At 42.7% G+C, this 126,297-nt stretch overlaps 1 protein-coding gene across 2 annotated transcripts; it reads right to left on the minus strand.

Annotated features, from left to right (window-relative positions):
- Positions 1–46,131: 46,131 nt before the first annotated feature.
- LOC311047491 (protein Wnt-7b) lies at positions 46,132–116,158 on the minus strand. Of its 2 annotated transcripts, none has more exons than XM_084060223.1 (4): positions 115,570–116,158; positions 103,966–104,192; positions 59,717–59,988; positions 46,132–48,258 (listed from the first exon to the last, which is right to left on the minus strand). In XM_084060223.1, exons 1-4 carry the CDS (start codon positions 115,647–115,649, stop codon positions 47,785–47,787), a joined length of 1,053 nt encoding a protein of 350 aa, XP_083916349.1. In that variant the 5' UTR covers positions 115,650–116,158; the 3' UTR covers positions 46,132–47,784. The 2 variants fall into 2 exon arrangements, with proteins under 2 accessions (XP_083916349.1, XP_083916348.1); XM_084060222.1 differs by lacking the exon at positions 115,570–116,158 and adding an exon at positions 111,722–111,852.
- Positions 116,159–126,297: the final 10,139 nt, after the last annotated feature.

Consider the following 126,297-nt stretch of genomic DNA (forward strand, 5'->3'; position numbering starts at 1 on the left):
TTTGGTGTACTAATGTGATTCAAGCAAGTTGCTCTATTGCTCAATGACTGGCTCCGGAATTGAATGCTTGAATACAGGTTGTGGTGTTGTTGTTATTGTTGTTGAAGGTAGTGAGTTGTAACCAAGGGTGCAGCTTCCTGGTCTGAAATTGAGTCCATATAGGAAGTGAGTTCAAGTGACAGTTCATATGAAGGGCCTGTAGTTTCGCTGTTTTACCCCTGCTGGTGTCAGCAGTTATTTCTCTCAATGCAAAGTGGGTGGGTTTTTGCCGAACTTTAGACTTGATTTCTTACCTTAATAAACATTGTCATCATAAATACTATATGCTTCCAGTCGCTAGTTTAAAGTCTTCTTTTAATCATCATGATATGCGTTTTGGTAAATGATGGTCCCATTTATTTTAAAATTGACGATAAAGTAGGTTATGCTCTAGGAGGGGCGGGATGATTTGATTGACAAGCTACCCAACCAATAGCATTCATTTAGGGATTGATTTCCGGTTGCTTTTTTGTATATATTAAAGATGGCGGATTTCAAATAGCTGAAAAAAAGGCTTCATTTACGGTCTGTAGAAACCAATTGTGTCACTTTGTCCATTATTTTTTACAGTCTATGGTTGTAACGGGGTACTGTATATGTGGTAAATGGCGCATTTATATAGCGCTCTTATCCAAAGCGCTTTACATAGATTGTGCATTGCATTCACACATTCACACACACATTCATACACCGATGGCGGAGGAAACCATGCATTCAACTTTGCTCATCAGGAGCAATTAGGGGTTCAGCATCTTGCTCAAGGACACTTCGACGCTAACTCTGGGGGAGTCCGGGATCGAACTGGGAACCTCGCGGTTGCCATCTGGCCGTTCTACCGGCCACTCTACCCCTGAGCCAATGTATCAATTAGCCTATGTGTGAGTTTGCTATATCCTTCAGAGTTCAAGCTAGAATGTAACTTTTTAATGTCAAGGACCCCCAAATTCATGTGTATTCGGTCGCGGACCTCCATCTGAAAATATGTTGTGCCAGGGACCCCCAGAAGAGTAGATTTGTGGTAAAAAATATTCAAAATTATATTTTCCCCCCCAAAAATGTCAGCTGGGAATTATGAACGGGAGGAGTAGGACGGAGGCATTACGTCCTCCCAGTGGGGGCTCCTTACTGGCAAAAAGGGGTTAAACAGAAAACAATCTAAGCAAACACTCTACATTTTAATTGTGTGTGTGTTAGATGGAAATATCCTGCATCTGTATGTCTGCCTGCATCCCTTTTATGCCCATATATGGATGTCTCTGTATCTGTCTGTCCTTGTCCCTTTCATGTCCATATATGGAGATCCCTGATGTCATCAGTATACAGTATGCCCAATACGTAGTGGTTGGATCGACGGTTCTGGACAACTGGATCTCCATATATGCCTACATATGGGCGTATCGGTCAGATCGGCAGTTCTGGACAACGCCTATCTGACCGACTCGATGCCGGGCACGCTGGGCACTCCCTCTGGTCGGGTCGTCGTGAGCGACGTGCGCGCCGAGTCTGAAGTCGGACGGTTCTCGAGATACTGTACGTGAACTATGGACGGACGGACAGGAGACGTCACAAATGTATTATAAGATGACATCACACGATGACCTCACAGTGTCGTCATCAGAACCGTGCGTCCTTTAAAATGAGTTGGTTTAATTAATTTAATTAAATTATCAATTGACGGATCAATTGACGGGTCATATGAACAGATCAAGCTTCCTCAAGAAACTGAGAGAGGAAATGAGTTGTCTGCTCTGCCGAACACAGTCTTCCGTGGAACACAGGGGGGATTTCCAGAACCTGCCTGGGCTGTGATTGTGCTGCCGATCAATTTACCATAATAAGAAGATATAAGAACAACGCTGAGCCATCGGGCTTCCTTGACCAGCCAACTCGACTCATCAGCTTTGTCAAAGGTGACATTCGTGCCACTGAACCAATAAGTGGCAGCGTGCACGATAAGACAAATCCAATTCCGTCTACGGTGTGAGAAATGTTCTGCTGGACGGCGCATCGGAACGGAGCGCTGCTCGGATGCACAGCCATTGTCGCAGTGGAGCACAAGGTGTACTCCTTCAGAAGAGGCCGCTATGTCTGCATGATTGATGTGCATGTTTTCAACACTGTGTCTTTACGCTGGGAGAAGTTGCCCCCAGTGACAACTGGAAGAGGACAATGTGATTGGGGCCACACAGCTGTCCTGATAGCTGATTTAATCTACATATGGGGCTTTCACAGTGGGCACCGCAACGTGCTTGATGTATTTGATGTCAAAGCCCACAGATGGCTACGGTCCCACGCTTCTGGGACCGTTCCAGAGTCGAGGCGACACCACTCGGCCTGTGCCTTGGGAAAAGTCATGTATATCTATGACGGATACCAACGGCATATCTACAAGTTAGACACCACCCCAATGGTCTGGTCTTTTATTAACACTGGCGGAACTCCACCACCTGTTTCATGGCACCACTCTGTCACCATTATTGGGACAAAGATGTTTGTATGTCAAACGATGTCAAAGATGTTTGGATTTGGGGGCCGAGGATCCTCCAAATACAAGTACTACATTAGGGTGTTTGATACGGAGACCAACTGCTGGTTGTTCACGCCTTTCGCACATCTTCCAGGCAGACGCTGTGAACATTCAGCCTTTACCAACAACGGAGAGCTGTACATATTTGGTGGTGAAGACCTTCAAGAGGCCTTCAATTATTTGTGGAAATTCAATCCAGAGACCCTCTCCTGGAAGAAGGTCGAGACCAAGGGGATGAAAGGCCTGTGTTCAATGAATGATATGTGGTGCTGTTGCATGGTGGGAGATCTAGTCATCTTTCGTGTCATCAAGGAAGGATACAAAACAACTAATCAGCTGTACATCTTAGACTTGAGTCCTAGTCTGAAGACGTTATGCAAACTAGCAGTTATTCAGTACGGTCTGGAGCAGTCTGAACTCCCACACAACATCAGGTGGGAACTGGCAGCCATGACGACCAACAGCAATGAAAAAAAATAAAAGTGCACCAAAATATAAGAAAAATACAAACGATGACTCGCTGGCACAGATCATTAACACAGTCCATAATGCTTCTTGTTTCGTACCTGCACCAAATTACACCTTTTGATTGCTGTTTGTGATCAATAATGGGATCCAGTTAGAGTTTGATGTTCCAATAATAACTGCACTGTTGTTTAACAGTTAACTCATTCACTGCCAGATTTATTTCTGGCATTGCCCACTGCCAGCAATTTCCGTTTTTTCTTTTTTTTTTTACCTTTCAAGTTACAAGGTCACAAAAAATATTTTATAAAACCACAAAAAACAAATTATGTTTTTTACGTCCGTGGCAGATTTGGTAATTGGAAAAAAATGTGTTTATTACGTCCTTGCCAGTGAATGAGTTAATAACAATACAATGGCATCGCTGGACTATTTCAAGGCTAGACAATACTTCAAACTTTTTTTTTCTCCCTGGGAAGTAGGCTAATAATCACATATAACCGTCCAGTTTAATGTTAAATCTGTTGTTTGGTATTCAGTGAGATGTTTTATAAACCAGCGGGTCCAGGACTCCAGGACTCCTATAGGCTCAGTGTAGCCTGACAGCGCGTTGCGGGTTCAAGTCCCGACCCCGACGGCCTTTGCTGCATGTCACTCCCCATTTCCTGTCGGCCTACTCCCTCACGGACCACCAGCCCACTGGTTGAGAATCACTTGGCTAGAGACCAGTGTTGCCAGATTCTGTGAGAGAAACAAGCAACCAGGTCTAGGAGTACCAGCCCAAAAGAAGCGACTATGGGCCACATGAGCACTTTAACATATACATCAGCTATGTGAAAATAGCAGATCTACATGCTCACAACGCGTCGCATCGCGACGCGTTGTGAGCTTGTAGATCGGCTATTTTCAAATAAAATCTTGCGGGGAAATCATAATAAGCAGACCTGGCAACCCTGCGAGAGACGGAGGTTTTCAGTGTTTCACACATGGGTCCCCAGGTTGGGAATGGCTGACCCAGGAGGACAATGAACGGCATTCCATTGTCAAAGGACAGGGGGCCATCGAGTCATTTACACAGCGGCAGTAGCGATACAGAAAAGTGGAAGATGAATTCACGTCAACGTCGCTCACCGTCGATGCCACACAGCGTGATTCCTCCGCCTCACTGCCAACCTTTTTGACCTCTCTGGACTCCATCCCTCAACGAAGACAAAGTAGCATTATTTTATGATTGGTCACGCGTCATTCATCAGGGAGCCGGATCGCTTGAAAACAATAATTCTACGACAGAGATTTGACCCGACGCCGACCTCCGATAATGTGTCTTCCTGTATTGTCATACTGAGAAAAAAGAAAATAACACGTTTCAGTAGTCATGGTGTGGCTCTGAAAGAGGCTAAGTCTATAAGACGGTCCGTCTGTCCCAAATTGTCCTGTGCTCATTTATCAATAGGCGTAACGACACTTGGGTAATTGGACATTCTGCATGAGCAGTACTTTTGGTCCTTGGAGTACATTTTGATGCCAATACTTTTGTCAAGTAAAACGTTGAATTGCAGGACTTTTACTTCTAGCAAAGTAAAACGGATCGCAATACTTCTTCCACCACTGTCCATCCAGGCTGTTATTGGATGCAGTCTTGTTTAATTTCCTCCGCTGCCTACACCCTTCTCGCTGAGAATAAGAAGACAGTAAAAGGGTGAGTGTGTTCAATGAGGGCTCGACATCTTTCGCTGTGAAGTCCATCCACGAACAAGCAGCTATCATGTGGAGTAAAGTGTGGGGAACGGAGATTGACAGTCTCTGGTTTTGCTGTGTTTTTCTTGCTCATCGCTCTTTCCTGCTCACACAGATATGTCAGGGAGTGTTTTTTTTTCTCTCGCTCTGATCCGGTCCAAGGTTCTGTGGAATCACGGCTGAGGAAGTGATCAGGCCCTGTCTGTTGCGTGAGACCCCGCTTGGTGTCTGTGACGGAGCTCGTCAGCGCGGCATTAATTAGGAAGAACAACAAAGCATCAACAACAAACACGCGGGGCCACAGAAACCACAACTACCTCCCTTTACCAGTGCTGTAGGATGCAGCCAAAGAAAGTAAATAGAATAATCCTTTCAAGACTTTATGCTGTTAGCCCTCCTCTCCTCCCCTCTCCTCCCCTCCCCTCCCCTCTTCCAGCAGGGTTAAAGTGAGCAGCATTATTCAACAGATAGGAGCGTAAGGATGTCATTCATTGGAACTGTTGCAGAGCGGCATTAGATGCCGTTTCACATGTCAGCCTGGCAGCGGCTCGGTGCAGATGTGCTGCTTGGCACATCAACGTCGTCATTTCTAAAATAACCTGTTTTTTGAGTTGTGTGTGGGTCTGGGTCTGAGACTGTGTGTGTGTGTGTGTGTGTGTGTGTGTGTGTGTGTGTGTGTGTGTGTGTGTGTGTGTGTGTGTGTGTGTGTGTGTGTGTGTGTGTGTGTGTGTGTGTGTGTGTGTGTGTGTGTGTGTGTGTGTGTGTGTGTGTGTGTGTGTGTGTGTGCTGAAGCGCACGTTGGAACTGTATTGGTGCGTGTTTATGCAGAGCGAACTGTTTTTTAAATGGTTTTGCCTGTGTGTGTGTGTTTGTGTGTGGAGGGTTTTGTGCATGGGTGCGTGCGTGTGTACAGATGTGTGCGCGCGCGCGCGTGCGTGTGTACAGATGTGTGTGTGTGCGCGTGCGTGTGTTGGTGTGGTTGAATGGGAGTAAGTGAGTGCGTGCATAGGGCTGGGTGGTGGTGGTGGGGGGGTGGAGGGGACAGCTGTAACGGAATCCCTCTCATAAGTGAACTAGCACTCCTTGTACAATAGCCAGCCACAAACCAGAGCTGCGGTGCAAATGTTTTTCCAACATGGCATGGATTTATCCCTGCGTATTGACATTAAAAAATGCATTTTTCACTTCCTTCAAATGAGGAGCCCCAAAGAGAACTGAGAGAGAGAGAGAGAGAGAGAGAGAGAGAGAGAGAGATGGGGGAGGTAAAGGGGGTTAAGAGAGAGAGAGGGACAGACAGACAGACAGACAGGGTGGAATTACATTCAAATTCAGTTATTTATTTATTTTCTCTAAAGCCATTTCGCAATAATAACAGCGGCCTGCAGCCCAGAGAGGGCTCTGGCTATTTTGGGGTTCCTTTGGCATCATGGAAACGTTCTGGGGAAGCGCTGCCGGTAATACAGTACGGGTCGGGTCCCAGCGTTCAAGTTCAACCAAGACAGGCCTTCAGAATGCCCCTCGTTGTCCCGCGAAGACAGTCCCATTGACGTCCACATAAAAGGGGCTGCTGAAAGGCATTCGTTCTACATCGTCTCACGCTGGGAGAGGCCACTATATTTCCGCGACGCTCCGCCGAAAGTGCCCCCACGACGTTGACAATGGCCGCTCTCGCCCCGGCGTTTCCAGAAAGGGCCTTATTGAGGGCTAGAGCCGAGGGGATGAACATACATTCCAGAGGCAGTGGTGGAAAGTAACTAAGTACTGTACTTAAGTACAATTTTGAGGTGTTAGTACTTTCCTGGAGTATTTCCAATTCCCAATACTTTTACTTCTACTCCACTACATCTCAGAGCCAAATATTGTATTTTTACTCCACAACAATTATTTGAAAACTTTAGTTACTAGTTACTTTGCAGATATACATTATTACATTATAAAACATACGTTAACCTGCAGTCCTATTTTATACATAGGATATTTGAAAATGTCCGATCTACGCGTTGTGAGCTTGTCGATCTGCTATTTTCAAACATTTCAGCACTTTTACTTTTGGTACTTTAAGTACATTTTGATGCCAATACTTTTGTACTTTTACTCAAGTACATTTTTAATTCTGGACTTTTACATGTAACAGAGTACTTCTATATTGCAGTATTGGTTCTTTTATTTAAGTAAAGAATTTGAGTCCTTTTTCTGTCCAGAGGCCTGCTGGGAGAAAACAAGATGGCCGTTGCGTTGTGTGACATGCGGCTTTGTTGGCGGGCTCTCGGGGATGTGCCTCCTCCATGGCCATCAGGGTGTCAGGCCCGGTTAAGTCTAATCACTGCTGATGTGCTGGAGAGGGTCCCTCCCGGGGACCACCACAACCACGGGGCCCTCGTGATTCAAATCGCAGCCGCTCGCAGTAAAGAAAGAAAGAAAGAAAGAAAGAAAAAAAAAAGGCACCATGACCACACATTGACAGATTAACATTCCGCATGTTTAACTCATATCTGCGGAAGGAACTGTGAACGAGAGGGCGACGAGGGCCCGGCCCAGCCCGCCCACCCGGATTCCCGGATCACATTGTTCGACCGTTTTTTTTTCCACCACCCTCCCTCTCCTCTCCTCTCCTCCTAGCCGTGGATCTGGGGAGGGAACGGGGATTCCGTCCGGAATGTCCAGGATGGAATTCCAACGCTGAATGGCCGTTTGACCTGGACTCAACCACTTAGCGTGGCCGTGAGGAACATATTCAATGATTAAGCTACTGGAGCATGGTGACCGCGCACTAGAATGGCTGTCGTGACCCGGCGGGCCCTTATGACTGGCGTTGCCACTTAATGGGAATAGGCAGGGAAAATCTCAGGATCCAGGTTTTTCACCATTAGCATTGACCTTTGCACCGCAGTGATGGAGCGGAGAGTGAGTGGTTGGGTGGTATTTTTTTTTCCTCTCGGCTGGCAGATTCATATAAGCTTGTAAGATATCACCATGGCAATAAGCTGTTGAGTGGTTTTCTGGTGGCCATTTTGTGGAGGGGGGGGGAGGCGGTTCAGACAGAGCACACAAATCTTGAAGATTCCATTATTCTCTCACAGATTCATTTTTTTTTTCTCAGAGGAAATTGCTCCGTGCGATCGGTATGTGATCCTCTTGAAAGATGCCATCATTCAGGTTTTGTTTTGGAAAAAACTGCTCAGTTAATTGGTGTGTGTCCTCTTTTTTAATATACGCCACAAACGCATTCATTTGCTGTAGTGACATTTGTTTTATATCAACTTGGTGACTGTGTTTACAGTTGTGTTATCCAAGCTCTTCTCCTCACCACTGCTTTTCTTTTTTTGTTTTTTGGTCTGTCACTTTCGGGTTCCAGATCGTTTTACTCCATTAACCCCTTAAGACCGGGAACGCATCTGTGTGTCATTTCTAGATTTCTTTGGGTTATTCAAAAATAGCAGATCTACAGATCTGCTAGATCTGCTATTTTTTTGGGAAAAAAAAAAATGTGTGAAAAATGTTGAATATAATGTTTTGTAAGGCAAACATTTTGAACTCTGTTACAACTTCTGGGGGTCCCCGGAACAACATATTTTGAGATGGGAGTCCACGGCCAAATACATATAATTTTTTAGAACCACTGACGTTATACCAAGATAAGTTTTTTCAAAAAACTGTTAGGATTTAGAAGACATTTGTAGAATCCCCAGAAGAAAAGATTTGAGTTAAAAATGTTCGCTTTAAAAATGTGTATATTCAAAGACCCATGATTTTCCACGATTTTTCAAAAAAATAGCAGATCTATAAGCTCATAGCGTGGCACTCGGTGCCACGCTATGATCTTGTATATCTTTTTTTATAGCCATAGAAATCCTAGAAAAAATACATAGAAAAAAAATGACACATGTGCTGCGTTCCCGGTCTTAATGGGTTAAGTTGTCGTTTGTCTCTCATTGTGATGAAAGATACATCTAAAAGTCTCTCGCACGTATTCCAAGGACTTTCTGTATTAGGGGAATGGCAACAAAGCAGGGCTATAGCAACAACGTCAACAACAACAACAAACTTTCCAATATAGGCTAAATATGGGAGAAAAAGAAAAAAAAGGAAACATCCTGGTATGCTGCTTTGATCACATGGAGCCCCTGGGCAACAAATTACAAGTGTTTATTCAGTGTCTAATTACATTGACCACTAAAAGCATTCCACAGGCGGCAAGCCGTATGTCCAAATGTAAATTGCCTGGCTGGACAATCTTCAGTTGAATAGTTGTGTTGTGACAGTTGTGATACTTAATCAGACAATTCCAGTAGCCTGCATGGGGATGTGAGCTCAGCCTCAAAGGTAGAGCATAGCGCCATGTCATCCTCCCATAACTACAGTCACTTCCTGCTTCTCGCGTGACTGTCATAACAGACCAATCCTGGAGCCATGCCCATTAACCACTTATAAACCAGGGGTCTTCAACGTTTTTCAGCCCAAGGACCCCCTAGCTGAGAGAGAGATGAAACAGGGACCCCCCATATTGTATAAAATTGTGTTGCAGATTCAACTTTTTCATATTTCATAGATAGTTGGATTCATGCTAATGTGTATTTTAAGACAGTTAACCTTTTTAAACCCTCAATCTTTAGTCAACTTGACCGTTGCCTCTGTCTGTACTTGGTCTTCTCTTTTTTTCCCTGTTTCACCAAATCTCCGAAAACAGCCGATCTACAAGCTCACAACGCCTCGCAGCGCGAGGCGTTGTGAGCTTGTAGATCGGCTTTTTTCAGCTAATGTTCCCCATCACACAAAGATTTGGCGGGACCCCCTGTAATAACTCTGAGGACCCCCTGTTGAAACCCCTGACTTAAACCATATATATAGATATACGTGACTGTACGTCAAATGGTGAATCTACAGCGCGTTGTGAGCGTGCAGATTGGATATATCCGCCATATTATTATTACCCATTTTCATCCAGATCTTCACCTATTTTCGCCGAATGTTGACCTATTTTTTGGCAGAATCGCCAAACGACATGCTCAGAATAAGGGACTCTAGGGTTCATGCGGTTCAAAGAGTACTGAACCATAACCAAAGAAGAATTGTGCTCTTGTGTGTTTGTGTGAATACAAATTGAATTGACAATGTGATCTTGAATCTTGCTTGAAATACTCTAACGGGGTAAATTACATAGCCTAAGGCGTAGGGTGCCTTTTGAGGAATTCTATGAATGTCTATGAGTGACCCTGGAAGGCGCATATTGCCGCCGGGGGCTTCCTGGGGTTCTGACCAAAAGGCAATATGTGCCTTCTTGGGAGTGAGACCGTGTTGTTGGATTTAAAAGGGAAATGATCTACTCCCCATACCGAAAGAGAGACACTTCTATTGTTCTCCTCCCCCCCACCCTTTTTACACGAAGAGACATTCCCAATTAGTTGATAATGTGTAGAGACAGACACAGAAATTTGTACGGGCTAAAAAACAAGCTAAGAGTAGGAAACCGAATCCGGTAGGAGCACTGCACATGCACACGTGCTGTCGGAAGGCGAAGCGACCGCCGCTGCCAACAATCTGAGGCCTAGATCCCCCTCACCACCGCTACCACACATGACTCTCTCTCTCTCTCTGTGTCTCTGAGTCTCTCTACCACACATGACTCTCTCTCTCTCTGTGTGTCTCTGAGTCTCTCTAGAGAGCCTCTGGCACGGGCCCATGGCTCTACTGTGCTGCTATATCAGTTCTTAACTTCTTCATAAGCATGCGTTTCCACGCACCGACCATATCCTCCCCCCCCCCACCCTCATCCACAAGGGGCTTTATGTGGATTGGGATTGATAGCGGGTTTTTGGTCGGAGACGCCAGATTCTTTCCATGAGGGGGTTGTTGCTGCACCTGTTTATCCCAAAGCCCCCCGAAAAAAACTGTCAGGAGCTGGCGCTTTGTGGAAGACTGACGATGATGATGATGATGATGGCCCCTCCGTCTTCTGCCCCGAGTCACAACGAGTGTCTGCAAAGGGTCTGAGACGTCTCATTCGTTGGCCTAGCTCGCCAAAAGTCAGTGGTGGAAAGTAACTAAGTACATTTACTTAAGTACTGTACTGTACTTCAGTACAATTTTGAGGTATTTTTACTTTACGGGAGTGTTTCAAATTTGCAGTACTTTCACTTCTATTCCACTACATCGCAGAGGCAAATATTGTACTTTTGCTCCACTACAATTATTTGAAAACTTTAGTTACTTTGTAGAGTTTGATTATTATTACAAAGCATACATTAAGCACTTCAGCCCTACATACATTTTGGCCATTTGAAAATAGCCAATCTACAATTGCGAGCTTGTAGATCTGCTATTTTGAAATGATTTTTTTTATACATTTGAAAACTTGAAATGGGACATTCCACGTATTGAGTACTTTTACCTTTGGTACTTTAATTACATTTTGATGCCAGTACTTTGGTACGTTTAGTCAAGTAAAATTTTGAATACGGGACTTTTACTTGTTGCAGTATTGATACTTTTACTTAAGTAGAACATCTGAGTACTTTTTCCACCACTGCCAAAATTGCAGAGTGGAGTTTTTATGGTCTCCGCACGCAACAACACGCCATGATGGTTTAATTTGATATGCGATCATAGATTATGTTCCCCCCCTCCGCCCACCCCCCCCCCCCCCCCCCCCCCCCGGTCATAATTGGGAAGTATCTCTTTCGTCGTTTCTGTGCCATTATCCCATTCAAACCGGGAACACATCTGTGCAACCACTTTACCCATATACAAAAATAGCAGATATACAAGCTCATAGCACGGCACCGAGTGCCACGCTATGAGCTTGTATATCTGCTATTTATTTTTTTAATCGTGAACATTTGGGCAAATCTTTGAATTTATATATTTCAAAGCAAACATCTTGAACTCAAATCTTTGCTTCTGGGGGGTCCCTGGAACAAAAATGTTTTCAGATGGGGGTCCGCTAAATACAAACCATGTTTGGGGGGTCCTTGACATGAAAACGTTATTATTGATATTATAGCAACATTAGGATTTTAGAAGACATTTGTAGAACCCCCCAGAAGCAAAGATTTGAGTTACAAATGTTTGCTTAAAAAAATATATATCTTCAAAGATTTGCACAAATTTACTTCTTTTTTTTCAAAAATAGCAGATCTACAAGCTCATAGCTTGTAGTTCTGCTATTTTTGAATAGCCAAATACTGTAATTCTTAAAATGAAACGGATGCGTTCCCGGTCTTAATGGGTTATGGTCAGAGGAAACCATCACTGCGATGCAGAAAAAGATGTCATTTTTTGAAAGACTTGACTTGGATTGGGTTTTACGGGTTCATATGACAGCATCAATTAGAGAGAAAAATTCCAAGAACTCTTAACATGGCTTTAACCAGTAACCGTTAAAGGAGCACTTCACCCATTTTTCAACACATCTTCTACTTGGTCTGTGTCTCTCAGAGGAGGGCTGTGGACAGTTCAGAAACCTGCCTATATAGTGATGGGGAATCCGAGCTAATAGAAACTCGAAATCTTGTTTGAGATGACCAAACCTGTCTACCAATGATGTCACTGGTAGGCAGGTTTCTGAACTGTCCACAGCCCCTACTCTGAGACACAGAGTGAGAGGACAAAAATGGTAATGAGCATTATTGAGGACCAATTATATGAAGATTGTGAGCTTGTTGATCGGCTATTTTCAAATGACCGAAATGTATATACGGCTGAAGTGGTCAATCTATGCTTTGTAATAAAAATCACACCCTGTGTGAAGCGAGTGGTGCCTTGCTTAGCTTGGCTAACATGTTCAATCAGCCAAGCTAACATGTCCAATGTTAGCTTGGCTGATGGCACTGATGTCACTTTGAAACATGTAAACAATGTTTCAAAGTGACACACCTATTTATAGGGCTCTATTTCGTCATGCGTCTCGCTAGCCAATCAAAGCACACCCTTTCAACATATTGTCACGTGTCACGTGATGCTTGACCAATGTTAGCTTGGTGGACACACGGACATACAGACATACGGACACACAGACAAAGCCACGTATAGGAGTGGTTGCCTTCGTCACCACTCAAAAACAAAAATCTAAATGTAACTAGAAAAAGTGCTCCTCGGAGCACAAGTCTCCGCCAGCAGACTTGTGTTGGGAATGTTGGGAATGTTCTAATTCTTATGTTCTAATTCTTACAAAAAATAGAACATGTTACTGTGTCATAGTAACATGACACAAGTGTCCTATCCGTCTGTATAACTGTCCTATCTGTCCTGTCTGTATAAGTGTCCTATCTGTCCTGTCTGTATAAGTGTCCTATCCGTCCTGTCTGTATAAGTGTCCTATCCGTCCTGTCTATGTAAGTGTCCTATCCGTCCAAGTGTCCTATCCAATTGTTACAGTATCCGCCATTTCTCAGCCATTTCGTGATTATTCCTGTCTTACCTCACTTTGAAAGAGGCACAGACTCTTTCAAAGTGACACATGTATTTATAGGCCGCTATACATCACTAGCCAATCAGATCACACTATTTCACCGTATTGTCACGTGTCACGTGAGGCTTGACCAATGTTAGTCCCAGTTTCAGAAAGTGAAAAAAAAATCTCCAGGCGGAGACAACTAGTAACTAGGTTGTCAAATAATTGTAGTGGAGTAAAAGTACAACATTTGCCTCCGAGATGTAATGGAGTAGAAGTAAAAGTACTTAAAATTGTAAATACTCCACTAAAGCAAAAAATACCTCAGAATTGTACTTAAGTGCAGTATTTGAGTAAATGTACTTAGTTTCTTTACACCACTGGGGGCCCTCAATTTGGCTCCATATCCACACTCTCAAGAGTTACAGACACGTAAGGCTTCCATTTGGACCCCTGGTGGTCCCTGGACCCTACATTGAGAAACGGTGTCTTTCAGGGGTATGGGGTGGAGGTGATGGGTGGTGGGGGGGGTACGTGAAAGGGCCTGCCAACAGGGGAGAAAGGAGCCTCTCGGGGCCCATTGTGTGTGAATGCTCGGGGCTCTCTTAGACCTGTCCCTCTGGCTCTGGGGCTAGCAGACTGTCTCCTGACCCGTTGTCATTTAGACGGACAAGACACGCCCGTTCTCTCTCTCTCACCCCGTACCACCATCCGGCCAGGAATGTTTGTGTTTGTTTGTGTGGCCCCCAATGTGGCTCTGCTGCTGCACCTCTGTTGAGGTTCCATTTGTTACGGCCGCGTTCCAATCGGGACAATGGCAGCCTCCACCGCCACCTTCCCACAGGACTGGGTCTTTCTTTAGACCCCCCCCCCAACACACACACACACACACACGCACACGCGCGCGCGCGCGACTGCATAGGTATGTACGTCTTAATAAGCCATAGATCAGTGGTTCTCAAACTTTTTCAAGGACCCCCAAATGGACACTTATTAGCCCGCGGACCCCCATTTGAAAAGATACATTTTAAGGACCCCCAGTTTGACATGCATTAGGGCTACGGACCCCCATTTAATGGCATTTCTATCTCTGGGACCCCAATTCATGTTGTAAAATCAATGTTAACTTAACTCTGAGAGTGTACAAATGGAACCAAATGGACCCGTTAGGGTCCATTTGGTTCCATTTGTACACTCTCAGAGTTACAGACCCATAAGGGCCCATTTGGTTCCTAGCCATCATTTAGCTGGGGACCCCCTGGAACCCCCTCAAGGACCCCTGGGGGTCCCCGGACCCCACTTTGAGAACCAATGCCTTAGATGAGAGAGACGAAGCAGGGACCCCCACTAAAAAATTGTGTAAACTTGTGTTGCAGATTAAACGTTTTCATAGATAGCTTCATAGACGGCACTATAATAAGTGTTGTGTAAATTAATGTTTTTTGTTGTTGTTAATTTGTATTTTCAGACATTTAACCACTCAAGCCCTCAATATTTAATGAACTTGACCGTTGACTCTGTACTTGGTCTGCTCTTTTTCCCCTGTACACCAAATCTCTTCGCCGAAAATAGCCGCTCCGAGTTCACAGTGAGCTTGTAGATTGGCTATTTTCGGCAAACGTTTCCTCCAGAATAGGGATGCTGTAGAGTGTTCAAGTGGTAAATGTAAAACAAAAAATGAAAGAAAAAAGATCCTATCACACAAGGATTTGGCGGCCCCCTGGTAGTAGCTCTGAGGACCCCCAAGTGGTCCCGTTCCGGACCCCCCCTGTTGAAGACCCCTAGCCATAGAGGAAGATTACCGTTGGGACAAATAGTAGTGTATAGGCTACATAGTAGGCCTTGTAATATACATAATGAATGTAATGTATACATAACATCTAACTATAAATGCGCGCAATCTCTGTGTGCACGTGTGTGTGTGTCTGTCGCGTGCGTCTGTCGTTCACGTGTCTCGAGAATCGTCCGACCGATCGACTTCAAACTTGGCGCGAGGCGCGCATGGACGAGGACCCGAGGGAGTGCGGGTGCCCGCTGCCGAGGGCTTGTAGATCTGCTATTTTTGAAAAATCATGAACATTTTTTCAAATATTATTTTTTTTCTCTTTTTTTTTCGTAACTCAAATCTTTGCTTTTGGGCGTCCCTGGTACTAAATATTTGACAAATGTTCGCTTTAAAAAATATATATATCCCAAGATTTGCACACATTTTCAAGGTTTTTCAAAAACAGCAGATCTGCAAGCTCATAGCGCGGCACTCCAACAAAGAGAAGCCAGGACGGGAGAAATGTGCTCAATGCCTTCCCATCAGAAATCGTAAATTGTAGATATTATGTTAATAACATTTAACCCATTAAGACCGGGAAAGCGTCTGTCATTTTTTTTTTAAACCATTATCTTATACTTGGGCTATTCAAAAATCCAGAGACCCCCCCCAGAGAAGCAAAGATTTGAGTTAAAAATCTATATACGTTCAAAGATTTGCACACAAAAAAAATAGCAGCTCTACAAGCTCGTAGAATATCTAAAGTGACACAGATGCGTTACTGGTCTTATGCGTTCCCGGTTAAAATACACGTAAGTTTTGAGCCAAGTTTTGTAAGTTTTGTAAGTTTTGAGCCAAGACCTGGTGAGTTAGAGTACTCACCAGGCAGGTCATCACATCACGTTGCCTGCATGTTCCACACACAGTGCAACCAAACAGTCCTCATGTTGAACTCCATGCCGACTCAGCAAGAACTGTGCTGGTTAAGATACTCCATGATGCCATGTCCTCATATTATGTCCACCCCCCCCCCCCCTGCTGCCATCGTCGGGCCTTTTTAAAGCACCAAGTGTTCGAGCTCACAGTTTGTTTTGCTTATACATCCACGGCCTCTAATCGCCGAGATTTATACCTCGTCCTGCCCCCTGTAATTAACAGACTTCCTAATAACTCAAACTCGTATACATATATAACGTTTTTACTGCCCCTCGCATATATCGGCACGACTAGGGACCTATTGGAGATGTCAACTTCAGAATGTTAAAATACAAGGTCGTTGCCATAGTGACAGTCATCACTCGTACGTCTCTCTCTCTCTCGACGTTTCAAGCTGTGTCGACCGTTTCTGTGGCCAAAATAAAACGGAATATCTTGCCTGGCAGGAAACTCTGAGCCCTCGAGTAGAATATTTTAGGAACTAAGAAGAAGCCTGGGGGCCTCGCAAATCATTGCTTGTTTACAATAGCTGCTCAGCCAACTAATAAGGGATTAATCCATAAAGATCGGGAACGCGTCTGTGTCATTTTAAGATTTCTTTGGCTATTCAAAAATAGCAGATCTACTCTTGTATATCTGCATTTTTTGCAAAAAACGTGAAAATGTGTGCAAATCTTTGAATATATATGTTTTTAAAGCAAACATGTGTAACTCAAATCTTTGCGTCTGCGGGTTCCTGGAACAACATATTTTGGGCGGGGGGGGGCAAAATACATAACATTTTGGGGGTCCTTGACATGAAAAAAGTTTGAGCACCACTGATATTATAGCAACATATGTTTAAAAAAAAAAAAGAATATAGAAGATTTGTAGAATCTCAAAGGTCTAAATGGGTTAATCAAAGAAAGATTAAACGTGTGAGAGAGAGAAACCCCCAAAATGCCTCATCATCACGGCAAGAATTATTCACACACACACATATGCTTGAGGGCGAGCACACCCAGGAAGCACCGACCGACCGACGTGTGCTCCGTGTCTCCACGACCGTCACGCGCTCCCTGACCGCCAGATGGCCGTCCGGCCGGCCGGGCGCGCGCGTCAGCTGCTAGACATAGAGATGGGGCTTCGTTCGGGCCGGGCCGGGCCGGGCCGGGCCGGGGCCGTCGGGGTCAGCTCTTCTATGTTCCCCGTGGTGGTGCGGCCATGAGGGCGAGTGTCTGGTCGCAACAGACAAACCCACTGGTCAGGGCACCACGCCCTGCCCTGTACGACCGCCGACGGTCTGACAGCTGTTGTTGCCTCACCATGCAACCGGCTCAGACCTGGGTTTGCATGGGGGGAAAAAATTGCACGGAGTTGCCAAGCAGACAGTGTGGGGGGGGGGACGGAGCGGAGCGGCATGGAGGTTAGCCCATTAAGACCTGGAACTGGGACATTTTTAGATTTGAGATGAAAAAGCATTATTTTACACTTTGGGCTATTCAAAAATAGCAGATATACAAGCTCGTAGCGCGGCACCGAGTGCCGCGCTACGAGCTTGTATATCTGCTATTTTTGAAAAATCGTGAAAATGCGTGCAAATCTTTGAATATATATATTTTTAAAGCGAACATTTTTTACTCAAATCGTTGCTTCTGGGGGATCCCTGGAACTAAATATTTTGATGGGGGTCCGCGGCCGAATACATATAATTTTGGGGGTCCTTGACATGAAAAAGATTGAGCACCACTGATATAGAAACATAGGTTTTTCAGAATACTGTTGAGATTTAGGAGACATGTAGAATCGGCTTCAGGTCTCAATGGGTTAGAGGGAGGGCCATGCGCTGTGGCGGGCCCCGTCTGCCCGCCCCATCACTCTCTCCCTCCACGTGGGGGCAAAGGCGGTAGTCTTTAATGGCCCGGGTGATGAGAGGTGTAGCTGTAGGTCGCGGGCCAGCCAGCAGAGACTTAAAAATGGATCTTTTACTGCCCCTCCGCGAGAGAGACCTTAATGGCACTTCCCAACGAGAGCCTAATGCGTTTATGTATTTATGGATTAGGTTTTATTGCAATATGGGCTCAATAAAACAGAGAAATGTAAGGGCTGAAAGTTTTCTTTGGAAAGATGATACACACATGCAGAAACCATGAGTTGCCTCAAAATTAGAAACGTATTAATTTTTCCCCTGCCCTCGGCCCAATGCCCCGCCGGCCGCGCTAATTGATAGAACATATCGTCTCTGCTGTCGTCGGGCGGAAAAACCTCGTATCTCCGGCCGTGCAAGAGCGACGTCGCTCCAAAAGTAGCGGAAATGGCCAGTGGTGGAAAAAGTACTCAAATGTTTTACTTGAGTCAAAGTGTCAATACATGCAATGTAGAAGTACTCCGTTAAAAGTAACGGAGTACTGAAGTACCGGAATTCAAAATGTACTTGCGTAAAAGTACAAAAGTATTGGTGTCAAAATGTACTTAAAGTACCAAAAGTGAAAGTACTAAAATGTTTGAAAATAGCAGATCTACAAGCTCACGACGCGTCGCATAGCGACGCGTTGTGAGCTAAAATTCAAAAATGTTTGAAAGTGAAAGTGGTCAAGGGGGTTGGGGCCGGGGGGGGGTTTATAAATATTGAACCAACAGGTATTAACAAAGAGGTCGTGGCTGAAATAATAACTACTTGGAACACAGGTTACTTTTTTTCCATGTCCTGAAAAGCAATGCTTTTTGGACATACACGCTTTCCACCTGACAGTGACGATATCCTATATAATACTACTGGTGAGGTGACGGGGTTAAAGGCTCTTCTGTTGAAACCATGTTTGGTTTCACATCCAGTGCACATGGCTTTTGAATGGAGTCATAGGCCATGCACTGCGCTCAAAGTAAAAAATATATTTTTTTTTTGCTAATGGTCCAACACATATATAATACTACTGGTGAGGTGACGGGGTTAAAGGCTCTTCTGTTGAAACCATGTTTGGTTTCACATCCAGTGCACATGGCTTTTGAATGGAGTCATAGGCCATGCACTGCGCTCAAAGTAAAAAATATTTATTTTTTTTGCTAATGGTCCAACACATATAAAATTGATTTGTTGTGTTTACAGAACTCAAAGCTAAGGGGGCAGATTAACACCATTTAATGATAAATTACACCCTTTTATTTCTCGAGCTAGATTTACAACACATGTGGCACTTTATAGTTGTGTTCTAATCTCCCAACCACAGAAGTTAATTGGTTAAACAAACCAATGAGTCATTCTCAGACCGGCTGAAGAGCTTTTTTTTTTTGGTGCAGATTTCATTTGAACTATGATGACTTTTTAAACGTAAACCTGTCCGACTTTGGTTGGTTTCCATGTAGTTTGATTAAATGATCTTATGTGGTGGAATATGCCTCTTTGTGCCATTGATTAAGATGTTCTGTTGTCCTAGTTTTGGTTATACCGTATAGTGAGTAACAGGTTGACTCGTGTGTGGTAGCACATAGTATAATATAACAATTATTCCATATTACGGAATAATCATTTACAAGTATGGCAGAAACGGAGTTGTTTTAACTTGAGCTGCTGTAGCAATTACCTACGGTAGTCACACTACATGCTCCCCAGTGCTTTATGCATTCTTAAGCAAAATAAACAATATATAACTGATGTTACTACATTGAGACTTTCTTTGGCTTGAGAATAGGAAAACAGAATCATTTCACTTTGCCTACAACTTTGGAAGAAAGTGTGTCTAACCTCGGCAAGCTTTTTTACTAAGACCATGTGAACATTCAACATGTCTGAGACAGCTCCGAGTCCTTTTGAAAACAGCGTAAGAAATCGACTTTTTGTCAAGTCCAACCTGGTCCAAGTAATACAAAACCACAGTATCTCTGAGGGAACGGTGGACAACATGGTCGTTTGCCGAGAACACGGTTGTCTTGGTAACCTGCGGTGTCATCGGAGAGTAAACACGCGAGGCGCCAACTGACCCAGTGTTGCGTAACACCAACTGGCTCGTATAAATCTACGCCGGCGCCATTTTGTTTGTGTGGGCCTTTTTTTAAATGATGTGATCTCCTTCTTCAATGGCGAGTTAAGACTAGTTTGTTGAAGTGGTGGATCAGATGTCAAGACACAGATAAAGGATTATCGGTTGAATTCAATGTGACACTGCATTACACAAGATGGAACTTTATTTTCACCGTAGTTATATTTCTGCTCAGGATCCGGATCTCATTTTGATGAATAACACGTTATTTGAACTTGTTTGGTATCTGTATCGGCATGCAGGGTTGCCAGATCTGCTTATTATAATTTCCCCGCGATATTTTATTTGAAAATAGCCGATCTACAAGCTCACAACGCGTCGCGATGCGACGCGTTGTGAGCTTGTAGATCTGCTATTTTCAAATAGCTGATGTATATGTCAAAGTGCTCACGGTGCCCATAGTCGCCTCTTTTGGGCTGGTTTTCCTAGACCTGGTTGCTTGTTTCTCTCGCAGAAGCTGGCAACACTGTCAGCGTGGTAGAGTGCTCTTATGTTAATACAATATAACGAGTACACGTTGCAGGTGGTCTCCTTTCTCTATTCTATGGAGACGTTTAGGCCCTGGTGCATCTGGTATATAGGACTCTGACAGGTTGACAAGTATCCCTGCCTGAAGCTCACAACCCCAATGTCTCACCTGGCTTAAGAGGGAGATTCCACTCTCCAATTCTTGCGGTATAGCTGTTTGGTTTCCAACGCGGGAGACCAGGTTTTGAATCCGGGGTGTTACGGTTGCAAAGTATACCTACAGTATCTCCATCGGGAGAGTATGTAAAACTTACAGATTATGGCTTTAAGGTTATGATACTGTAAAGGATATCTTGAATAAAATGTTAAGCAAACTCTTAACGTACGTACGCGCTATACATAAGGAGACACAGCGAGAGAGAGAGAGGGACAGAGAGAGAGAGGCAGAGAGGCAGAGAGGGAGAGAGAGAGGAGCTTGGCACAGGGCTGTCAGTACCAGGCTTTGCCTTTAAACAAAGACATGTGTTGCCAAGCCAAGGCCCATGAGACTGCCTGCTCCTCAGCTCTGTGTAACTCGACCCCCCTCCCCCCCCCCCACACACACACACACACACACACACACACACACACACACACACACACACACACACACACACACACACACACACACACACACACACACACACACACACACACACACACACACACACACACACACACACACACACACACACATTCCCATCACCCCCCCCCCTCCCCCCTAGTTTCTTGAGAGTAAAGGGTTAAATAAAGCTGATCAAAGGTTTGGTGACAGACCCAGAAGGCTTGTCAGCGTGACCCTCGATGCATCCATCAGCCAATGAGACATCAAGGAAGAGGAGAAGAACCGGTGTACGTTTGATTGTGCCCGCTGGATGGAATGGGGTGACTTGTGGGAGTTTTGGACGTCTTGGGGTACACGGAGAGCTTTTGTGGGGGCAGTAATGCCCGAGTTATACTCGGTTTCGCGCCGATGTCGCGCACACCGGAAATAGGCGATCGACAAGCTCACAATGCGTCGTGCAGCGGACGCGTAGCGAGCTTCTAAATCGTCTATTTTCTTTGCACGACACCCCCGTGTGCAACAAGGCGTAACTTGGGCTTAATGGTGAAACTGGGGTCTGGTATAATGGGGGGAAAATAGGACCGGCTGATGTCAAGAAAAAAAAAAGAAAAGGGGGGAAAACTGTAGGGGTGGGGGGGGGGGTGGATTATAGCCCCAACCATCCTTTAATTTCTCCCCAAAACCACACCGAGCTCGTGTCCAATGCTGCCCTACATTATTCAGAGACATGTACGGGAGCCCAGTTCTTAGCCAGTGACACAGATGGAGACAGAAATATACAAGTGTTGGGCAACCGGCGCTCTCTGATGTTGCTTTCCATGCGGTGTGCGCTGCTGACAACACCAGTTAGCCGTCAACCCCCGAAAGACGGAGATGGACAAGTTCTGCTCGGGTTTAAAAAAAAAAAAAACTCCTCGTCATTCGTATACCGTGCTACCGGCGCGAGAGACGTCTCTGTTATTGCCGAGTCTCTTTAGGTTAACGGCTCGTTCGTGGAATTAGGCCAGACCTTTCCACCTGAAAAGATGGGAGGTGAAAGGCTAATTTTGTTTGAACAACCAGACCTCAGTGTTTCTCCAAGCTGCCGGAGCGAGCCGAGGCGAAAGGCGAGCCACGTGTCGAGCTGGAACGGTCCGCGAGTTGTTCTGGTGTGACCCCCTACTCTCCATCCCCCCCCCACCCACCCCCATGCATGGAAAAGCTAGAGGTTCGTTTTTCAAGCTAGAACTTTCCGTGTGGAAGGGACCCACATCTATGGGGCCCACGGCGGCGCAGCGATCGTCGCCTCCACCGCCGGTCTGTCCCACAGACCAGACAGGGAGGAGGGTTTGATGATGATGCACTGGCTGTGTTACCGGTGCTGTCTATTCCTGGTCCGCTCAATGGAATTCTGCCTCTCTTAAAGGAGCGCTTCACCAGGAGAGCAGAGCGCGGCGCACACAGCTGTTTTATTGTGAACATACAGTCATCTTCACCCAGTCCTTGACCACTTATAAAGGAGTAGTTCACCCAAAAGAAGAACTTTATGTCTAGTATTTTCACTTTACTCACCCCCCTGATGTCTTTTCGGTTTTGAATAACTCTTTAATGTTTTTGGTATCGCTCAGTCCTGCCTTACCTTAACCCTTTAAGACCTGGAACTGTGTCATTTTTAGATTTGAGCTAAAAAGCATTATTTTACACTTTGGCTATTCAAAAATAGCAGATATACAAGCTCATAGCGCGGCACCGAGTGCCGCGCTACAAGCTTGTACATCTGCTATTTTTGAAAATTCGTGAAAATGTGTGCAAATCTTTGAATATATATATTTTTAAAGCTAACATTTTTAACTCAAATCTTTGCTTCTGGGGGGTCCCTGGAACAACATATTTTGATCGGGGTCCGCGGCCAAATACATATAATTTTGGGGATCCTTGACATGAAAAAGATTGAGCACCACTGATATAGAAACATACGTTTTTCAGAAAACTGTTGAGATTTAGGAGACATGTAGAATCGGCTTCAGGTCTCAATCACGAAAATAGCCTACTGGCGATCGGCAAGCTCATAACGTTGTGAGTTTGTAGATCTGCTTTTTGTTTTTATATTTTAAGAATATTTGAAAATCTTTGCCTATAATGAAATGCGCAAAAAAGGGACGCCATGGTTTTAAAGTGGTTAAAACTGTAAAACATGAGGACATTCATTCCATGCTGCGTTCAACACATGAACACTATGGAATGTGGCTACATGTTTTCCTATTCTCAATTCATGACTGTGACCTATAGCGTCACAGAGGGACAATGTTATGGACAATACAGGCTTCGTGTTACCAAGTTATTTTATATAGACTTAATATAATTTAGATAACAGAGCTTTCTAGGAATGTATAGCTAATAGACTGGGGTCACCCAATAGCAGTGGGTGAAAGTAACTAAGTACCTTTACTTAAGTACTGTACTTAAGTACAATTTTGAGGTATTTGTACTTTACTTGAGTATTTCCAACTTTTACTTCTACTCCACTACATCTCAGAGGCAAATATTGTACTTTTACTCCACTACAATTATTTGAAAACTTTTGTTACTAGTTACTTCTCAGATATAAATTATGATAGTATAAAACATTAAACAACATAAAACACTTTAGCCCTATTTTATACCTAGGCTATTTGAAAATAGCCGATCTCACAAGCTCACAACGTATCGCATCACGACGCGTTGTGAGCTTGTAGATTTTCAAATATGTTAGTACTTTTGTACTTTTACTTGTGTACATTTTTAATTCTGGACTTTTACTTGTAACGGAGTATTTCTATATTGCAGTATTGGTACTTTTACTTAAAGGTAGGGTAAGTGATATTTTTTGGTTAAAACAAAAAGTATTTTGTTAAAAGGTTAAAATACTATATTGTGATAGTAATCATTGCTATAGAGTGTTTGCTCAGTAACAGGAGTCTCCCCGTCTCTCCAGCTCTTTAATGAACAGATTTTTTTTTTTTTCGGTAGGTGTCAAAATCTCAGCCAATCAGGAGAAAGTACCCATTTTTAACCTTAATTTGTATAGTGTTCCAGTTCCAATTTTGTCTGCTCATTTCTTAGTGTCATCACTTCCGATGTCACTTGTTTAATCTATATCCTGATTGAGTTCTCTATCCTGGTTGGATAAAATTGGAAATGAAACTGAAACTGAAACGAAAATGCATTTTCTGTTTAATAAAGAGGTGGAGAGACAAGGAGACTCCTAATACTGAACAAACACTCTATAGCAATGAGTACTATCAGAATATAGAGCTATTTAACACTTATTTTAACCAAAGCAAATCACTTACCCTACCTTTAAGTAAAGCATTTGAGTACTTTTTCCACCGCCTCCCAATAGCCATATGGTTAGGGTCTTTCTCCTACTCTCTGCTTGCATTTCCCATCTCTCCCTTAACTGTATCTATCTGAATAAAGCATGAAATGCCAATAATATAACTTGTGAAATAGCTCTCTTGAGGAAGCGACAGTGGTTCAGGAGGTACAGTGGCTGCTTTGGCTCGATCCCCAGCTGCTCCTGGCTTGGTGTTAAAGCGTCCTTTATATGACGTTGAACCCCATGTTCTGCAGTTGCTGTTCAATAGTTGGCCACTGCTCCTACTAATAGGCTCTATTCACAGCAGCCATATTATGAAGAAATTCACAGGTGTTGCCAATGATACTAATGAAGGCTCTGTTCCATTCTGGTCAAACAGAGTCAGGGTGCTGATATTGTGCATGTTGGCTCACTGGAAACACTCTGTTACACCAGTGGGTCTAAAAGTTGGGGTCCAGGGACCCTCATGGGCTTCCAAATGGCCCCTTACGGGTGTGTAACTCTGAGAGTGTACAAATGGAACCAAATGGCCCCTTACGGGCCGTAAGGGTCCATTTGGTTCCATTTGTACACTCTCAGAGTTATGGGGGTCGTGGAAACCACTGTGCTACACTAAATGGAACAGAGCCTTCATTAGTATCATTGGTAACACCTGTGAAGGAAGTGATAATATGGCTGCTGTGTATAGAGCCTATTGTTAAGGATGGGTTAAATCAGGGGTCGTCAAAGTTTTTCAGGCCAAGGACCCCTTAGCTGAGAGACAGATGAAGCAGGGACCCCCCACTACATGTTGTATACACGAATCCACGGAGCGCTGCACTGTAGGGGGCGCCACCATTCCTGCGGTGTCAGACTCGGTCAGCTGCTGCTTTGGCCTCTTCCTTACTTCCTTCACAGGTGTTGCCAATGAAGCTAATGAAGGCTCTGTTCCATTCCGGTCAAACAGAGTCAGGGTGCTGATATTGTGCGTGTTGGCTCACTGGAAACAATCTGTTACACCATGGTTCCTTGAGGGGGTTCCAATTCCAAATGGCCCCTTACAGGTGTGTAAGTTATGGGGGTCCTTGAAATTAAAACGTTTGAGAACCGTTCTACACTAAATGGAACGGAGCCTTCATTAGTATCATTGGTAACACCTGTGAAAGAAGTAAGGAAGAGGCCCAATTTCGGTCCAATATGGCTGCTGTGTATATAGAGCCTAGGGTTGCACCTTTTCATAGATTTCACAGACTTGTTTGACAGCACTGTCATCAGTGTTGGATAAATTCATGTGTTTTGTTTGTCTGTTTACATATGATCTTTTCTATTAATATGTTGGATTCATGTTAGTGCATATTTTCATTTAAACCCTGAATACATTGTAAACTTGACCTTCTTGCTCTGTACTTGGTCTGCTCTTTTCCCTCTCTACACCAAACCTCTTTGCCGAAAATATCTACAAGCTTGTAAGCTTGTAGATCTGCTATTTTTTTTTGGACAAATGCTCCCACCATAATAGGGATACTAGGCTTCAAGTGGTTAATGTAAAAAAATAAATAATAATAATTCCTATCACACAAAGATTTGGCGGACCCCCTGTAGTAACATTTGCACAAAACAGGTTTGTGCAAATGCACTTGGCAAAACACCCCTACACACATCATCTAAAAGGGCCACATTTATTATGAATTATTTATTACTTTAACACTTGAGATGTTACAGTTCAATGGCACTATTTAGAGTGTTGAAAGAACAGAAACACATATCTGTCTTTACAGCTTGAGCCTGCAGATCACTTGTTTTCCCATGGATCACCGACGATGGAATCTCCTGTGACGCAGAGCCCACAAACACCAGTTGCAATCTTATAAATATCGACTCTCCCGCTCTCTCTGAAACACTTTCAACAATTTTCTTGAAGTTGTTGACAACATCTCGCGTGCTGCACCAGTTAACCAAAACATTTAAAATGCAAATATTTCCCAAATGTCAGCTGCAGAGTATCAAGTTCTGTGGTCTCAGCTGCGTCGCATATTGACGTTGGTTTATCAATTCACAACAGATCACTCAGAGTACGGCAGTTGGTGCCGCTCAAAATGGCAATGGTTTGGACTCTTAAGATTTGTTCTTGGCTTTTTGCCTTTATTGATAGATTTTTGAAAGTGAAGATCGACAGGAAAGAGGGAGAGAGAGGGGAGAGACGCGCAGCAAAGGTTCGCCGGGAACGGTACTCGAACCCGCGACGCGCTGTCAGGCTGCTTGTGAGCCTGGACCGCAAGGCCAGTGATCTGGGCCAATACAAGTATATGTTTTACTCAGTTCAATTCTTTAATGCTGTCATCCAGATGAAGTACAGAATGCACCTGTAGTGAAGGGTTAGTAACTTATACAGGGTTTAAGTGGTCAATCATAGCCCTATATACTTCATCTTACAACGAATAGCAAAACATACAGTAGCCCATCTCCAAGGTTGTACTGTAGACATACTCGTTTCACTATTTTGGAAAATGTAGATTCATCACATTTAACGACATGCACACACACACACACACACACACACAGACAGACAGACGCACGCACGCACGCACGCACGCACGCACGCACGCACGCACGCACGCACGCACGCACGCACGCACGCACGCACGCACGCACGCACGCACGCACGCACGCACGCACACACACCCCTTGGAGGTCATGGGGCCCTGAAGGGTGCCACCGTCCGGTAGTATATGGCATTGGTTATCAAAGTGGGGTCCGGGGACCCCCTGGGGTCCTTGAGGGAGTTCCAGGGGGTCCCCAGCTAAATGATGGATAGTTAGGAACCAAATGGACCCTTATGGGTCTGTAACTCTGAGAGTGTACAAATTGGAACCAAATTAACATTGATTTTCCAACATAAATTGGGGTCCCATAGATAGAAATGCCATTAAACGGGGGTCCCGTAGCCTTAATGCATGTCAAACTGGGGGTCCTTGAAATTAAAATGTTTGAGAATCACTGCTAGAGCCCTAAAAAATCTTCTCTTATGGGGGGTCCTGGCTGGACATATCTTTTCAAATGGGGGTCGGTGGGCTAACAAGTGTCAATTTGGGGGTCCTTGACATGAAGAAGTTTGAGAACCACTGGTATATAGGGCTTAATGGTTAACGTGTTTGAAAAACACAAGCGTGAGTGTTTTTTGTGTGTGTGCTGTGCATGTGTGTGTGTGCTGTGCGAAGTGTTTGCGCGCGCCTTGCATGGATGGGGGGGGGTCTCAGCTTGTGTCAGATGTAAGAAGGGGGGGGGGGGGGGGTGGGGGGTCTCAAAGAAAAAAAGCTTAGGAACCACTCGTCCCGAAGGGTCCCATAGCCCCTCCCCCTTAGGTAGGAATCTGCTTTTAGAACCCTCGGACCTGCGTGGCTTCTTCGTGCAAACACAGAACGTTGAGGAGAGAAAAAATAACCTCAAGGATATGCCGTGGCCTGGCCCACCATCACCACCGGGGCCAGGGCCCACCGCGAGCTGGACACTGAGTGTGGGCCCGGCCCGGCCGTCCTCGAACTCTACCCCAACCAACAAAAAAAAAACGTCTCTGTGTTAGAGAGAGAGAGAGAAACCCACTTCCCTAAAGGATCCGTCTGTCTGTCCGCGTAGGCGGGCTAGCGCCGCCGCGCAGACACACACAATCACACGGCATCTGTATGTAAAGCAATAGCATGCGGTTCTATACCAGACGAACACACACACACACACGCACGCGCGCGCGTCACGACACAAAACAACAGTGTTGTAAAGTCACTAAGTACATTTACTTAAGTACTGTACTTAAGTACAATTTTGAGGTATTTGTACTTTACTTGAGTATTTCCAATTTCCAATACTTTAACTTCTACTCCACTACATCTCAGAGGCAAATATTGTACTTTTACTCCACTACAATTATTTGAAAACTTTAGTTACTAGTTACTTTTCAGATATAAACTATGATATAATGAAACATACATGAACCACTTTAGCCCTATTTTATATATAGGCTATTTGAAAATAGCAGATCTACAAGCTCACAACGCGTCGCATCGCGACGCGTTGTGAGCTTGTAGATCGGCTATTTTCAAATATTTAGTACTTTTACTTTTGGTACTTTAAGTACATTTTGATGCCAATAGTTTTGTACTTTTACTCAAGTCAATTTTTAATTTTGGACTTTTACTTGTAACAGAGTATTTTTATATTGAAGTATCGGTACTTTTACTTGAGTAAAGAATTTGAGTACTTTTTCCACCACTGCAAAACAATAACATGTCTCTGTCGGGGTGGGAGATCTCATATGTACAAAAAACTGTTACTTTTCAGGATTCAATTTCAAAATGGTCAAAAAGTAGCAGATCCACAACGCTCGAAACGCTGCGTATCTTGTAGATCTGCTACTTTGGATGCTTTTGTGTGGCTCTGTAGTGTGATGGATCTAGTAGGGCGTTCGTTTACGAAAAAATAGAAAAAGTTAGAATATGGGGATAAGAGGTTTCTGCCCGACAACAACGATATGAGAGAGAGAGGGAGAGTTAAACAGACGCGCGCGCGCGGATTGCGCGCACGGACACGGCCATAACATGGGATAGGAGAGTTGAACAGACAGACAGGCAAGACAGACAGACAGAGACACACACACACACACACACACAAAACAATAATATTGGATATGAGAGTTAAACAAACAGACAGACGGACACACAGCCAGACCGAAATGCGCGCACACACGCGCAAACAGACACGCGCAAACAGACACGCACGCACGCGCGCACCCACACACAACGCCGCGCGCCAGTGATGGAAAAAAGTGCTCAAATATTTGACTTGAGTAAAAGTATCACTATACTGCAATAGTGTAGAAGTACTCTGTTGCAAGTGAAAGTCCGGTGTTCAAAATTTGCTTGAGTAAAAGTACAAAAGTATTGGTATCAAAATGTACTTAAAGTACCAAAAGTAAAAGTACTAAAATGTTTGAAAATAGCAGATCTACAAGCTCACAACGCGTCGCATCGCGACGCGTTGTGAGCTTGTAGATCGGCTATTTTCAAATAGCCTATGTATAAAATAGGGCTAAAGTGGTTCATGTATGTTTTATAACGTACTGTAATAATTTATATCTGCAAAGTAACTAGAGTAGCTAGAGTTTTCAAATAATTGCAGTGGAATAAAAGTACAATATTTGCCTCCCAGATGTATAGTAGAGCAGTAAGTAAAAGTACTGAAAATGGGAAACACTCCAGTAAAGCACACAATTCCTCAAAAGTGTGCTTAAGTAACAGTACTTGAGTAAACGTACTTATAGTTAACTTTTTACACCACTGGCCGCGCGCGCAGAGCAGTGCATGGGGTTGTTGGACCCATCCCGTCCCGTGGCCTATGCAGACTTGCTGATGCTGTCCTTACTGCAGCGCGCGGTGGGCCCTGCGAAGGGCGTCACCGCATGAGCATTAACCTCGCTGGTGTTTTACGAGCAGCGCTTGGCCGGCCCGCTCCAACATAAACAGGTGCGAGGGCCAAATTGGGCGTCATTACTCCCCCAGGCTAATGTCTTGTCTGTGCTGCATGTTAGCCAGAAACTTTCACTTTTGCTATCTCTGAATCAGCACTAATTTATTAGTCCTTCTAGAATGGACCATTCTAGAAGGTCCATTCTAGAATTTTTTTTCACCCTATTCACAGTCAGAAATATAAGTGCGTGTGTCTTGAGTCACGCTGGTGTTGAAACATTTTCATGTCGACGGCCTCCATATTGATACGTTTTTGACTGCGGACCCCCTCTTTGAGAAGAAGAGTTTTTGCAGCCCCCCCATAAGAGATTTTTTTGACGTGTTTTGGAAATTAATTAGATTATCGAAACGTTTTTACGATAATTTGTCGACGTATTGTCAGCTTGTAGATCGGCTATTTAAAAAATAAAATATATATATATAAAAGTGTTTAAAGGAGTAGTTCACCCCCAAAATGACTTCTTTTCTATCAATTACACACCCAATGAAGCATTGAATTCGTGGAGATTTTTTTTGTTTTTGACGCATTCCTGAGACAATAATTTGATGACCGGGTGTACAGTAGCATTTTTCTGCTGGTAATCAAATTATTGGCAAAAACAAAAAGTCTCCATGAATTCAATGCTTCATGGGGTGTGTAATTGATAGAAAATAAGTCATTTTTTTGGTGAACTATCCCTTTAAGCCTGTTCCTCATTTAGCTGGGGACCCCCTAGAACCCCCTCAAGAACTCCTGGGGGGGGGGGGTCCCTGTACCACACTTTGAGAACTGCCGGCTTATATCCAAACGCTGTAGTTTGGTTGGTGAATTGAACTTGCAGTGAAGCTGTGTTTGGACTTGCCAGTGTAAAGGAGCAATTCACTGCGCAATGGCAGTGTTAATTAATCCCCTGTTTGTCAACGTCGGGTCCGGGGACCGCTAAATGTCCAAATGGACCCTTTTGGGTGTGTACTGTAACTCTCAGAGTTAAATGAACGCTGTGGATATTGCAGATTGGGTCCCTGTTTCCATGGTTTATCTCACCCATCACTGTATTTTATTTGATAAAGTGGGTTGGCCATCTCTCAGTTCGTAGAGAGCAACATTGTATTTTATTTATTTATAAGGCTTTGTGTGGTAAGCTTGCTTTGTACCTATCCTCGCTTTTAGAACCAAAGGTTACTGGACATTCAACACGGTCACAGACACACATTAGATATACCAGTCCACGTAAGAGCTGTGAACAAGGAAAGACTGCTTTCATGTATTATGCTCCACACAAATGGAACAAATTCCGGACTAGGCTCTATGCACAGCAGCCATATTGGGAATGAATTGGGCCCCTTCCTTACTTCCTTCACAGGTGTTACCAATGATACTAATTAAGGCTCTGTTCCATTTAATGTGGCATAGTGGTTGTCTTATTTTCAAGGACCCCCATAACTCTGAGACCCTTACGGGTCCATTTGGTTCCATTTGTACACTCTCAGAGTTACACACCCACCATAAGGGGCCATTTGGGAACCAAAATGGAGTGTTTCTAGTGAGCCAACATGCACAATATCAGCACCCTGACCAGAATGGAACAGAGCCTTCATTAGTATCATTGGTAACACCTGTGAAGGAAGTAAGAAGAGGCCCGATTTCTTTCCAATATGGCTGCAGTGCATAGAGCCAGACATTCAGGGTGCTTCTTCAGGACACACTACGTAGTGACTGCACCTGTTTCATGTAACACTATGCTTATTTGCATCTGTGGACATTGTAACGTGATTCAAATGTTTGCTATTGTTTTTAATGATGTGTTTTATATTCTGTTATCAAGGCATCCTTGAAAAAGAGAGCTTGCTCTCAATGGGCTTCCCTGAATAAATAAAGGAAAAAGAAAAAAAGTTTCAAAAGTGGGGTCCATGGTCTAATGCATATCAAACTAGGGGTCCTTGAAATAAATTCTGAGATTCTTTGCATTAGACACAGAAGAAACCCCCGCATCGAGGTCGTCTCAGATTCAAACCACTGTCACTTTTTACATGAAACGGGGCCCCGGACCTCGTTGAAAAGCTATAGTGTCAGAGAGGCAGTGATCCAGGTTGGCTGTGGGTTTTCCAGCAGGAACAATGCAAACATACAGAGCAGAGAAGTGGAAGAGAAGAGAAAGAGAAGAGAAAGAGAAGAGAAAAAGAAGAGAGAAAGGCTAAGTTCAGGTATACAGTGTTTAAAGGAATCGGGATAGCCTCGGGGGCCGCGAGGGTCTTGACGATCCACACACTCTCTTGCTCTTGTGGTCTATGATGTCACACAGGGCTCTGCCTTTGAATGGCCATGTGTTCCCCACCACTAATATCAAACAGATGATGAGAAAAACCTCCAAATGATGGTCTTTCACTGAGACAAGCAGTCAAAACAAAGTCAGAGGAACACAAGAAACACCACTCCAACCGATCGTCAGAGAAAAAAAACACACAGCGAGCGACTATACGTTGGTAATTGCTGCAGGCTGTGTTGCGGCCAGTGTTTAACTGCGTGGTATGCTCTGTTGCTTTGTTTAGAGGGAGGGGAGCGGGGAGGGTGGGGGGGGCGTGGGGGGAGTGTATTAAAAGGTTGAGACTTTTTTAATCAAACAACATTATCATAGAACAACAATTATCGTATAGGAGCAATTACGCCGTGTATTGACACCAAAAGGGAGTTTTTTTTGGGGGGGGGGAGGGTTTAGCACAGTAGTGCTTGCTTCTGTATTTTTGTTCTTATCACCTTTACAAAAAAAAAAGCCGTGTCATCCCCCCGGCGGGGGAATAACAAACAAGGGACTTGAAGGAAATGGGGTCCGCCCCCCCCCCCCTCCGGAATGATGCATGTATGCATCATTCCGGGGGCATTCTCTCACACATGCTCTTGTTTCGGGTTTAAGCAGGAGTCTGTTATTGATAAACCAGTGATGTCTGGAGCACGCACGCGCGCGCGCGCACACACACACACACACACACACACACACACACACACACACACACACACACACACACACACACACACACACACCAGTCCTTTTCTCCTCACTCTGTGTCTGGCTAAAGTCAACCGTCAGCTCGGAAGACCTCTGACTCCATGATTTTTAATTTCATCCCTCCTTTTTTGTGCGTGTAATTTATTATTTCTCAGCGCTCTCGCCCGTCTCTCTCTCTCTCTCCCTCTCTCTCTCTCTCTCTCTCCCTCTCGCACTCTCTCTCTCTCGCTCCCTCTTGCAGCTGTTGGCTTATCTCTAGCAGTGGTGTAAAGTAACTAAGTACATTTACTCAAGTAATGTACTTGTAAGTACAATTTTGTGGTGTTTTTGCTTTACTGGAGTGTTTCCAATTGTCTATACTCCACTCCTCTGTCTATTGTCAATTCTACTCCACTACATCTCAGAGGCAAAAATTGTACTTTTACTCCACTACAATTATTGGAAAACTTTAGTTACTAGTTACTTTGCAGATATAAATTATAACATTATAAAACATACATTAACCACTTTAGCCTTATTTTATACCTACAGTAGGCTATTTGAAAATAGCCTATCTACAAGCTGACAACGCGTCGCAAACCATTGTCACTTTTTACATGAAACGCAGATATACAAGCTCATAGCGCGCGCTACGAGCTTGTAGATCTGCTATTTTTGAAAAATCGAGAAAATGTGTGCAAATTAATATATTTATATTATTTTAAAGCGAACATTTTTAACTGAAATCTTTGCTTCTGGGGGGTCACTGGAACAAAAATATTTTGAGATGGGGGTACTTTTTCCACCACTGCTTATCTCTAGCGGGCGAGGGGGAGGGGACCTGAGGGGGGAGAAAGGTCATACCATATAAATTGGGTTGGTTTGTGTTTTTGTTATTTTGTTATTTTCCGTGTCCACCAACGTGGTTCTTTATCTCTCTCTCTCTGCTGGTGACATCAAGGTCTCGCTCGGCTGAGCAAATATTAGCTCAGAGCCGCCGAAATTCTTTCGCTGGGACCCCCCAAATGTCATGGACCCCCCAAATTGATTAGTATTTGGCCCGCGGACCGCCCAATCTGAAAAGTGTTTTTGGCAGGGAGATGCCATACAAGATTACATTATGTGGTTAAAGGGATAGTTCACCCAAAATAAGTACTTTTTTTCTATCGATGAGTCACCCCACGGAGACTTGATGAATGGATTTATTAATTTTTTGTCGCCCCCTAAGCCAATCATTTGATCTTCTACCGGAACCGCTGCCAGTCATCAAATTATTGACTTAGGAATGCGACAAAAACGAAAACATATCCATCCATAGAAAAAAAACATTATGGGGTGAACTATCCCTTTAAACTGATTTTGATGCTATTTTAACTGATTTTTCCTTGGGACCCCCCTCAGACCCCCCTCAAGGACCCCTGGGGGTCCCCGGACTGAGCACCACTGCTTTCTGAAGTATAACAGATGAGATGTAAAAGTTGTCGGCTCGGGAATAACACAACTATCAGTCCGTGGAGGCATTTCGTTATAGGTCTGACGTTATCACTTTTTTTCAGAGGACAATTACAATTTGCAGAAAGTTGTTTAATTTCCTGTCCTTGTGGTCTGTCCCTCTGTGTGGGTTTCTAGTTTGAATTTGGCACTCTTTTAAGTCACTCACATCCTCTCCGGAGTCCAACTTAACCCATTAAGACCAGGAACGCATCCGTGTCATTGTCTGATTTCTTTGGCTATTCAAAAAATAGCAGATCTACAAGCTCATAGCGCGGCACCGAGTGCAGAGCTTTTTTTATCGTGAAAATCTGTGCATATCTTTGAATATGTATGTTTTATAAAGCAACATTTTTTTTTTACTCAAATCGTTGCTTCTGGGGATTCTACAAATGTCTTTATTTTGATGTATTTATTTTTGAAAAAGAACGTATGTTGCTATAATATCAGTGGTTCCCAAACTTGTTCTTGTCAAGGACAACGCAAAATTATATGCATTTGGCCATGGACCCCCATCTCAAAACATTTTGTTCCTGGGACCCCCAGAAGTTGTGACAGAGTTAAAAACGTTTGCTCGAAATACATATTCGGTGCCACGCTATGAGCTTGTAGATCTGCTATTTTTGAATAGCCCAAATACATCTTAAAATGACACAGATGCGTTCCCGGTCTTACAGGGTTAAAAGCCTCCGTTAGTTTGCAAAAAAAAAAAAAAAAAAAAAAAATGTTTTGTCTGTCTTCTTCCCCTGTGGCCCTTCTGAAAAGCACGGGATGATACTGTACTGTACATTTTTGAAGCTGTTGATGTATGGCACTGGATGTATAACACACTGTAAGCACTGTCCCCTTCCCCACTAATGTTGGTTTACATTAACTTTGCAAAGAGTCCCATGTCCCCGCCGCAAACTGGACCAGTTGATTTTGAAAAGCAAAGCAGCGTTTGTCGCTCCCATGCAGAGGGAGGGGAATTAGACCAGAAGCATTAGCTTGCAGAATAAATCCCGACGAACAAACGACCCCGACACCCCAAACAATGGCCCCCCGCTCTGGAAATAAAGGCACACACACACACTAGGGCAGGCTCTGTTTTTTCTATGTCATATTTTTTAACCCATTGAAGCCGGGAACGCCATCTGTGTCATTTTTAAGATTTCTTTGAGCTATTCAAAAAACAGCAGATATACAAGCTCATGAGCTTGTAGATCTCCTGTTTTTTTTTTTTTAATCTTCGAAAATCCGTGGGTCTTTGATACATTTTTTAAATTGAAAATGTTTTAACTAAAATCTTTGCTTCTGGGGGATTCTACAAATGTTTTCTAAAACAGTTTTTTGAAAAAAACGTATGTTGCTATAATATCAGTGGTTCTCAAAAATATGTATTTGGCTGTGGACCCCCCATCTCAAAATATTTTGTTCCAGGGACCCCCAGAATTTGTAACAGAGTTAAAAATGTTCGCTTTGAAAAGATATCAAATTTTCATGATTTAGAAAAAAATAGCAGATCTACAAGTTCATAGTGCGGCACTCGGTGCCGCGATTAAAAAAAAAAATAGCAGATCTACAAGTTCATAGCGCAGTCACCGCTATGAGCTTGTAGATCTGCTATTTTTGAATAGCCCCAAAGAAATCTAAAAAATGGACACACAGGTGCGTTCCCGGTCTTTAGTGGGTTAATGACAAAATGTTTGTCAGAAACAAATGGATTTATTTTTCTCAATCCAGGGTATAGTACGGGGAGCTTATGTTGTTCCGGATCCCCAGTGGCCTTCAGACAACTAACAAAACACGTCTTACTTCTGCTCTGCTGCCCGCCCGCAATGCTTTTCACCACGCAGGGCCCGACGAGCGAGGATCGTCCAGCCAATGGGTGAATGAAGCTAGCAGAGCCTCATGCGGCCCTCGTTTCACTAGTGCCTCTTCTCACACACAGAGAGAGAGAGAGAGAGGGAGAAAAGGTCGCGTTCGAAATGCTGTCAGTTTCGTCACCGACGTATACCTGAGTCAAAGTATAATGTAGATAAGTGGTTCTCAAACTTTTTCCATGTCAAGGGCCCCCGAAATGTATTTGGCCGCAGACCCCCACAATCTCAAAATATTTTGTTCCAGGGACCCCCCCCCCCCCCCCCAAGAAAGCAAATATTTGAGGTACAAATGTTTGAAAAAATATATATTCAACAATTGGCACACATTTTCACAATTTTGTTTAGAAAAATAGCAGATATACAAGCTTTTACGAGCTCATATGAGCTTGTAGATCTGCTATTTTTCAATAACCAAAGAAATCTAAAGTGACACAGATGCGTTCCCGGATTTAATGGTTTGAAAAGAACGTTAATGATCTTGAGAGCCATCCAAGGAACCAGTCAAACCCAGTTCTGTTCTGGCCTGGCATGGTTTACCATGCTCGGCACTATGCGGCTCTTCATATAGTCTACCCCAACTCTCTCTTACACACAACGGCCCCGTCTCAATTAGCTCCTCTCTCCTCTATAACCACCCTTTCAGTGGTGGAAAGTAACTACACTTTGAGGTACTTTTACTTTACTTTTTATTTCCTTTTTTTTTTTACTTCTTCTCCACTACATCTCAGAGGCAAATTATTACAAACCTATCGATCTATAAGCTCACAAGCTTGTAGGTCTTCTATTTTCGACAGAGTTTGACACATTATCAAAACTAAAAAGTAAAAAAAAGTTTTACTGTAGTTTTACTGTAGGTACTTTACGTATATTTTGACGGCAATTCTTTGTACTTTTTTGAATACAGGGCCTTATCTAACAGAGTATTTCTACGTTGCGGTATCGCTACTTTTACTTTTAGAAAGTACCTCATCCAGCTCCCTTGCTCTCAATTAGCTCTTCTCCTAAATAGCCCAACTCTTTTCACTTGGCTGTTTCCGGCTGAACATGCACCTACTTGTTTTGGCCCGAGGCCCGGCCGTCCATCTCAGGAACACTCCTCACAAAAGAAACCACACTCTTGTTTGTGTGTCCCAAAGAACACACTGAGGCACACTGGGCCACTTCCCATTCACATCATGGGGTCCCATTTGCATAAAGTTCCACTTCCCTTCTGGTGGTGACTCTCCGCTGCCAATGCCAAGACGCAGGGAGAGGATTGAGTGTCGAGGCCATTAAGCCATTTCGACCGGGAACGCGCCTGTGTTCACTTTTTTAGATTTCTTTGGGCTATTCAAAAATAGCAGATCTACAAGCTCATTCGTGCTTGTAGCACATCAAGATCATTAACGTTCTTTTTAAGCCATTAAATCCGGGAACGCATCTGTGTCACTTTAGATTTCTTTGGTTATTGAAAAATAGCAGATCTACAAGCTCATATGAGCTCGTAAAAGCTTGTATATCTGCTATTTTTTTAAACAAAATTGTGAAAATGTGTGTCAACCGTTGAATATATATTTTTTGTAACACATTTGAAACACAATCTTTTTTTATTTTTTTTTATATCCCACGATTTTGTAACCCCCTTTTTCACCCAGTGCCAATTGTCTTGAGTAACCCCGGGCGCTACACTCCCTCTGCCAGCCTAGGGAGAGCCTAGAGCCGAGCTCATGCCTCCTTCAATGCATGAGAGCTAGCAAGCCGCTTCTTGTCACCTGACAGAAACACAATCTTGAACATTTTGTGCAAGTCTTTGAATATATATATATATATATTTCTAAAATCGAATTTTGGAACTCAGATCTTTGCTTCTGGAGGTCCCTGGAACAAAATGTTTTACAAATGTTCGCTTTAAAACATATATATGTATATTCAAAGGTTTGCACGTGCATTTTCACGATTTTTCCAAAATAGCAGATCTGCAAGCTCGTAGCGCGGCACTCGGTGCCGCGCTACGAGCTTGTAGATCTGCTATTTTTGAATAGCCCAAAGAACCAGGTTTAAATGGGTTAACCGTTTCCCAATATAGTAGACCATTATTATCTGTGTCCTCAAGCCTCATTCAACCACTTTCGACCGGGTGGTCCCGGTGATAAAAATGGTATTAAATGGGGGTCCTGCGGCCTAATGGCTATCAAACCGGGGGGGGGGGGGGGGGGGGGGGTCCTTGAAATGAAAACGGGTGAGAATCAGTGCCGTACACGGCTCCTACTGTATTAGTTTTGATTTGGGGGTTGATTCGTGTTTTCTTGTTCGTCCCGTTGACCTCCCATAGTAGTGTTGATTTTGACAGAACATTTTGAGTTGATTTTACAGTTGATTTAGTCGACTAACATGTAATTTGGCAGTGACATGGCTGATTTTACACTTGGTTGCATGCTGAAAATAGCCGATCTACAAGCTCACAACGCACGCGACGCGTTGAGAGATCTGCTATTTCCAGAGCGCAACACCCGAGCGCAACCGAACATAAAACGACTCGTCTTTTAGTTCTACTGGATCTCTTCTCCACTAGTCCCTCACTACCATTTTTGTCTAGTTTTTAGTTGTTGATGAAATTGTCAATATATTTAGTCTTAGTTTTAGTCACCATAGTTTTTATTTAGTTTTCGTCAGTGAAAAAAAGGTAGTCGACCAACATCTTTCGTCATGGTTTTAGTCGACGACATCAACACTGCCTCCCAGTACCGATCACATTGGAGCATCATGCAGACAATGAGAACCAGGGCTTTGTGTCTCTTTCTCCTCTAGGAGAGATAATTGAACTTCTGTTCTCTGTGCGTGCCACAATCAAGGCAGAAGACCACAGCATATTATGAACATGTGCTGTGTACCAAAAAAATAACGTCAAAGTCAGCACAGGCCGCTTGATTTATTTATTTTTGATTTTTAATGATTTATGCTTCCCCCAGTTTGCGTTGCCAATTGCTACATTTAAGGGGTGGTCGGAACGTTTGAATAAGAAGAGACTTTTTCTTCAACATAGATATTTTTTGTTTTGGTTTAAAACACTGGACACCACACACGCACGCACACACACACACACACACACACACACACACACACAGACACACAATGACCAGACTTAATATGCATGATTTTTTTTTTCTTTTTTCTTCCATTGAAGGGAATTTATGAAAATAATAGCTTTGGATTATTTGTTGGAACAGTTTGACATGTGCATCTGAAGGAGTACAAAGAAACATTCTTGTACCAACATGCGTCGGGCAATAAAATGAAAGAATGTGGAATCCATAATACCCAGAGAGCTCGAGGATAAATGTTCTTGTTTGCTGAGGTTAATACAAATCAACATTAAAACTAAAGACAGATATGCCTTAGCAGCACACATGTGGAAATGTATTTTCTTTTTTTTTTTGTATCCATGTGAGAGAGAAACTGTGTGTGTGTGTGTGTGTGTGTGTGTGTGTGTGTGTGCGTGTGCGTGCGCGCACGCGCGTGTGTGTGTGTGTGTTTTTTTTTTTAAAGTGTGTTTATACATCTCTGGCAGAAGTCGATTGAATGCATATGAGAAATAAAATGTCAGATCGCTATATGCAGGATAAGTTATATTAATAAGTTACCTTTTTTTTTAACCGCACAGAAACGTATGTAAACCTATTTACAGTACTGTTGTATTGGACTACTGTGTTTGGATAGCACCTCTACTGAAACCATATCATCTGTATCTTTACACAGGGTTGGATTTGCTTGGGGGGGGGGGTTGCTTCTGCTTTTGATATCCTCACTTTTCTGGTCATTAATTTCTATGGGATGGTAGGGATTAAATACATACATGCATTTAATGATTTTAATGATGTTTGATATGTACGTTCTCTTATATATCATCATTTAATTCAAAACATTTGTGTTAACCACATTAACCCTAGCGTCCCAATTTTGGGCAAATTGTCAAAAAAATAATAAAAATGTCAAAGGATCAATAGAGCAAAAAAGATTTACACAGATCTACAAGCTTACAACACATTGCTTCACGACGCGTTGTGAGCTTGTAGATATTAGCTGTTTTCACTATTTGTCATTGAAGAAGTAGTACAGGCTTAAGACAATATTCCCCCCTCTGTTTTTTTTTAATCCATTAAGACCTGAAACGCATCTGTGTCACTTTAGATTTCTTTGGCTATTCAAAAATAGAAGATATACAACGGTGCCGCGCTATGAGCTTGTAGATTTGCTATTTTTGAAAAATATTGTTTTTTTTTGTTTTTTTTTAAACTGTTAGGATTTAGAAAACATTTTGTAGAATCGGCCTCAGGTCTTAATGGGTTAATACAAATAGAACCCTGTGTGTAAGTTATGGACCGAACTGACATGCAGACTACAAACTAAGTAGCACCTCATAATTATTCATACCAAGTGCAATCTACAGTAGGTTACAATGGTATTTATCTAAACAAAAAATGAGTGGTTATCGTTCATTGTGCACACAACCCTATAAGTACATCATACATCTATTCATTACAATGTAAACCCAAGAGAGTAAATAAACTGGCTTAATGCAGTGTGTACACCTCAACCTCACTGTGGAAGCATGATGGATCAGAGGCTGAAGCGTTACCGGGCAGAATAGCACAAATATTACAACACAACTACAAGTGGTTATTATTACATAAAGTGCCACCATTGTACGTGCATTTTTTGCACCCACACATTCTTAGCCCAATGCTAGCGTTGTTGTGGCCCAGAGGGCTAAGAGCTGGCCCAGGGTTTATTTAGCTAATTTTCACGTGTCATCTATTAGCCAGGGCCAAGTACTTGAATGTTAGTGTTACACCTGAAAGGACATGGTTCATGGTACCACAGCAGAACACCGCTAGCTCTGCGGGAAAGGCCAATTATTAGACCACTTGAAGGGGAAACTTCTGCTGATGTTGAACCTAAAAACCCATTATTAGATCATATAGTGTGTGTGTGTGTGTGTGTGTGTGTGTGTGTGTGTGTGTGTGTGTGTGTGTGTGTGTGTGTGTGTGTGTGTGTGTGTGTGTGTGTGTGTGTGTGTGTGTGTGTGTGTGTGTGTGTGTGTGTGTGTGTGAGAAAAATACCCCCTATTTTCTTCTGTGTATTTCTCTCCCCATGTTTATGTTCTATGTCCATTAAAGAATTTCCATTCTAGAGACACATGAATGAGCCTCTATAGTCTTCCTGGGGATCCTGAACAAAGCAAATACAACACAGACGTGCAATTAAAAAAGACAGATTAAAGTCAAATTAAAACCTCAAATGTTTGTCGTTTGATTGCAACCAATAGCGCTCAAACGACTCCTTTGTGATGTCATGGGTGTTCAGTCGTGGGAGAAATACACAGAAGACATAGGGTATTTTTTTTCCCTCCACACGCTATATCTATACGATCTCCTTATTAAGCAGCTTAGTTATAACATAACACTTGACATTGAGTCTGAATGTGGAATTACTGAGACTGTAGCTGCTGTGTTGGTTTTTTTAGCACACAATGAATTTCACGTGCCTTTTACTTGTAAATGGTATTGTTGACAATAAAGTTGAACCTTCCTCTCATCAGAACAAGGGGATTTAGGTACAGAATCGGTTATGTTTAAAGAGGTGGTGCCATGGTTTTGCACTTTTTCTGTTTTTCATGTGTCTATGAGGTTGATAGAACTTCATTAAGCCCCCTGGTGGTGTTTTTATGGTGTTTTATGTCTTCTCTGGCTATTTTGAGTTTCTACCTGGAGGCTGAAACCTTGAGGGTCAAACGTGCCAATAGAAAAACAGCCCTTTAGTGACATAGTAAAAATATACCCCCCCCTCATTATCATAACACAACAGGTGTGGGCATGAGGAGGAGGAGGGACTAGGACAGGTGGGTGGTGCTAAGGTGGTGGAGGAGGTGCTAAGGTGAGAACCAGGTATACTTAATGAACTGGAGGTGTGTCCAGATATAAACATCATTTTAACAATTTCTGTACACTTTTTTCCCAGTATAACCGTAATACCTGATGATGATGTTTTAGGGGGGGGGGAAATCACTGAAAATCACGGCACCCCGTCTTTAAGAATGTGCCAGTGTGGAATATTAATAAACAAGGCTTAAGGCTGTGTATCCACCAACGTGTTTTCTTTTTTCTCTTATTTCCCACCAGCTGAAAATAAAAGGCACTAACGGTGACCAGTTAAACGCATGGGACGTGCCACAGCTCATTGCATATTAGATGCTCTGTGCCTTGTCACTCTGCTGGTGGTGTCTGTATAGCACAGCATAAATCAGTGGTTCTCAAGACGTTTTGTTTTATTTCAAGGACCCCCAGTGGTGTGAAGTAAGTAACTAAGTACATTTACTCAAGTACTGTACTTAAAGGAGAATTTTGGACTAAAGTTTTATCACCTTTTCTATGGTGTTATGATATCTTAGGATGAATGGTACAGTAGGAAAATTTCATAACTCCACCCCTGGTCCGCCAGAGCTTAAAAGCCCTCTAAGCTGCCTCATTCACTAGAATGGGGAATCTCACTTACAGTTGAAGCGGATAGGCCTAGGGTTTGATCACATATTTTAATAGCTTTTTTTTTTTTTTTTTTTTTTGAGATCTGATGTTCATAGTGACAGAACACTATGCAACCCAAAAAAAAAAAAAAAAAAAAAACAGAAGTCTCGCTAGACAAGATTGAAATCTCGAGATTGAAATCTCGTCTAGCGAGACTTCTGTTTTTTTTTTTGGACAATGTTCTGTCACTATGAACGTCAGATCTCTCACAAAAAAAACAAAAAAAAGCTATTAAAATATGTGATCTAACACCTAAGGCCTATCCGCGCACCTTTTTAAGCTGTGGCGGACCAGGGGTGGAGTTATGACATTTTTCTACTGTACCATTCATCCTAAGATATCATAACATCATAGAAAAGGTAATAAAACTTTTAGTCCAAAAAATCTCATTTAAGTACAATTTTGAGGTGTTTTTTACTTTACTGGAGTATTTCCAATTTTCAGTACATCTCAGAGGAAAATATTGTACTTTTACTCCAGTATTATTTGAAAACTTTTACTAGTTACTTTGTGGATTTTGATTACTATTACAAAACATACATTACCCACTTCAGCCCTATATACATTTCGGCCATTTGAAATGTTTTGAAAATAGCAGATCTACAAGCTCACAAGAGCTTGTAGATCTGCTATTTTCAAAAGATTTTTTAGACATTTTATACATTTGAAAACTTGTGAAATGGGACATTCTGCGTAATGAGTACTTTCCACTTTTGGTACTTTTAAGTACATTAATGATACCAATAACTTTTGAATTCCAGTCTTTTACTTGTAACAAAGTACTTCTACATTGCAGTATTGATACTTTTACTTAAAGTAAAACATTTAAGTACTTTTTCCACCACTGGGGACCCCTTCCCCCCCTAACTCTCAGAGTTAAAAAAAACTTGCAAGGGTACATTTGGAACTCCCTCAAAGAACGCGAGAGTACCCCATGTACCCCACATGAGAACCACGGGCGTAAAATGCATTGCAAACAATTCAAAAGTCAAACGCTGGCCTCAGCAGAGAAAGCTTTGGTGGACACAGCCATTAGGGCCCAGTAAGGGTTAAACGCATTTTTGAGTGGTGCCAGCCACTCCTACACTTGACCGTGTGTGTGTGTGTGTGTGTGTGTGTGTGTGTGTGTGTCTGTCCGTCCGTCCGTATGTTTGAGCACAGCCTCAACAGCTGCAGCTGATTGCAACACAAGGATGCAACCAGTTACACTAATTCAAAGGCACCACTCTCTTCATACTGGGTGTGATTTTTAGAACATATTGTAGTCAATCTCTAGTTATGGCATTGAAGAATTCCACGCACCATTGTTTTATGGGCTGTGGAAACTATTAAGAAAATAGTGTTGCCAGGATATATTAAAGGTAGGGTAAGTGATTTTTTTTTTTTTTGTTAAAATAAGTGTTAAATAGCTCTATATTCTGATAGCACTCATTGCTATAGAGTGTTTGTTCGGTAACAGGAGTGTCTCTCCAGCTCTTTATTAAACGGAAAATGCATTTTCAGGTCAGGATCAGGGTTGCCAGATCTGCTTATTATAATTTCCCGCAAGACTTTATTTGAAAATTTAAAAAAAAGCGTTGTGAGCTTGTAGATCGGCTATTTTCAAATCGCCGATGTATATGTTAAAGTTCTCGTGTGGTCCACAGTCGCTTCTTTTGGGCTGGTTTTCCTGGACCCGGTTGCTTGTTTCTGTCACAGAATCTGGCAACACTGGTCAGGTTGCCAATTTTAATCCAATCAGGATAGAGAACTCAGTCAGGATACAGAATAAACGCTATGACAATGAAGCTGATAAATGGGTACTCTGTACTGATTGGCAAAAATGTTGCCACCCACCTGAAAATGTATTCTCTGTTTATTAGCTCTTTGACTGCCAGAGTTTTTCAGAAAAGTGTGCTCCCATTGCCAGAGATTTTTCATTAAAAAAAAAAAAGTACTTAGGAGCCGAAATACAGAATGTTTAAGTTTTAAGTTAACAAGGAAGTGTATGGGAGTCTAGATCTTCGAAAAATCATATCTCCTTGGTCTTTGGGTCAAATGGGCCAAACAATAATAATAATAATAATTTCGTCATTTCCGTCCGTGGCCATGATAGCCATAGTAGCATCGGACGGGAATTACCGTTTTTGGCAATAAAAGAGTTAAAGAGATGGAGATATGGGGAGACTCATGTTACTGAACAAACACTATATTGCAATGATTACCATCAGAATATAGTGCTTTAACCTTTTAACAAAATATATCACTTACCGTACCTTTTAATAAGCATATGTATATATTTTTTTTGGGGGGGTGGGCCATATTTCAGTGTGAACGTTTAACATTCAAATGATGTTCCAGCATGGACATATAATACAACGACAGACTGTAAAAGGTTTTGCACTTATTACTGACACATTGAATTTAACCTTTAGTCCAACTTCCACAAGTTGAATGTTAATGGGGGCTATTTTTGTTTTATTTGATGATAAAAATCTAGACCTAAAATGAACTGAATCAAATGTGGATTTTTGCATATTTTCCTCAGTGGAAATGTGTCCTTTATCCCTCTACCATTGGGTGTCACATTACTGCTCCGTGTGTATATGTAGAGTACAGTATGTGTGTGTAGTTGTTATTGGCGGCCCGTATCCATTCAGTTGTGGGAAAGCGTAGTTTTGCAGATGTTTTTTCCAAAAAAAATGAATGAATCAATATAACCCATTAAGACCTGGAACGCATCTGTGTCACTTTTTGATTTGAGCTAAAAAGCATTATTTTATACTTTGGCTATTCAAAAATAGCAGATCTACAAGCTCATAGCGCGGCACCGAGTGCCGTGCTACGAGCTTGTAGATCTGCTATTTCTGAAAAATCGTGAAAATGTGTGCAAATATTTGAATATGTTGTTTTAAAGCGAACATTTGTTCTCAAATCTTTGCTTCTGGGGGTCCCTGGAACAAAATATTTTGAGATGGGGGTCGGCGGCCATATACATATTATTTTGGGGGTCCTTGACATGAAAATGTTTGAGCACCACTGATATAGAAACATACGTTTTTTCAGAATACTGGGAGTCAAATGGGAGTTTTTTTTATTTTAATTCTCATACCGTTGTAAGTTGTGTCTGAATAGAAAAGAAAAAATCAGTGCAGCACTTTGACAACACGTCCAGCAACATATCAGTTTCAGGGGTGAACCACTTTCATCCTTGTTTGGGTGACACTTTAAAAAAAAAAAGTTAAGCAATTGTTTTTTTTTAATAAATACAATTTCATAAACAACAAAAATAGCATTCTACAAGCTCACGTGTCGTGATGCAACACATTGTGAGCAGTGGTGGAAAAAAAGTACTCTGTTTTACTGAAGTAAAAGTACCAATGCTGCAATATACTGTAGAAATACTCTTGTTACAAGTAAAAGTCCAGAATTAAAAATTTACTTGAGTAAAAGTACAAAAGTATTTGCATCAAAATATACTTAAAGTACCAAAAGTAAAAGTACTAAAATATTTGTAAATAGCGGATCTACAAGCTCACAGATGCGACGCGTTGTGAGCTTGTAGATCGGCTATTTTCAAATAGCCTACATGTAGGTATAAAACAGGGCTAAAGTGGTTAATGTAGGTTTTATAATGTAATAATCTATATCTGAAAAGTAACTAGTAACTAAAGTTTTCAAATAATTGTAGTGGAGTAAAAGTACAATATTTGCCTCTGAGATGTAGTGGAGTCGAAGTAAAAGTATTGGATATTGGAAAGACTCAAGTAAAGTACAAATACCTCAACATTTTACTTAGTTACTTTCCACCACTGGTTGTGAGCTTGTAGATTGGCTATACTTGTTCTTTTTGTTTTTGTTTCTTTTATAGGGCTTAAGTGGTTAATGAATTGAGAGAAGGACCTCCGGTTAAAATGGGTTTCCTTGTTGCTACTGTCTATTTACTGAAAATGCCAAAATGTGTCCCAAACAGATGTGTCTGTTTGGGCGGCGTAAAGGACCGCAAAACAAAAGCTACCGCTACAGTAAGGCTGAACCAAGACCATTTGAACGTTGAAGTACATTGTAACGATGATGAATTGTCGTCAACACACCAGTAGCAATGAAACCACTATATATTTTGTCTATTTTTCTTTCTTTCTTTTTTTTTCTTCTTTTTTTTTTTTAGAAAAGGGGAATTGTTTTGGGGGGCAGCATTTTCTATAACACACACATCTTTCAGTCAGCTTCTAAAAAGTATTTTTTCGTTTACCTTACACTTAGTACAAAAAAAAAGACATCTCTACCCGTTAGTGCTTTGTTTTTTTAAGATACTATAACATAAATAAACAATTTATTTTCAGTGTTCAAACAGACAGTTCCAGTGTGACTGGAAAGCTAACATGCTCCACCATTATTCCAGTTGGCAGCAGAGGGCCTTATAGCGAACAGAACTCTCCACTCGGCTTTTGGCGTGCCCCCCCTCCCCCCGCAAGGGGCGCACCATACAAAGTGTTCTTCATTTCTAACAGACTTCCAAACATAGGACCTGGCCAATGTGAGGGAGGGTCAAACACTCACTTCTGTCTCCCGCCCCCCCACCACACCACTTTAGTGGAAATAAGACAAAGCTCTTTAAAGTTTTTACTCTCTCACTCTCTCTCCAACGGCCCCTCAACAGTCTGTCATTTTGACCACCTCACAGGTCCATGTCTTTACTTTCTCCATGCAAGAGTCTCTTGCGACGTAAAGAACTACAATTCCCAGAGTGCAAAGCACAGTTCCCCGTCCGAGGGCACCATACGTTTTGTTTTCCTTGTAGTCCCAACTTCACCACGAAACGCGTCAGTACGTCGCGAGCACACGTCTCTTGTGGGTCGGTAAAGTTCTGGGGGTATTTATCTACTGATATTTAGCCTTTTTTTTCTCCTTTCCGTACTTTCTCAAAAGCAAAATATAGATTCTCGCTGTGCAAAACAATGCCACGAAGAGCCCGATAGTGTAAATTCCATTCCTTTGCTTCTCAAAAAAACCTTCTCACCGTTCCAGGAGACAAAGGATTTCGATTCGCTCCGTCTTGGGGGGGGGGGGTCGTTCCTCGTTACTGATAAAGTCCCTTGGGGTTCCCGCGTTATCCCAAGGTTCTCCGAGTCGTCCTCGCTTTTATTTATTTTATTTGCAGGTAAACACCTCCGTCCGCTCGCTACACGTGTTGCACTTGACGAAGCAGCACCACTGGAACTTGCAGTTGCACTGCCACACCTTGGTGTACTGGTGCGTGTTGTAGCCGCGGCCGCAGCACATGAGGTCGCAGCCGTCCGTGTGCAGCGACGTGCGGTTGCAGAGGCGCCCCTGCGTGCCCACGCTGCCCGTGGCGGCGTCCTCCTCGCAGTAGTTGGGCGACTTCTCGATGTAGACCAGGTCGGTCTCCATGGGCTTGCGGTACGTCTGCTTGACCTTGAGGTGCGTGGGCTGCCGCAGGCGGCTGGCGCGCACCACCTCCACGTGCACGGCCTCGCCGTACTTGTCCTTGAGCGCGTAGCCGATCTCGCGGAACTTGGGGAGCGTCGTCCAGCACGTCTTGGTGGTGCAGGAGCCCGAGACGCCGTGGCACTTGCACTCCAGTTTCATCCGCTCTTCTAGGACCTGTGTGTGGAGGAGAGAGGGAGGGAGGGGGGGGGGGGGTGGGGGGGAAGAGGGAGACGGCAGGTCTTTAGTAGGGCTGTCAAAAACATTCACAGGGCAGATATCGTTGCTGTCGGGGCAGAAACCGGCTAACTCTATTTAGACCAGTGGTTTTCAACCTTTTTCGTGTCAAGGACCCCCAACTTCACACATATTAGCCCAGGGACCCCCATTTGAAGAGATATGCCACTGACTCAACCGTTTTGATTTCTTTGGGGTCCCAATCGACACTGAAGTATCATCATCAGTGTTCATGTAACTCTGAGAGTGTACAAATGGAACCAAATGGACCCGTTAGGGTCCATTTGGTTCCATTTGTACACTCTCAGAGTTACAGACACACAAAGGTCAATTTGGTTCCTAACTATTCATTTGTCTGGGGACCCCCTGGAACCCCCTCAAGGACCACTGGTGGTCCCCGGACCACTGGTTGAGAACCACTGATTTAGACGCTTTTGCATTTTTTCAATAAATCAGTGCTATTGAACACTCTTTACGTCTATGTGTGTTGGTAAAAGAGAAATTGTACCAATAAAAAGTATTAAAACGCGCTTCTGACAAAAGCAGCTAACTCCATTGGATCCTCACAACGTTCTGCTAAACCAGCTAAGTCCACCAAAGGGGGGTGGAGTTAGCTGGTTTTGCTGACTCCAGGCTCCACCCCCTTTTGACCTCCAACCTCGTTGTGAGCTTGGAGGTCCATTCAGCTGTTCTTATCAATGATGAGCAAAACCTCCTGACTCCATTTCTGTTTTGTTTTTGTCATTTCCTGAGAAATTCACATTTTGGAGTTAGCTGGTCTCTGCCCGACACCAGCTAACTTTTTTGTTTGTTTGTTTTTGTCAGTGATTGTAAAACATTTTCATGCCAAAGGGACTACCAAATTGATATGGAATTTGGCCACGTACCCCCATAAGAGAAGATTTGTGTTGTAAAATTAAATGTAGTACAGATTTCTACAACTGTCTACTGTAGGTGGAGAGTCTGATGTCATTCTCACCACATTGTCTTCATAATCGGTGAAATAATAGTGAGATTAATCTGTTTATCATTTTCGCTGCGGAACTCCCCTGGGGGGGGGGGGGGTCCGCGCGGACGAACCCCTACTTTGAGAAGCACTGTTTGAGATCACCGTTAAGGCCAGCAGAGAGACACTAACTTACACGGTCACAATGGATTCCGTGACTGAACTCGGGGGGGCATGTAACAGGAACACCCAGTGAATCATTTGATCCCTTTCATGTGCGGAAGGCCTGCGTCTGACAAGTGATCTTTAAGAGGGGAATCCGGTCACATCGGACTAATTGGTAACAGAGCGGAGACTTTTGATGGACACGCTTTAAGTAAATGTTTCCATGCGTCCGTCAGAAGGAACCCGGGTTCCTTTACCCAGGCATTCGTTGCGGTTTTTAGCTCCATACATTTCTTTTTTTTGGGGGGGGGAGGGGGGAGTTCTCCTTTTTGAATCAACATCCGAGACGTAGATTGTCAGTTGACCCTGGCCTTTATGTTACTTAGAGAGAAGGAGGGGGGGGGGACTCATGTTTTTTCAATCAAAATGTCCCCAAATGGAGGACCCCCTCCTGACCACAGAATGCATGGATGCTAAGGTTCCATTTGTAAAACAGGAAAAAAAAAAAAAAAAACTGAGAGGGGGGGGCTTAACCACTCTTAAGCTATACTTCTCTGTAAGACAAATGGTGAAAATAGCCCATAGATCTGTTTTCTTTTTTTCCCCTTTTTTATATTGCCCATAGATAGGGACACCATGGTGCTTTGACACTCAATTTTCAATTCAATGTTTTTATTGTGATATTATTTCACATAAATATCAAACATATCAGATAGTCTACATTTATCCAAAAGGAAACGCATTTAATTCAGTCTGAGACCATAGAAGCAGGGGATAAAAACACATCCCTATCGGACATAAAAATGAATGCCCAGGGGATGGGGGGATATCAAAAGCAGAGGCATGCCCCCCCATCCCCCCCCCCCCAGCAAATCCAACCCCTGCTAATGAGCAACGTTTGTATGTTATTTATTTATTTGGTTTCTTGTGTCTGATAGAAATGATGACTAGTAGCGCTGTGACGAGGGCCAGCTGCCAGGAAAGAAAGCTTCACTGGAAAAATGCCCTGTGCCAACCAAAAAACTGTACATTTCATGCAACAAGTACACAGCAATGTCTGCGCCTTTCCTTTAATTGGGTTAACCCCTTAAGACCGGGAAACGCATCTGTGTGTCATTTTAAGATATGTTTGGGCTATTCAAAAATAGCAGATCTGCAAGCTCATAGCGTGGCACCGAAAAAAATCGTGAACATTTTGTGCAAATCTTTGAATGTGAATATTTTTTTTGAATGTAAATATTTTTAACTCTGTTACAACTTCTGGGGGGTCCCTGGAACAAAATACTTTGAGATGGGGGGTCCACGGCCAAATACATATCATTTTGGGTGGTCCTTGACATGAAAAAGTTTGAGAACCACTGATATTATAGCAACATACTGTATGTTTTTTTTATTTAGAAGACATTAGAATCTCCCAGAAGCAAAGATTTGAGTTTTTTTTTAAAAACACTTTAAAAAAACATACATATTCCGATTAAGATTTGCACAAATGTTCACGATTTTTCAAAAATATCAGATTGAGCTTGTACATCTGCTATTTTTTAATAGCCAAAGAAATCTTTAAAAAAATGACACGGACTCTTTCCCGGTCTAAAGGGGTTAAGGGAGTCATGTACGGGCCATTTAGAGAGGTGTTAATGTGGCCCATTCTAACCCCATCCCCCACTTTCCTCTGTTCCTCTGCCCACCAAAATAGTTAAGACACATAAAAACGGAGGATATCGTTGTATTTTTGAGGTTTTTGAGTTTTTCCTCCCACGGTACACAAGGGGATTGCCTCAGTCTTTGACACTTTAATGTTTGTGGACACTGCTACAATATTTCCCAGATGCCCCGGGGGGATTTAGGGCGGCTCAGGGTAGAGGTTTGCCCTCAGACGACTGGAGATGGAAGACGCTAAAGTTCAAAATAAAGACCCTGCGGAGCTAATTGGACCATAAGATTAAGACTTTCTTCAGCGAGATTAAATATGTCCGTAATGAGTGCTTGGCCTAGTATACAGTATGTGCCTGAATCCATTATAACGGTGGTTCTCAGCAAGTGGTCCGTGGACCACCAGTGGTCCTTGAGGGGGTTCCAGGGGGTCCCCAGCTAAATGATAGATATTTAGGAACCAAATGGACCCTTATCATAAGGGTCTTATGTGTCTAAAGTGTACAAATGGTCCATTTGGTTCCATTTGTACACTCTCTGAGTTAAATTAACATTGATTTTACAATAAAAATTGGGGCCCCAGAGATAGAAATGCCATTAAATGGGGGTCCGTAGCCCAAATGCATGTCAAACTGGGGCATCCTTGAAATTAAAATGGTAGAGAATCACTGCTACAACCGTAAAAATCTTCTCTTATGGGGGTCCCTGGTATATCTTTTCAAATGGGGCTCCGCAGGCTAATGAAATTTGGGGGTCCTTTACATGAAAAGGGTTGAAAACCACTGCATTATAACAATGTAATGTTGTGAAGGCCTTTTTCTTTCTTTTTTTTAGAGTAACATAAAGTACGCTACAGTGGCATTCATCAAACTCATGGCCTCTTCAGTCTCTTTTAGACTCTACTGATCCAGATGTAAATAGTTAATGGTGGACTCTCTGTTGTGGGGTGTAGCTTGATATCGTCTCTGTCGGGTGGAAACCTCATATACCAAAAACTGTTACTTTTCACCATTCAAATTCAAAAGTATCAAAAGTATCAGATCTACAAGCTCGAAACGTGACGCTTCGCGCCACGTTTCGGGCTTGTAGATCTGATACTTTTGTCTGACGATGTAGTGTGATCAATTTGGTTCCTGTAACTGTCAATCTGGGGACCCCCTCACTGATAAAGGGGGGGACCAAGGGGTCCTTGATATCGATAGTTAGTGCAATTCAGACCAACTGTAACGGTATATGGTTATTATATGCGATGGATATTTATTTTTTCCCTCTTACATCGGTGTGTGTTTTTGGGAAGTTAGAGAGAATGACAGAATAAGATTTTTTTACCAGTAACTGCATTTCTTTTCTCCCCTGCATGTCCCCTGACACATATAGCCGCTGGCACCAGTCAACCCTGTTAGAATTTCACATATGCACGCTCTGGTCCACTTCACTGAAGTCCGTCACTCTGCACTCCCTGCTAGTGTTTGACCCTCAGAATGTAAATGCTGCCTTTCTGCGGCCTGAATGTGCTGAACTAACAAGGGCTCGGTGGCTTAGGAAACATCGCTTCCTAGAAGTGTTGGACGGCGGTACCGTGCCGTTGTTCTATTAATCCAATAAGACCGGGAACGCACCAGTGACATTTTTTTTGTTTTCTTTGGCTATTAGAAAATAGCAGATATACGAGCTTGTATTTTTGAAAAATCATGAGCATTTGTGCAAATCGTTTAAGCGAACATGTTTAACTCAAATCTTTGCTTCTGGGGGATTCTACAAATGTCTTCTAAATCCCAAACAGTTTTTTGAAAAAACTTACGATAACTTATGAAACTTATAATATCAGTGGTTCTCAAAATTCTTTCATGTCCAGGACCCCCAAAATTATACGTATTTGGCCGCGGACCCCCCATCTCAAAATCCCCAGAAGCAAAGATTTGAGTTAAAAATGTTCGCTTTAGAAATATACATATATTAAAAGATTTGCACAAAATGTTTCCAAAAATAGCAGATATACAAGCTCATAGAGCGCGCTATGAGCTTGTAGATCTGCTATTTTTGAATAGCCAAAGGAATCTAAAAAATGACACACAGATGCGTTCCCGGTCTTAATGGGTTAACACAATATTAATGTGGCACTTAAAGAATTCAACCCCAAAAAAAAAGGTCTCCTGTGATACAACCACACGTCCGTTTCCACTTAATAAGCCCCCCCCCCCCCCCCCCCTCCAAAACAAAGGGCGGTATTCAGTCACCATGTGCTCGAAAACGCTGTTAGACGCTCATAAACCCGAACGTTCAATTTAAATAAATAACGTCCTCTTCACTCAAAAAAAGAAAGAAAAAGGAAATAGTCATCTCCCATGTATATGGGCGTGCTGAAGTGAAAACAAACTTTTTTTTCTTTGGTGTGATGCTGACCTTAAAGCCTTTCTAAAGAACACAAGGCTCTATATAGAGCTCCATGCCAACATCTGTTCCCTAAAGGAACATGTCAGCGGCATGCCACACATGGTGCAAACACTGTGGTTTGGACTTTTATTTGCAGGCCCCAGTTATTAATCAGACGACCATCTTTCTGTTGATGACTGTTATCTAGTCTGGTGGTTCTCAAACGTGTTTGGCCCAGGGAGAACACTTTTGAACATATTGAAAGATGATATGGTTCGAATTTTTGCCGGTGCATTGTTCCAATCAGAGGTGGGCTTTAAACATAAAGGCTTTCTTGCCTAATGATTTGGAGACTGAAAGAACCGAAAAATAAGGCTGTATAGAGTGCCTTGACTGGTAGTTGGTAGAGGATGGTTCTAGAAGTTTGAGATATTGAGGATAGGTGAAATGTATACATTTGAAAATAAACTGTAACCAGTGCAGTGGTGTAAAGTAACTAAGTACATTTACTTAAGTACTGTACTTGAGTAAAATGTTGAGGTATTTGTACTTGAGTATTTCCAATTTTAAAAACTTTTACTTCTACTTCACTACATCTCAGAGGCAAATATTGTACTTTTACTATTTATTTTGAAAGTTTAGTTAATAGTTATTTTGCAGATATAAATTATTACATTATAAAACATACATTAACCACTTTAGCCCTATTTTATACCTAGGCTATTTGAAAATAGCAGATCTACAAGCTGTAGATCTGCTATTTTCAAACATTTTAGTACTTTTACTTTTGGTACTTTAAGTACATTTTCGATATCAATATTTTTGTAATTTTGCTCAAGTAACAGAGTACTTCTACATTGCAGTATTGATACTTTTACTTAAGTAAAACATTTGAGTACTTTTCCCACCACTGAACCAGTGACACTGTCTTCTTATTGTGGGAGAGAGCAACTGAAGATTAAGATCAAACATTGTACAGTGATGCGTTGTAAAAGGACAACCTAGGATATATTTTGCAAAGTTTGATAGTATTAAGACAAAGGTCAGATTGGTTTTGCATGAGGCTTGATACACAATACATCGGCATAATGACAGAGAATGTAAAATAGTTTCTAGAGCGATAGGGAACACCAATCCTGAGGTTAAATGTTCTTATAACGTGATCGATATGACATGTACAGTAAATGACAGTTCGGCATCAAGCTACAGGCCCAAGTATTTGGCATGTTCAACTCTTTTCTCTATATTCAAATTCCAAAACAGCAAAAGTAGCAGATCTACAAGCTCTTCGCAGCCACGTTTCGAGCTTGTAGATCTGCTACTTTTGATGCCTTTGTGTGAGCTGTAAGTAGGACGTTAATTTATGAAAAAAAATACACACAAAGTTAGAATATGGAGATTTCTGCCTGACAACAACAATATATTTTTCACATCTCCAAATTATATTGGAATCAGACCTTTTGAAAAACCTCCTAATCCCCAGAAAGAGGTGCCAGTTCTGGCTTGGAACAGGACAACATGGCACGCTAACGTTGGCATAGGCCCCTGTGTGTGTGTGTGTGTGTGTGTGTGTGTGTGTGTGTGTGTGTGTGTGTGTGTGTGTGTGTGTGTGTGTGTGTGTGTGTGTGTGTGTGTGTGTGTGTGTGTGTGTGTGTGTGTGTGTGCGTGTGTGCGTGTGCGTGTTAACACCGCCATTGCGGTTCCGCTTTCACACTTTGAAAGGACGCAGTCGAATGGCAGCGACATGTTTTTGGTACGGCGTGGCGAGGACTGCAATAATATCCTGTTCCTGGACTTGACACCCTTCATAATTCCATGAACAGAACCAGAGGGGTCGTGGGGGTTTGTGTGGGGTGTGGGAGGCCGGGGGTGGCAAACCACCCCTTTACTGGCAAAGGCCACGTTTTCCCCCAGTGTACCACCATGGGTTATTAATTAGCAGTGGTGGGAAAAAGTACTCAAATTCTTTACTCAAGTCAAAGTACCAATACTATATAGAAATACTCTGTTACAAGTGAAAGTCCAGAATTCTAAATTTACTTGAGTAAAAGTACAAAAGTATTGGTATCAAAATGTACTTAAAGTACCAAAAGTAAAAGTACAAATGTACAAAAAAAATGCTTGTAGATTGGCTGTAAAAGCCAATCTACAAGCTCACAATGTGTCGCATCACGACGCATTGTGAGCTTGTAGATTGCTTGTAGATTGTTTCAAAATAGCCAAGGTATAAAATAGGGCTAAAGAGGTTAATGTATGTTTTATAATATAATAATTTATATCTGAAAAGTAACTAGTAACTAAAGTTTTCAAAACATTGTAGTGGAGTAAAATTTGCCTCTGAGATGTAGTGGAGTAGAAGTAAAAGTACTGAAAATTGTAAATACTCCAGTAAAGTCAAAATACCTCAAAATTGTAGTTAAGTACAGTACTTGAGTACACGTACTTAGTTTCTTTACACCACTGGGGGGGCAGGGGTGGCAAACCTCCCCTTTACTGGCAAAGGCCACGTTTTCCCACGTTTTCGCACCATGGGTTATTAATAATTAGATCCATTTGTCACCAAAGGTTCATGTATTCTCTTCTTGTCACGCCTCTCTCTTCCTTCGCTGTCAACGATCGTGAAATTTCACTTGACGATTAATTGTCACAGACTAGTTGTTACGATCATTTATATAATTGTGTCTTGGGGGATTGAACATTGGAACACATAAATAAAAATAACATGTTTGTTTTGCCTTTTAGGGCTTTGTAAACAAAAAGTGCAGACATGCTAATAAATAACTACGTTCTACAAAGCCTTTACTGGAAATGACCGGCAATGACTGGTACCAATAATCTAAATAAATAATGTACTAATAATGTACAAAACTATGGGCATATTTAATCGTTTAAGACTTTCAAAACAATATAAGAAATTGGTGGAAATAGCCGATCTACACGCACGCTCACGACGCGTCCCATCGCGTGTAAATCTGCAATTTCCACAATTGTTTCAAAAGGTGTGTAAATAAATGTATTTTAAAAAGATGAATGGTAGCGATTGTGATGATTATGCAAAATCATCGCGATTATCTCATATAATTGCGATGAGGCGATTATGTTATAATTGTCACAGGCCTACCCCTCTCTCTCTTTCTCTCTCTCTCGCTCTCTTCTCTCTCTCTCTCTCTCTCAAACTCCCTCTTCGCTGGCCCTCCGACATGCTCACTCAACCCTACCGACCCAGAATGCACCTGGTCTTCAACCTCCCTAAAGCATTGGTTCTCAAATTGGGTCCCAGGGGTCCTTGGTGGGGGGTACCAGGAGGGGGGGTCCCCAGCAAAATTAGTTAATATAGTGTTTTATCATTATAACGCCCAAACCACACCACCTATGCATAATGTAACAGGTACCACAGGTGTTTTAGGGATAAGGCTGGTGTCCGACGGGAACGCCCCTTGCGCAATGCTAAATCCCCAAATAGTGGGTTTAGAAACTTCGGCCGAAAATAGGGCCCTAACCCTTATACCCATGTGGCTGGTTAAGTCCAGCCCTACAGTAATAATAGACATGAAAGTTATGTAATATATATTCAATATTCAATAATGTTTTTAAAGCAATTTTTACTCAAATCTTTGCTTCTGGGGATTCTACAAATGTCTTTTTGAAAAAAAGTATGTTGCTGTGGTTCTCAAACTTTTTTCATGTCAAGGACCCCCAAAATGATATGCATTTGTGAGAGGACCCCCCCCAATCTCAAAATATGTTCTTCCAGGAACCCTCAGAAGCAAAGTTTTGAGTTAAAAATCTATGTATATATATTCAAGGATTTGCACACATTTTCACTAATTTCTTTCAAAAATAGCCAAAGAAATCTAAAGTAACAGAGATGCATTCCCGGATTGAATGGGTTAAAGACCTCCTTTCACGCTGTTTCAAAGATCTCACAGCGTGGGACTTGCATGGCCTGACAAAACCTTTCAGTCATGAGATTTCAATTTAGCTATAATCAGCGAGATCATCTAACACAGGGCCGCCAGTCCCTCCCTTCCATGTTGACACCCAGGCCAACGCTCCCCAGCGTCTGTTTCCCTTTTCATGTTTGGGTTTTGTTGACGAGGCTCCATGCAATCTGCTCTGATGTTAGACATTGTAAGTCACTCTTAGCCCACTCAATCCGTGAACGCATCTGTGTCACTTTCAGATTTATTTGGCTATTAAAAAATAGCAGATCTACAAGCTAGTAGATCTGCAAATCTTTGAATATATATATATATTTTTTTTTTAAGCAAACATTTTTTAACTAAAATGCTTCTGGGGATTCTACAAATGTCTTCTAAATCCTAACAGTTATTATTGTATTTACTGTATATATCAGTGGTTCTCAAACTTTTTCATGTCACGGACCCCCAAAATGATATGTATTTGGTCACGGACCCCCATCTCAAAATATTTTGTTCCAGGGACCCCCAGAAGCAAAGATTTGAGTTACAAAGGTTCACTTTAAAAATATATATATTCAAAGATTTGCACACATTTTCACCATTTTTCAAAAATAGCAGATCTACAAGCTCATAGGCTATGAGCTTGTATATCTGCTGAATAGCCCAAAGAAATCAAAAAATGACACAGATGCGTTCCAGGATCGAATGGGTTAGATAAGCGTGTCTGATAAATGTCTACCAATGTAAATGATCTCTTCATGTTACTGCCATTAATCTTCCGCTCCGGGGATGACGAAGAGCAGACAAACACGTCCGCGGTGACGTTGCCAACACACGACGCCTTTTCGGTGTCGGGGGGGGGGATGAAAAGGACACCCCGCTAGGATGGAAATAAAATCTGCAAACGCGGTGATCAATCAGGCAGTGATTCAGCCACCCCTACTAGGACCCTCGGGAGACCCCATGCGTGTGAGAGCATCTCGAGACACTTTGCGTTTGCATAATCGTTAATGTCCCCCACAACGTAGAAACGCACACACGCAGACGCGCGCGCATACACACACACACACACACACACACACACACACACACACACACACACACACACACACAAGTGTGACATAGTTGTCACAGCAGTGGTTATCACATCAAATAAAAAAATGGCAAAAGTCTACAACAGGGGTTCTCAAACTTTTTTATACCACGACACGACCCCATATTATGAGGGATTTTTTTTTGGCGACCCCATCTCTTTGGCTTCTGCCATTTACAGTGTTAATCAACAAAATAGGTACAGCTGGTCAGGCTTATATAACAACCCCTGTCTGACTAGGCTACTGCAAGGGTGTACTCAATGAACACTAATTGCATTCATCACAGTCCCCTTCAGGTTGGTCGCGACTTTTTTTTTTCCTGTTTCTCTCTCTCTCAAAAAAAAAAACTTCTGTTTTGTTTGCCAATGCGAGATCCCAACGGCACCTTCCCGCGACCCCACTTTGGGTCGCCACCCATAGTTTGAGACTACAAGCTCAAAACGCTTTGCGCCGCTTGTAGACCTGCTACGTGTGATGCTTTTAGAATATGGAGATAAGAGGTTTCTGCCCGACTGCAAAGATATGTTACTCAAACATAATAAGGAATATTAATACCAAAGAACACAACGAATGATGAAAAGGGAGGGACGTGTCTGGCATCACACAGACTTAACCACTCTCAACCTGGCCAACATAGCAGATGCACTCACAACAAGCTCACAACAAGCTCACAGCAAGCTCACAACGCGTCACCCTGCGACGCGTTGTGAGCTCGTCAATCGGCTATACCTTCCCCACAATAACAGAAAACGGAAAGCACACTAGTACAGAGCCCTGAGGGACACCGGTCAACAGTGGTGGAAAAAGTAATTTTCGGAATTCAACATTTACTTGAGTAAAAGTACAAAACTATTGGTATCAAAATGTACATATAAAGTACTACAAGTAGAAAGTAGGTTACTCATTTATGCAGATATGTCCCATTTCACAAGTTTTCAAATGTATAAAAATCATTTGAAAATAGCAGATCTACAAGCTTACAATGCATCGCATCACGACGCATTGTGAGCTTGTAGATCTGCTGTTTTCAAATGGCAAAAATGTATATAGGGCTGAAGTGGTTAATGTATGTTTCGTAATAATAATCCAAATCTACAGTAACTAGTAACTGAAGTTGTCAAAAGATTGTAGTGGAGTAAAAGTATAATAGTTGCCTTTGAAAACTGGAAATACTCCAGTAAAGTAAAAAAAATACCTCAAAATTGTATAGGTAAATTGAAGGTAAAGAAAGTTTTTTTGTTTACCTTCCTCCCCGCCTCGTTGTTGTGCAGGTTCATCAGGCGCCGCGGCGTCTTCTTGATCTCGCGGGCGTCCACGAAGCGCTTGGAGAACTCGAGGCCGTACTTGATGTCGGCCGAGCAGCCGCCCCACTTCCAGCCCTCCTCCTGGTTGTAGTAGCCCTGCTTCTCGCGGTCGCAGCCGCACTGCGACAGGTTGCCCTGGCTGCACGCCGCCGTGATGGCGTGGGCCACGCCGGCCGCCGTGATGGCATAGGTGAACGCCGCTTCCCGGCTGCCTGGGGGGAAGAGGTATACCAGAGAGAGAGGGTTCAGGAATACTGCAGTTATAGGGCTGGTTTGGTGATATATAGGCAAAATCGTATATTGTATGTTGTATGTTGTACATGGGGAACTGGCGGCTCGGGGGCCACAAGCTGCCCCATCTTCACTTAATGCGGCCCACAGGAATGCTGATATATTATTGATTTCGGCTGTTACGATTCCAAACATGCAAACATGACCCGCTTTAATTACTTCAATCTATATTAGTAGCTTGATGACTAGTAGGATTCCAATTCAAAAAATATAGCTGCAAGCAGCAATTAGCGGTTTCGAGAATAATGGCAGACTGGCAGACTGTGACAAGAGTGGCAGACTGGCAGACTGGCAGACTTTGACAGACTGGCAGACTGGCAGACTGGCAGACTTTGACAGAGTGGCAGACTGGCAGACTGGCAGACTGTGACAGAGTGGCAGACTGGCAGACTGGCAGACTGTGACAGACTGTGGCAGACTGGCAGACTGGCAGACAGACAGACTATGGCAGACTGGCAGACTGGCAGACAGACAGACAGACAGTGACAGAGTGGCAGACTGGCAGACTGTGACAGACTGGCAGACTGGCAGACTGTGACAGAGTGGCAGACAGACAAACAGACAGACTGTGACAGTGGCAGACTGGCAGACAGACAGACAGTGACAGAGTGGCAGACTGGCAGACTGGCAGACAGACAGACTGTGGCAGACTGGCAGACTGGCAGATAGACAGACAGACAGTGACAGAGTGGCAGACTGGCAGACAGACAGACAGACTGTGACAGAGTGGCAGACTGGCAGACAGACAGACAGACAGACAGTGACAGAGTGGCAGACTGGCAGACAGACAGACAGTGACAGAGTGGCAGACAGACAGACTGTGACAGAGTGACAGAGTGACAGACTGGCAGACAGACAGTGACAGAGTGGCAGACTGGCAGACAGTGACAGAGTGGCAGACAGGCAGAGAGAGAGAGAGAGAGAGAGAGAGAGAGAGAGAGAGAGAGAGAGAGAGAGAGAGAGAGAGCGAGAGAGCGCAAAGTGCACATGTCTGAATTAACAGGGTCATGTTTTGTATAATGCAATTTAAATGTAAACTGTGACGAGTGGGGTTTGAACCGTGGACCTTTGGCACATGAGACTAACACTGTATTGATCAAGCTATTCAATCCACAGCCTTGGTCAGTGAGAAGGGAGAATCCAACAAAACAAAACAAAAGAGGGAATGAAGTACATCATACATTGAAAACGACTACTCTCAATAGGCGTTTCATTTAACAATTGCATGTTTATTCATTGATACAGTCATGTTGTGTGCAATGCAATTGAGTTGAGGTCTGCATGAGGTGAGATTTGAACCGGCGACCCTCTGGTATCAAGACAGATGATTAAGCCATTGGGCCAACAGACCCGAACTGATGAAAAGGGAGTTCACACACATGACACACTTTCACGCAAATTGCTCAGAAATAGTGGATTTAAATGTTTTTCAAACTGCTCAAAATTGCAGACAATCTAAGGGCGGAGTTTACTGGTTAACAATTGCACATGCATTCATTGATACAGTCATGTTGTGTGCAATGCAATTATAATGAATTCTACATGACGTAGGATTCGAACCAGGAACCCTGTGGTTTCAAGGCAGATGATTAAGCCATTGGGCCAACAGACCTGTACTAGTGAAAAGGGAGTTCACACACATGACACACTTTCACGCAAATTGCTCAGAAATCCTTGGTTTAAATGTTTTTCAAACTGCTCAATATATTTCGGAATGGAAACTAGTGGAAAATAGTCGATCTACAAGCTCACAACGCGTTGCTATCTAAAAAGGTGTGAGATTGTAGATCGGCTATTTTCACAAGAAAGTATGTCATACATAAAAAACAATTACTCTCAAAAGCATTTCGTGTTATTGTCTAAACATTGCACATGTCTGAATTAACAGGGTCATGTTTTGTACAATGCAATTTAAATGTGAACTGTAATAAGTGGGATTTGAACCAGGGACCTTCGGCACATGAGACTCACACTCTACCGGTGGAGCTATCCAATACACAGCCTTAGACAGTGAAAAGGGAGAATCCAACAAAACAAAACAAAAGCGCGAATGAAGTACGTCATACATTGAAAATAACTACTTTCAAGTATGCATTTCTCGTCATCTTTAACAATTGCACATGTATTCATTGATATAGTCATGTTGTGTGCAATGCAATTATAATTAAGTCTACCTGAGGTGGGATTCGAACCGGCTACCCTATGGTTTCAAGGCAGATGATTAAGCGATCAAGCTATTGAACCAACACACCTGAACCTGTGAAAAAGGGCCTCAAACATGTATTTGACACAGTTTCATGCAAATTGCTCAGAAATCCTGGATTTAAATGTTTTTCAAACTGCTCAAAATTGCAGACAATCTAAGGGCAGAGCTTACTGGTCAAAGTGATACATGTGTTCCTCATGAGTCAAGGCACATGTGTAAGCAGGTTTAACGGCTGTCGGCCAAACGAGGCATGACTTTTGCCTGTTTAAAGTTTGCATTTTCAAAAAATTGCTATAGCGCCCCCCTTTGACCAATTGGAGTAAGATTGGTTTCAGTGATACTTGGAAGGACCCTCTACAATATTGCAAAGTGTCAAACAAATGTGAGTCTGCATGTATGTGTTAGGGGCAGATGAAAAATTAAAATAAAGCTGCAATTTTCATTGGCTTATAAAAGCTTAACGTTTTCACTTATGGAAAATCCGCTTGGTTACGTCTGTCGGCATTGGTCCAAAGTTCATGTGTATACAGTTTCGTACAGATTGCTCATAAATCCCAGGAGGAGTAGGATTTTTACTGCTTTTTACTGCTTTTCATAGAATTCGAAATGGTGGGAGATCTAAAGGTCAGAGGTCAAAAGTCAAACAGTGAAAGTTGTTAGGCATGAGGAGACGCATGTGTGTATCGAAGTTTCATGGCTGTAGGTCGAACAGGGCATGAGCTGTACCTGTTCAAAGTTGGCATTTTCAATTGAGTGCTACAGCGCCACCCTTTGGCCAATGGTTGTGAGTTTCGGGTTTTCGCCGTTTGGCATAGCCCTCTACCATATTGCCGAATTTCATAAGAAGTGACCAGGCGGTTAGGCCAGAACTGGCAAAAACGGCGGAAGAATAATAATGAAAGTGTAGAGATGTAATAGGGTTCGAAGCCTGATAGGCTCTCGAAACCTAATGAAGTACATCATACATTGAAAACAAGTACTCTCAATAAGCGTTTCATTTAACAATTGCATGTTTATTCATTGATACAGTCATGTTGTGTGTAATGCAATTGAGTTGAGGTCTGCATGAGGTGAGATTTGAACCGGCGACGCTCTGGTATCAAGGCAGATGATTAAGCCATTGGGCCAACAGACCCGAACTGATGAAAAGGGAGTTCACACACATGACACACTTTCACGCAAATTGCTCAGAAATACTGGATTTAAATGTTTTTCAAACTGCTCAAAATTGCAGACAATCTAAGGGCGGAGTTTACTGGTTAACAATTGCACATGCATTCATTGATACAGTCATGTTGTGTGCAATGCAATTATAATGAATTCTACATGACGTGGGATTCGAACCAGGAACCCTGTGGTTTCAAGGCAGATGATTAAGCCATTGGGCCAACAGACCTGTACTAGTGAAAAGGGAGTTCACACACATGACACACTTTCACGCAAATTGCTCAGAAATCCTTGGTTTAAATGTTTTTCAAACTGCTCAATATATTTCGGAATGGAAACTAGTGGAAAATAGTCGATCTACAAGCTCACAACGCGTTGCTATCTAGAAAGGTGTGAGATTGTAGATCGGCTATTTTCACAAGAAAGTATGTCATACATAAAAAAAAACTACTCTCAAAAGCATTTCGTGTTATTGTCTAAACATTGCACTTGTCTGAATTAACAGGGTCATGTTTTGTACAATGCAATTTAAATGTGAACTGTAATAAGTGGGATTCGAACCAGGGACCTTCGGCACATGAGACTCACACTCTACTGGTGGAGCTATCCAATACACAGCCTTAGACAGTGAAAAGGGAGAATCCAACAAAACAAAACAAAAGCGCGAATGAAGTACGTCATACATTGAAAAGAACTACTTTCATGTATGCATTTCTCGTCATCTTTAACAATTGCACATGTATTCATTGGTATAGTCATGTTGTGTGCAATGCAATTATAATTAAGTCTACCTGAGGTGGGATTCGAACCGGCTACCCTATGGTTTCAAGGCAGATGATTAAGCGATCAAGCTATTGAACCAACACACCTGAACCTGTGAAAAAGGGCCTCAAACATGTATTTGACACAGTTTCATGCAAATTGCTCAGAAATCCTGGATTTAAATGTTTTTCAAACTGCTCAAAATTGCAGACAATCTAAGGGCAGAGCTTACTGGTCAAAGTGATACATGTGTTCCTCATGAGTCAAGGCACATGTGTAAGCAGGTTTAACGGCTGTCGGCCAAACGAGGCATGACTTTTGCCTGTTTAAAGTTTGCATTTTCAAAAAATTGCTATAGCGCCCCCCTTTGACCAATTGGAGTAAGATTGGTTTCAGTGATACTTGGAAGGACCCTCTACAATATTGCAAAGTGTCAAACAAATGTGAGTCTGCATGTATGTGTTAGGGGCAGATGAATAATTTAAAAAAAGCTGCAATTTTCATTGGCTTATAAAAGCTTAACGTTTTCACTTATGGAAAATCCGCTAAGTTACGTTTGTCGGCATTGGTCCAAAGTTCATGTGTATACAGTTTCGTACAGATTGCTCATAAATCCCAGGAGAAGTGATTTTTTTACTGCTTTTTACTGCTTTTCATAGAATTCGAAATGGTGGGAGATCTAAAGGTCAGAGGTCAAAAGTCAAACAGTGAAAGTTGTTAGGCATGAGGAGACGCATGTGTGTATCGAAGTTTCATGGCTGTAGGTCGAACAGGGCATGAGCTGTACCTGTTCAAAGTTGGCATATTTCAATTGAGTGCTACAGCGCCACCCTTTGGCCAATGGTTGTGAGTTTCGGGTTTTCGCCGTTTGGCATAGCCCTCTACCATATTGCCGAATTTCATAAGAAGTGACCAGGCGGTTAGGCCAGAACTGGCAAAACCGGCGGAAGATCATGAAAGTGTACAGATGTAATAAGGCTTCGAGCCTATTGGCCTCGAAACCTTAATAACAAAACAAAATCAGGATTCCAATTCAAAAATAGCAAAAATAGTAGATCTACAAGCTTGCAAAATTAATGACCAGATGTACACTTTTGTACACTGGTCTCTCTCTCTCTCTCTCTCTCTCGCTCTCTCTCGACCACAAATATACACGTATCTGTGTGATAACCCAAATGTGGTTATTGCACACTTTTGACAAAGACAAGTAATGGAGACGGGGATATTTTACAGTAATAAACATTCTTGTCCAATATGACATCATTCAGTGCACTGAAACGGTAAACCGGGAATTGAATTATTATGCATTTAATCCTTTATTTAACCAGCATAAATCACATTGAGATATCCATCTCTTGTTCAAGTGTCAGAAAAGCTCCGCTTCAGACTCATACAGACACGAACATTCACACCTGGCTTGGGAGCTGACCAGTACAACCACAGTCTACTACTGTTGTACTGGGAGCTGACCAGTACAACCACAGTCTAATACTGGTATACTGCAGCAGCTCCACTGGAGCAGATGTATTCATTATTTAATAATTATAAATACATATGAAATAAAACAAAATAGAACAATTTGTAAAGCATCCTTTACTGCATTATGTTCTGTAAAAAAAAGTATTCATATCGCTATTCCATAGGGCAAAATACAGTGCATGCCCAATACCAATACTGATACATCTGTGACAGAACAATGTCTTGAAAAAGTGACACAAAAATCCCAAATCCACTCATCCAGATGAAAGACACCAGCACCACATCTTCCAGCCAGCCCTGTGCTCTCCTTTGATCGCTGGCCTGCACCTTGGTAGTAATGTGGGCTCTATGTTCTGATTAGCTGTGTCCCTGGGCCCATATGGTAGCCACACATGCACTGTTACAATTTACAATTTAGGCATTTATCAGACAGTCTTAACCAGAGTGACTTACAATAGGCTCTATGCACAGCAGCCATATTGTAAGACATTCACAGGTGTTACCAATGATACTAATGAAGGCTCTGTTCCATTCTGTTCAGACGGAGTCGGGGTGCTGATATTGTGCATGTTGGCTCACTGGAAACACTCCCAAATGGCCCTTTACGGGTGTGTAACTCTGAGGGTGTACAAATGGAACCAAATGGACCCTTACGGGTCCATTTGGTTCCATTTGTACACTCTCACAGTTATGGGGGTCGTGGAAAACTGAAATTCAAAAATCTGAGAACTACTGTGCTACACTAAATGGAACAGAGCCTTCATTAGTATCACTGGTAACACCTGTGAAGGAAGCGATAATATGGCTTCTGTGCATAGAGCCCACACACACACACACACACACACACACACACACACACACACACACACACACACACACACCAAATGCAGAGAGACAGTGTAGTGCCTCATTAAACTATAGGATCACGAGTAAAACCAAGAACCTATGGCATCAGTCTAAAACAATGCTATCAAAATAATAATCTATACATTGAAACTAAATGCCCAAGGACTCAGGGGTCCTTGGGGAGGTTCCAGGGGGTTCCCAGCAAAAGTAGTTAACATAGCATCACAATCATTTTAACCACTTTATCCATTTATATGTTGGCTATTCAAAGACAGCAGATCTACAAAGCTCTTATATCTTGCTTGTATATCTGCCAATTTTGAAAATAATTGAAAAATATCGTAAATAAATATCGGACATTTTTTGAATAATTTAGAATTTCTAACACAAATCTTCTCTTCTGGGGGTCCCTGGCACAGAAGATTTTCAGATGGGTGTCCGCTGGCCAAATACAATACATTTCAATACATTCAATTTGGGGGTCCTTGACATGAAGAAGTTTGAGAAACCACTGGTCTAAAATAACCAAAATGTTAACATAGGCTCTATGCACAGCAGCCATATTGGAAGGAAATTGGGCCTCTTCCTTACTTCCTTCACAGGTGTTACCAATGATACTAATGAAGGCTCTGTTCCATTCTGGTCAAACAGAGTCAGAGTGCTGATATTGTGCATGTTGGCTCACTGGAAACACTAGTGGGTCTCAAAGTGTGGTCCAGGGACCCTCATGGTTCCTTGAGGGGGTGTAACTCTGAGAGTGTACAAATGGAACCAAATGGACCCTCCCGGGTCCATTTGGTTCCATTTCTATACTTTCAGAGTTATGGGGGTCCTTGAAATTAAAGTGTGAGAACCACTGTGCTACACTAAATGGAACAGAGCCTTCATTAGTATCATTGGTAACACCTGTGAAGGAAGGCGTTGGGAGGTGTTTGGGACTACAGTACACTGCATCCCTGGGTCCAGACGGCCAGCACACAGTGCAGTCTATGGGATCACAGAGCGGGGAGGAGGAGAGCCCGTCTAGGTGCTCTGTCCAAAGTGCTGAATTCCTTTGCAGGAGCACCTTGGTGCAGCTGGCCACCATCAAAACACAGCTGGGGTCTCGCTCGCTCGCTCGCTCTCTCTCTCTCTCTCTCTCTCTCTCTCTCTCTCTCTCTCTCTCTCTCTCTCGCAGTGGTTCTCAAGCTTTTTCATGTCAAGAACCCCCAAAGTTATATGTATTTGGCTGCGGACCCCCCCCCCCCCCCATTTAAAAAATATTTTATGCATGAGATTTGGCGTAGAGGGGAAAAAAAGAATGGGACCAGGTACGGACCCCTGGAGGACACTGGTAAACTACAGGGTTTAAGTGGATAAAAGCATTGGACACGGGGAGAACATGCAAACTCCACACAGAGAGGCCCTTTCACCAACCCCACCTAGTCTTCTTAAATTGTTTAGTCTTAGTCTAGTCGACTAATATCAAAATCTTAGTCTTTTAGTCTTAGTCTTACTCAACAAAATGAACACTGCCAGACAGTGTGTCGCGGGTTCGACTCCCAAACCCGACGAACTTTCCCGCGTGTCACTCCCCTTATCTCTCTCCTTATGTCCTGTCAGTCTACTACTGTAATCTATCAATAAAAGGCTAAAATATCTTTAAAATGTTCTCATTTGCAGTCGTGCTTTGGGGACGTTTTGGAACTCAAACTTTAAAGGAGTCAGTCTCTTACCGGGTAAACGGTTCAAAAGACTTCACACAGGCAACAAAAAAATATATATATACATTTTGGGAACTCCCTTTGAAGTATCGTACAGTACACTAACGCTCCCCACGAGCGACTCACACAGCTGCGATTGTTTGAAACGATCAAGTGTACAGATTTTGCCCACATTTCAGCCTGGTGTCTGCCCACTTGAAGAGGACCGTTTTACACCCAACGCTTCAGAGTCTCGTCTTGTACTGACGTCACGCCGGACTTTGATGCCGTTTGTTCAAAGCTGTCATCGTCATGTCTTCAGCGTGCAGCGACAGCCTGAGAACATTGTTCGTTGCCACACTGAAGACAATATGGCTGACAGCGGGAAGCTATAGTCTTTGGTAGCTCAAGTGTTCTGTGTTTCATAGCTCACTGCTGGAGCTTGACCCGATGTAAAGTATTATAACACTGAACCGTACTGACAGCCACACACTGGGTTTGTGTTAGCTCAGTTTGTATTGGATGTTATCGGTGGTGTAACGTAACAGTGCACATGTACTTAAGTACAATTTTGAGGTATTGTTTTACTTTACTGGAGTATTTCCAATTTTCAGTACTTTTACTTCTACTACTCTCAGAGGCAAATATTGTACTTTTACTCCACTATAATTATTTGAAAACTTTAGTTACTAGTTACTTTGCAGATATAAATGATTACATTATAAAACATACATTAAAGGGTTAGTTCAGATTTTTTGAGTATTTTCTGTAGGAAATACTTACCATTAATATAGTGGTTGCAAAGGTATTAATTGATTGCCCGAGTCCCGTGGTCAGAGTTATGGTCCGTTTCTGATAAATATGAAGTAGTTCCGGTAGATTAGTAGATTTGGTGGGGGCCGCTCATTAAAAATAAATAAATTAAAAAAACTAACGTCATTTGTATTGTTGACCTATTTCTACCATATAGAGCAGGTTTCGTTCAATTTCGACCCCTCTGTCACATGGTACTAATGTTTGTGTCCAGAATCACTGCGCCGCGGCAGCCTACTCACGCACAAAATATATGACACAAAAAATAGTACCATGTGACAGAGGGGTCGAAATTGAACGAAACCTGCTCTATATGGTAGAAATAGGTCAACAATACAAATGACGCTAATTTTTTAACTTTATTTATTTTTAATGAGCGGCCCCCACCAAATCTACTAATCTACCGGAACTACATTCATATTTATCAGAAACGGACCATAACTCTGACCACGGGACTCGGGCAATCAATTAATACCTTTGCAAGCACTACATTAATGGTAAGTATTTCCTACAGAAAATACTCAAAAAATCTGAACTAACCCTTTAACCACTTTAGCCCTATTTTATAACTAGGCTATTTGAAAATAGCCGATCTACAAGCTCGACGCGCTGTGAGCTTGTAGATCTGCTATTGTCCCTGCACACCACTTTGAGAACCAGTGGAATAAGTTAAACATTTAAATGCTCTCTCAGTGATGAATGCTATCAGCAGACCCTTGGTGAGTCCTTTGTTCAAGGACTTGTAACTTTGTGGTATACATGGAAAAAAAGGTCACTTTACACCCAAAAATAAGTTCTAATGTTAAACAGCCATGTACCTAAATACCTTCTGTCTCGCGCCGACACAAAACCAGGAATAATATTTCCAAAACGAGTAAATTGGAGGGAAACTGTTTACGTTTTTCCCACAGCAAATTACAACAAATTCAGTGGAAATTATAGGGGGAACCAAAACACAGAAAGGCCTCAGACATGGGAGAAGGTACACAGTGAAAGGCCCATGTCATTTTGCCCGACCAAACAAACTTTTAACAATTTTGAAAGTTACTAGACGTAAAATCACTGCTTATTTTACCTTGTTTTACAGGCACAAACACTGTGGTTAGATAGAGTGAAGGCTGCTGGTTGCGAGTTGGAGCGCGGCCTGGCCATGACTACAGTGCTCTAGGGTAGGAAAGTCACTCTTGGTGTACTTTTTTTTCGCCTTCCTTAAACTGATTTAGTGGTGTATTTTTCTACATTTATGAGGCAATTTACATTAATGCGATAATTGTGGCTTTCGGCCGATTCACAGTAATTTGCGTTTTGTATCCCAGTCTTGCCCTCTTTTCCAGGCTTTTTTTTTCTTTTTCTTTTTTTTATATATCCATAATTTAAATTTCGGCAGAGATTTTTATGAACTTCCACGGGCATTTCTTTCTGCCCCAAGAAAGACCCACTTAATTTCCTATCCTGGCACCGCAGCGGAGCGAATCGACGCTGTCAGGGGGGAAAAGCTCGTATGTCCAAAAAGCGTTACTTTTGCTGGAAATGGAGAAAAAGAACCTGCGTTCCAATGGACCCAATGTAGTTATTATTTAGTCACAAGCTCTTCTTAATACTTTTCATTGGTTAAATATGTTATAACACCCGCAAACACACTTAATAACCACTTTCACTTTTGATTATATTTATCTAAAGAAAATAGCAGATCTAGACGCTCGTATCGCATCCCGACGTGATGTGAGCTTGTACATTTTTTTTAAATGATGAGACTTTACTGTAGTATTTCCGATTTTCAGTACTTTTACTTCTACTCCACTACGTCTCAGAGGCAAATATTGTACTTTTACTCCACTACAATTATTTGACAACTTTAGTTACTAGTTACTTCGTGGATTTAGATTATTAATACAAAACATACATTAACCACTTCAGCCCTGTATAGCCATATATCAGCCATTTGAAAATAGCTGATCTACAAGCTCACAATGTGTCGCATCGCGACGCATTGTGAGCTTGTAGATCTGCTATTTTTTTTTAAAATGTATACAGTTTGAAAACTTGAAATGGGACATTTCCGCATAATGAGTACTTTTACTTTTGGTTCTTTAAGTACATTTTCATGCCAATACTTTTGTACTTTTACTCAAGTCAATTTTGATAACTGGACTTTGACTTGTAACAGAGTGTTTCTGCGTCGCAGTATTGATACTTTTACTTAAGTGCAACATTTTTTCGGGGCGTTAATTTACGGGGAAAACAAGTTAGAATACGTAGATAAGAGGTTTCTGCCCGACTGCAACGATAAAAAAAAAAAGTTGAAACGCGGAGATACGAGGTATTCTGCCCGACGACGGGCAACCAACGTAATGCTCTGGCCACTGTGTTTCTGCCTGCTACAGGCACTGACTCACAACCGCCGCGCTCTCTGGTTTAGCTGCACAGAGCTGCGCCCCGGCCACCAGCCTGTGGTAGCGCTGCAACCACCCGCCCCCACCTCTCACACTAGGACATGCACACATGAGCGCACACACACACCAACGTGCGTACGTGCGTACGTACTGTACGCACGCCCCGGCCACCACATACACACTTGTGCAGTATATACACGAGCGAAAGTATACCACGTCAAGTTTAAACACACACAGTCACACACACACACACACACACATACACAAATAGAGATGCCCGCAGCAAAAACAAAAAATAAATCATTTTTGCGCGCACCCACACACACACACACACACACACACACACACCCAACACACACAAACATTACCATACTTGTTAGGACATCAAAATCTTGATCTCAGCATTGAAAATTGCTGAAGAATTGCCGAAAGTTTTAATTGCCGCACAACAAAGTATTAAATAGGGAAAACTCTAACACCTAAACTTAACCTCTACTGTCTCACGCTAACCCCAACCTCAATCTTTTTCTAATTGTAAACCTATCTCTGAAAATATATATTTTAAACCAACAAAACAACCATTTCTCTTGTGAGGAGAGGACCGGGAAAATGGTTCCTCACCATGTCTATTTTTCCTCAAATTCTACTATGCTTGTGGGTGACATTTGGTCCTCACAAGTATAGTTATATAGGCACACACACACACACACACACACACACACACACACACACACACGCACACGCACGTGTAATGGTAAAAACAGGAACAAGGCAGTTTCCAGAGAAAGGGTGTTTCCCTGTGTGCCATAGATGCATGCCTGTTACTGGAGACCCATGAGCCTCCACTGTTCATGAGGAAAAATCATGATGATGATGATGATGATGATGATGATGAGGCTTGTATTGGTTGTCACCCCCCGGTGGGTCTTCTTGGCAGTGCCAGGGGCTCCACAGCCTGGCACTGCCTTGGCCCTGGGCATCGCCATAATGAGAGACGATTATACCCATCAGCCAGTGGTGGAAAAAGTACTCAATTGCTTTACTTGAGTAAAAGTTTCAAGTAAAAAGTCCGGAATTCAAAATTGACTTGAATAATAGTACAAACGTATGTTGGTGTCAAAATGTACTTAAAGTACCAAAAGTAAAAGTACTCATTATGCAGAATGTTTTCAAATGTATACAAAATCTTTTGAAAATAGCAGATCTACAAGCTCACAATGCGTCACATCGCGACGCATTGTGGGCTTAAAGATCGGCTATTTTCAAATGGCCGAAATGTATAAAGAGCTGAAGTGCGTAATGTATGTTTTGTAATAATAAAATCTAAATCTAATAAAATCTACAAAATAACTAGAAACTAAAGTTTTCAAATAATTGTAGTGCAGTAAAAGTACAATATTTATATCCGAGATGTAGTGGAGTAGAAGTAAAAGTATTTGAAATTGGAATTACTCAAGTAAAGTACAAATACCTCAAAATTAGTACAGTACTTGAGTAGATGTACTTAGTTACTTTCCACCACTGATCAGCCAGCCATGGAACTCTGGGCAGCGAGCCCCCCTCCCCCCATTTATTTTCTTCCCCCCCCACCTCCCTCATGGAGTGAATCGGGGACCACCGGCCGGAAACGTGGGGTTTTCAACACTTTTCATGTCACATCAAACAATTCCCCCTGAATGTCAGTGAATGTCACAGAAGCCATCAAGCCTCTCCAGATGACCTCACGTTTTTTTTGATGAGGAGTTGGTGTCGACATGTCGTTTTCGCTGACATTTTTCGACTTCCTATTTCACTGGAGTGAGAGGAAACAAACTGCTGCTTTTCAGGAAATGGGGAAAAAAAGAAACTGTGTTCCAGCTCTTGTCAATATACTTCTCATTGGGTTCAATATCATTAAAAAACAACTTTCACTTTCACTGTAAAATTAAATCAAAAATTGCAAAAAATTGCTTAGGGTGTACCAAGAATTATGAACACATAGACGCACCTCCAGTACAACACAGCAGTACAACGTTTTGTCTTGGATGGGATGTTGTGAGTATAGAGTAGTGGTGGACAAAGCACTCAACTCCAGTACTTGAGTCAAAGTATAGATACTCCTTGTCAAATAGTTAAAACATAGAGTTAAGGTACTAGTATTCAAAAGTACAAAGCACACTTTTTAATATCAATGTACTGCTGTATTGAAATGTAGACATTTCCTCCCCAAATTCTACGATTTCCCAGTAATATAAAAGAAATATCAATAATAGTGACAGTAGCCGATCTACATGCTCACAATGTGTCACAACATTTACAAGCTTGTAGATCTGCTATTTTCACCATATTTGAAATGTATGTACTTTTTCCCTTCCTAGAAATGTAGTAGAGTCCAAAGTACAATATTTGTCTTTGAAATGTAGTGGAGTGCAAGTCCTATACGTATCCCAAAAAGTGTATACTCAAGTAAAGTACAGATACTCAAAGAAATGTAACGTTTACTGTAAGTTCAGTACGTTACTGTTCGCCACTATTAATCAACTCATACACGGGTATGCATACTAGGGCATTCACTAATAGTGATTTTTAGCATTCGACTTATTCAACCTATAAGTATTCGAATATTCGATTAATTGATTTGATTATTACAATAAAAAATATATTATTATTATTATTATTATTACCCATTATTATTATTATTATTATTATTATCATTATTTAATTTTTTTGGCCAATGGCATTGGCGACTCGACTCAAGGAATGCGAGTCGACGCCAGGCTCCTCGCCCGATGCGTCGACTTTTAGGGAACAGCCCTATAGGCACAACCTCACATACAGTCTGAAATGATGAACAATCAACCATGAATGGATTAGGAAGACTACCAACACCAGAGCTCACAGCTGCGTGTCTGCTGTAGAAAAGCCACTGAAAAAAAAAAAGATCTAAAAAAAAAAAAAGAATAATCGATTTTGATGTACAGTGGTCGAATAGCGGTTTGATAGTCGAATATTCGATTATTCTCTTAATAATGCCCTAATGCATACACGTGTATGCACCTCCACCGTTAACAACATTAACGGTGGTCACAATACATTTTGTCTTTGGATGGGAGGATGCTGTGAGCACATGCAAAGCACCCATAACAGCAGCTTAAAAAACCCTATAAGAGAGGCAGGCTGGCTGGCCGGCCCCAGAGCCCTGACAGGCCTCCAGGCCCCTGTAACCACCCTGGGATAGCCTCGCTAGGCTGCCAGTGGAAAAATTGTGGAGTGACCAGAAAAACCTCAATGAACTTGGTAGAGGTCCGGGACTGACTGGAGAAGAAGAATAGGGGTGGGGAGGGGGAGGAGGAGGAGGGGGGAGGAGAGGGGGGGGGTGGATTAAACCAGATGTCTAATGGAGTTTTAGTGGCAAGTGTCTGCGACACTGTCCAAAGATGGAGAGAGGGGGAAAGGGGGGCGATAGGGGGGAAGAAGCCGCCGCCGCCGCTCCGTCAAGGAAGGGGGGAGAGGGTCTTAAATTAGCGGCAAGGCAAACCGGATGAAACGTGATACGCCTATTTGAAGGCCTCAGGTCCCCAAGGTGTAGTTGCTGTAGGTATTAAGCAGAGACCTTTTGAATTTCAAGCAGCCCCCCCAACAAATTAGACCTGTGCTGACATCTATCAATCAATTAACCGTTTGGAGACCTGGAACGCATCTGTGTCATTTTTTGATTTGAGCTAAAAAGCATTATTTTACACTTTGGCTATTCAAAAATAGCAGATCTACAAGCTCATAGCTGCTATTTTTGGAAAAATCGTGAAAATGTGTGCAAATCTTTGAATATATATATTCTTTTAATGCGAACATTTTTAACTCAAATCTTTGCTTCTGGGGGTCCCTGGAACTAAATATTTTGAGATGGGGGTCCGCGGCCAAATACATATACATTTTGGGGTCCTTGACATGAAAAAGTTTGAGAATCTCTGACATAGTAGCATACGTTTTTTTCAAAAAACAGTTAGGATTTAGAAGATATTTTGTAGAATCGGCCTCAGGTCTTAATGAGTTAAATACACCTGGTGCTCGTTGGTGATTGACTCATAGGCAGGTTGCTCGGACCTCTAAATAGGCTCTATGCACAGCAGCCATATTATCACTTCCTTCACAGGTGTTACCAATGATACTAATGAAGGCTCTGTTCCATTTAGTGTAGCACAGTGGTTTCCACAACCCCCATAACTCTGAGAGTGTACAAATGGAACCAAATGGACCCTTACGGGTCCATTTGGTTCCATTTGTACACTCTCAGAGTTACACATCCGTAAGGGGCCATTTGGAAGCACATGAGGGTCCCTGGACCCCAACTGTAGACCCACTGGTGTTTCCAGTGGGCCAACATGCACAATATCAGCACCCTGACTCTGTTTTACCAGAATGGAACAGAGCCTTCATTAGTATCATTGGCAACACCTGTGAATGTCTTCACAATATGGCTGCTGTGAATAGGGTGAATTACTACTTGAGCCTTTTGCACACATGGATTAGCCCACTGACCCCCATTTGATACAATATTTGATCTCTGGGGACCCCCCATGTATAACACTGTAAAATACTCAGTGTTCATTTAACTCTGAGAGTGTACAGATGGAACCAAACGGACCCGTAAGCCTAAGGGTCCATAATGTTTGGACCCCCGTTGTATACAAACGCAGTGGCCCCGCCTTTCACATCGACCGACCAACGTCACTTTGGCCACCGGCCGACCTCTTCAGCGGTGTAAAGTAAAGTACATTTACACAAGTACTATTTTGAGGTATTTTCACTTTACTTGAGTATTTCCAATTTTCAATACTTTTACTTCTACTTCACTACATTTCAGAACCAAACATTGTACTTTTACTCCATTACAATTATTTTCCTTTGCAGATTTTGTTATTACAAAACATACATTAACCACATTCAGCCCTAGATACATTTCGGCCATTTGAAAATAGCCGATCCACAAGCTCACAATGCGACGCATTGTGAGCTCGTGGTGGCTTGTGGTGGCCTTGTGGATGGCCTTCGAGCAGTCTCTTTGAGCAGAGGCTTGGGCCGAACGCAGGAACGTGCGAGGAAAACATTTGTGGGGATGCATGCGGTGTCCCCATGTGGTGTCCCCAGGGCCACTCCATCTGTGTCTGAGAGCCGGATGGCGGATGTCGTGCCACCAAAACAAACCGTCACATGACCAAGCACGCGCAAAGATTTACAACCTGAGAGAGTACAGGCAGTGCTGTGCTGGGTGTACGAGAGAGAGAGAGAGAGAGAGAGACAGAGAGGGAGAGCGGTGGAGGAGGCAGTGGTGGAAAAAGTACATAAGTAGAAGTATCGGTACTGCAATGTAGAAGTACTCTGTTACAAGTAAAAAGTCCGCAATTTAAAAATTACTTGAGTAAAAGTGCAAAAGTATTGGTATCAAAATGTACTTAAAGTAACCAAAAGTAAAAGTACTAAAATGTTTGAAAATAGCCGATCTACAAGCTAACAACGCGTCGCATTGCGACGCGTTGATAGACTATTAGACTATTTTTGTAGATAGGCTATTTAACAATAGCCTAGGTATAAAATAGGGATAAAGTGGTTAATGTATGTTTTATAATATAATAATGTATACCTTTAAAGTAACTAAAGTTTTCAAATAATTGTAGTGGAGTAAAAGTACAATATGTGCCTCTGAGATGTAGTGGAGTAGACGTAAAAGTATAGACAATTGGAAATACTCCGGTAAAGTAAAAGTACCTCAAAATTGTACTTAAAAGTACAGTACTTGAGTAAATGTACTCAGTTACTTTACACCACTGGGTGGAGGCCGGCCAGCTGTGGTAGCAACACTCGCTCTGACCTCGGCAACGCACTCTCTGTGTCCTCACAGGCCTTCAACCACCGACAGGCCACTGCTGCCGCATGCAGCGGCTCGGGGGAGTAAACTGTATAAGTACATTTACTCAAGTATAACAAAGGGGTTCCACCGCGTCCTCAAGCCAAATTCAGGCTCTATAATGCACAGACAGCAGCCATACTGGAAATGAATTGGGCCTCTTCCTTAATTACTTCTTTCACAGGTGTTACTAATGATGCTAATTCAAGGCTCTGTTCCATTCTGGTCAAACAGGGTGCTGATATCGTGCAATGTTGGCTCACTGGAAACACTCTGCTACACCAGTGGGTCTCAAAGTGTGGTCCAGGGACCCTCATATGGTTCCTTGAGGGGGTTCCAAATGGCCCCTTTGCGGGTGTGTAACTCTGAGAGTGTACAAATGGAACCAAATGGACCCTTACGGGTCCATTTGGTTCCATTTGTACACTCTCAGAGTTATGGGTGGGTCCTTGAAAATTCTAACTTTTGAGAAACACTGTGCTACACGAAATGGAACAGAGCCTTCGTTAGAATCATTGATAACACCGTGCACAAACACGACGTATCGCAAGAAAGTTCAAAACCCTCCGTACCTCCACTACATACGCCCTCTGTTACAGTGACACCTGTACATACGAATGCACTTCTACGACATACTGCATGTGAACTAAACCTGCCGTAGCTCAATGGGACTGTTCCTGTGATGAAAACATACAGTAGTTGCAAATACCTGATCAAATTATTCTCAGTGCATAGAACTCTACTCAAAATGGTACAATAAATGCACTGGGGATTTAGTGTAAATCACAAGAAAGGCGGGAGGGTTTTTTAACGGAAAATAAGTAGATCGATGGATAGACACACACACACACACACACACACACACACACACACACACACACACACACACACACACACACGCATGAGCACATACACAGCCTCACATCATATTACTGACCGTAAGTCCACAGTAATGGTGATAGAACGAAACGTTTTTTTGTTAAAAGGTTACAGCTCGCCTCTATATTCTGATGGCACTCGTTGCTAGAGTGTTTGTTCAGTAACAGGAGTCTCTCTGTCTCTACCCATTTATCAGCTTAATTTTTATAGTGTACCAGTTCCAATTGTGTCTGCTCATTTATTTGTGTCATCACTTCCAATTTCACTTGTTTATCCTGTATCCTGTCTCGTAGTTCTCTATCCTGATTGGATGAAATCCCGACATGAAGCAATGCAAAGGGTCTTCCATATGAACGCGCCTCTGACCTTCAGGCAAAAATGAGGAACAACTGTGATCCGCACATATCAGGGATTTACACACCCTGCTGTGAATTGCACGGTTGTCGGTTTTTGCTCAGAGAAAATACACCCTCCTTTAGTCACTTCATCTACACGTTATTCACACTGACATTTACGACCAGCTTACTGAATCGGGCCCATATTGTACTTTTTGTACTTTACAGTATGTGTACGTGAATGCCCCCCCTCCCAACACAACTACACACACACACACACGGTTGTATTTCTATACAGGACATCAACATTTTAGGATAGCATCGAAAATAGCTAAAAAATGGCCGATCTACAAGCTGTTTTCCAGACACCGGCATGCAACTCAATCAGGCATGACTTTAACCCTAACCCCTATACCTAACCTCTAAATTCCTAATCCTAATCCTAACCCCAACCTGAATCTTTTTATGATTGTAAGCCTAACTCTAAAAAATATTTTTAAACCATAAAAACAACCATTTCTCTTGTGAGGGACAGGGGGAGAATGGTCCTAACAATGTCTATTTCTCAAATTGTACTACTTGTACTCACAAATATAGTAAATACGAGTGCGCGTGCGTGCGAGTGTGTGCGGGCACACACACACACACACACACACACACACACACACACACACACACACAGGCACACACACACACACACACACACGCGCACACGCACACACACACTGTATTCGCTGAGCCCAGCAGGCCTTTCCAAATCCAGTCTGTTGGTTTTAACCCATTATAACCGGGAACGCATCTGTGTAACCCCTTAAACCATCATTTTGTCCGGGACCCCAATCTACACTATAATAATAATACAGTTACATCTGAAAGAACCGTAAGGATCCATTTGGTTCCTTAATCCATAAAGAACGGGAAGGCTTCTGTGTCACTGTTCATGATTTTTCAAAAATAGCAGATCTACAAGCTCATAGCGCGGCACAGAGTGCCGCGCTATGAGCTTGTAGATCTGCTATTTTTGAAAATACAACAATAGGTTAGGGCTATAGGTTCCGGGGCTAAGTTATCACTGCCAACACGTCTCTGTGGTTGATCACAGAGACGTGTTGCCAGTGATAGACACATAATAGCCTCCTCACAGAGAACAAAGGGAAAAGTGTCACCTACTGGTGACCAGCTGTCTCTGCAGTTGTGGTCAGTATTATGTGGGTTACATGGATTCAAGTGACCCACTGATTTCAGTCATTTGGATTCCATAGAGGTCAGCATGTATCCTATATGGAAGCATGTCACCGAAAAACAGGCTAGACATGCTCTACATGCTTGTAGAGGTTATTTGTTATTTTCAGATTTACCCATTAAGCGTCTGTCATTTTAGATTTTAACCACTTTAACCAAATTATTACAGTTGTAGATTGGGGTTCCAGACATGCAAATGGGACCAAATTATTCAAAAATAGCAGATCTGCAAGCGCATAGCGCGACACAGAGTGCCGCGCTATGAGCTTGTAGATCTGCTATTTATTTTTTAGAAAAATCGTGAAAATGTGTGCAAATCTTTGAATGTATGTTTTTTTTAAAGCGGACATTTTTTACTCAAATCTCTTTTTACCCTTCTAAATCCTAGTCGTTCTCAAACTTTGTCAAGGACCCCCCAAAACGATATGTATCCCCCCCCCCCCCCCCCCCCATCTCAAAATATGTTGTTCTAGGGACCCCCAGAAGCAAAGATTTTAGTTAAAAATGTTAATATATATTAAAAGATTTGCACACATTTTCTTAATTTCTAAAAATAGCCGATCTACAAGCTCATAGTGTGGCGCGCTATGAGCTTGTATATCTGCTATTTTTGAATAGCCAAAGAAATCTAAAGTGACACAGATGCCTCCCGGTCTGAGTGGGTTAAAGTCAGAGTAATCATTTTACATATTGTGCTAATTGCATATGAAACACAGCGCTAGTGTGTGTGTGTGTGTGTGTGTGGGGGGGGGGGGGGGGCTCCTTTCATGCTGTTTCACACAATACGTCAAACAATAGGACTTGGCCAAACAAACGTTTCAGTCATGAGATTTTATTTAGCTTTAATCCCTGTGGTTATGTGTAGTTCAGTCAGTGCTTGTCAAACTATCCTTTTCCCACCATAACGCTGAGAGTGTGCAAATGGAACCGGTTGTATTTTGTGCAGCTCTCAGGGTCCATTTGGAATCCCTGAGGGTCCATTATAGACCACACTTTGAAAAACACTTGGCAAATGTGAAATTACTCAAATGCATTATTCCATTATTCCATTCACTCAAAGGCAAGCCCATACTATTGTAACAGATTGCCCTCTAAGTACAGCCTGAGGGTAAGGAAGGTGTTAGCCCTCTTTTTTTTATAGGTAGATAAAGGTGTCCCAACTCAAGTCTTTCAGGGGAGTGGTTTTGAAAGGTGAAATACTCCTCAAAAGAAGAGTTTGGTGAGTGGTTCTCAAACTTTTTCATGTCACGGACCCCCCAAATTAATCTATATTTGCGCGTTGCTGCTTTGGGTACAAGCATTCTCCCACTACAATGGACTTTTTTGTTTTATCCTTTTTAGCTTAAATGCTTTACTGTACCTTTGTGCTCTTTACATTTCTTGACTCTTAAAGTATTCAATCAACAATCAATCAATCAATCAATCAATCAATTGATGAGTAATACTGCTAATTGCAGTATAGTTTGTAATCATGCACATACACATATATTTATCAATAAAATAAAACGTATATGCAAACATGTATTTTGTAAAAAAAAAAAAAGTCCCTCAACACAAATAGTATATCTAGAGAGATATAGAGTTTAAAAATCATATTGTCTCTGTCAGGTGGAAATCTCATTATGTCCAAAACTTTTAACTTTTTAGGAATCAAATAAAAAAAATGGCAAAAGTAGCAGATCTACAAGCTCGAAACGCGGCGCGAAGCGACGCGTTTCGAGCTTGTAGATCTGCTACTTTTGCCATTTCTTTTATGCTACTTTGGATACTTTATGCTACTTTGGATACTTTATGCTACTTTGGATACTTTTGTGTGACGCTGTAGTATGATCAAGCAGGGCATTAATTTACGAAAAAACACAACAAGTAAAAAATATGGAGATAAGAGTTTCTGCCTGACGGCGATGATATCCATATCAAATAAAAAGTGATAAAACACATATATATATATATATATATAGATAGTTCAACCCTAAGCGGTGCTTGCATTAACTGGTGCTGAAACCGTGGCAACAACAACAAGGGCCCCATGTTGGAGGAGGAGGAGGGGGGGGGACGGGGGGGGGGACGGGCAGACGGCATGAAGGAAAGCCCCCGAAGCTTTTGTATACCAATCGCCGAACTGAACTAATGCAGCTCCTCCACTACTGTTTTCCGTTCCGCTTTATGTACGGTTGCTATGAACATATGCTCCCAGCAAATTATAGACAAAGTTGTGGTCCGTGAGGTTTGCGAGCTAGAGGAATTAGCACAGCCGTGTCCCTGTACAATAAAATAATATTGTTTTACCAGAACTAGGGCTCCGTAGCCGTAGCTGTACATACTCACTGTACTATTGCATGCGCTGTGGCGGCTATAGGCCGTATAGCTGTATAGCGGTATAGTTTCACTAGTCGCTGTTGTCCTGAGGAAAGCTTGTATGTCACCCAAAAAAATGCTTTACTTTTCAGGGGGGGAAATATAACCTGTTTTCCCATATAGATCCAGTGGTGGGAAAAGTACTCACATTTTTTTACTTAAGTAAAAGGTATCAATACTGCAGTGTAGAAATACTCTGTTACCAGTAAATGTCCGGAATTCAACGTTTACTTGAGTAAAAGTAAATGCATGTTGGCATCAAGTACTTAAAGTAGAAAGTACTCATTATGCAGAACGTCCCATTTCACAGGTTTTACAAACGTATACAAAATCGTTAGAAAATAGCAGATCTACAAGCTCACAATGCGTCGCATTGTGAGCTTGTAGATCTGTTATTTTCAAAAGGCCGAAATGTATATGAGGCTGAAGTGGTTAATGTATGTTTTGTAGTAATAATCACAATCTACAAAGTAACTAGTAACTAAAGTTGTAATTTACGAGAAAAAAAACACAAAAAGTTAGAACATGGAGATAAGACGTTTCTGCCCGGCCAGCAACGATTCATAAAACCCCACAAACACTTTCACGAAAAAACAAGGCATTCATTAACTAAATACATTAACACATTGCCTGCCAAAGCCTTTCGAATAAAACACTTGCCTGCTCAAGGATGTAAACATTCGTCTTTTCCAAAATAATGCTGGCATGGGGATGAAAAACGACGTTTTAATCTCAGGCAGTCAATGTGTTAAAAGTAAGAATTACGGAGATACAAGGTTTCTTGTCCCGACATGGACGATTGGGGGGGGGGGGCAGTGACACGCTTTGGCAGAGCCGTGGCACCGTAAGTTCCTGAGTTTGATTCCGATAATAAGGCTAGGGCTTGGAGCAGTAAAGCTAAAAACAATTATGGGGGTATTTAAACCGTCGGTGGCATTAAGCCATTGAGACCTGGAACGCATCTGTTTCTTTGGCTATTCCAAAAAATAGCAGATCTACAAGCTCGTAGCGCGGCCGCGCTACGAGCTTGTAGATCTGCTCAATTTTTTTTATTATGAAAGTTTGTGCTAATCTTTGAATATATATATATTTTTTAAAGTGAACATTTGTAACTCAAATCTTTGCTTCTGTGGGATTCTACAAATGTCTTCTAAATCCTAACAGTTTTCTGAAAAATAATCAGTGGTTCTCAAACTTTTTCATATCAAGGACCACCCAAAATTATATGTATTTGGCCGCGTACCCCCCATCTCAAAATACGTTGTTCCAGGGACCCCCCCAGAAGCAAAGATTTGAGTTAAAAATGTTAGCTTGAAAAAAATATATATATATTCAAACGTTTGCACACATTTTCACGATTTTTGAATAGCCAAAGAAATCTTCAAAATGACACGGAATGCGTCCCCCCGGTCTCAATGGGTTAAAAACACTGAGGATCCCATGCACTAAGCTGCCTGCGAGGCATGGAAGGCTGTGCTGGCACACACACACACACACACACACACACACACACACACACACACACACACACACACACACACACACACACACACACACACACACACACACACACACACACACACACACACACACACACACACAACCTTAATGTAGAAAGAGGCATCTTATTTTCCTGACTGATCTCCCCGGGGTGCAAGAAGATGAAGTGTTTTTTTGTTGTTGAAACGAGCAGCAGGAAGGCTTGCTAAAACAAGCAGAGAATCCTTTCTCACCCCACACACCCGCTTTACCCTAATAATGATACCAGCGCAGGACCTCACCTGCACTGTGTGTGTGTGTGTGTGTGTGTGTGTGTGTGTGTGTGTGTGTGTGTGTGTGTGTGTGTGTGTGTGTGTGTGTGTGTGTGTGTGTGTGTGTGTGTGTGTGTGTGTGTGTGTGTGTGTGTGTGTGTTACTCAGGTAGTACTAACTGGTGGAAAGTAAGTAAGTACATGTACTCAAGCACTGTACTTAAGTACAGTTTCGAGGTATTTGTACTTTACTTGAGTATTTCCAATACTTTTACTTCTACTCTACTACATCTCAGAGGAAATTGTTGCACTTTTACTCCATTACTAATATTTGACCACTTTAATTACTAGTTACTTTGTAGATTTAGATTGCAAAACATACACACAACTTCAGCCCTTAAACTTTGGCTTGTAGATCTACTATTTTCAAAGAATTTGTGTACGTGTTAATACACTTGAAAACTTAGGTATTTTGATACCTATACTTTTGTACTTTTACTTAAAGGTAGGGTAAGTGATTTGCTTTGGTTAAAATAAGTGTTAAATAGCTCTATATTCTGATAGTACTCATTATAGAGTGTTTGTTCAGTATTAGGAGTCTCCTTGTCTCTCCACCTCTTTATTAAACAGAAAATGCATTTTCTTTTCAGTTTCAGTTTCATTTCCAATTGTATCCAATCAGGATAGAGAACTCAATCAGGATACAGATTAAACAAGTGAAATAGGCTCTATGCACAGCAGCCATATTGGAAAGAAATTGGGCCTCTTCTTACTTCCTTCACAGGTGTTACCAATGATACTAATGAAGGCTCTGTTCCATTCTGGTCAGGGTGCTGATATTGTGCATGTTGGCTCACTAGAAACACTCCATTTTGGTTCACAAATGGCCCCTTATGGTGGGTGTGTAACTCTGAGAGTGTACAAATGGAACCAAATGGACCCTTACGGGTCCATTTGGTTCCATTTGTACACTCAGAGTTATGGGGGTTCTTGAAAATAAGACAACCACTGTGCCACACTAAATGGAACAGAGCCTTAATTAGTATCATTGGTAACACCTGTGAAGGAAGTAAGGAAGGGGCCCAATTCATTCCCAATATGGCTGCTGTGCATAGAGCCTATTGGAAGTGATGACACTAAGAAATGAGCAGACAAAATTGGAACTGGAACACTATACAAATTAAGCTTAAAAATGGGTACTTTCTCCTGATTGGCTGAGATTTTGACACCTACCGAAAAATGTATTTTCTGTTTATTAAAGAGCTGAAGAGACAGGGAGACATCTGTTACTGAAAAAACACTCTATAGCAATGATTACTATCAGAATATAGTATTTTAACCTTTTAACAAAACACTTTTTGTTTTAACCAAAAAATAGCACTTACCCTACCTTTAAGTAAATGTTGAATTCCAGACTTTTACTTTGCAGTATTGATACTATAAAAATGTGAGTACTTTTTCCACCACTGGTGGTATACTATATTTGTGAGGACCAAATGTCCCCACAAGTATAGTAGAATATGATAAACAGACGTTTTGAGGACCATTGTCCTGGTCCTCACAAGAAAAAATGTTGTTTTATGGTTAAGCTTTTTTTTTTGTTGAGATACGTTTACAATTAGAAGAAGATTCAGGTTGGGGTTAGAGGTGAAGGGGTAGACATGATTTATACTTGCGTGCCATGTGCCACCAAAAAAATTACAACGCAGCGCGACACGTCGTGTGCTTGTAGATCTGCTATTTTCCGGCTTTAGACTTGGTTAAAAAATGCAAATTTGATAAAAAATGGCATTCATACAATGTTGATGTCCTCGCAAGTATAGTAATAGAAACCTGTGTGTGTGTGTGCTTGCACGTGTGCGTGCGCGCGGCATACAAAACGAAGTTCAAGTGAGGGCTCCAGTGCGTTTTTTAAGGATTTCCCTCGGTCGCCATTGGTTTCATCGTGCGGACGGGAAGCCCGCTGCACGCAGCACAGCGATATATATCACGTCGCGCGGATCTCATCGCCATCATCATCATCATCATAACTATAATCAGGGAGTCCAATAAAGCCACAGATGACATGTTTCCATTCCCGGTAACAAAGGAAAACATCCAGAAAGCTAGCATTTCCATATTCATTGATATTCATCAAACCTACAATAACACTTAAACCCTCTCAACAACCCCCCTCCCCCCCCCCCCTTTCCCCTGCTAAAGTCTCTCTACACTACACACACACACGCACACACACACACACACGCACACACACACACACACACACACACACACACACACACACACAAGAATAATGGTCCTCAGATGGTTCTTTAAAAGGCTGTGGTTCCGAGAAGAACCATCACCTACCGAAGATCCATTTTATTTAGTGAGCCGTTCTTCCGTGTTCCTCACATTGGTTCTAGAGCAGCGGTTCTCAAACTATGGGTTGCTTGCGACCCAAAGTGGGGTCACGGGATGGTGCCGTTGGGCACCTATTTGGGCGCCTATTTTTTGGATGCAGTGGCATCCAAAAAATATGAAAAAAAGGTGAGGTCTTCGCCATCAAACAAACTATTGGCTTGACTCCTCATACGCACACACGCACACACACACACACACACACACACACACACACACACACACACACACACACACACACACACACACACACACACAGCGACCCAGAATAAGCAGCAACAAGACAACGCACACAAGCCCTTGCTGAGGCACACAAACTGATTTAGCTCTGTTCATGAACTATTTACTTAGGAATTATGTTCGATAGGAGCGGGTGGCTTAAAAGAGCCACTTTGGCTGTTTTTGTTTGTCCGAGAGCGAGAGGGTACAGGACCACGCTTCCATTCGGTTCCATCTGTACCCTCGCAGAGTTAAATTGAAGTTACAGGGAGATCATTCTCACAGACAACCAGACCAGTTACCAACAGTTGCCGCGATGGAGAAAAACGCCCCCAGTCGGTGGCCAAAGATCAAATTGAGAGGTGGATCAAGAAACTCCGGTGCTTTCTAGCAACATATTTTGGCTAAATGCTACAGTTATAGAGCCCTGGGAGTGGGAGACACCGGTCGATGGTGTTCGATCGATAGGGGTTAAGTGGTTAAGGGGTTCTTCAAAAGAACCTTGGGTCTGAAAGGCTCTTTTCTTTGAACCAGAAGTGCATCTTCTATGCATGGCATCAGGGACGTGCACAGATAGACTCTAGGTGGTGCTAGAGCACCTGCCCTTTGCCCTCTTGACCAGAAGTGCCCTTTTGAAAAAAGGGCACAGCAGGGGTCTTCAACAGGGGGTCCTCAAAGTTACTACAGGGGGTCCGCCAAATCTTTATGTGATATGATTTCTCTTTTTACCATACCCACTCGAAACCTAGCATCCCTTTTCTGAGGAGAACTTTAGCCAAAAATAGCAGATCTACAAGCCCACAACGCCTCGCGCTGCGAGGCGTTGTGGGCTTGTAGATCGGCTTTTTTTGGCAAAGAGGTATAGGGAAAAAAGAGCAGACCAAGTAAACAAAAAATAGCATAATTTACTTGAGGACCTGCCCCTCAAAATGTCTGTGCACGCCACTGCATGGCATCCCTCTGAAGAGCCAGTTTCGGTTCCAGTCGCCCACCTTTAATTTTTTTGTGTGCAGCAGCAGCAGCCTTCCCCAAACACCCCCCACCCCCCCCCCCCCCCCCCTCTCTCTCTCTCCATCTCTCTCTCTCTCTCTCTCTCCATCTCTCTCTCTCTCCTCCCCCTCAGTGTGGCCAGTAGCAGCGAGTGTGATTGTTGGCTCATGTAAATGTCCAGTGTGGGGCTGCCTGCCCTCTTCTCTCTCTCTGCGTTTGTGTAGAGAATACAGTGACGGGCCCTGGGATTGTGTCTGAACAAAGCCTCGCTGTGAGATTACAGTTGATCCTCTCTGCATCCTGTTTCCCCCCCGGCCCGGCCCGCGTCTAGGGCAGAACGGGGCGGACACAGTGAGCCACCACACCCCCCCCCCCCCCCCACCCCCCCGATCCCACTGATAACACCTCCACACACACCCCGCACCCCCACCAGGGGAGAGAGAGAGAGGAGAGGAAGTGCATTTTGGTTCTCCAAATTGAGGTTTCCTTGGGGGGGGGGGGGGGGGGGTTCCAGGGGGTCCCCAGCAAAATGTGTTGATATAGCATCACGATGATTTTTAACCACTTTAACCTTTTATACTTTTGGCTATTCAAGAATAACAGAGTGCCCTGCTATGAGCTTGTGGATATTATAGCTATTTTAGAAAAATCGTGAAAATGTGTGCAAATCTTTGAATATATATATATATTTCTTTTTTTTTAAGCAAACATTTGTAACTCAAATCTTTGCTTCTGGGGGTCCCTGGAACAACATATTTTGAGAGGAGGAGAGGAGCATGCAAACGCACATGCACACACATGGGGAGGGGGTGGCAGCAAGATCCCAAATTGTGAGTTAACTCTGTTAAATCACCTCTCTCGTGGGAGTGGGGGGGGTGAGGAAAAACATACAGCCCTCCTCCCACACGCACACGCGCACACACACACACACACACACACACACACACACACACACACACACACACACACACACACACACACACACACACACGTGCACAGTGCACAGTGCACAGTGCACTGGGTGTCATAGAGAGGCTGCTGAGTGACTCAAGCACAGTGGTGGGGGGCCAGACTGTTTGGTCACCCCACCCCACCCGAGATACAGCAGATACATGGCGTGGGCTGGGGGGCTGTGTGTGTGTGTGTGTGTGTTGGTGGGGGGGAGGGGGGTTGACCTTTACTACGCCATGGGGACCACGACCCACACACCGCAGAGCGCTGCCAGACGACCCCTATCTGATAAAGTTAGGGGAAAGATCCCACACGTTTTCCATTGGGTCAAACGCACACACACGCACACACATGCACGCACGCACGCAAACACGCGCACGCACGCATACATACAGTACGTACATACAGTGGTGTAAAGTAACTAAGTACATTTACTCAAGTACTGTACTTAAGTACAACATTGAGGTACTTATACTTTACTGGAGTATTTCCAATTGTCTATACTTTTACTTCTACTCCACTACATCTCAGAGGCAAATATTATACGTTTACTCCACTACATTTCATCTCACGATCTACAAGCTGTGAGCCTGTAGATCGTCTATTTTCGAACATTTTAGTGCTTTTACTTTTGATACTTTTAAGTACATTTTGATACCAATTCTGTTGTACTTTTACTCAGGCAATTTTTTGAATTCCAGACTTTTACTTGTAACAGAGTACTTCTATTGCAGTATTGATACTTTTACTTAAGTAAAGCATTTGTGTACTTTTTTCCACCACTGACACACACACTCACGCACACACACACACGCACACATACAGTGCGTACATACATACCCACACGTGGACCAGTGTGTTTTCTCTGGACTGACAGGGAGGAGAGCAGAGGATTAGGTCTACCCACATGATGATGGGTCCAAAGAAAACGGGCCTTTTATCCGAAGCCGCTCCACCATAGCACAATGCAACGCATCATTTCCATAGCACAATGCAACGCATCATTTCCATAGCACAATGCAACGCATCGTTTCCATAGCGTTATCCACACCATAGCACAATGCAACGCATCATTTCCATAGCACAATGCAACGCATCATTTCCATAGCGTTATCCACACCATAGCACAATGCAACGCATCATTTCCATAGCACAATGCAACGCATCATTTCCATAGCATAATGCAACGCATCATTTCCATAGCACAATGCAACGCATCATTTCCATAGCGTTATCCACACCATAGCACAATGCAACGCATCATTTCCATAGCACAATGCAACGCAGCATTTCCATAGCACAATGCAACGCATCATTTCCATAGCACAATGCAAAGCATCATTTCCATAGCGTTATCCACAGGGTATATCAACTCCTTGGGTGCTTTAACCCATTGAATCCGGGAACGCAATCTGTGTCATTTTAAGATTTATTTGGGCTATTAAAAAATAGCAGATAGAGATCTGCTATTTTTGAAAAGTCATGAAAAAGTGTGCAAATCTTTGAATGTGCATTTTTAAAAACATTTTAAGTCAAATCTTTGCTTCTGGGGATTCTACAAATGTCTTCTAAATATTTTTTTGAAAAAAACGTATGTTGCTATAATATCAGTGGTTCTCTAGTCTGGGAGACTTCGGCTCAAAGCCTGGACAGCAGGGGCGCGGCCACTGCGTTCTGATTCAAATCAATAGCCAATGACGAAAAGGGGGCGGGATCCACATACAGTGGGTGTTGCATGTAAATAGGAGCGACGGGGAGCAATTTCTCCTTGAGAAATTGCGGCCGCCATTGTTGTGTACTGCTGTTTGCCTCTCGTCGGACTGTTTAGACGAGTTGCACAGCCTCAGACCGGTAAGAGGCGTGTCCGCTCAGATTCTGAGCGTAAGTTACATCCCGCCCACAAATACAGGGGTTTTGGCCCAGAAGTTCCTCGCCCCTCCCGTTTGTATGCGAGAGCTGGCGATAACTTCTGGGAACTCAGATTAGTGGTTCCCAAACTTTTTTTATGACCACCTAAAATGATATGTATTTGGTCCCAAAATATTTTGTTCCAGGGACCCCCAGAAGCAAATATTGGAGTAAAAAATGTTTGATTTAAAAAAAATATATATATATTCAAAGATTTGCACACATTTTCACGATTTTCACAAAACAATAGCAGATCTACAAGCTCGTAGATCTGCTATTTTTGAATAGCCAAAGAAATCTAAAATGACACAGATGCGTTCCCGGTCTTAATGGGTTAAGAGGCGGACCCACAGCTTTGGCTATGCACTACGTCTGTAATGTCTGCAGATAGATACTACATCTACCTGCGATAGCGTCGGCAACAACATCCTTTTGCGATAAATTCACAGATATTTTCTTTTTTATCTACGTAGGATAACAGAATAGTCTCTATGCACAGAAGCCATATTGGGAATGAATTGGGCCCCTTCCTTACTTCCTTCACAGGTGTTACCAATGATACTAACTAAGGCTCTCTTCCATTTAGTTTGGCATAGTGGTTGTCTTATTTTCAAGGACCCCCATAACTCTGAGAGTGTACAAATGGAACCAAATGGACCCGTAAGGGTCCATTTGGTTCCATTTGTACACTCTCAGAGTTACACACCCACCATAAGGGGCCATTTGGGAACCAGAATGGAGTGTTTCTAGTGAGCCAAAATGCACAATATCAGCACCCTGACCAGAATGGAACAGAGCCTTCATTAGTATCATTGGTAACACCTGTGAAGGAGGCCCAATTTCTTTCCAATATGGCTGCTGTGCATAGAGCCTATTGGGTGAATGACATTCTGGGATCCCAGGTAAAAAACAAAAGACTCACACAGTGCCCACAGCGTTTTGCGCAGCTCTGAATCTGTTCTTGAGAGATTAGGTGAATGATAACATATCGTTGCTCTCAGGCAGAAACCTCTTACGTATCTCCATATTCCTACTTTTTGTGTTTTTTTCGTAAATGAACGCCCTGCTTGACCACACTACAGCGTCACACAAAAGTATCAAAATGTAGCAGATCTGCAAGCTCAAGCTTTTGATCTTGCAGATCTGCTTATTTTCAGTTTTGGACATGAGGTTTCCACCGGACAGAGACGATATCTGTGTTGATAGCTATAAGGGGTAAGTCGTTAAAAGAAGGTAAAGTCTAACCCATTGAGAGCTGAAGCCGATTCTACATGTCTCCTAAATCTCAACAGTTTTCTGAAAAACGTATGTTTCCATATCAGTGGTGCTCAATCTTTTTCATGTCAAGACCCCCCAAATTATATGTATTTGGCCGCAGACCCCCATCAAAATATGTTGTTCCAGGGACCCCCCAGAAGCAAAGATTTTAGTTAAAAATGTTCGCTTGAAAAATATATATATTCAAAGATTTGCACACATTTTCACGATTTTTCAAAAATAGCAGATCTACAAGCTCATAGCGCGGCACTCGGTGCCGCGCTATGAGCTTGTAGATCTGCTATTTTTGAATAGCCCAGAGTGTAAAATAATGCTTTTTAGCTTGAATCTAAAAATGTCACAGTTCCAGGTCTTAATGGGCTAAGCCAGTGGTTCTCAAAGTGGGGTCCGGGTACCCACCGGAGGTCCGTGAGGGGCTTCCCAGGAAAATATGAAAATATAGCATTTTACATATAGGGGGGGGGGGCACAAAATCTTTTCAGATGGGGGTCCGCGACCCAGATTCATGAAAAAAGTTTGAAAGCCAGTTCTCAAACCAATAAGTGCATTGATTGATGCTGGATTCTGGGAGAGAGTTCACGGCTGTCAAAATATCCACTTGTGTGTTCTTGAAAAAGTCCCTGTTTTGAAGAATGACTTTTTGACTTGTCTTTATTAAACGTACACATTCACACACAAGCACACACACACACACACACACACACACACACACACACACACACACACACACACACACACACACACACACACACACACACACACACACACACACACACACACACACACACACACACACACAAGGGAGTGGACCTCGCAAGGTGCTATGTAGGAGCAACTTGCACAAGCTTGAGGGGAGAGGGGGGGGGGGGGTATGTATTTTCTCTCCTTTTTTTCTTTCTTTCTTTCTTTTGCAAGAATTTCATTATTGAGCCTCACTCCCCAGTCAAGTTAGCAGTTAAAATATGAGAAACGGAGCGAGTCCAGTGAGCACACGTAGGTTTATAAAACACATTACCTTTATTTTTTACACATTACTTTAAGCCCTTAACTTTCATTCTTCACTTATTCACGGCCTTTTTGTCTTTACAGGGGGGGGAGCTGCCATTATTTAGCTTCCTTGATGGATTTGCCTTCAAGGAAGGAATGTTTGTCCTGTAGTTGATATTTAACGGAAACGTTCTCCTTTTCACTCCACGACTCTGATGTCTATTTTTACGACTACATCAAGCAGATTTTAAAAGGGCCATTGTTAAAACTGTCCGGCCGGGTCAAAAAAAAAAAAAGAGCAATTTTTCAACCGTGCTTTTCTTTCACTTTGTCAGAAATGCACATCAGATGAAGCCGCACGGCTATTTGAAATGCCTTTGCTCTGGTTCAAACAACCAGCCAGTTCATTATTAGTCTTAACCCTTTAAGACCGGGAACGCATCGGTGTCATTTTTAGACTTCTTTGGGTATTCAAAAATAGCAGATATACAAGCTACGAGCTTGTAGATCTGCTGTTTTCTTTTAAATAGTGAAGATTATTGCAAATCTTTGAATATATATATATTTTTAAAGCGAACATTTGTAACTCAAATCTTGGCTTCTGGTGGGTCCCTGGAAAAACATATTTTCAGATGGTGGTCCGCGGCCAAATACATATCATTTTGGGGGTCCTTGATATGAAAAAGTTTGAGAAACACTGATATAGTAACATACGTTTTTCAGAAAACTGTTAGGATTTAGAAGACATTTTGAAGAATCCCCCAGAAGCAAAGAATTGAGTTACAAATGATCGCTTTAAAAAATACACATATTGAAAGATTTGCACACATTTTCACGATTTTTCAAAAAATAGCAGATCTACAAGCTCATAGCGCGGCACTCGGTGCCGCGCTATGAGCTTGTATGTCTGCTATTTTTGAATAGCCCAAAGAAATCTAAAAACACAGACGCGTTCCCGGTCTTAATGGGCTAAACTTTGACTGTGATGTTGTGTTCGGGGGATTCAATGGGGATACGGTTTCACCACAAATGACCATCAGGAGATTCCAAGGAAGGGCGCTCCTCCCGTTGTAATTCAGCACAATATCCATGTCCTAATATTGAATGATTTAAGTGCAGCGCTTGTCAAACGGCCATGCTAGTTATATGTGAGGAAAATGCAAATTAGTGTGTGTGTGTGTGTGTGTTGAACTCAACAATACCACCGTGGATGTTCTTGGCCACGTTAGTAGTCAATCTACAAGCAATGATCAGCTGTTTTTTGCCGTTTGTCCTATGACAAAGAACATATCGATAAAGAAAACATCACATGGATGCACCTGGGGACGTATCATGAGTGTTGTAGCCTGGGGTCATCGGGTTTGTTTCGGGGTCTCGCAACAACATACACCCTCGCCTAGTACAGGTGACCCAGCCGGGGGTTGATCAAGCCCCGACTTACAGTACAGTACGTCCCAGTAGCTACAGTACCCACGGTCAGCCCTCTTATAGGGAAAGACAGGGCCACTCAGTCCGCTTCACCCCGGAACTACTCTGCCGGGACTGGGGGGAGGCTCTGGCACGTGGAGGGACTAGATTAACCGGGTGTGGAACAGCCTACCAGAGCATGTAGTTGGAAGAGTTCATAGACATCTCCTGACCGCCCCTCACACTGACTGCTGAGCTGCAGTGAAGTCATAAGTCATAAGTCATAATAGGCAAAACAAAAATAGCCAAGCTTGTAGATCGGCTAGTTTAGGTAAAGAGATTTGGTGTAGAGGGAAAAAAGGAGGGGACCAAGTACTGTAAAGACCCTTGGGCGACACCGGTCAACAACATATATAGGATTTAAGTGGTTAATGTGGATGCAATGAATCGATAAGACTGACTGCTCTTTATTGCAGTGACTGTGAACATTTTGCTTGATTGACATCCAGATATGTGAAACTGAGTACTTCGGCTGAGACGAGGCTGTGGCCAATAAACTTCATTGATTTATTCCAGAACTACACGATACGGCATGGCATCTGTCTCTTCTTACAGTGACATGCACAATTTGTGATTTGCGCCGATAGCCGATAGCTCGCGCTGCTCGAGCCAGTAATTGTCTGCGATAATTACAGTGCCCAAAAGACACCAGATTCAGGGAAAAAACACAAAGCAAGCGTTGCAATGCTTCTGGAATGAGGCTGAAAACCACAATCATCACAGATCTGATCAATTTAGGGCTGTGAGATTATATTAACTGCACTGTGTAGTTAGTGGTGTGTGCGTGTGTGTGCGTGTGTGTGTCCGTGTGTGTGTGTGTGTGCGGGCGTGCACGTGCGTGCGCACATCAAAACATGCAAGAGCAACGACACAGCACATTGACAGTCACTGACGTATGGCAACCAAATATAAATGGAGGCCAGCTTACAGTTTTTCACACAGCTCTCTGCTTTTTGAATGACACGTCCAAAACCTTAACCCATTGAGACCTGGGAACGCATCTGTGGGTCATTTTGAGATTTCTTTGGCTATTCAAAAAATAGCAGATCTACAAGCTCATAGCGCGGCACCGAGTGCCGAGCTATGAGCTTGTAGATCTGCTATTTTTTGAAAAATCTTGAACATTTGTGCAAATATTTGCACATGTATGTTTTTAAAGCAAACATTTGTAACTAAAATCTTTGCTTCTGGAGGTTCTGCAAATGTCTTCTAAATCCTAACAGTTTAAAAAAATATATATGTTGCTATAATCGGTGGTTCTCAAACTGACCAAAATGATATGTATTTGCGCACAAATTTTCACGATTTTTCTAAAAATAGCGGATCTACAAGCTCATAGCGCGGCACTCGGTGCCGCGCTATGAGCTTGTAGATCTGCTATTTTTGAATAGCCCAAAGAAATCTTAAAAATGACACACAGATGCGTCCCCGGTCTTAAAGGGTTAAACCCTGCACGACATTAGGAAAACACGCGACATGCGATGACATGGCTGAGTATTGCCATGACGATACCACTTGCGACGCAGAGTAAACAAATACCGAAGTAAACAATACAGTTTGAATGGATTTCTGCCTTCTGCCGCTACAGAGAACCCAGATAATGAAAAGCCTACTCTCTATATGCACACAGTGAAAAACATACAAAGGAGAAATAAATGGACTACTGTTTATTTCCATTCCAACAGCATGGTCTGCATGGTCACACCATGGCTACAGCTGCTAATTGACAATGAATTTATTACACCACCTGCTACCGGTAAAACAGTTTCTTCAAACCCAAAGGAAATGTCACTTTATCCATGTGGTCCCTAGCAAAAGGGTAGTTAATATAGCGTCACAATCATTTTAACCACTTTAACCATTATTTTAAACTTTGGCATTTTGACTATTCAAAAATAGCAGATATACAAGCTAGCGCGGCACCGAGTGCTGCGCTATGAGCTTGTATATCTGCTAATTTTTATTTGAACAGTGAACAACTCAAATCTTTGTTTCTGGGGGTGCCTGGAATCAAATATTTTGGGATGGGGGTCCGCGGCCAAATTCATATGATTTTGGGTGTCCTTGACATGAAAAAGTTTGAGAACCACTGGTTTAAACAGCTCCCAGGTGGACATTTTATTAAGGACAACGTCTCGACCACAACCGGGTCTTCATCATCAGGTCATTCTCATCCTTCAGTTGTCTTGTTTTCATGCTTCATCAGATTACATTGGCCTAACCTTAACCTTACCCCAAACCCTTGCCTAACCATAACCCCTACACTAAACACTTAACCTTAACCTAGGCTGTAGTTTCTAGATGGACTGCCAGTGTGAGAAAGGGTGAGAGAGAGAGAAGCAAGGCTTGGACAATCCACTGATGTTCCACTGAGGTGCCAGGCAGCAGTGGCGTGCACAGACATTTTGAGGGGCAGGTGCTCAAGTAAATTTACTTTTTTTTTTGTTTACTTGGTCTGCTCTTTTTTTCCCTCTACACCTATACCTCTTTGCCAAAAATAGCCGATCTACAAGCCCACAACGCGTTGTGGGCTTGTAGATCGGCTATTTTTGGCTAAAGTTCTCCTCAGAAAAGGGATGCTAGGTTTCGAGTGGTTATGGTAAAAAGAAAAATCCTATCACACAAAGATTTGGCGGACCCCCTGTAGTAACTCTGAGGACCCCCTAGGGGTCCCGGACCCCCTGTTGAAGACCCCAGGCTCTCTCTGAAACGTTGGAACGTCACATCTGTAGGTCGCAGAGCCAAACACAAGTCTTTCTTACAGTCTCACTAGAAAAATCACTTTTTGATCCTCACAGCAGCATTGCCAGTGTATCCAGGCAAGTGGATCCCGGCAGATATATACAGTAGGTTCAAATTAGGGGTGCGCCAGGTAATCAAACTAATTGATTGATTTTTTATTTATTTAACGATAATCTGTACTTTAATAAAAATAATCGATCCCTATTTTGGGCATGTCATTGTAGGTTAAAAAGATTCAAAAAATGTCAAACCCGAAATGTCAAAATTGTGAAATTAGCTGAAACTCACAAAGCATCGCAACGATGCGACACGTTGCTTGCAGATCTGCTATGTTCACACATTTTTGCACGACACCGTTGTGCGACAAGCATAGGCCTACATCTCCATTATTTGATTCATCGGTAATCAATAGAATAACCGCTAACAAAAACAATGGATAGTTGCAGTCCCTATAGTTCTAATCCAAGTTGTTTTGGGGAAGGGCCCGGGGGACTGTGACATGGTAAACAACAGCATTCCTTCAGTGGCAACAAGCTCACCTGCCCCCATACCCCCCCCCCCGCGCCCCCCCCTCCCAGCGCCCCCCCCTCCCAGTCCCTCCTGGGCTCTGCATCCATTCTTGTGCAATGGCCAACGGGGGCAGCGCCATTGAACTTGTGCAATATTTCACCAGCCGGCACAACAAGAAACCTCTTTCAGATGAAAAAAAAGCATGAATCAGGACGGTGACAAACTGGCTGGAAAGTCAAACAGAGAGAGTAACCAGAGCAGGCCAGTTTGTGATGGGGCGTGGGGGGCAGAGGGAAGGGGGGGCTTTTGATGCCTGAGTGTAGCTGTTGAAAGGTGTCCATTTTCCGAGCGCTAATCGCTAACGTCAAGTGCACTGCCTATTTGAACTTGTGTGCATGTGTGTGCTGCTTGCCTCGCAGTCAGTCGGGGTTTTTTTTTACGCTTTAAGGGGAGGGGGGGGGGCATCTCTGTTACAGGTGGTTCGCCCCAAAAGAATGTGCGATTGTGCACGAGATAAGGCTTTTCCCAAGTCAAAACATGTCATTTAGAAAAAAATGCTAAGTGACTTGGAAATAGTAGGGATCATGGATACTCAAACAATAGGCGGATTCATCACACAAGGCATTCAGGTCATATTAGCGGCGGCGGTGAGTCAAGTTAAATACACTTGGAAGACAACGTGCGTTTATAACGTGCACGACTTGAGGTACAGGGGGCTGGGAATCATGCGTTTGGTCTAAAAACGGTGATTCTCAACCCTTTGTTTTTGTCCATTTCATGGACCCCCAGTTTGATGCATTATTAGGCCACATATTTGATACAACTTTGTATCTCTGGGACCCACCCAAATATACACTGTAAAAATCCTCAGTGTTAATTGAACTCAAGAGTTACAGACCCATAAGGGTCCATTTGGACCGCCTGGTGGTCCCTGGACCTAACGTTGAGAAACGGTGATCTAAAAAAGACTTATACTGACTTCTAAACCTTTTCAGGCTGCGACCCCACAAAATAATCATATTTGAACTGGGGACCCCCCAAAATAATCATATTGGGACCCCCCCCACCCTGACAAGCACTTGGAATTATAGGAGTTGAGGCAATACATTTTGTTTGACTCGGTTCCACAGATAAATATTGTGAAAATAGATCTACAAGCGTAGATCGGCTATTTTCTAAATGTTTGCCTCTTTCTTATATTATTTGACAATTGTTAGTATAGTTTGATTATTGATTATTTTTGATGCAGTAATGGTCTTTTTTCATTTCATTTGTACTTTTTAGGTATTCAAATCCCCCCCACCCAACTGGGGGTCTCGACCCACAGGTTGAGAACCACTGACTTAGACTATACACACCGACTCTATACGCCAAAAACACGGGCGTCTTTGAAAAACACTGACTCATGACTGATGTTCAAATGCACGCAAAGTATGCATAATAAAATGCCATCAAACATAACATGGTTATTATGAGAGATGTTTAAAAGGAGGAGGGGGTGGGGGGGGCAATACTGACTATATACCAGAATGAGTCATAGTCATACCAGGCCAGAGGATTACATATTTGAGAGTCCATGTTTGCCATGCCTATCCGCCTTGCAACCAACCGCTCCTCCCCTCCTTACCGCGGACGCGATGATGGATTTGACTCTAATTCTATTATTACGGTCTTAACCCATTGAGACCGGGAACGCGTCTGCGTGTCGTCGTATTTTTTTATTCCTTTGGGCTATTCAAAAACAGCAGATCTACAAGCTCGTAGCGCGGCACCGAGTGCCGCGCTACGAGCTTGCAGATCTGCTATTTTTTTTTAAATCGTGTAAATATTGCGCAAATCTTTGAATTTATTATAACATTTTAAAAGCGAACATTTTTAACTCAAATCTTTGCTTCTGGGGGATTCTACAAATGTCTTCTGAATCCTAACAGTGTTTTTTAAAACGTATCTGGCCGTGGACCCCCCCCCATCTCAAAATATTTTGTTCCAGGGACCACCCAGAAGTTATAACAGAGTTTTAAAAAAAAGTTTGCTTTCAAAAATACATATTCAACGATTTGCGCAAATTTTCCCACGATTTCTCAAAAAAATTGCAGATCTACAAGCTCATAGCGCGGCACTATCTGCTATTTTTGAACAGCCAAAAGAAATCCTAAAAACGACACGGACGCGTTGCCGGTCTTAATGGGTTAATAGGCTGCAACATGCCACTTCATAACACACATCTCCGTTAGCGGCGGATAATTCACTCCACATTTCATGGGACTTACATGTACTCAAGGCGCCCGTGCGTGCCAGCTAAGGCTCACTCGCAGTCGCTATAGTGCAACAACAACAGGGCACACACGCGGAGGGAGAAGGTTTGCTAAATCTATGCTTTTTGTAGAGGAAACACAAACACGACCAAATTGCCAGTTTCGAATCTCCGGGCCCTTGTTTATGGACTTGTTCTCCAATTTGTCAGCTAGAGGCATAATCGGCCGGCCAACACTCACTCCTCTCTGCACAAAGAGAGGAGGAGAGCGTTGAGGGATGGAGGAGGCCTCAATTCGAGAAACGGGGGGGGGGGCCGTATCCATTTTTCCATCAATCCGTCCGCCCCTTAACCCACTAAGACCTGGAAACGCATCTGTGTCACTTTTTCATTTGAGCTAAAGAAAAAAGCATTATTTTACACTTTGGCTATTCAAAAATCGTGAAAATGTGTGAAAATCTTTGAATATATATCATTTTAAAGCGAACATTTTTTAACTCAAATCTTTGCTTCTGGGGGGTCCCTGGAACAAAATATTTTGAGATGGCGGTCGGCGGCCAAATTCATGTAATTTTGGGGGTCCTTGACATGAAAAAGATTGAGCACTGATATAGAAACATAGGTTTTTAAGAATACTGTTGAGATTTAGGAGACATGTAGAATCGGCTTCAGGTCTTAACGGATTAAGACTCATGTTCAGTCTCTTGAGTGTCAAGGCAAAAGCGGCCATCTTATACAGGGAATGCATATTTTCGTATTCACCACGGAATAGAGAAATAAAACACCACATTTTCAGAAACACGACCCCCCCCCCCCCCCCCTCGAATGAAGATATTTGGGGGTTCTGTAATTCTCAATGACCCGCCTATTAATGTGCGCTCTCTTGGAAAGCAAACGTAATACCGCGGAGCAGGCTCCAGAAACAAGGCAAGGCGGCCTCCAAAAAAGCAGGCGGCGCGGAGAGAATGCATTAGGCCTGCGGTCGCCTGATCTTTAGGCTCTTGAGAAAGAAAAAAAAACGACGGCATCTCCACTCCCGCCAATCCAAAACAAAAAAAAACGTTTCGACTGGATCACCGGAGCAGGGGGAAAGGTTTAGCGTTCATAATTTGGGGGGGATTTGAATGAAAAACTTCAATGGGGGGGCGAGCGGAACACGGACAGCTTTTCCCTCCCTAGCGCTTGATTATGATGATGATGTGGGCATTTCTGCAGATTGGGAGACGGGATTGGAACATTTCGTCGGTTGCGAAGGGGGTTGCGTTCCATGATTTCATATGCCATGCTCTCCCCGGCAAGCTCCGTTAATGCGTACGGACACGGTCGGGGGGAGGAAGAACATGGTTATATCCTCAATCAACCCAGCGACAAACTTTGCCCACAAACGACTGGGAAAGCATCAAAGAAGAAGCGTTCGGAGTTAGTTGCACACAGTGAGCGCTCTGCTGCGAGCCGGTGGCACTTTGACAATAAGGTGTTGAGTGAGCACAGTCTTAAATGGCCCACTTTTCCACATTCCCCCCAATTGGCAGTAGGAGCAAGCAGCAGTAGCGTTGTGGTTGCCTGTGGTCTTCCATGATGACTGAGTGGGGACACTAGCTTGCAACTCAATGAGCTCGCTGATCACCTCCTGAACAGCAGTGGAGAAGCTTGACCTCGCGGTAAACTGGATCACAGATGCCTCTTAACCCTTTAAGACCTGAGGCGATTCTTAAAAATGTTTTCTAAATCCTAACAGTTTTTTGAAAAAAAAAAATGTTTTCAAGATTTTTCAAAAATAGCAGATCTACAAGCTCATAGCGCGGCACTCGGTGCCGCGCTATGAGCTTGTATATCTGCTATTTTTGAATTTATTTTTGAAAGAAATCTAAAGTGACACAGATGCGTTCCAGGTATTAATGGGTTAAAAGCAGTGGTTCAAACTCAAACTTTTTTTCATTTCCAAGGACCCCCAGTTTGTGCAGTGGTTCTCAACCTTTTACATTTCAAGGACCCCCTTAACTCTGACAGTATAGAAATGGGACCAAATGGACCCGAACGGGTCCATTTGGTTCCATTTGTATACTTTCCGAGTTACAGACTTGTAAGGGTCAATTTAGACTCCCCTCAAAGAACCCTGAGAGTCCCCTGGACCCCACTTTGTACCTCTGGGGACCCCTATCCGCACTGTGAAATATTCAGTGTTAATTTCACTCTGAGAGTGGTACAAACACTGCATAGCATTTGTACACTTTCCGAGTCACAGGCCCATAAGGGTCTTTTTTTTAGACCCCTGGTGGTCCCCGGACCCCACTTTGAGAAGCTCTGCTCCCAAGGTAGCCAATGGCAGACATTGCTTTCTGCGATGTGTCGAGTCACGGTGGCCTATCAGTGGCCGAGGTGTGGTTTCAAGTCGAATATTTCCGTAGCATCCGATGAGCGTCAGAAATGAACGAAACACGTATCATCCATCCCCTCCTTCAAAATAAATCAATCCTGTTGCGTAATTAATTGAGAGAGCAACCCTAGAAACGACTACTAGATGCAAGAAAATGAGGGCTCCTTCTGTCTTTAACTGCGAATTATTATGTAAGAAACTAAAACAAACCAAGCATCGTTGACTTGCAAAATAACAAACATATTATTGAAACAATATAGTTCTAGAGAGAAGAGGCAATCATTTCATGCAGTTCCTCCGTCTATGCAAGGACTTCTAAAAGGTATGAGAAAGACACAAGAAAGACAGAGAATGGGGGGGTGGGGGGGGGTGTGGCAAAGGAAATCAGATGGATTCCATCACAAAAGACAGTGCCACAATTACAACAAAGAAATGCCTTTTTTGTGGGGGGGCGGCGGGGAGGGGGGTGGGGAGGAGGGTGACTGGAGCAAAATCAGTCACTCCTAAAGAGCAGTGATTGTTCACAGAGCCACCGGATTAAATGCACAGCCCGACCGCACTGTAACGGCAACAAAACAGTTTCTGAATGAAAGGAAATGTATAAAAATCCCTGTAAAACAAAAGCCGTGCAAAAGAGCTCCGTTGGAATGCCAAGTTACTCAAACACAAAAAAAAGGGAGAAAAATGAAAAAAGAACAAAAAAAAAGAAAGCACTGTAAAATGTTTGTCCGGTTATAGGACCTTTCTTACATGTATGTACACAATAACATGAACACCGCCATGCAGGGGCTTTGGACACAACCAATCGAGTCCGATTAACAACAGATGTGTGTCCATCTATTTTCAGTTTCGACACAAAGCGTTTCTCTCCAATAATACCATTAGTTGTCTCCTCATTTGCGAGATCATTTTTCAAACCCCATACGTTTTCCCCATTAGGGGCTTGAGTGCCTTTCGGTAGCTTTTCCATAACTTTGGCGCGGCCCAGCGATGGTCGGCATGCTCCTAAACCGAGAAAGGTTTCGACGCGGGTTCCTACATCAACAGAAACCAGAGAGAGAGAGAGAGAGAGAGAGAGAGAGAGAGAGCGCTAGCCGCCGCACCGCGGCGCGCGCCCCGCCTGGGGAACTGCAACAGTGTCAACTGAAACGGGCGGCGACCGAACGAGGAGAAAGAGAGAGGAATCAATGGCAACGCGTCGGAGCCCCGTCTTCTTCTTGAGCAATGCCAGCGAGAAATGGTTATACAATGGAGTCAAAGGGAGTGTGTGATGCTGGTTTGAGTTTTCACTGTGTGATGTGTGTAGCTTTGGGTTTGGCTTTTGCGGAGAGCCATATTTCACAGGGCTCAAAGAAGGGTGTAGTAGGGGGGCTGGTACCATATTGTTGATACATACTCTGTCTGGTACTGTCTGTGTATTGGAGAGAGAATGTGATGATGATGCTCCTCGCCTTGTTATGTAACCATTCTTTTCTGTCTTCAGGACATAAAAAAAGAAATCACTGTTACCAGAAGACTATCTGTGTCCACAAGCCATAAGCAGGCCTCTATAAAAAAAAACATGATTGGGCATTTCACCTTGCATACCAATGTGTGAGACATCCACATGTTATATACTATCGTACACACCGTATACATGCATGTCCGTTGCATTTTTCTGTGTTCAAATATTCATACAATAATCCAGGAAGATCCTAGATGAAACAAACACTGCTTAAATCATCCCAGTACGGCCCCGCCACCAGCACAATGCAAACACATAATATCCACATACACACATAAGCACAAACACATGCCAAACGATCACACACACACACACACACACACACACACACACACAGTACACTGCCCTCCCCGAGTGATGCCTAACATATGCTCCGTCGTACAAATGGCGCCACGTGCCGGAAATCGCAGATCTGCAAACTCAAAGCGTGCCGCAATCCGCGACGCTTTTTTGAGCTTGTAGATCTGCTATTGTACGACGGAGCGTAAAAAGGCGTTGACGGTACCCAGACTGACCTACTCGCAGCTCCTGACCGAAGACGGTCCTCTCGCCGAGGGCCGAGCAGTTCCACCGGCCGTAGCGGAACTGGTACTGACATTCATTGATGCCCAGCTGGGCGCCCTCGCCGACCACTATGATGGCGTCCGGGCGGCTCTGGCATATGGCCCGCTGGCGCGGCGCCAGCCCAGGAATCTTGTTGCAGATGATGTTGGCACCCAAAGCTACCACCGAGGACAAGGCCCTGCCAAATTAAGAGACACCACACACACACAGACACACACACACACACACACACACACACACACACACACACACACACACACACACACATACATATATATCACACACGCACACACCGCACCACACACAGACCATCACATGCACGCACACACACACACACAGACAAAAACAGCGAGTTAGAATTTCGGACAGACTGACTCACTTGTTTGAAACTCTCCAGAGTAGGATTCAATTCAGCCAGTGATTGATGAATCCCGTGGTCCACGGAGCACCGTATTGCATGAAGTATAGCTATTTATTGGATTAGGGGTAAATCAAAAAGAATATCTGAGAATATTATCCAACATCAAACGCAAAATGGAGTATCGTGCAGCACGCTATAACAGCCCGGAGGGGGAAAAACGACGTGGTGCTTATTTGCTTACTGACAATGCCATTCCACATTGGTTTGGCTGCCGCGAGAGCACCGCGTTGGGGTTTCGCGTTAATTGTCACTGTAGGTAACTGCGGGCCCGCTGCGCAGATACAATGCATACCCCAATTTGTAACCGAGCCTCTCAAATTTATAGGCAAGGTTCAGCGTCTTAACCAGAAAGTCACACAGAATGTTATGCACGATGATTTGTAGAATTATGCAGTCTGAAACACATTCTCGGGCCTGAAAACACTGTCTATAAATTTCTTTGCTTTCCTCAAGCCACATCCTAGGTCTGGGAATGCATGAAGAACATGTACGGCTATTGACACAAGTCAAGTTGTATCTGCAGGGTGTTATTACTCCATTATGAATTGCAGTACTTGTCCTTAATGTTCTGTGTGTGTGTGTGCGTGTGCGTGTGCGCGTGTGCGTGTGCGTGTGCGTGCGCGCGTGTGTGTGTGTGTGTGTGTGTGTGTGTGTGTGTGTGCGTGCGTGTGTGTGTGTGTGGTGGGGGGAGGGAGTTTGATCTTGATTATTGGTTTGATGTGATAATAACATAACACATGCTGGAAGATGGGTTTGCGACCGCAAGCGAGAGCCAAAAAAAAAAAAAACACACGGAATACACAGCTAAACAAAAACCCGGGCCTTTCACCAGCAAAACGTTGTTTATAACCAGTCCTGAACCCTGCAGATACATACTTTTCAAACATGTCAGCGGGGCGAAGGAGACATAAACGAGTTGCGGAGGCGAATGCCAGCTTTGAAGTATGACGTCGGCCCTCCAAGGGTTTCACCACAAGCGAGGCAGGCCGACGCAAGCAAGTTGTGTGTCAGCACAAAAAAGGCAACGAGAGAAAGAGAGACAGAGAGAGAGAGAGAGAGAGGACTTGAAAAAGACCGGGGGTTGATAGAAGGGAAAGATAGTGGAAAGAATAGAGACAGGCTCAATTCTGTGGATCCCCCTTCAGAAGAATCGCTCGGAGGAGAGCTCTCTTTCCCAGACGATCACACATATTTCTGTTCGATTCCCAAGAAGATAATTCCAAAACGTTGCCCCCCGGATCCACTCAGAAAACAAAAGATGTGAATCGCTCGTATTATAGTCAACCACCAAACGCTCCCCGGGTCCGGTTTGTGATTGACTGTCTCCGCCAAAGACAGAAGAAAATAAATCTAAAAAATTCAAAGCCACATGTTCAAATGAAACCGTAGAACTGCAACGAGGCATGTATCTCTTACAGAACGGAGGTTTTGTTCACACAGTCTCATGGTCTGCTCCGTCGAGCAAGAAGCCGTCGAGACCCTGAGATGATACCCGATTTGTGATGGTTGCTGCGTTCACGTATATCGTTGATGTCGGGCAGAAACCGCCATATTCTAACTTTTTTCGTTTTTTCATAAATTAAAGCCCTACTTGATCATACTACAGTGTTACACAAAAGCATCAAAAGTAGCAGATCTACAAGCTCGAAACGCGGCGCGAAGCGACGCGTTTCGAGCTTGTGGATCTGCTGCTTTTGATGCTTTTGAATCTAAACGCTGAAAAGTAATAGTTTTGGACATATGAGGTTTCCACCCGACAGAGACGATATAACCTTTTGAGAACAGTTTGTTTCGTTGAATTAACTAATCCGGTTGACTTTGCTTGTTTGTTTGTTGAATTGAATTGAGTTGCACCACAACAAGAGACTTAACCGTAACTTTACCTGTCAACTTCTATAAGCAAAAGTAATAACTATAATACATTGAAATAGTTATGGACAAGTGGTACAGGTTAAAAATATGTGTGACACACAGGACAGGTGTGTCTTGTTTAACATCCTATTCCGGGCCCCTTTGCGTGTTTTGAAACCCTCTTTTCTTCCACACGCCACACGGCCCCACGTTGTGGAACACGTCACGCAAACCGCGCTGACGTTCCCTGACCCTCCTCTGCCATGACCTAACATCAGTGGTTCTCAAACTTTGTCATGTCAAGGACCCCCAAATTAATATGTATGTGGCTGCGGACTCCCCCGCCATCTGAATTACATTTTGTGCCAGGGACCCCCATACAAGATTTGTGTTGTTAAAATGATTTAAAAAATATTCAGAATTTGACACATTCTTTTTCAAGATTCTTTTGAAATAGCAGATCTACAAGCTCAAAGTGCTTGTAAATCACATCATGACACGCTGTAAGCTTGTAGATCTGCCATTTTCATGTATATAGGGTTATAGTGGTTAAACCGCATGTTGGCGCTATATTAACTCACTTTGCTGGGGGACCCCCTGGAACCCCCTCGAGTAACCCTGGGGGTCCTCAGACCCCACTTTCGAGAACCACTGGCCTGCATCGACCTTTATAACATCTCATTCGTGTGTTTTCCATAAAGTCAGGTCTGTACAGTCAGTCAGTCAGTCAGTCACTTGTCATTCAGTCGGGATAAATTGAGTGTAGGACGAATGACAGAAGTTGAACAGAGCCGGCTTGAATTGCGCCAGGCTGATGACAAAGCTATAGATTATTGCGTTGATCTCAAAGCGCTCCGTTTGCAGGCCAGTACATCGTCATGCATCTCTCCTAGCCGCGCTGTCTGTGAGCGCTGTGCTGTGTCTGTTGTCAAGTGTATATTAGTGTGCTGTTTCATCGTGTGTTCTGCAGTGTCTGTGTGAGTCCAGTGGTTGTGTGTCATTTGTTGGCAGCGCTGCGTTAATCGTTTTAATGCTATGTGTCAAAGCCAACTGCCTGTGTGAGCCTGATGCAGTGCAGTAAAAATGTTTCTAATTCTCATTGTGATCAAATCGACTTTTAACCACTTAACCCTTTAAGACCTGAAGCCGATTCTACAAAAGAGTATTCTGAAAAACGTATGTTTCTATATCAGTGGTGCTCAAACTTTTTCATGTCAAGGACCCCCAAAGTTATATGTATTTGGCCGCCGAGCCCCATCTCAAAATATGTTGTTCCAGGGACCCCCCAGAAGCAAAGATTTGAGTTTAAAACGTTCGCTTTAAAACAATATAATATTCAAGGATTTGCACACATTTTCACGATTTTTCAAAAATAGCAGATCTACAAGCTCCTAGCGCGGCACTCGGTGCCGCGGAATGTGGAACATTTCGGAACACCACCTATAATGGTATGCCCAAAATGGGAACGTGTGGGTGAAAATGGTTTATAGTCATTCTTATCGGCTGATATTTTCATGGTCGGCTCCAGGACTTCAGGACAGAGTATTCGTGATGTTTTATTAATTTGAGGTGTGATAAAGTGTCACCCTGTGTCACTTGGTTTGGTACACCTGCTAATTCACAGAACCAATGTTCTATTAGGCCATCAGGCAGCGACCCAGACCATCAGACAATGCAAAACAGAAAATTCCACAGCTAAGCTTTTAAATCACTGCATCATCAAAGAGCACATTCTGTTTGCTTAGCGATGACTGTGTGTGTGTGTATGCCAGCAGCTTGGGGACTGATATAGTCACAAATATAGAAGCTATCTGTTCAAACAGCTAATATTCACAACGTACACCCAGCTATTGAGCTGTTGGCCTAAAGTTACACCAATGACAATTAATGCTAAAACAAATTGTTTTACTAATGACCTAAATGTTGACCTGATGTATCAAGTGATGCAAAGAAAAATACACTCATTATAGCACCAGCACCATCACTGAAATAAAACCAAAAGTTAAAATTACTAAAAAAAGAAAATGCTGCCGCGAATGCTTCAAACTAGTCAGCAATGAATCCTATAACGTATAAGACATTTTAAAAATCAGAAGTTTTGCAAAAGATTTCAGCCCCGTGAGAAGCTAGACAAGTTGCACGTTCAAATGCAGAGACATGAACAGATGCACGCCCACAATCCCTTATTACACAATTACAGCTATAGAGAAATCCACTGAACTCCAATTGCTTGCTTCTAATATGGAGAGAAATAGTCTACTTCCAGAACTCCCCTAGACAAAATCGGCTGTTCTAACAATAAGCACATCTGTGTCACTTTTTCATTTGAGCTAAAAAAACATTATTTTACACTTTGGCTATTCAAAAATAGCAGATCTACAAGCTCATAGCGCGGCACCGAGTGCCGCGCTACGAGCTTGTAGATCTGCTATTTTTGAAAAATCATGAAAATGTGTGAAAATCTTTGAATACATATATTTTTAAAGCGAACATTTGTAACACAAATCTGTGCTTCTGGGGGTCCCTGAAAAACAACAAGGGATTGATCTAAGTGTTATTCATGATTCCATTCTAAAATTGCATGCACATTGTATTTTGAAAAAAAAACGTTTGAGACTAATGTTGGCTTCATGTTCAAATAGAACAAGGTGCATATATTATATTAACTTTTTAGCTACTATTACAAATGATTCCCATGGGTGCTGCTGCGTGAGGTGAGGTGTTGAAACCAGCGCTCGGTCTCTAAACGCCCCCCGTAACGTGTGTTGACGGCTCATCTAGCCACCCATGCAGCTCTCTGCACGTTTCACTGTGAGTTTAACACGCCTAAACATTAGCTGCGGATCTTGTAATGAGAGACTGCAGAATACTTTTGTGAGGATGGGGGGGTGGGGGTGAGGGGGGGGGGGTGTATAATATCGCATTCCTTTTCCCTTAATCCACGGTTTAAAGGTTCTCCTTCAAACGTATCTTTTTTTTTTTCAACGGCGAAAACGCCGAACATAAAGCATATTTTAGAAATTATCAAAACAAACAATGGTATGTAGTTTTTAATGTGCAAACCCAACACTAAACTTAGCCGTAGCTCCCCACTTTTAACTGAAACCAAAAACCACATCTATTTCAGCATCAGGTTTAGGGTCTCCTCACAGTCAAACGGGAGGAAGAAAGGGAGCATGGTTGAGAAATTCTTTTTGGAAGGCTTTAGCCCATTAAGACCGGGAAAACATCCGTGTCATTTTAGATTTTAACCACTTTAACCATTATTTTTTTATACTTTTGGCTGTTCAAAAATAGCAGATCTTCAAGCTCCCTGCAGATCTACAAGCTCTACAAGATCTACAAGCAGATCTAAAAGCTTATAGCGCGGCACGAAGTGGCGCGCTATGAGCTTGTAGATCTGCTATTTTTGGAAAATCATGAAAATGAGTGCAAAACTTTGAATAAATATATATATTTTTTTAAAGCAAACATGTTTTATCTTTGCTTCTGGGGGTCCCTGGAACAACATATTTTCAGATGGGGGTCGGCGGCCAAATACATATCATTTTGGGGGTCCTTGACATCAAAACGTTTGAGAACCACTGATATTATAGCAACATGAGATAGAATTGGCCTCAGGTCTTAAGGAAAACATGTGTCAATTTAGATTTGTTTTGGCTATTAAAAAATAGCAGATCTACAAGCTCATAGCGTGCCGTGCTACGAGCTTGTAGATCTGCTATTTTCAAAAAAAAACTTGAAGACTTGTGCAATAAAGAATCAGGCCTCAGCCAGCCAGGTCTGAATGGGTTAAGAAAGCCAACATCCCCCCCCTCGCAAGACTATTTCTCGTTTAATTCAAAGCCACAACATATTATGGTGTCAATCACGTGTAGCAGTCGCAGGAAGATGTTTTTATTCCGCTTGTTTAAGATGTGGCCTGTGAAATTATAAGTTAGGAATACTGAGAATTAGACGGCGGTGATGTAATGCATAAACGTAATCCTTCCACAAGTTGTGACAGGTAACAGAGAGGCTCGCATCATGCTCTAAAAGCTGCCCCATGTTTCTCCTCTCTCAGTCTCCACTATGACACAATCTAATTGTCTTGAACATCTCTGCCACTCTGTGGCCAGTGGTGGAAAAAGTACTCACTTTTTTCTTTTTTTACTTAAGTAAAAGTATCAATACCGCGGTGTAGAAATACTCTGTTACAAGTAAAAGTACCGGATTTCAAAATGTACTTGTGTAAAAAAAGTAGAAAAAAATATACTGGCATCAAAATGTAGCTTAAAAGTACCAGAGGTAGAAAGTGCTCATTATGCAGAATGTCCCATTTCAAGTTTTCAAACGTAGACTATAAAAATCATTTGAAAATAGCAAATACAAGCTCACAATGCCTCGCAAGCTTGTAGATCTGCTATTTTCAAATGGGAAATGTAGGCTATATAGGGGGTAATCTATGTTTTGTAATAATAATCAAAATCTACAACGTAACTATGCTGGAGTTTTCTAATTATTGTAAAGTAAAAAAGTACAATATCTGCCTCTGAGATGAAGTGGAGTAGAAGTAAAAGTACAGAAAATTGGAAATACTCCAGTAAAGTAAAAAAGAAAATACCTCAAAATTGTACTTAAGTACAAGCAGTGCTTGAGTACATGTACTTAGTTACTTTACACCACTGTGTCTATATGGGCTATAGCGCTTCTATATCCACCTGTAGGAAGCATGTCAGTGCTATATACTGCTTAGCAACTAATTACTGTGATCCCACGTGGAAAGCTCACTGGGTTATTATGTATAGCACATAACATCTACAAATGTGTGACACATTTAAAATTGCGTAAAAATCGAAATTGCGAAGTGCGCACTCATCACTGTCCTATATCCTAAGAGTTTGATGATGAATAGCTGCTACTTCACTAAAAAAATATTAACCATAATTATGTATCCCACCTGCATTTTATCTTTGAGAGACAAGGAGCAAACAAGGAATTCTAAAGCAAACCATGGAGTTAAACCCAAATTCATCATGCATGTGGGCTTTCTCTGGTGCGCACGCACGCGCGCGTGATCACACACACACACACACACACACACACACACACACACACACACACACACACACACACACACACACACACACACACACACACACACACACACACACTGGAGTTAATTATGCGACCGGCTAATTGCGTCTATACTTCACAGGTCTGTAGGCTATATCTCTGAGAGAGGGTGCGTGAATGGAACCATTTGGTTCCATTTGGTAACACTATCAGATAGCCAATCTACAAGCTGAGCTTGTAGATCTGCTATCTGAGAGTGTTAAATACACTTTTAAGATTGTACAGTATTAGATTCGGGGGGGTCCCACTCACTCCCACCTTGAAATGGAATGAAATTAAGAGAGAGAGAGAGAAAAAAAAGTTTGAATCAGATCACTTACAGGTAGCTGCCACTCGTGAGGATGAGGAAGATCTGAGGATAGTAAACTGACAGCAGTACACTGCGCGACGAGAAGATGATCATGATGACATTGAACACAAAATGCCACTTTTTTGTCACTTCAGAGTGGAGAAAAAGGCAAGAATTATAAGAAAAAAAGAAGAAGGATCACACATAAAAAAAAGATGAACTCCGTAATAATATCCCTCCCCGGGGGCCGGGCTGATGCGCGATCCTCTCTAATATCCTTTTTCTAATAAGCTCCACAAAAAAAAGAGAGATCGGCGCGGTGAGTGTCTCCCTCCTGTCCGCTTGGAGCGACGCGTCAGGCGGCCAGAGGCTCGCGGTGTTGGTCGCTACTAATATGCAGCTCCGAGCTCCCACTGCAGGGCCGGATTGGCTCTGTCATGATGTCTACGGCAGCATATAGAGAGGACTAGTTACAGAAATGTGGTTCCCCCCGATCCGAGCATGGAATGATGATGGTTTTTTAAGGGATTTTTCTGGATGGCAAAGGAGAGAGGGAGAGAGAGAGTGTGTGTGTGTGTGTGTGTGTGTGTGTGTGTGTGTGTGTGTGTGTGTGTGTGTGTGTGTGTGCGTGTGTGTGTGCGTGTGTGCGTGTGTGTCTTTCTCCTCCACACTCTCATGAGAGTCAGTGCCTGATGCCATTGGGCAGGGGAGTGGAGAGAGAGAGAGAGAGAGAGAGACTATGCTGCTATCCGCCCACTTTGCAGCCACAAACAGGACAATGCAGTGACACTGATCCACTAGATCCACTCTGCCTGGACTGGACAGACATTCGTTTCATTCATTCATCCACGAACCCGCCAGCCAAAAAAAGTATAAACAAACAAAACAGACACTGGCTGCGTGGGGGCAAGCATGCAGTGAGCACTCCAAAACCTCAGCACCCATTCATTCACACACCAACACTTAGGCCTGTCAGGATTATGACACAATCACCTAATCGCAATTATTTGAGATGATCGCGATTATTTTATTTTTTTGTCATAATCGTCAATCGTTTCCATGTTGAAAAAAACATGTTTTCAAACATCTTCCAAAAATAGCAGAAATAGCTGATCTACAAGCTTACATTCGTGACCTGTTGTAAGCTTGTTTGTAGATCAGCTGTTTCTTCGATCAGCTTGTAGGTGAGGTATTTTCAAACATTTTTTATATAAAATGATTAAATGTGTCAGTAATTTAAGTTATTTGTCATATATCTGCCCTGTAGTGCAGTTTGATTATTAAGCAAATAAAAAAAAACTAACAGAAATAAAATGTAAAACAATCTATTCATGTTTCAATGCCAACAACACAATTAATCGCAATTATTTATGGGACAATTAATCATGGCCTTAAATGTGTAATCGTGACAGCCCTGCCAAAACACGCAAAAAATTCTTACATTCCAATCTCCTTTTTGTTGTTGTTGCTGGACTGCTACCCTTTGGCACGTGGTGCTGAAGTGACAAACAGTTATTAACTTATAAAACCGCTCATATAGACGAGGCTTTTGTTTTTATAATGATGGCAGCTACTGTTAGTTGTTGGAGATAATAGTTATAATATTCCTGGCACTCTTTGATACTTGGAAAGAAATCTGTCGCATGTTTTTTTTTTGGTAAGGAGTGGAAGGGCTTGTATGGCTGCAGCCCAAGCATGTCCTTCGTCACCTGTAGACGCTCCAGTCACTGTAAATGAAGAGGGTATCATGACAGATTTGTCCCTGGGTTATACGGGAATGATCTAACCCAGTTCAGCTTGATAAATAGTAAGATGGGCCAATGTGTGAACGACTTTTTCTCTCCCCCCCCCCCTTACTTGAGCTATACATGTCATTTGATATGATCATCACTGGAACTTGACGTTTTTTTTTAAGATGCACGGTTCGCTGCGAGTTGAGAGACTGGGCTCTCGGAGATGGATGGATAGATAGATAGATAGATAGATAGATAGATAGATAGATAGATAGATAGATAGATAGATAGATAAACAAGATATCAAATTGAGGCACGTGGCCTTATTCATATCAAACTGGGGGTCCTTGAAAGAAAAAATAAAAATAGCCATTCTGCTCAACTGGGCCGTTGTGCGCCTTTTGCGCAAAAGGCCCACTCCTCTCACTCCATGCCTGTACAGTATAATGTCCAGGCTTCATAATAACACTTCAGTGTGCTACAGTAGCCTATAAGCTGGTGTAATAGACAACACTTCAGTGGCCATGCATGCAGTGTGCTACAGTATTAAGCTGGTTGGGGGCAGTAGAGGAAAGCGTGGGGATATAGAATTCCTCGGTGTTCTGTTTATTATGCATCCAGGTGAGCTATTGCAAAACAGGTAAAAGACTCCGTCTGGCCGATGGAATGTGGAAATACAACTCGGTGTGTGTGTCTGCTCACCGCCGCTATTAATGAAGGTATGCAGAGAGACAGCGGCTCAAATGATCTGCCCAGACAAAAGGCAAAGCAGGAGAACACACAACACACTGACAGTGTCTCAAACCTTTTCATGTCAAGGAGGACCCCTATCTGGCCGCGGACCCTGCATCTGAAAAGATGTTTTGCCAAGGACCCCTTACAAAATGTGTGGTGGTTAAAATGTCAACAAATATTCAAAACGTTTTAAAAAAAAATGTCAAAAATAATATTTAAAAAAAGAAATCTAAAAAATCCAACATTCTTTCTTTTTAAATAACTGATATAGCCTATAGGCCCTTTGGGGTCCCCGGACCCCACTTTGAGAACCCCTGCATTAGACCACGGACCACCATAACTCTTGAGTGTACAAATGGAACCAAATGGACCCGTAACCATTTGGTTCCATTTGTACACTCTCAGAGTTACAGCCACATAGGGTCCATTTGGTGCCTAACTATCCATTTATCTGGGTACCCCCTGGAACCCCCCTATATAAGGACCCCTGGGGGTCCCCGGACCCCACTTTGAGAACCAACGGTGTAGCCTATACTGACAATAAAAGTGAATATAAAAAGGCCTGGTATAGCTTACAGGACAACTATCGTCTGACCCCCATTTAATATATCATACATTATAGGCCCACCACGACGCTTTCCATAGGCAGTGATGGTTGATGGAAGAAGTTCTCCCATTTTTTTACTTAAGTAAAAGTATCAATACTGCAATGTATGCTCTCTTACAAGTAGAAGTCCTTGAGTAAAAGTGCAAAAGTATTGGCATCAAAATATACTTAAAGTACCAAAAGTCAAAGTAGGCCTATGTGCAGAAGGTCCCATGTATTAAAATATATATTTTGAAAATAGCAGATCTGCAAGCTCACAATGCATATGTTTTGTAATAATAATCTAAATACAACGTAACTAAAGTTTTCAAATAAATGCAGTGGAGTAAAAAAGTACAATATTTGGATCCGAGATGTAGTGGAGTAGAATAAAAATATAGAAAATACACAAGTACAGTACTTGAGTACATGTACTTAGTTACTTTACACCACTGTCCATATAGGCTAGATATAATTTTGGGGAGGAAATGTTTACTTGCCGTTCAACTGCAAAACACCTGCTGGGAAATTATGCTTTAAAGTTGATAAGGACATATTATGGGTTACTGATGTCCACTATAATATGATTTAAATTGTGTGTGTGTGTGTGTGTGTGTGTGTGTGTGTGTGTGTGTGTGTGTGTGTGTGTGTGTGTGTGTGTGTGTGTGTGTGTGTGTGTGTGTGTGTGTGTGTGTGTGTGTGTGGTAGCTAATTATAATTGCCACAGTGCCACACTGCGTTTGATAATCATGTTTTGCGCAACATCATGCAAACACAGACAGACAGCAATAATGACATGGTTCAAAATCAAAGACAGAGACTCACCCAATCCTCAGATATATGATGCCAAAGCACAGGAACACGTATAAAGTCCACTTTCGGAGGGGTCTGTGCATTATGATCATTCCCACTATGTGCAGCAGAGGCCAGACAGTCTCTCTCTGCGTTGATCACAACATTGGCAGGGTTTCTCCTCCTAGATATATATATATATATATATTAACCTTTCCAGATGCACGTATTATAATATCGGCCGTCGTTTCCCGCGACACAGACGTCAAATGCCTTGTTTGTAATCTTCACGAAATCCATGATCCAATTTTTTTTTTTAAAGCGCTCAGGTGAGATGATGATGATGATGACAAACCTGGAAAGGTGGTTTTAGCTGAAGGATTCCAAAATGAAACTTGAGAGAGAGAGAGAGAGAGAGAGAGAGAGAGGGTCGGACGGAGCTGGGAAAGGTGAATGAGTTCTCCAGTGGAGCTTTGCTTTGGGGGAAAAGGCTGGATTCGTCCTGTTTTTTGTTGTTTTGTTGTGCAAAGTGCCAGCTGAACTCGTAAAAATCACATTTGTTCCTTTAGTAGCCTCAATTGTCCTCCTGTGATACAGTAACAGCGCCGATCGTGTGGATTCGGTCGGATCAGCCTTCTGACGACATGTTAAACTGCAGGTCCCATGTAACCAAGTGCAGCCACAGGTAGGGTTAGACTAAACCCAGGTAACAAAAGGTCTATATACACGCCTCCTCCTGCGGCATGGATGTGTTGTGTGGGGGAATAGATGGGACGGGCTTCCACGACCAGGCTCTCGGCTTGAACACGTGTAGTTGTTGTACAGAAAAGACTAAAGAAGGCAACGATCTGAAACGGCCTTTTATAGGCCTATAGTCTAGGCTGTTATAGGTTGCAACACTGTGGCAACACGCTGTACAGATGGCTTAGCCCTCCTCGGCTGACTAGACCACAACAGTAATGGTCATAAAATAAGGGCTAATTGGAAAAGAATGGGGGCCCTGCTGACAACGACTCCAAACTATGTATCAATGTTCAGTGTGCTTGAATGAATAATGATGGGTTTATTTGTTTTCTTCCGAATGCTGAATTACATTGCAATGATACATGTAATGAGTAATATTAACTAATGTTTTTTTTTCTGGTGATAAATTAATTGTGACTTTTTGACTTTCAAATGAAATTAGAACAACCTCCTCCTCGTTAGTGTCACACTAGTGAAAGATTGGTGTGAATTTTATACAGAGTTTGACCTGAGCAAACTGTTCGCATTCACACAGTGCAGCATGAGTCAAGTTCAACTCCCCAGGGAACCGTTCTTTGCAATGGAAGACTCCCTCTAGTGGATAAACATTGCAGTTGCAGCAGAGGCTCTCAACCATTTTCATGTCAAGGACCCCTAAATTATGATGTATTTGGCCGTGGACTCCCCCATATGAAAATATTTTGTACCAGGGACCCCCATACAAGATGTTTTAAAAAATCAAACGTTTTAACATTTTTGTATTTGTTTTTTTTACATTTTTTTTTTTAAATAGCCAATGTATATTTACACAGATTTTGATGCTAACACATTTGGCTGGGGACCCCCTCAAAGGACCTGGGGGTCCCCTTTAGATCCCACTTTTGAGAACCACTGTCTCATATGTTAGACCTACAGTTTGAATCATTAGTGAGAATTCACCATCTGACAAATGCATTAATTCACAACATTCCCTTCCCCTTTTCACATATTAAACTCTAAATTAATTATTGGAAGGCTATATGGCGCAAACCAAAAATCAACACCAATTAAAATAATAAGGAGAATCTTTAATTAGGATCATAGTTGCTTGTCGTGCTAGTAATTACATTTTGATTCAGTGTTTTGCTCAAACTGAAAAAAAAGGAGCGAGGCTTCTCCTCAAGGTTTTATTATCCCGCACTGTTCAAATCCTTAGTGTTACTTTAACCCTGAGAGTGTGTAAAACACACCCCTAACCGTCCATTCCTTACACTGTCAAAGCTAATTTGATGACACAGACAATTTCTTTTTTGTTGCTCTGTGGGTACATTTTCTTAACCCATTAAGACCGGGAACGCATCTGTGTCATTTTTAAGATTTCTTTGGCTATTCAAAAATAGCAGATAGTGCCGCGCTATGAGCTTGTAGATCTGCTCATTTTTTTTTAATCGTGGAAAATATGTGCAAATCTTTGAATATGTATTTTTGATAGCAAACTTTTTTTTAACTCTGTTATAACTTCTGGGGGTCCCTGGAACAAAATATTTTGAGATGGGGGGTCCACGGCCAGATACCTTTTAAAAAACACTGTTAGGATTTAGAAGACATTTGTAGAATCCCCAGAAGCAAAGATTTGAGTTAAAAGTGCTCACTTTAAAATGTTATATATATTCAAAGATTTGCACAATATTTTCACGATTTTTCAAAAATAGCAGATCTATGAGCTTGTAGATCTGCTATTTTTGAATAGCCAAAATAAATCTTAAGATGACACAGATGCGTTTCCCAGTCTTAAAGTGTTAAAACAACACATAAACCCAAATCAACTTATTTAGAGCTTATGCTTCAAACGCGAACGCATGAAAAATGACTAAACGGGCTTTAATAATTACAGCATGAACTGAAATTACAGACATGCGCGGGCCGGGTCTGCAGGGCTGTTATTGACAGCGAACAGCCAGACAGACTTTTTTGTTTCAAAACACAGCCATCTAAAAGGCCTGATTTACACTTTGGGCGCTCGTCCGTGTCAGAAGATCTGAAAGGCCGTCGTGACCTTGTAGATCTTCTGTTTCTCGGTTTGCGCGCCGGCACCAACCCAGCATATATAAGTCAGGCTTTAAATTCCAGATGGATTTTGTGTTTTTTTTTATTTTTGTGGAAAATAATGAAAGTCGACATGCAGACATGCAGCAGTGACATAAAACGACATGTATTTGATGTCTAACCCCGTAAAAGATGGCCTTGTTTGTCTTGAACATGTACGGTACATAGCTCATCGCGGCACAGCGCAGCATGGGCGGAATGAGCAGGCCTTAATTAAAATGTTCAAAGGGGAAACACTGTCTTTTATTATGGCCCGGATCAAGACCAGGGGACAAAGTGCGTCACAGTGCTATTTGTCACCCAAAGCCATTGTCATGGCAAACATGTCACACACACACACACACACGCACACACGCACGCACGCACGCACACACGCGCACGCACGCACGCACGCACGCACGCGCACACACACACACACACACACACACACACACACACACACACACACACACACACACACACGTGCACGCACGCACGCACGCACGCACGCACGCACGCACGCACGCACGCACACAAACACACAAACACATGCACACGCATGCACACACACACATGCACATCCGCACATATGCACACACACACACACACACACACACACACACACACACACACACACATACATATGTAAGCACACAGATGCACGCATGTGCACGCTCGAACAAATGGACACACTCACGGTTAGGGAATGCGTATGTGCACACGTCTCTTTCCACACATGCACACATGTGCGCGCGCGCGCACACACACACACACACTACAAGATGTTAATTTGGCGTGTATAAAAATGGACCCATAACAGTGGGTTTGAGTGTCAGTTTTTACACTCTCACAGTCAAATGAAGATGTGACTACAGGCACGTACACACACACGCACGCACGCACACACACACACACACACACACACACACAGACAGACACACATGTACGCACATAACTCACAAACAAAACCAACCATAGACACAAAGACCACAGGCACGCATACAAACACACACACAGACACACTCTCACGTGCAGACGCGCACACAGACACACACATCTACACACTCACACGAGACACACACTCAAGCATAGACACAGACGCGCACACAGACACACACTCACGCATAGACACAGACGCACACAGACACACACTCACGCATCGACACAGACGCGCACACAGACACACACTCACGCATAGACACAGACGCGCACACAGACACGCACTCACACATAGACACAGACGAGCACACAGACACACACTCACACATAGACACAGACGCACACAGACACACACTCACGCATAGACACAGACGCACACAGACACACACTCACGCATAGACACAGACGAGCACACAGACACACACTCACGCATAGACACAGACGCGCACACAGACACGCACTGAGGCGCAGACACACACAGGCACACACACACACACACACACACACACACACAGTCGCCACTCACGTGCAGACGCGCGCAGAAACGTGAACACACACATACACACCCACACACACACGAACACACACACACACACACACACACAGGCGCACACATCCTTTCAGAGCCTGGGTGGCATGGTGAGGATCCTGTGACATGGTGTTTATTTAACTTCAAAAAGCCGAGGCGGAGATGACAGCATGCGGGCCACTGAGGACATATCAATCTGTTAGAGTCATACTGTATGTGTACCACATCATAGTTAACCCATCCAGGCCGGGGAACGCATCTGTGTGTCATTTTTAGACGTCTTTAGGCTATTCAAAAAATAGCAGACATTTTCACGACTTTTCAAAAAATAGCAGATCCACAAGCTCGTAGCGCGGCACTCGGTGCCGCGCTACGAGCTTGTAGATCTGCTATTTTTTGAATAGTCAAAGAAATCTTAAAATGACACAGATGCGTTCCCGGTCTTAATGGGTTAATATATACTCTATTACATATCAATCTGTTAGAGTCATACTGTATTTGTGCCACATCGTAGTTACTAATATATACTCTATTACATATCAATCTGTTAGAGTCATACTGTATGTGTGCCACATAGTAGTTACTAATATATACTCTATTACATATCAATCTGTTAGAGTCATACTGTATGTGTGCCACATCATAGTTACTAATATAATACTCTATTACATATCAATCTGCTAGTCATACTGTATGTACAGTATGTATGCCACATCACTAATTACTAATACTCCAATCTGGGAACCCATTCTGTAAAAAAAAAAAAAATCCCCTTTGTTTTTGCCTCTGGGGGCACCGCCTTTTTTTTTGTTGGTGTAAAACAGGAACTCAGGTTTTACTCCTCCCTTTTCTTAGTCCACTTCCTCCCGGTTGCTTCTGTGTTTATTCCTACTAACAACAACACTACATGTTTAAGGCAGTGGTGCTCAAAGCAGAATCTGTCTGGAGATATTACTCTATACTATAGACTCTACTATAGGCCATTTATGAGCACATGGTTCTGCACCTGGTGGAAGATATGGGGCCCTGAGAGTGAACCAAATGGACCCGTAAGGATCCATTTGGTTCCATCCGTATGCTCTCAGAGTTACAGACCCATAAGGGTCCATATGGCCATGTGGTTCCTGGACCCAACGTTGAGATCCAGTACTCTATACCATTGGTTCTCAAAGTGGGGTCCGGTGACCCCCAGGGGTTCTGGGGGGGGTACCAGGGGGTCCCCAGCAACATGTGTTAATATAGCGTCCCAATCATATTGACCACTTTAATCATATTTCATTTTTTTGCTATTTTTGAACAATCTTAAAGATTTGTGCAAATCTTTGAATATATATATATTTTTAAAGTGATTTTTTTTTACTCAAATCTTTTCTTCTGGAGGTCCCTGGCACAAATAGTTTTTCAGATGGGGGTCCACGGCCAAATACATAATTATCAATTTGGGGGTCCTTGACATCAGTGTTAATTTTGTTGACTAAGACTAAGGTTTTGATATTTAGTCGACTAAGGCTAGAGACTAAACAATTTCAAAAGACTAAAATGGGACTAAAACTAAATGGTGTGTTATTCAAGAGACTAAGACTAAATCAGAATTTGCAGTCAAAATTAACACTGCTTGTCATGATTATTATGATTATGATCATCACAGGGCATTGTATGTGAAAATATGTCCATTTGGAGTACACACTAGATGAACACAGTCAGTGCTCCCCTTGTGTCTGTGTCTATGCTCTTCTCTCTCTGTTTCGTCTGCGATATTAATAACTTGTCAGCTAAACTATTTTCAAAAAAGCACATCTTACTATTGAACTATATCGGATCCTTTTCATCTGTGCCGTCAAGGGAGAATTTTTCAGAGAAGGGGGACGGGGAGGAGAGGGAGGAATTAAACGTATTGTTGGCAAGCGCGGGACGATATGTCGCTCTGTCTTTCTGAATATTATTAAGTGCTTTTGACCGACAACTAAATAAGAGAAGCCCTGCCGGTTAGCCATGTGTTTGCATGGGAGCCACTTCAAGCTGGAAACAGTGAGAGGGCTGCAGCAGGGGCCGGTCCGTGCCAAACCATGGAGTGGAGTGGGCTGTCTGGGGCCGGGGCCCGGGGCCACCGCATCTACACTGGGCCCCCAAGGCCAGGAGGGGAAGGGGGAGGGAGGGAGGTGGGCAGGTTGGGGGACGTTTATTATGCACACCCATATTTCCTATTTCATATCCTATTGATGGAATATTATCAATCACTATTATTCTGTTGATCAAACTTTTTGATTAATAATATATATACTGTATATCGTTCAGTGGCGTGCACAGACATTTTGAGGGGCAGGTGCTCAAGTAAGTTATACTTTCTTTTGTTTACTTGGTCTGCTCTTTTTTCCCTCTACACCTATACCTCTTAGCCAAAAATAGCCGATCTACAAGCCCACAACGCCTCGCGCTGCGAGGCGTTGTGGGCTTGTAGATCTGCTATTTTTGGCTAAAGTTCTCCTCATAAAAGGGATGCTAGGTTTCGAGTGGTTATGGTAAAAAGAAAAATCATATCACATAAAGATTTGGCGGACCCCTGTAGTAACTCTGAGGACCCCCTAGGGGTCCCGAACCCCCTGTTGAAGACCCCTGCTGTAAACTGAAAAAACAACAACTTTTTTTCCTTTTTTTCAAATGGGCACTTGTGGTCAAGAGGGCAAAGGGCAGGTGCTTTAGCATCACCTAGAGTCTATCTGTGCACGTCCCTGATATCGTTGCTGGGTAGAAATCTCTTATCTCCTTATTTTTACTCTGCAAGCTCTAAACACGGCGCGAAGCGACACACTTTGAGCTCGTAGATCTGCTACTTTTGATATTTTGAATCCCGAAAAGTAACAGTTTTGGACGATATATGTCAACGTTTTAAATCATAATCATCTTAAGAAAAATAGCTGCTATTTTCACTATTTTGAAAAATATATATTTGATCCAAATCGATTATTATTTAAAATCTATTAAATCGATGCCTTCGATTAACGGTTGCACCCAAGTGGCATCAGTTCGGCAAAAGCTAAGGTATGGCAAGGTCAGGGTTGCCAACTCCCAGAGATTCTAATAAGGGACGCGTATCCTGGGCGCGCGGCAAAGCAGCACAGCGGAAAACATTCTGGCGGGTCAAACGCCCCAAAACTCCCGAAATGCCTATAACACAATACAAACACAATGTGCTCTTACACCCGCATTAGGCTAGCTACTATTCATGATTGTTTTTCTTAATAATAAGAAAGAAAGAAAAAAAAGAAAGAAATATTGTTTCTCTATTTTTTTCCTGGAGCCAAGGTATGGCACCTGCCATATATATACTGTATATCGTTGCTGGGTAGAAATCTCTTATCTCCTTATTTTTACTCTGCAAGCTCTAAACACAGCGCGAAGCGAAGGCGGCCATAGCTGAGTGGTTAGTGAGCCCGCCTAGGGAGCCAGAGGCCCTGGTTGCCCCAGGTTCGATTCCAGGCCAGGCCAGCATATGTGTTGATGAAATGAAATTTGTCCCTGAGCAAGACTCTTAACCCCTAATTGCTCACAGGTTCTCATTGGAAACAAGACCGCAAGGACTTTCATGAACGACCTGTTAAAAGGAATTATCCTATGCCATACCCATTTGACGCCCTTGGTTGCAGCCGTGAAGGCTTCAGAATGAGGGAATGTGACCTGGCTGATGTGGATGACACACATGAGGACGCAACCTCCAAACCCAGCGGCCACAGTTTCCACTGGAAGGTCAGAGGTTAAAACTCCCAAGCCTGACCAATGGGATTGACCTTTGACCTCGGCCCTTCTGCAGAGCCACAGCTAGGAGGAGCAGGGAGAAAGGGGTGTGGTTTGATTAATTCCCCACCATGACCCTCTGATGTACACCGAGAGAGAGAGAGGCCCCTGGAGGTGTGTGTGTGTGTGTGTGTGTGTGTGTGTGTGTGTGTGTGTGTGTGTGTGTGTGTGTGTGTGTGTGTGTGTGTGTGTGTGTGTGTGTGAGAGAGAGAGATAGTTTGTGCGTGCTTGTGTGCATATATTCAATAGTGTGTGTGTGTGTGTGTGTGTGTGTGTGTGTGTGTGTGTGTGTGTGTGTGTGTGTGTGTGTGTGTGTGTGTGGGTGTGTGTCACCCTCCTCCCACTCTGACTGATTAGCTGGGTTGAAATGCTGCTCCATGCCCTGGTGTGTGTGTGTGTGTGTGTGTGTGTGTGTGTGTGTGTGTGTGTGTGTGTGTGTGTGTGTGTGTGTGTGTGTGTGTGTGTGTGTGCTTCTTTCAATGGAAAGCAGGTTTTCCTGAGGGCTGGCTGTGTTTGCCAGAGCCCGATGCCACATCAGGAATTTGGGTAAAGTGGTGGAAGAAGAAGTACTCAGATTTGTTACGTACAGTAAGTAAAAGTAGCAATACCACAATGTAGACACAGTACAGGTCCACATTCAGAAGCTTACTTGGGTAAAAGTACAAAATCTAAATATTCTTACGCTACCAAAGTAAAAATACAAAAACCTTCCAAAATGTCCTTTTAGAAAATAGCTGACCTACAAACTTTGAGCTTTTTGTTCGGAAACCTTTCAAACAGCCTAATTATAAAATAGGGGCTTAAGTGTAATGTATGTTTTGTATAGAAAATTATAAATCTTAAAAATTAACTATTAACTAAAGCTGTAAGCTGCTGTTAAGTATCTTTTTTTAAATGCAAATACTCAAGTAAAGTAAATATACCTCAACATTAAAGTACAGTACTTAAGTAAATAGTTACTTTCCACCACTGAAACAGATCGACTCCAAACTCAAACGGAAAGCGTCGTTTTCTTTTCTTTTTTCCTCCTTTTTATTCATGTTAAAACCATCGCACTAATTTGTGATGTTTCTATTTTAAATAGAGCTCACTTCTCTGCAGGGAAAAAAAAAGAAGGAGGCCGTCAGCCAAACTGTCACAGGCCTTTTCCTGATCAGACCGGGTTCTCTGACAGAAAAAAAAGGGGGGGAGGGTGGGGGGGGGGGCGAGATCGATTTACCCAAATCTGACAGTCTGGGACGCCACGCCAGAGCACTCGCTCTATTGAAGAGCACACTTAGAAAAATGAATGAAACGGCTTCATGGATGGAAGTGGAAAGGAGTTCAGTTTCAAGTTGGAGAGGACTGAGATTGACTCAGATTAAGGATGCGTTGCTACTGTGCCATGTGTCTGCTTGTGGACCGTGATGAGGGGGACGTGTGTGTGTGTGTGTGTGTGTGTGTGTGTGTGTGTGTGTGTGTGTGTGTGTGTGTGTGCATGCCCGTGTGCGTGCGTGTGTGCTTGTGCGTGCACATGTGCTTGTGTGTGTGCTTTGTATAATGTTCTTTGTTTTGTGTATTTGAGTATTTGTTACGATAACTAGATCTTATAATAACTAGATCTCCGCCAGTTCTCCGCCAGGCCTGCTCGCCTATACTCAGGGCCGTGTCAGTCGTGCCGTGCAGCTGTGAGGACTCTAGGAAACTGTGGGGGATATAGAGTGTGTATGACAATTTATTTCGCATTAAGTGGTTTTGGAGTTGCGCTCTATAGAGGCCCCTCAACCTGTGATTCCAATTTGGGTATGATATATGGCGTCTCTTTGTAAGAGATAGGCCCCACCCACGCATCTTTAACTCAATTACAGGTAGATGTTATGGATTGTCAATACCCTGTTTGACGATCATTGTGAAATAACTCAAGAGACCATTTGTGCCTAATTTGGTGGAAAACAATATGTGGTGCCCCCTATGGGTGGAAGGGAAATTGATGTTGGCTCTAGGTTGTTTAGAGAGGCTCCTCAATGTGTGATTCAATTTCGGGGCATATCGGATGCTGTGTTCAGGATTTGTGCTATTATTTTACCAAACAGACAGACCCCTCTCGCAAGTTTTGGAAGCCAATCGTAGCCAATTGGACTGGAATCTGAAAGATTTGACTGATGCATCTTGATCGGCTGACTTCAGAGATAACATGTACAGATTTGTGTACATTTTGTATAACATCTGTAGGAGTGTAGTAAAAGGTTTTGAGAAAATAAAAGAATAATTGGGTTCCTACATGATCCAAAGAATCCAGCATCATTTGCAGAATTGCATCGTTATCCAAAGAATCCGGGTGGATATTTATTTCTTATTATGCAGTTCAACAGTCATAGGCTACAATGTGAAGTGACCTGCTCACTCGCATGCGCATGTACGTGCACACTTGCACTAAACAGAGACATTTACAGTGAAAACGTCATATGTCCAAAACTATAACTTTTCAGGATTCAAATTCAAAAGCATCAAAAGTAGCAGATCTACAAGCTCAAAACGCTCAAAAAGTAGCAGATCTGCAAGCTTGATCTGCTGCTTTTGATGCTTTTGTGTGACGCTGTGTAGTATGCAAGTAGGCCGCTAATTTACGAAAAAAACACAAAAGGTTATGGAGATGGGAGGTTTCTGCCGACAGCAACGATATCAAGCTGGGGGCCCTCGAAACGAGAACGGTT

The sequence above is a fragment of the Gymnoscopelus microlampas genome, assembly GCF_963454915.1.
Source record: "Gymnoscopelus microlampas genome assembly, chromosome: 6".
Lineage (NCBI taxonomy): Eukaryota > Metazoa > Chordata > Actinopteri > Myctophiformes > Myctophidae > Gymnoscopelus > Gymnoscopelus microlampas.

Bases quoted from the DNA above. Each gene is read 5' to 3' on its own strand.
- LOC311047491 (XM_084060222.1), bottom strand. From the start codon at position 111,804: ATGATCATCTTCTCGTCGCGCAGTGTACTGCTGTCAGTTTACTATCCT. The intron at 59,989-103,965 runs GTCAGTCTGGGT...TCTTCCCCCCAG, and splicing joins CGGTCAGGAGCTGCGAGTAG to GCAGCCGGGAAGCGGCGTTC. The intron at 48,259-59,716 runs GTAAACAAAAAA...CTCCACACACAG, and splicing joins ACAACGAGGCGGGGAGGAAG to GTCCTAGAAGAGCGGATGAA.